Genomic DNA, 144,179 nt, shown 5'->3' on the forward strand with positions numbered 1-144,179 from the left:
CAGCAGTGCATTAGGTATGGTTCAGTTATGTATAGGTGTTGAAAAACAGTTCACTGTTAAGTACTTTACTGCTCGAGTGAATGCAAGTGCTGCTCAAAGCTTGCCCTGGCAGAGAGCCTCGTCTGTGAGGCAAGAGTAACAAAAGGAAGAGGGATTTCCAAGAAGCCGGGTACAGAAATCTGCTTGCCACACTGGAATGAGCTTAGTGCTTCATCTTGCAGCTCATCGCTTGACCAACACGGCCAGAAAGCAGTCAGTGAACAACCGGCCAGTGAGGTACCAAGGGGCCGAGCTAGTGCACCTAGAAACCCAAGGACACTGTGGGCATTAACTTTAGGAGCTTTACTAAGAGAAAAATGACAGATGAAGCAGTCCCAAAATCTCCACCCCCTGCAAATCAGAGAGGAACTGTGACAGTTTTTTAGATCTTCCTAGATGATTCATCAAGTACATCCCAGGTCTGAGCTTTTGAGTGCTTTCTATTGCCTTTAATTAGATGCTCAGTTCTTTACTTGAAATGAATTTCAAACAAGCTGATACCACACATCCACCAGTTTGTCTCTTTTTTTTCTTTTTTTTTTTTTTTTCCATAAGGAGTTAATGGAATGATTGACTCTCCATGTATTTTCTTCCTCACCCTCAGAGTTAGTTCTCAGGAATAACAGCCCATTTCTTGCTAAAGTCCACACGAACGTGAAATCTGGAGGTGGTTATGAGGACAGTTATTCAAAGCAAGGGTGAACTCCATCCTACAGCTGGTGGGAACCCATTGGCAGACATTCATCGCCCTCCAGGGAAAGGGTTCCTTATCTACTTAAAGATAATTTGTTCAGTTCTGAACAGCACAGTACTTTAGTGAAGATGACCGATCTTTCTGAAATAAAAGGAAAAAATATGTAAAAATAATTTGCATGAACAGAAGTCCGCACTTCTATTATTATTGGTATAATAAGTACTTAAACATCTGATCCTGTCATAAAACTAATCTTCTCTTGTACTTTGCAGACCAAGTTATTTAAAGGCAAAACATAGCAACCCCGGCAGGTAAATTGCCCAGTGCTATGTGTCATCGAGTATCACCTCCCATTTAGTTTTCTATAAAAGCCATTAGCTAGCAATGATCACAGTGATAAGCCAGCTTACTGTATCCTTTCTTTCCTTACTGAAATAAGCAGAGCCTCATGGACCAACTGGGGAGATTCACTCAATTGGATGCTAAAGGTATGTAACTTAGACATTAGAGTGCCTTACCAAAACTGTTACATTTCGGTAGCTTTTTTCAGGATTGACAAACAGAATGAGAAAAGTTGTCTCTCTTCTGTTGTAACCTTGTCCAAAAATAGCAGTAATGTACATTTTTCAAGATATAAAGAAGAAGGGAGAGATGAAAAAGAGCTTGCAGAGATAATGTTACACTTAGGACACGAGGGAAATTCTCTAGTTATTGGTCCTGCATTTAGAATAAAACTAACAGAGCTTTAACTAGGCAATGACTTTTCTGAGTGATGCCATACTTTAATGATTTTTAGATTAAGGCAAAAAGGAAATCCTGAAACTATCTGGACTAACTAACCTTTGCATAGGCAGAAGTCACATGTAACCTCCCTGAAATCACTCCTTCCAGGTAAGAGTTCTGGCTGAAGTTGAGCTATCTTTCACAAAGCTGTTCCTTTTTGACAAGTTCATTAATGAAAATCCAATCACAATTTACCACTGGGAATGCAGAAATAAATATGTTGTACTTAATTTCTGTTGTGCAAGAGCTTAGCTTCCAGTTCTTTCCAATGGGACCTCTTATATCTTTTTCCCCCACTGGGTCAAAAGAGATTATTATTACCTATCAGTTTCCTATACAAGTAGTGATCAATTACCTACTTACTGAAGTTAAAAAAACCTTCTTTATGTTAACACTAAGTTGGATGTAAAGATACTGTGAATTTCTGAAGTCTTTAGGCAAACTTAAAATAGCATGCCCCTGGACATGTATCCCTGGGTTATATATACAGGGAACTCATTTCTCCTTTAAAAACATTGGACTGGGAAATCAGGTTCATCTGACTAACCATCGTGGTTCTTGGGGCTTCTTCAGTAATCAGAATTTTCTGAGGCAAAGCACCTACAGCCCATCCTGAACGTATAGTCTACCCTGCTTGTTCTTAGATACATGTTCCATACTTGCCTACCCTGAAATGTGGTTTGCTCCTGAACCTGGATTCCTCTCTTACTTATTTCCTTTCTTATTTCCTTTCTTTCTTTCCTTTCCCTTTAAACCTTGGATCCTTTATTAAAATTTCTTTTTATCCACATTTGACTCTTTTTTTTTTATCATAGTAGCTGCATTAAATGTACTTTGTATTGCTACCAAAAGAATGATATGTCTGAGGTCTAATGTATGCCTAAGGTCTTACTGTCTATCTAGCACCAGCTTGGATACTCTAACTCACTTAGTCACAGCTAGTTCAACTGTGTTGGATACACAGCCTTAGCCCAGATACACACAACCTAATTTTATAGAGCATAAGATGAAGGGCTAATCATTTATAATATTGCACTCATTGACATTATATTGGTGTATTACTTTACCATTCATTAATTGAAACCTGGAATAACCATTCTATTATAACAATAAGAAAAGATGTCAGAAAGAAATATCTAGCTTGCAACAGAAAGAATCTGAGAAGCCATGGCTGAAGTCAAAGTTTAGTGACATTATGAAATCATTTAAAGTCAATGAAGTCATAGCTCGTTTTACAAGAACCAGACTGAGACCAAAGATAAATGATTAAAGAAAAATTGCATCTTCAGATCCTGAAAACAGTTGCCAGCATCTATATCTGGCAATGGCGGAATATAAAATTTATGTTCTACCTGTACTTCTTGGACCAACATTATAGTCTGCACAGAAGACATAGTTCCTAATCATTTCCCCTTTATTACAATGTGAAGTGCAAAAGCACCCACGGCTGAACAGCTTTGCAAAGGGATCTAATAGTCATTAGAGCTAGAAGAAAAACTTCTGAGCAGTTTTCCAGCAGAAGTAGCTGTTTGATGATTAAAAGGAGTTAGAGTAAATCATATTAGTATTGATCAAAGTTCTCATATGAAGCATTAAATATATATATATATATATATTCTTTTGGAAACATTTTGAAATCCAAAACCGCCTGGGATTTAATTATCACAGTCTTCACATAAGACAAAAAAAAAAATCCCAGAGTGTTGATGTGGTCATGATTGCAATAGCAGATGAATCTCACATCCCTTCGTTCCTCTGCCCAACTGTAACAGCCTCTAGTAAATCAGTCTGATAAAGTGTATATGTTCATCCTACAAAACATGCCATACCCTAAAATTTACTCATATAAACCCAAGGAAGAGAGTAGATTTCCCTTTGAATCTGTAACCTTTCAAATTTTACCCAGAGTTTCAATAATGAAATAGTAAAAGCCTGAAAAATATGTAATTCCCTTTTTACCTTATTCCTTAGAGCAAGCAGAAGGGACCAGGACTTCAATAGGATGTTACTGTAATAATCAGATGCTTAGCTTTTTACAGTAGTTTCACAGCATCCTGTGGTTTTAGATTACTGAGGTATGTCAAAAACACATTCTTTTCCACAGAGGTGGAGCTCCTCATTTATATTAATATGTTTAAGAATATGTATACATAAAATATTGCAAGGTATAATCTGTTCTCAGGCAGAGAAGAGAGAACTGGGCTAATCTAGCACACAAGACTTCCAGGGCTCTAGACCATCCTTGGAAGGAAGCTCGCTAATCAAAAAGAGAATTTACAACTCTTACAAGATGCGTTTGAGTACCAGAGTTACAGTTTCCTTTCCAAAGTGCCATTTAAATGCTAATTTTAAAAAACGTGTTTTCATTTTGTTCAATATTAAGGAAAATTGGAAAAGATACGATTGTACTTAATAAAGAAACTGCAGCCGTGTTTGGAAGACAGGAGGAGGTATCACCAGGAGTTCGCCTCATCCACTTCATTTCATGGAGTGCAAAACATTGTCCGAAGGCGGAGCAGGACACACAGAGGGCTGTGGCTCTTAGTGGTCACAGGCTGTCTTGGCATTGTCATTTGGCAAATCTGCAGTCGCTTTATATATTACTTCAGCTGGCCAACCACAACCACGGTGGTAGTTCAGTATGTGGAAAACGTCAAATTCCCTGCTGTGACTTTTTGCAACTTGAACAGGTAAGAGTTGGGTGTGTTGTTCACTCTTGAGAGGCAACACCTCTTTTTCTGGCTAACATAAAGCAGCTGGGACCCACAGCTTGATTGAACAAATCACATAAAACAAAGCCAAAAAAACATGTCTACAAGTAGTCTGTCTTCCACACCACCACGTGAGATTCAACTGAGGAGGAAAACACGAGAATCAGGGTAGGTTGTCTTTAATCTTTCCCCTTCTTCAAATGAGGAACGGCACCACAGATTTTTAAGATTCAAAAAGTAAGGGGGGGTATAAAATCCTCTCTGGCATTATTCTTCTATGTATTATCATAAACCTCGAGTGTTCCTTCTATAGTGTAACTAAGGCACAGTCAGTCATACCCAAGCTAAAAATAAAACAACATTTGCAAATAGAGAGGTTCAAATAAAACCTCATGCAAATGTAGAAACCTTAGTCAAAGCAGTTATTTTTCCTCAGAGGTGCTCAGTGCCTTTATGGTTCGAGCTGATGTCAGTGGGAGTTGTAGGAGGAAAGCATTTGGCATGTTTGAAAGTCATATCTAAGCAGAAACTTCACTACAGGTTTCTACAGTTGAAGATATTGGCCAGGATTCAGATGCAACCACTTTAAAAATAATGCAGTAAAACTACTACCTGATTTTTAGAGCAAATATGTAATTTAACAACTGTTTTAGTAATGGAGAAATCTTAGCATTCTTGGGAAAACAATGTAAGTTTTGAGAACTTCTACCTCTTGTTGGCAGAATCAACCAGAAGTCCAAGTCTCAGATATCTGAAGCCTTTCCACCTCACTATTTTCCCTTCCCACTGCCCTTTGTAAAGCCATTTTGGGTTATTCTGTAGAACATACACTGCGAGTAGAGTACAGTGTGTATTATAAAAACCTCTCGCTTCTTGCATCTATAGCAGCAACACATTGTGAGCAAACAGCTCCTGAGCACAGCAGTTATCTGCCTAAGAGGCAGTTTGCTGCCATATCCATCTGTTGTTCATGTCATGCTTATTCTTTCCTCCATTTTTAGTGACAGTTTTCTTTGCTGGTAGAACGAAGAGGTATAACTCTACCTCTGCCTTTATTTTTTGACTCAAATTCAGTTGAAGAGCTGTTCCTACTGATCTTTCTTAAGCTTGTGCATTAAGATCTATTATACAAATACATTGATATGTTTTGTAAAATAGGATTATGTAAGATAGAGATTCTGAAGAACATGGTATTGGTGTTTTCTTAGGTCTTATTCTCATTTCAGTATTTTGAGATTAAACGTACCATAACAGTTCTCTGAACCCTTAATTTGCTTCAGCAAAGGTCTTCAATGCTGTACATCAGGAAAGCACCTCCAAAACCTTACCATATTTTTACAGTTTTCAAGTGGATTCTAGGAGTGAGGGTCACCCTTGGTTCATGCCACTGTCACCAACTACAGGCTTCATGAGAAGGTAGTGACTTAGCAACACAGGTACATGAGATGTACTTAGTAATCAATTTTCTAAAGGATGGAACACAGCTTTCTTTTTTTCTTGCCCCTTTTTTTTTTTAAAGGAACAGCTCCTTCCAGCTATTTTTCTCATGTAAATGCAATTGTCCAGCTTTTCTTCAGCTCTAGAAATCTGGCGGTTGTCTTATGCAGATGACCATTTTTATTTATTAAATAACCACACACAACAGAAATGTTTCTAGAATAACCCTAGAAAGGGGTCCCTTTCCTGTTTTCTTGTTTGGAAAATAACCTTTTCCTAGAAATGGAGACTATATTGTTATAGAAATCAAAGTGCAAGTGCAGGCATAGTGGGCAAGAATCAGATACAGTTAACAAGAAGGCAACAAACCATGTCATGGGTTTGGTGAGAGCACTGAGATCAGTCCTGTAACTCTACAGAACTCCAAGCCATTCTTTTTCCTTCCCACTGACAGGTTTCAAGCTCATGCAGTGAGCAACCTCCAAGTCATTTTTCTCCTTTGGAACATCGTTTCTGGAGTTGTCCAGAAATTTGCTATGGAAGACAAATATTCTCAAGAGATAAATGATTTTCTTCTTGGAAACCAGAACTTCAGCATTAAAGAGTTTACAAGGAAAAATGGGTTTTATTTAAACCACAGCACATTGCTAGAATGTGAATTCTTTGGAAAGACATGTCACCCAGAGGTAAATATTTTTCCTTTTATTACATCAGAAGCACGGAGGGGAAGGGGATGTATTCTTACCACTCAACTTCAGACACCTGGTTTTGCCAGCTACTCCCCCTGCCTTCCCTTCACAGTTGGTCAATTGAGAGAAAACATCCTGCTCTAAACCACCCTGAGGAGCACCCCAGCTCTGCCAGTGACCACAGAGGCAGCCCGCGGGCCTACCTGAGCTGTAATATGGAATTTCAGTTTAATTTGCTCTCCGCCTAGTCCCACGTCTGCATAGATAGCAGCCTTTGAAAACTGTCATGCCTCCAGGCTTCATGCAGCAACCTTTCCCGTCAATGGCCTATAACCAACATCAGTGTGAATGGAGTTTTTTTGCACGACATGGTTGCGTTGTTGCACTCAACTGATGTAATTAGTTCTGCAACAGCAACAAAAGAATATGATCCTCTTATTTGTGTCTCAGTTCTGCCATACAACAACTCCCAACTCCAATAGAATATATGAACAGAAAAATCAGTCCCATATTCTTGCAGGTTAGCCTTATTCTTAGCACTGCCTTGGGCGGGGGTGGGGGGGGTGGGGGGGTGGAGACTAAACCAAAAAAAACACTAGTAAATCACTATGTAAGAGATGGACTAATGAAATTTTAAGTGATTTTTTCTTTTATTTTACACTTCCCTATTTTTCTTTATTGAAGGATTTTGAACATATTTTCACTGAATATGGAAACTGCTTTACTTTTAATTACAATGGTCTTCCAGCAAGAAGTGTGAGTTTGTCTGGAAGAGGCTTACGTTTACTTTTTGATGTCCAACAGGTACAGATATACCAATGATTATATACAAAATCATGTAATAATTCACAGATCAGTAGATTTTTTGTTTTACACAGACCTTTAGAATTCCATGCACAAAATTATTTTTCAAGACTATTCCTGTGTAAAAGCATATTTTAAAGGAAAGATCCAAAACTAGTTTAAAAATTCTGAATAACTATTGACTGTGTCCCCAAACCAAATGGTGTAGAAAGTTGCAAGTGAGCATATATACATATATATACACGATTCACCTACAGCTGAAAAATATCAGACAAATAATATAATTTTATACAAGCAACTCAGGATAGCATCTCTATCTCAGTAAAAGACCCACTAGGGGAGGTCACATGGTGCCAATTTCTAAGGAGTACTGAATTTTTATTTCAGCAGCATCTTAAGTGTCTCTTGTCAGCTAAGATCTGGTCTTTGCATTGTAAAGACCTTATTAGGATTGTCTTTGGTCACAAAATACAGAAAGCTCAGGGAATATCACCTTATGAGATCAGGGAAGAAAACTAAAACTTAGAATGATAAGAGTTAGACATTCACTTTTGTTCTCTAGCAGCTATAGGGGAGAGGAGTGACAGGTTCTCAAGAGAGTAACGGAAAGCTTGCTGAAACATGGAGTAGTTGCAAGTAGAAGTAGTGAATTTCCAACTTATGAAAAAGGTTCATCTATGCCTTCTTGCTTTTGAAAGTGGGAGAGGACAGAAGGAAGAAAAAAACACTAAAATTTAGAGTAACTGGAAGGAAACCTACAAAGTTAATAAAGAAAATTCGAGTCAGCTTACTTCTACATTTTCCTGTGAATTGCTAAAGATGTAACAAGAGAAATAAGACCAAATAATAATAATAATATAAGCAGCACCATTTTAAATATAGCTTAAACTTCAGAGCATAAGCAAAGCCAAAACTATTTAAAATACTTCTTTTTGTATCAGGAGCAATTCACTGATGATCCCGCCCTTGGTTATACTGATGCTGGCATCACTTTTGTTATCCATTCACCCAAAGAGGTTCCACGCTTTGATGGTTTAGGTTTATTAACACCAGTCGGCATGCATGCACAGGTCGCAATCCGCCAGCTGAAGGTAAGCACCTTGTCCATCAGGTGGAAATATTAGTCTGTACCATTGCTAATCTTTTCCAAGGCATGGCAATAAATTACAAACTTTTGCAGTTATTTAATATTTATCATGCCACAGCGAGTCCTAAGAATAACATTTCAACCAGCTATATAAAAAACCCACCAACAAACCTGTTATTTTTTTCCAAGATATTAATGGCCTGCCTAATCTGTTTTTACTCAAGTTAACCTCTCACAGTCTCACTGACACAACAATACAAAGATAGTGCTGTAGCATCAATATGTTCCATCACAGCTAATTTTGTATCAGATTCCTGATAGTCCTTTCCTGATACAATCAGAGAAGACTACCCCGCTGCACTGGGCTGTCCGATCAGGTCCTGGTTTTGCTGTGTGAGAGTGACGATGATTTTATAATCCTAAAAGCATAAACTGTAATCCCCTCCAATTAAATCACGATATTACTGCTTATGTCTTAAACAGGCTTCTTTTAGCACTGTAAAATGTGATAAAGCAATATCTAAATTAAAAGAGAAATTTATATATTCTGTTATTATTACTTTACAGTCAATTATCCAAGAATACCCATGGGGAGAGTGCAAGCCTGATATAAAGCTTCAGTACCAGAATATTTATAGTACTAATGGCTGTTTGCAGGAATGCAAGGCCCGGTACATACAGGACTGGTGTGGCTTTTTGCCTTTCATTCTCCCAGGTATTTTTTTAGGACTACCATATGCTCTAATTAATGACTATCTTGCTAGGAGAACTAACTCAATATTGAATGGTAAAGGAGACAGGGTACATCTTTGTGGGATATTTACAACTTGGATTATTTAATTTACTTAAATCTTTTTTTTTTTTTAAATTCAGAGAAAAACAGCAAGATATTTGGTCAACTCTAGACTTAGCATCTGTCCATTAACTATTTTTAGGATACACACCAAAAATCTTGAAAAAGATAAGTTGGTGTCTGAGTAATCTTCCATGAAGTTTGAAACCTTTGCTGAAACATGTGGGATGTAATCATAAATTACATCTACCCATTTTGTTTTGTATTTTCACCACTAAGACAGAAATTCCTTAGCAAGCTAATACAAAGAGTGAGCCACAGCCTTAAAGGCAGTTCTAGCTGGCAAACCTAACAATAATGTTCAGTCCTCCAGTGAGCCTCTTGGCTTGGTCTATTGTCCTCTATTGCTATGTACCCCTTGTGGTGTAAATGCACTGTGCCCTACTGAATTGTTTTCTCAGTTGTACAAAGAGAAGCACAAAGTGGTGTCTAGGCTTTGATGACATTATTTTTCAGTTTAGCACAAATAGAGCTAATGGCTAGATTGTTGATTTAAGTTCCTAAAGTTACTTGTTTATTTTTAAGGCAATGGAACCGAATGTGATTTGCTGAAGTTTTACAATTGCGTTTACCCTGCAGTCTGTAAGTATTAATTTCATATTCATATTTTCTAAGCCAATTCCAAACAGTAGAAAATATCTATCAGTTAAAATACTCAAAGTAGTACTGAAATGGAGTACATCCTAGTTCATTTAAGATTCTGAAAACGAAGATCAGAGACAGTAATGAAAAGTTTGGTAACTGTTAAAAAAAAATACTAAATCACTGGACTTTAAGATTCTATAGTTAAAAAAATAAAAATGAAATGAATCATATATTTTCAAAATGCTTCAAATATAATTCTTTTTCATGAGCAAATAATCCACACACAGTAGATATGAAATTCTTAAGTCACTACAGCAGACTTCCTGGAAAATACTGTGAGCGATAATCTGAGAAGTAACTTCTCATGAGTTTTGGAAATACTCCTTTTTAATTCTTATGGATTCAGCTATGTGATGTGACTCTCTCTTCCCAGAAGAATGAACGATTAGGAAACCACGTAGATTAACAAGTTTATTCCTGGAGGAAGAGAGTGCTTCAAATTGTCACCTAACAGGCTGAGATACTTCCTTTTCCCCAGCATGCTAACATGAGAAGCCCACATACAGAGGGAAGGCGCAGCAGCTGCCACTACACCAGGGCAAACAGAGCACCACAGGCAGGAGGTTACAGTACTCACCTCAGAGTGGAGGCCTTTAGGTTACAGTTTATGCTTCAGGAAGTATTTATGCCTTACCATTTTTTTCTCCATTGATTTTCTGCAGCTTTTCCAGATTTACTCAGTGATTTCTTTCTGTTAAAGCCTTGTCAGAGGAATGGCCTCCCAGAGCAGTCACAGCTGCAGAATTTTGTCACATCTGTTTGGTATTTGAGGAAACAGAAGGATCCCCCTCAGCTGACTTAAGCCCAAAAGTAAAAGGACAGGGGTGTTAAGTGAGCTCAGTTTAGCAAAACTTTTATGAAGTTATCAGATGACAGTAAATTACCACTGACACTGCTCTAGAACCTACTCCTGTGCGTTGAAAAGAGCTAGGCAAACATCAAAACCAAGGATTATAAGCCTAAGTATGTAACCAGAAGGCTAGCACAGAACACGGGCACCCTTCTGTTGTTCTACTGATAAATCATGGATGAGAAAGAGTAAGTGCATAAAGTCTTAATGAAGGTGAAAAGACTTGTGAGTGCTGAATTTCTGTAGGGGGGCATAGAAAGGGGGAATAAATCAAAACCAAAAATTTCAACCCTTAATACTGTGCTCCAGCTACCTAAGTGCCTTTTACAAATACGTGTTTCTTCCTTCAAACTTGTAGGTACCAACCTTTCTAGGGATAATTAACCAAAGTCTTTATTAAAGGCATTTTGTAAGGTTAAGAAAAGTCCTAACACTGTGTGTTGCTTTAGAAACATGCAAGTTCTTTCTCCTGAAATTTCAGATGATATAGAGATAAAAGGATTGTGCACAGTAGGAACTCACAATTCCACTTGTCCTGCCCCTTGTGAAGAAATGGAATATCCTACCACTGTCACCTATTCAAGTTTTGGAGGAGAAAAAGCCATAAAATACATTTCTGCAAAGCTGAAGAAAAGCCCAGAATACATCAGGTAATCTTGCTTAACACTTTGTCTAATAAGGAAATAATCCATTACATCCAAGTGTGTGAACAGAGTGTATGATGCAAATGTGACCTTTTAAAAATATACTCTGAAGTGTGTGCGATTTAACATGTTGTCTGCAATGTAACCAGTCTTGTCTAAGAGATTAGTTTAAGATTTAGGCATGTTCATGTAGGTCTAAACTCTACTTAGATACATCTAAGACCTGTGGATAACATAAAATAGATACCTCAGTTGGAAAGTAATGTTCTATGCTACCTTTTGCGTTATTTTTAATCATTCTTTGCAATTAGGTATAAAGAAATAGCAGGGTTATCAAACCTATTCACAACCCACATGAGCAATCCACCCAACAAAGACGACAGATTTTTCACACCTGAAGTCAGTGAACAATCTAAATCGATGCTAGATAAAGTCCTTCTTTCTCTCAGTGCATTACCAAAAAAAGCTTCAAATGCTCTGAAGAGCTAGGTTTTATTGTGATAAAAATGTCACAAGTTTAAAATTCTTTTCTATTGTTAGTAAAATCTGTTGATACTGTTTACATTATAAAATATATATATAAAATATATTTAGAAAATATTTGATGAAATATTCTCATAAGGTAGCAAAATAAGATGGTTCTATCCGTGTGATTGAAAATGCTACCTACCCAACAACAACGACAAAGTAGGACTATACCCAAAGAAGAGACCTTCTAGTGTAAAAATATGTCTCTATGGTACTGACTACACATTTTATCTGGTAAATTATGTTAGAAATTAAGTTATGCACAGAGCTGTGTTGTTCAGTAGTAGCACTGAGCTAACACGATCTGAATACCTTTAAGTTCGTGGAAGAAATATCATATATACTTATGATTTAATAAAACATACATACCTTACACTTACAATATAATAAATTGATGCTGAATTTCCTTGAAAATGCATGCATTATATACCCAATAGAATGATTTCCATAATTTTCTGCTAGAAAGATACTTCTCAAAGAGCATTCAATACAGTTTTGTAGTCCAAATTACCTCTTACTCACGGAGGTAGATGTTACTTGTACACATAAGTATTAACACAAATGCTACATGAACCAATAATATTCACGGATTCAAACATATTTATAAAGAACCGTAGAAAATCTGGCTAATGAAATATCTCTGAGTATTTCATTGTTTCAGTGACTTCAGTTTTCTCACTCTTGAAACCATCAGTCTGCAAATGCTTCCATATATTTATACGTGAACAGGAACTATATGAGTATTATGAAAATTAAACCTATTATTATATACAAAAGATAATAATCCTTTGAGAACATTTTATCTTTATTGATTATTTTATTGTATGTAAACATCATGCACAGCCCAGCAATTATTTAATTAGGCAAGCGAAAATACAGAACATTCTCCTGTTACCAAGCCTTAACCAATAGGAATCCTTCCCACGTATTAAAAAGTACATATTCTGAATGGTAAAACATAGACACTGATTAATTTCTGAAAATTTAGGAAGGGAAAAGTTAACTATTTACTACCTTATTGGATAGAACCACTAGGAACAATTGTAGGAGGTCTTATAGCAAAAGCCATGAAAGTAGGATTATTTTTATTACCCAATGTTACCTACATTTTAGAATTATCACCTAAAGAAATGGAAGTCATTTTATATAACCAATACTGTATTTTCAGTGAATATCAAATTAATAAGCTCATTATCATTTTCAACCTCAAAAACTGTAGCTGTTTACACTTCTGAATAATAAACACTACTTTTATTCTTAAAGGATATGACATTATTCATGCAATCAGTTTTGTGTCTGTTTTATTCCTCTACTGTTATGTTTATCTTCTATTTAGCAGCTACGCTGACTCTTTCAGTAGTCACGATATCACAAAGATGAGCTCTTTATTCTCGCTGAATCATTCCACAGATCCTGCTCCACCAAAGATTTGCCTGCTCTTCCACTTTTGCAGCAGGCAAGTAAGAGAAGCTATTAGCAGAGGGTAGAACTAAGCATCTGAGTATAGGACAAGGGCTTTTCTGCACAAATACTGTCACTAAGATCATCAGGATTAAATATGCATTTGCACATAAATGACAGGCTGTATTAGACTACATTTCCAAGCAGTGTATCTGCTGTAGTTCAGGATGCTTGACACTTCCACTTAAGCTTATCTCTGCGACCCTTTAGGATTTTATCTCAATAGTGCTGAGTTCTTTTAACATAGCCTGGAGATCAACTCCTCTAATGAGATCCTTTTATAACTATTGCTATTAGAAAACATTGTTTTTCAGTCATCTAATTATTTTTTATACCTCTTAGTGGATTGCTCTTTTAAAGATACATCACTCTCCACGAAGGCAGTTCATGCTGATGGATGTTGGTAAAAATGAACAGCACTCCTGGCTGTGTCATGTAATACTGTATGTGCTTGTCATTAGGCAGAACCTTGTGCTTATTGACATTAAGTACCATGATCTGAGCTACAAAATAACTCAGCAGCAGAAGGCCTTGTCTGTATCTGAGTTGCTTGGTAAGTGAATGCTTGACGTTTATTTATTGCTCATCAATATTTAATCTAAAATGATAATAATAAATATATATAAATAGATATTATTTTCTCCTCTCCAAAGTCATAGGCTATCTGGGTTTATAAACAAAAAGCAATGCCTTTTATATTATAATGGTAATGATCATGTTTGCTTCATGCTCATTTTTGATATGGTCTCCTGCCATACCATTGAATGACCTGCAGTAGAGACAACAACGGAGAGTAATAATTAAATTCTGCACTAATTTATAGCTACACTACATGCTGAACTGTAAGCATAGGGAAGCTTCTGGGATTTAAAGGGGAGAGGGAGAACATAGGGAGGAGAGGCAAGAAAATGGATTAACAGGAACAGCAGCAGGAGATATTTTAAACACGTGTTCCACCATAGGATGTGTTGTGCTGTACTTGCTTTATTTAAAATTTTAAGAAACACATTCATCTTTTTCCCACAAACATTCTTAAGAATATTAATTCTGTTTTCTTAAAGTGATGGATTATGTATTTTGAATTTATTTAGTGCTTGAGTACTAGCAGAGTTTTGTTTGCTTGCTAGACTAAACCAAATACTTAGGATGACGTATGTTTATTTCTTTCTATTACAGCTGATGTAGGTGGCCAGCTTGGATTGTTTTGTGGTGCCAGTATGATTACACTCATAGAACTGCTTGAGTATATTTTTACTAATTTCTGTTGGGTGTGCATCTTTCTTCTACTGAAAGCTCCTGAAATGCCTCAATGGAATAATCCATCCCAGAACCAACCAACACACAAGGAGAAAAATACAGGAATACAAGAATGTTAGTGGCTTGTAGACTCACAAAACTAATTGTTTCTGCTACTTTCCTGCCTTTTTAAGATGCAGAGGAGACAGTAATATCTTCCAAGGCTCCCTTCCTTTATTCTTCCTGCTTTGTTTAGCACCTAAAGCCATTTCACTGTGATAGAAAATTTTTTAAAGAATGAACTTTGGAAAGACTTACTTCTTTGTCATGTAATGAAAAATGTAATTTTTACCTAAAATTTTATTTTAAATTACCAATTTTTATTAATAGCACAGCAAGTGTTACTGACATTCCATGCAATTTTGCATTTCTGACCCAGTTTATCTTCTGTATTCTGAGTGAGGAGAAATAATACACATGCCAAATTAACACACAAGAAGTTTCTTAACCACCATAAAGGTGTAGCACTGCTAAGCTGAAAAAGCAGATTCTGTATTAACGAGAGTCTTTGCTCCAAGGTTTACATGTTCCAGAGAAGGATATTGTAGATCTACCTATCAAAATTAAGAGGACATCTAATAACAATAACTGCTACAGTACTTTGTCTGTCAGAAATGCATCAAAAATATTTTTAAAAATCTCATGAATCCGTCAACTACTATAAATACAAAACTGAGAAACCTAGAGCATCTGGGTAGATGGCAAGAGGGCAAACATAGGCCAAGTTCATGTTGTTGGACTCTAGAGACTGCAAACAGACCTGTTTTCCTTCTATTATTTTTAATAGACATAAAATTGTATGATATATGGCAGAGTTCTAATTTAATTGCCAAAAAGATTGCTTCGTTATGTCAATGAAACTACTGACCCCACATTTTATAGACTCTATTGACTGAGTTTATCATTGCTGGAAGCAATAAAACTTCAGGAAGGCTCAGTAGGACTGAAAAACAAAATTTCAATGTTTAATGTCATAAAAGAGGATAATTAAGACTAAAGGCTTAATCTATGTCTTACTAAAATCAGTGACAGTAAGAATTCAGTGGCTTTAGTGCTGAGTCAGGCTTCCTGAAAGTTTATTTCTTTAAAAGTGCCCAGAAAAGCTGCTGTACTTTCCTACATCTGTGTGGGCCCTTGGAGCAGTGCTTTAGAGTCTCACGTTTTTAAAGAAGACTTTGGTGAGTAAATAAACTTCCAAAGATGTACAATAACGTAGAGTAAATAGATACCATTCCCACACAAACACACTAAAGATCATAGAACAGGAAGTGTGCACTGGGTTGGTGGTGGTTATTGGGGGGGGGGGGGGGAAGGGGGAGAGCATTTTTTTTTTCATTTAAAGTACATTTTAGTAAACTTCAGAGTCATTAAAAACTGTGAAAGTTAATAGGATAAAGAAATGTATTGAAGATATTGCATAAAGTGAATTTATCTAGATGGTGTCTCTGGACACAGCTCTGAACAAATCCACACTTGCGTAAGTGTCTTGCCAGACACTCAGAGCTTTTGGAGGTGCCAGAGCCTGGGTGGAGACCCTTTAGGAGAGGTAGACACAGAACTGTCTTATATAAAATGCACCCAGGATTGAATTTAAGAATATGTGATAAAGGTTTATCCTGATTTAAAGCACTGACTTCTGTTCAATTAGCTATATGTAAGAGCAATAGGTAACTTTATTTAAAAGCCTACTGATAGTTGCCTATACTTCAGAGTACCACCGTACAGACTTAATTAACTTTACTGATCAAAGCATTTGAAGTCCAATTAGAAAGCTCACACTGACTACAACACCATATCTTCTGAACCACCACTCCCCAGGCTCTTAGGTAACACCAACACAGTGCCTGAAAAGCCAGGTACAGTCAGCCACAGCCATGCTCTATAAACTGTGCTATTCTTCCATACCATCCACCCAACTTCAGCAACTAACAATAGATTGTTTTCTGTAAAGAAAGTAGTAAATGGATGTGCTCAGCATCTAAGTTCTTACAGTTAATTATAAGGTAATGAAAATGCTACCATTTGGCCATCAACAGCTTCCCTTGAACGTAAGCTCTGGAAAAGCAATTCAGGAAACAAATTAAATGTTTCTGCTTTCCTAGAAAGAGATGCCTTGATTTTACTCCTCAGTAACCACAGGTTTGAGACACCTTACTGTTAACATACAGATTGTTGCTCAGTTATTTTTTATTTGTCATTTCTGCTGGGACTTCCCTGCTCCCTGTTATCCAGTGCACGCACACTTGTAGCAGCAGCCATAAGGGCAGGTCTATCTAACCCCACTGTCCGAGGTGTATATTGGTCAATGTGGAAGGAACAGAGTGAACGTACCGTGATAGTTCTCTAAAGACTTCTCCCAGCCTTAAACAGTTTGTAGCTGTGGAACTCCTGAGCCAGAATAAATTCTCTTTTTAGGAGTAAGAATCAGATATTATCTGGCATCTGGATAAAAAGAAAAGCAAGGGACAGATTAAACAGTGATCTAACATACTTTGTGTAGAGACCAAAGTGTTTTGCAGCTTTCAATCACAATGCTTTTTCTTGCTTGCTTCTGCAAATAAGGGCTAAATAAAAGAAAATTGGTATTGTAAACAGTAAACAAAAGAAAACTGGAATTGTTTCTGCTGTGCCAAATTTCAAATTAAATGAACCACAGAACATGCTACAGAATCAGAGAAAAAAAAAAAAAAGGCCAGTTCTCAGAAAGGGAAGGTTTAACTGTTTAACTAAGCAAAGATCTAAGTACCGGAGTAAGATGACTTTTGCTTACTCCACTGACTTTTGTGACTTTTGGACAAGAATGGCTGAAAGCACTTCTTGGTTACAGATTCTTCTAACATACATGGCAGAAGAAGCCCTGAAGAAAGCACAAAGACCAGTGTTTTTCCCAAGATCAAGTGACAGACTTGGATGCTTTTTCAACAATGGCTTGTGATGAGATTATATAAAGCAATTGATTCCTCGGCACAGCTAAATATAGCAAATGTGTGCTGTGCAGCAGAGCAGAAGTAAGGGTGCTTTTGTATTTCAGCTCGTGACTGTGGGTCTAGAAAGACAAAACAATTTATAGTTGGCTTAGGAAAAGATGTGACTTTACTGGATAAGTAAAGGTGGTATCTCTACAAAGGCAACATAAGCAAGGTAATTTAACAGCATGATCAAATTCTCTCTTAACTTAGCATTACTTTGCTGCTTATTTGTTCATGTTTCCTTTTTGCAAATGCAGCTCCATGCTCTCAGTGCAGAGAAGCAAGCTTTTCACATGCTGACTGTTTGAATCTAAAATGTTAAATCCTAACAATGAAATTAATGACATGACTGGGCAAGCCCACTTGAGTTCCCTCCAAATCAATGTCTCATGTGCACAATGGGATGCAACATAGAATTTTATAGCTGTAAACATGTCAGCCTGAAGATGACACCCTCCACGTGGCCCAAAATTTTGCATGTTAAATACAAATGGAACATTTTTAAATGACTTCTGCAGAAGTCATTAAGGGGTATTTAACACTGTAGAGAATATCATGCTGTTGCATATAACATTTTCTGAACAACGGAGGAAGGAAAATTGGGTGGTGTGGATAACAACCTGTGTTTGGTTGATCTGGATTTTATCTCCCTAGAGTATTGTTGTGTTTTCTTACGCTCCACACGGGTTTTCACACCCTTGGGCAGCAGACCAGGGTATCAAAGTATCTCCTGGTACAAGGAAGAAAGCTTTATAATCTAACAGACAGAGACTCTGCAGTGACAGATTGGGATGGGGGATGGTTGGAGATGCTTAGAGACTTGCATTACATCTCCTGAAGTTTCATCTGAAGTTTCATTATCTCACTTCTTTTCTTCTTCTAACTGTATTCACAACTACTCTTGCAATGTATGTGGCAGACATCTCTAAAGGAGTGCCAGTAAAGTAAGGATTTATGGAAGGAGAAGCTGCATGATTTTGGCAAAAGAGCTCAGCAGGCAGGCCTGGCACTTGCTTATCTGGCAAAGCAAAATGAGCACAGAACGACCTGTACAGGTTTTGGATCAGACATTCACACAATAGGTTAGTTCATTGCAGTGTCTCACCAGTAGATGCCCCACTTACCTTAGGCGTCTCCTGTTCAGCAGGCTTCTTGTGCATGGAGTCATTATCAGCATCCATTACGGAATTACTCAGTATAACTTGAGTCAGTTTATTTCCCTCTCCTTAATGGTGTATGAGCTTGAGAAGTATTTCAACGGATTTGCTGACAAACTTGATGTTACTCAACCTGAACTGAGTGATAGTGTATTTACAGCCCAATGTTTAAGTTAATTTCTGATGTAAACAAAACAAAAATATAACCAACTCCCCTCTGCATCAGAGTAAACTGATTATTGGATCTCTTAATGAGCTTATACAAGCCAGCTGATCTACTGTTGGTTAAGTGCAAAGAAGAATCTCCTCAATCCTCACTGATTCTGAGCTGAATTTCCCTATAAAATCACTCAAGTTTGAAGCTGTGTCTACCCACTAGCCCTAACACAACTTTTTGCACTGTGTGTGGATTGGGTGCTTGTAGAACTCCAGGAGGGCAGCCCTCCCCACCTAAGTAATGCACCGTGGCAGCATAATACAGCCTCTTGGTTTCTTATGGATCCTTTCCAGTTTAGAAATGCTCTGGGGTTACTCTGTATTTAAGAAATCCAAGGATCATCATGCAATTTTAAAAAGCCCAGGCCAAGATAAACCACAATGGTTCACTCATACTGCCTGCCAAATTACACAGTATTTTAGAAGAATATCCCTTATTATACTATAAACTTTAGTACATTGAGTTGCTGTAATTCTATCCTGAGTTAAACGTGTTCTCAGGCTAACAGCTGCTGTGTTTATTAAACCTCAGGATACTGGAAGCATCTTCAAGCTTGTATTGCAGCAATTACTTATTGCGATGTTGAAACATGAATAGGTTATAAACAATAAACTCTACATGAACAGGATACTGCTGTGGATCTAGGACTAGCATCACATCTTGTTGATGCTGCTTATGATCATCCTGTTCCTGTTACTCTCTTGCTCTGTAAGTGCCTTCATCCACCTGGAGAAGCTCACCTTTGCTGAGTCCTCACTGGCAGTAAAGTCCTCACACAACAAAGGGCAGCTTCTTCTGAGGAGAAAAAACTCCTGCATGGCCCTTCCCACCGCACACACAACCAACATAGTAGTAGGAGCTCCATACCCATCCCCTGTCCCAGTACAGGAACAGTCATGGCGATTTTTAAAACCTCTTTTTGGCTAAGTGCTTTGAAGAAGTGCTTTTATAAGCCGTAGAGGGTAAAGAGATTCACATGTGGATCTTTCCAGTCTCATATACTGAAGCCCTTCTACCTCTAGAAAAATGTGTCATTTTGCTTCATTAAGCCTGATCAAATTTGTATATTTTTGCCTTGTTAATTGTGGGGTTTCCCTTCAAAGAAATGCCCCTGGGCCTTGGAAGATTCAGTATACTTCCAGTACACTTCAGGGTCCTTGACGAAAAAGGTTTGTAGCCCACACTGTCAAAGTAAGCAAAAACAGTAACAAACCATTACACTTTCAAAACCACTTTCAACCTGGCCAGTTGTTTGAAGTCATGGACACCTAGATTAACATATGGTGGACATGTCCCCTGTAGGTCTCAATGTAAGTACAGCAACAGGTTCCCTTACCGAGGGCTTAGAAAATAGGCATTCAAGAAGGGATTGTTGATTATATTTGTTGATTACCTATTTGACCATTACTGATGTATCCACCACATCCTTAAAGGCTTCGTTTTAAATGGTGAATCAATTAGAGATAAAAAGTAGGAACAGTTACATGAAGAAAGATTTTGTAAACAAGTTGTGAAATACGTGGTCTTCTTGGGGTTACACATGTGCCATAAAGTGTAAACAAGCATTCATAAAAAAAAAAAAAAAAAAAAAAAAAGAAATCCTTCTGGTTTTGTTCAACCCAACCCATATGCCTCCCACAACAATGACTCAATTCTTAGTGCAATTTCTATAACTGACACTCCCAATATCTTCAGTTAAGAATTTTAATGTAACCTCTTTTCTGGGTGTAACCAACAGGTCTTTGTGTGCAGAGGCTGCCAAAGAAAACACACTTAGAAAGCCTACTACTACTCCAGGCTAAAAGAACGTGCCCTGGAAGATTTGCCTATTGGTCAACTTGTCTGCTGTGCTTGCAACCTTTTATGGACCCTTAACTTTTCTAGCCATAGAAATTGTTATAGACTTGATCTGGTTAGCTCAGTGGAAATTTTCCACCCTAAAAACACCAAACAACTTCAGGTCATGCCCATGTGAACTACAGTTCACTTATAGATTGTGCATGCTTTAGTCTGGAAGGGCTGCATTGCATCTTGATCCTTTCCTGCAGTCTGAAAGCTTCCATTTGAAACTTTTTAGGTTATTTTAGTTCAAACTTCTCAGAAAAGTATGAAGAAAATAGCAAACAGTGCCTCACCTGAAACAAACCAGATATGAGAAAACAAAAATATTCAACTAAAGAAACATCACAAAATGTCTGCTTTAAGACTAATTGTAAGAAGCTGTTCACTGTTGAAACAAGAAAATCTAGCAAACAGTAAAGAGGCCTCCATAATTCAAAAAAAAGGGGGAAAGAAATAAAAAAAAAATCAGAAGGAAACAAAGCAACATCATGAAGCACAGCACCATATTTATAGTAAATGGGGTTACATCTGGCTGGTGGCCAGTCACTAGTTGCGCTCCCCAGGGCTCCATTTGGGAGCCAGTTCTTTTTTAGTGTTTTTATAAATTATCCAGATGCAGGACAAAAATACATAAGTTTGCAGATGACACTAAACTGGAAGGAGCTGTTGACTCTGACGAGGAGTGAGGCCTTGCAGAGAGATCTTGACAAATCAGAGGGCTGGGCAGTCATCAACTACATGAAATTTAACAAGAGCAAGTGCCGGGTTCTGCACCTGGGACAGGGCAACCGTGGCTGTATGTATAGACGGTGGCAAGAGAGGCTGCAGAGCAGCCCTGTGGAAAGGGATCTGGGAGTTCTGGTTGATGGCAAGTTGAGTAGGAGTCAGCAGCGGCCCAGGAGGGCCAACCGTACCACGGGGTGCATCAGGCACGACATGGCTAGCTGGTTGAGGGAAGGGGCTGTCCTGCTCTGCTCTGTGCTGGTGCAGCTTCACTTCCAGCACTGTGTGCAGTTTTGGATACCACCGTACAAGAAGGGTGTAAAACTATCAGACAGTTTCCAAAGGAGGGCTACAAAGATGGCAAAGGGTCTAGAAGACAAGACGTATGAGGAGCAGCTGAGGTCCCTTGGTTTGCTCAGACCAGAGCAGAGCAGGCTGAGGGGAGGCCTCATGGCGGCCTGCAGCTCCCTCACGAGGGGAGTGGAGGGCCAGGCACTGAGCTCTGCTCTCTGGGGACAGCGACAGGACCCGAGGGAACAGCACGGAGCTGGGACGGGAGGGTCAGGCTGGGTGCTAGGGAAAGGTTCTGCACCCAGACTGTGGTTGGGTGTTCAAGAAGCATTTGGACAACGCTCTCAGACATATGGTCTGATTTTTGGCTGGTCCTGTGAGGAGCCAGGAGCTGGACTCAGTGATTCTTGTGGGTCCCTTCCAAGTCAGGATGTACTATGATTCTATGATTCATTTTCTAAAGTACTTCAAAAGATGCGGACCCTGCTCGAAAGGTCCTGCACTCTTAGAAAAAGATAAAATATCTGCTTTGTCTCTCAACTCAAAGCACTGAATTCAAAGTGTCAAAATATTTTGCGATATCACCTTAGATGGTCAGACAGCCCTTCCCTATGTAGCCCCACTTTCATATTACCTATTCCCGCCTGCGTGCAAAGAAAGCTCAGGTGTTTTAATACAAAATAAATGGCCCAAGCAATGAGCAGACCAGGCTATGCAAATACCAGGCTATGAGATTTATACCTAAATCCAGAGACGATCTATTCATTCTTTACTGCTGATACATAACCAAATTCTCTCTAGGTGTCATTGCCAGTTTGTGCACATCCCATAAAAGCTTTTCAGTACAATAAGCGTATAAGAAAATTACAGCAAAAAGTTCTATCTAGAAGTCACGAATACTGTAAGCAAATTAATCACTTCTTTCAATACCAAAGATATGATAAATATGGGAAACGATCTCTTTGGGGAAAAGGGTAGCTTTCAACAGAGGGATAGAGTACTTATTGTGATATTTCCAATGAGAGGGCTAAGGATCCAAGCAGATCCTTGGTACAGACTTCCCTAAACATCTGGCTTCTTTCTTAACTTCTGTGTCTTTCACAACACCAACTTGGAAAGACGCCTTCTAAACCCAGAACCTGCTAGTGTGTGTGCACTCAGCACTGGAGCTAGGCTCAGTAAATCTACCCATATGGGAGTTTTCATCACACTCTCACAGCTTCAAGTTGACAAATATGTCAGCATTTGACTGCGTAATTCTGACATTGGCCCCTCGCTAGAACAAAGCACATAGAATCCTCCACAAATTGATCAGTCATTTACATTAATTCAATGCCAGCTCTAAGGTGCCCTATAAAGAAAATATGTAGAAGTCATCTATCAACATAGATTTCATTAACAAAAAAATAGTGGCTAAAGCTGGCCGAATTCTACACATTACATCAAGGATAAAATCTGACTACTTTTTCAGTTTTCCTGGCTGGATTTATAAACATTAGCTTATGCGAAGGGTCTTGTCCTTCAAATAATCAGCTGAAAAAGGGCAAGGGTAGTTTTCAAGATTCTGCAGCAGCCAGCCAGCAGGACAGAACTGTTGTCCTGCTGAGAAAGCTTCAAGAGGAAGGGATTTACAGCACATATTCTAACTGTAAGTATTACTAACAGCAGATTAATGAAATAAAGCACATTCAGCACCTGCTAATTAAAATGAAAACCTATAAACAGAAAAATTTTTGGCCTAAGGAACATGAAGGACAGCAGAACAGACAACAGATGCAAGGTGTCTTGCAGACACAACACAAAATGGCCACACTTACAGAATCAGCTAGTGCCTGATTTCTGTCCCTCCTTTTCTTACTGAAATGAAAATTCAGCGATGTTGTTTTGTGCTGTTTCTCTGGGTGCCAAAGGGGAGAAAGTTCTCAGCAAGGACCAGACCCTCCACCATGCCCCCTTACACCTCCCTCGCCCAGGTCCTCTGCGTACAAAAAGCCACACTCACTCTGTTGCAGGGCAAGGCAGATGCATCCCACAAGCTGCCGTTCACGGAAGTGCCCAGACAATAAAAAGGATGTGAAAGAGACCTAACGGTCAGAAACCATCACGTCTCTTCCTCCTCTCTGAGCAATTTCCAGCTTAGGTCCTTATTTCCTGATTGCTTCTACATTTTGTTGCACCAATTTCTGTGGCAATAGAATTAACTGTTTGCATGGCAGCCAGAAGAAAGCTGCTTTTTGGTATCTTTTCACAGGCAAGGAGTTTTCCAGCATGTGTTCGTTCTTTAGGAGCAGGAGATGTTCCAAGCTGACCCTGCTACTGATGACTTATGGATGTTTTCAAGTACAGGGAGCAAGTAAAACAATTTTGATAAAAGTGACCAAAAGTTCAAATCTGTGTTGTTGAGATGAATGGAAGGGAAAGGGAATTTTTACAGAAACAGTAAAAAAAAGGGGGAAAGAAGTTAAGACTCCATAGCATCAGTCCAGCCAGTTTATGCAAATCCTCATCGTTAAAGATTATGAAGTATTTTTAAGATGTAAGAACTGTAGAATACAACAGAAACAATAGACTTAGGGGCTTTTAGCACATTCCAAGTAAAAGAAACAGCCTGGATACAAAGAATATTAGTTTTTCCTTCTTTTTTTTTTTTTTTTTAAAGTATTTTCAATCCTGTCTCCAATTCAGAGACAACTTCAGTACCAATTGTCTTACTAGAACTTTTTCTGTACTTTCACTAGAGGTCAAAGCTTCACTTTGACTACAGTGTTCAAAATGAAAATGAGGCACAGAACTGTAAAATGGACTACTCTGCACTGGGAGTGATGCTGTGGATGAATATTTTCAGCAGAAGCTGGAAAGTCCTACCAGAAAAGTGAGCACTTCACGAAAGAAGACATTCTTGAAGTGCTAATGAGCTATTTCAGTCAACTAATTGCATTAACAGAACAGATAAAACTCATCATGGTAATGCCTTAATATCACATTGTCTTGCAGCAATGTGGTTGCTACAAGAATTCTCCAGGTTCATAAGGGCAATAAGCTGGCCTTTTTTTTTATTTTCTGGCAAGAAAATATATATATATTTTTTTAATTTCTGGCAAGCAGAAATGACACAAAAAATCTGTAAAAAATTATACATGAAATGAAATGTTTAGAAACTTGTGCTACCATATTAACTTTGGCTTACAAGTCTTCTCTTTAAGCAATTGCTTTGTAACATGTTTTCGTTGCATCTATGGCATTTTATTTTATTTTATTTTATTGAGCTGGAAGCTAAGCTTCCTGTAAAGGTAGTTAAAGGAATAATTTATGCTGCTGCTCAGGAAAAGTTTAACTCATTTACCTGGAATTGACATTACTAAATAACAGTACTATTACAGAATCCTTACCAATAAAAAAAAAAGTTAAAGCTCAATGACCTTTTACTCATTTCATATTTAGATACTGGAATATGTTATGCTCATTTAAAATGCTAGGTTATGTCACATCCTTTCACACGAGACAGCTGCTACAATGCAAAGTATCAGCACATCCATCAGAGATAAAACATCTGTTTTGTGTTTTCCTAAACTAAAATGTAATGAACTACAAGATGTATGGTTTTCAAATAACATGAATACTGCCAGTATTCAATGACCTGAACACCAACCACAAACATTTAACTGACACCCAAAGTCCAAAGGAAGGTTAGAAGTCAGGAATGGAAATGTTTGTGATTTTCTTGGGGGTTGCAGGGGCAGGCAGGGGGTAAGAAGGGAATTCACAACTTAGTAAAAGTAAAGCAAGAAAAAGAAGCAATTCAACTGACCCCAAGGTGTTTGTTGATTTCAGCTGAAAAGCACATTTAAGGCCTGGATTCAGAGAGTGGTTGCTGGGAGATACTCTCTTGGGCACAGGAGTTGGACAAGAGGCCCAGGAGTGAACGATCATGGGAATCAAGCCGCCTCTGAGGTGGCTAGTGTCCAAAACAGGGGTCTAGCCAGCCAGTCTAATCTTCTGTCTTCTGTTTCAATCAGTACCTCAGAGGAAGTAGAACAGCTTTTAACTAAAAGGATGGAGAGGGTTCTTCAACAGGTATGCAGCACAGCTTAGGGACCATTTCCCTAGGAAATATGGTTCAGGTGAAAGTTGAAGTAAAACCTCTTACAGAGGTAGAGATCTGATGCTTAAACCAGCACTTTTGTCCAGATAGCCTCTCTTTTCAGCCTTGTAAATTGAGAAATGGAAATTAATGTATGTAATTCTGTACCGTGACAGATTATTACACATTGAAGGAAGAAAATGTTTTTGAATATAAATATTTTCCTGTTTAACAAAAATAGTCTTTCTCTTCCTCCATTGAACAAACAAAGAGGCAATTATTTTCATGATCTTGCTTAGAAGGAGAGTTCAGTATCTCAGGAATGCAAGTTTTTCCAACAGCTGCTGACTTTAGATTTTACAGTCTGTATGCCATAGGACAATCATTTTGTAACTGTTCAGTATTGTCATGAACGTAATTAATTCTGACTGTTAGCTTTTGAGTAGCTTTCTCCTCATCGTAACTCCCAATGCAATAGATTTTATCTTTCTGTCAGGAAGAACATCTCAGAAGCGTTTCTGGAAAATGCCCTATCAGTAAGTTCATTTTGTACTACAAATCCCCATGTTCCCTGCCCCAGGTTTTTAAGGAGAAGGGAACACTAAAAGGGAGTGAGGGCATTATGGTATCTTCTGATTGTGAAAAGGTGAATAAACGAAAAGGATCAAGCAGCAGGCATGAAAGGTGTTTAGCCAAGCTGTTGGCAGTAGACAGAGCAGCTCCCTGAGCAATGTAGGGAGCAGAATGAAGCAGAGCCAACAGCACCCTGACCACGGCACAGCTAAAGAAATCAAACTATTCCATACTACCTCTTCTGTTTGCAAGTCTCACCTCAATCAACCAGACAGAAATCCTAAATTGTGAGAAAAGATTACCAGAAAATAAGGAAAAAGATGGACTCGCTGTTACTCCTCTGGAGGGTAAGATGAAACAGCATTTTCATTGTAGGTTAGGAGTTATTTGTGTTATCCTATTTATTTACCCTGTTGGAGTTCTCTTTTCTTCTAATAATAAAGATAATACTAGCCATTTGATTCACATTTGCATTTGAGGAAAAACAGGCCTTTAAACACCAGCGCATTTCTAGGCAAGATCCCAAGGCAACGTCTACAGTGATCTCCTTAAATCAGAAATCAGCTCTTACTGCTGATAATCACAGCCTTGGTTACATCAAGCCCAGAGGAGCCTTACAGATTCTGTTTTAAGAACATACCACAGGGAGAAGCTATCCTTCTTGAGAAGGAACACAACAATGTTCTGGAGTGCGTTACATTCTTCTTTTTTAAACATCTCTGAGGCTTTCTTTTTTTAATGTGCTCTACTGCCAAAAATAGCACTACAGCTCACCCTTATACATTGGCATATCATAACCATTGTACCACAAGCTATTGAAAAACAATTGGGAGTTCACTTCTAACCGTCGCTTTTACCACCTCTGATATTTGGAGCACTTCCATGTTTGTCATGTCAGATGCTTAGACCACACGCAAAATTGTACAGTACACAAACGGGTGCAGAAAGGTGCCTGTTTAGTCAGTGATTAATTCCTCACCTTTTAGGCAGGAGTGCTGCCTGCCTGCTAGTTATGCCTCTAGATTTACTGACTTTTGCCAGTATTAAATCAGGCCCCAGTACATAGCATTTTCTTAGTCTTCACAAAGGGCTTCGCTATCCCTTAGGCAATAATGCACAACCTATTTTCAGAGGAAAATTTCCTTTTGAGAAGAGTTATTTGACTAAGAGTCTTATCTGGGCCTTCTCCTGAGCCCTCCTAGGAAGGGACACCCCTCTGCAATTGTGGGGAAGGGTAAAGCTGACCAAACACCTAACGCCCCTCTTTCTCCCTCTGTACGCTCATGGTGATGGAGAACCTCCATCCAGCTCAGATTTGCTTTCCTCAGTATTTTCCCCAGTCAAGCATAAAAAGCAATAAGAACTGGCAAGGTGACCAGGTCCTTGGTCTTCTTCCCTAACAAGTATCTGCAAAATCCTGCTGCCTCCAACCAAAAGCAAGGCTACTACAAAAGCAAGCCTCCACTACAGCAGTACCCACTGTAAGCCCCTTGGCCCCCTAGGGGCTTCTCTACACCCTTTTGCCAGCATGGTGACAACATGGGAGTTTGACTAAAGCCTGGAGCTGCACAGTCCTGCTGCCAGAGAGATCTTTGCCCTTCCCCGTCTGGCAGCAGAGTTTCTGCTCCATGATTGCAAATCAGGCATCTGGGTGTCTACACAGGGATGGGATGGAAATGCCCGCCAGCATCAGGCCACCTCCCAAGGGCCTCACTCACCACCTGCTCACCAAGCCTCCAGGGTCCTCGTCCTCCTTCAAAAAGGGAAGTGACACGGTGTGGCATCTGTGCACGTCATCGACTCCCACGGAGGTCAACAGCTCGAAGATAAGCACTTGGTAGGTTGGCATGATCCAGCACCTCCTTTCTCCTTTTCCAAGAGAGGCTTTATGGAGGAAAGCTAAATGGGACTGCAGGCCCTGCTCTCGGCAGAGGTGACGGCCTCAGACCATGGCCACCAGCCAAGAAGGACGCAGAAAGAAACCCCCTCGCAGTGTGAAATGTTTGTGTGTTCACAACACGACCTAGTGAGCACAGTGACTCAGGGCCTAACACACAGCCCCACTCAGTGAGCTCCTCGTTTCCAGGGAAAGCTTTATCTCCCAATCACATATAAGCAGATGATAAACATTAAAACACAATAGCATCAAACTATCCAGTTCACAGCATCTTCTCTTACAGGCTTCAATTTAAAAAAACACCAGACAAACACATTTCTTCTTCAGACAGCTCCCTTTCCACCCTGGGCCTGCTGCTGTTCCAGGACCACTTGTTTGAGGCTGTTAACTCCTCTTGTGCTGGGCAGAGCGAGGCCTACTGTTACTTTTTCCCAATGTTTACAGCCTGTTATACTTTAATCAGTTTTGAGCTGCTGCCCAACAAAAATGACACTTCTAGATAAATGTTAGGGAACAAAAAAGGAGCAGCTGGTTCACAGATCTGTGAACAGAGGCCTATACACGGCTGTTATCCTTGTTGGAGTCACAGGCCAGGTGTGGGATCCTAAGGTCAGCTATGCCTACATATTTTTGTAGACTGAGATAAATGTAGTTAGAATTTTGTTAGTCTTAATTGTGGTGCCATACCTGATGAATGGGATCTTGCAACTCACCCACTTTTTTTTTTTCCTTCAGTGAGCTCTTCAACACTGACATGTCAGCGCTACTGCTACAGTCCATGGTAAAAACTGGAGAACTGCACATCATTCCTTCCACTCTTGTCAAGTCACTAAAGCCATTATACATGCAGTGATACCAGGTGAGTTGAGCAAATGTCTTACCAAAATGTCCCTGACAGCGCTAGTGAGACAAGCATGAATTCCTGTTCAGCAGCCCATCTCATTGCCCACCATTTAAGTTTCTATTTAGAAAAAGTACAATTTCCTTTTGTAAAGTGTGTTCCTCCAACTTCTTGTCACCATCTTACAAAGTGAATTGAGGTTTTCAGATGGAGAGTACTTTACTCGGGTGGTACTACAGTGGGACATACAGGTGCACTTCTTCCGTTGCTGTTTTTTTCCAGGGCACCATCTTGTTATGTCTAAAAATACATTAGGGAAGGAGGAGAAGTAAGTCCTTGTTCTCACACCGGAGGACACAAATGCCCCTACAGTGTGTCTCTGCCACTGTCTCTGGGGGTCTGGACCTGAGGGCTACGAGCAGCATCACGTGCGGAGTGGCAGCTGTGGCTTTGTCCTCTCGGCTACATAGAGCCCTTAAAACTGGACAGTGCAGTCTAGCGCGGCATGCTTTTTGTTTCCTTCGAGAGGGTCACAGTGTTCTGTATAGATTGCCTAGTATTATTGTAGCAACAGGGGGAGAAAATATTAGTGCTCTGCAGCATTTAATTAACCATGCTGTCACCTGACAGAGAACAGGCTGTGCCATTAGGCAGGAAGGAACAAAAACCTGGGGACCGGCAGCCGTGCCAGTGAGGAGCTACCAGTCAGGCTGACTGGCTGACTGCGGCCTGGTCTCCCGATGGGGCAGCAGCTCGTCATTTTGCAGCTTCTTTCTGAACAATTTGTTAAAGAGTTTTTAGCCTGGTGAGGCCAGAAAGGAAGAAAGTGCAGTGAGAAAAGGAATCAGTGGCTTTTTAAAGTGTTGGGTTCAATCTGGATATTTTTCACAGGCTACAGTACTCTGTGAGAGAGCAATGTTTCGCAGTGCTGGTAGTGCCAGCAAAAATGTCATCCAAAGATAAGGAAGTGTCATAGTTAAAATGGGACATAGCTGGGAATGCAAGAGACGGAGGAGACTGCCTCCAGCTGTAGTGCTGTGTTTTCCAACTGAAAATACAAGTCAACATTTACCCACAGATACCACACTGGGAAAATGACTCATGCCCAGTAATTCGAGTAAGCAAGAAACTTGTCCTTGGACAAGTTTTACATAAATAAATGCTGCCTTTTTCTTGGCATTTCCATGATAAAACATCAATTAATTAAAGCTTAAGAAAATACTATGATCTCCAGATTCACAATGTATGTACACTGAACCTTAAATTTGGTTGAGATATCTGTGGTATGAGCCATAGGTGACAAAAAAAATGTTTCTTTGTAATCCAAGAGCCTTCTTTTGGAATTCTAGTTGGAGTTCAGTTGTTCCCCTCCTGTCCGTAGTGGTATCCTTTCCTGTCAATAATTGTGCTCCCAAGATTACTCATACGTTTTACATTAACCAGAAAAGAGGGCCTGCAGGGGCAGTCCCAGACTCCACTTAAATGCCTTCGTTGGGTTACTGTAGTACTGCAGTACTTGTTTTACAGGCCTCATGAGTATTGTCTTTCTCCCTGACACAGGCCAAGCAGCAAGGAAAGATGCAAGGTAGCCTCTGCAGAAGTTAAAGCTATATCTACCTATCTATCTATCTATCTATCTGTCTGTCTATCTATCTGTTGATATATAACCTGAGGGATAGGATGATACGGGAAAGGAAGGCTCTGTGAAATGGCACGTATCCTCCCTTTTGGGGCAAGTCTTTTACCTTATCTTTACACAAATGCCCACAATTTCTGCTATATGTGACAGAAGGCAAGGCTTTGGTTTCTTGTACAGGCTGTTAAATCTCTGAATGATTCACTATACCCTCTGAAGAAAAAAGAGTACTTACCCTTCAACCTTTTTATACAAGCTTTTTGTTGAGAATGAGATTGATTCTGAACTCTTTCCCTATGAAAATTGCCATTCATTAAGTTGATTTGCACAAAATATCTGAAAATAATAATACATAACCTTTCGTTTCTTTCTAGGAAGCTTACACCCAGTGTTCAGGACTTGTTAGAAATGTGCGTTTCTTCACATTTAGTACATCACATATCAGTGAGATTTATGAAGCTAGTTTCACAGTTCATTTTTCATTATGCATGTTTTGACATAAGGGCTGAAGCCCGTAATGCTGAACTCAGTTTTATTTTTCATCTGGAAACTATGGCTGTGTAGTTTGTGTGGTTTTTGTTGTTGTTGTTTGTTTGTTTATTTTTAAACAAAGCCTTGAGGACTATTAATTGTTTTCCAGTCTGGGATTACAATTAACAGCTGTGAGGAACTATGTATATTTTCAGTCTTTTGTCTGCACTCAGCTAAATTCTCTCATTTCAATCACAAGTCCCTTGCTTGAGCTCCAGACAGAATACCATATTTATCAAAGTGTAAAATCAGTTTTGGAAGGCTAGAATGATCCTGAGAATCTGCAATATAAAAAATGTACAGGTTTCATGCCAGTGGTGTCCTGCACGTAAACAGATAAAAATAAATGTGTGCTAACATTGGCTAACTGCTGTGAATTCATATACACTCATGACACAAAATCGCTTCCCCAAAGAATGTAACTGTACTGTAGCCTAAAACTCACACTAGGTTCTTATCTAGATTGAAATCTCCCTGATAATTTCTGGGGAAAAAAAATAACAAAGGTGATGTCAATCTGACTGGTATCTGGTAACCACTGCAGAGTTTACATCCGGAACAAACCTCTGTAACAGAGAGCTTGTTCTCTTTTTATCCCAGAATAATAATCAAAAAATTGTTCTTATATTCCTAGTCATCTTTATCTCCAAACCAGTCACATTGGCAGAAGGACCCATTGACCATTATGACGATAATGAACATTACCCTTTTCCTGCTAATAATAAACAATGAGTGATTTGGTGGAGACAGCATGTATTGTTGCTGTTTTTCCACAATTGTCACCCAAAGCTGGCCAGAGCTCTGAAGAACAATAGAGAAAAAAATAGTGCCTTGTATGTGTGGTTATAGATTGGGGAATGGAACGACTTTTGCTCGTTTGTTTGTTCATTTGTTTTTACAGTTAGATTAGCACTGCTCTGTTTACTAGCTTATTCCTTGTCCACCTCTCATCGTCAGGTAGGTGCACGAAATGACAACAGTTTCAGCCTCTCCCACAGAAAAGAGAGGATCATGTCAGCAAGCAATGAAGAGGAACATTTATTGAAAAATAGTAACACGGTTCCTCTGTGTGACCATGGCACTCAGGACTGAATAAGGACTCATAAGGACTGAAAGTCTAGGAACATCCCTTTGCTTGGAGCCAACACAGTGGCAAAATTATCTTACTATAGTCTATAAGCCTTTTCCCTTTCCCTTTCCTATTCCTTTCCTTTTTTTCATGATGGCTCTGGAAATGCCCTGAATAACCATTTTACAGTTTGTGACAATGTATGTCTACTGTTGACCTGTCACCATGGTGAATTAAAAACACATCAGGATACGGATGCCTCAGACCATGCTCTGGCTCCACGGAGATGGGTGTTATTGATAAGGCTATCAAGGTTTCAGAGTACAAAAGTGTCTAATGCAGCGTACAGCTTGGCTGCAGCACACTCAAATGTTTACTAGCTTTAGATTTTACAGGAGTTTTGTTAATAGAAAATGCTCCGGGGTCTTCAGCTCCAGCCAGCCCCTATTCATATCAAATGCTACCTTATTGTTTCCTATTTCCTTCTTATGTAGATGATTGTCTTTTAAACATGAGCTTGTCAGATGTACTCCAACCTACATTAAACACTGTAAACAAGTCATGAAAAAAAACTCACATAACCTAATTGTTTTTTTGTACTTTTGTCTTCAGGTCTCCTTCCTGAGGGATTGTATGTGTGTGTGTGTGTGCGCGTGTGTACACATATATAAAAAAGAGCTAAATGAACATCTTGGGTGCTAGTAAACCATTGTTGCCAATGATGCCTTTGTGAGGTAATAAAAATGTGAGGTTCCTCTAAAAATAAACCCACAAAAAATAGCAGCCCAATAGCAGCAGATAGGGAAGGGTGAATTAAAACTCCTTTGGGCAATAGTTTTTATTACTGTACCCAACTCTAAGACATATTGCTGTCTAGTGACTTAGTGAACAAAAACTCCCTAGATCCTGCAAAATTTAAGTGTGCACTCAGCTGAAGGTAGCGAATGGTCCCAACAGAAATCACAGCAATAATGAAAAGGCCACCACTTTCATGAATAATGCATCCTTTTTTATATCATTTAATTCTGGTGCAAGGCAGAGACTTTGTATCTCTGGCATCATTATAGCGAAGCTGCTGTTGCATATGCGAAGGAAAAGAACCATGTATGAGCTGCGTAATAGCTTTTGATACCAATCAGTCAGAAAAATGAGAGCTGCCATCCTAATGTTGTCTTCTGCTCTATCTGCTGACTTGTTCACTCTTGCCATCAATAGCCTAATTATGGCATCTGTAGATGTGTTTGCCAAGAAGGCAGAATTTGAAAGACCCACACTCAAGAAGCTGGAGTTCTGCTTATGTAGCTTATTATTACTTGGTCTGTCTAACTTTTCAGAAACATACCTAAGAGTTAAAAACAGCAGTATGCCACCCCTCCTGTCAATTAAAGGTTCAAGCTAATTTTCAAACTATGCTTATTTATAAAGTCTTTTTAGTTCCTTATACACAGTGGTATGATTTATTTTTGTAAGTAAAAAATACAAGAATAAATGTTGTGATAATACTATGAACATATATTCAAACGAGTATCTTAATCATTGCTTATTATTCTGTTTTCTCCCCAAGTTACCAAACACAAAGTTATGTTTCCAGAATTTGTTCCCACTGAAAATTCACTTTACAGATTCTATTTTATGGCATGTAAATATAAATAAAAATCAACTGCATGAGGCTCACGAGGTGCAACATCTCAATCCAAACACAGCCTGAGAGAAGTTTAATGGTGATTAAAAAGTAATATATGATAATAATACATTCCTCTTAATATGCTAGAATTGTTAATATTTTTGCTAAAAAGTACAGAGATGTATTTGCCTAGCCCTGTAAATAATAATAATAAAAATTTAGTTTTGATGGAACTCTGCATGGGGAAGGTCAATGAAAAGATCAACAAATATAGGCCATGTTATCAAATGGCTTCTTTCATTGTGAGCCTTTATAATATAGCTTCTAAGGATTGAGAGTATGTGCTTAATAAGCTTGCTTCAAAATTTACTAAAGCCAGTGAGAGTCCTTTTGCTGTTTTCAAGCCCCATAATAGATAGAAGTGCATACATTATCCAAGAAACACTAGCAACAGTCAGACTTCTCAAGTCAACTGCAGCACCAACTTTAAGACATATTAGCAGAGTCCTCTGCACAGCCAGCCTTAGTTAGTAAAACCATAGAAAACCAAATTCTTTTGCATGTATGAATTCAAAGAAAAGCATTTGATCCAGAAGATTAGAAACAGCTAAGCATTCTGTAATTTGTAGTTTCATTGCTGCTTTCACTTTTCTTCTGCTTGTTTCAACTTTTTTTTTTAACAAAACAATACTAAGATAAAGTAGATGTATTTGTAAATGAAACAGACTTTGAAACAGACTTTTTAAATTATTTTACCTCACGTTTCAGTTAGAGAGCCTCTATTGAAAAAGCAAATCACTATATTTAAATTGAAGAGGCAAGAGAGCACACACTAAGGAACTAAATACCCAAAGTTATCTGAGAGAAATGTTTAAGCAATTTTATTTTTAGCTGTTGAGTGCAGCATTTACCTGAAGACTTTACAAAGGAAATACCACGTAGGTATTTCTGTGATCTCTTCTACTATTTTTGGAGCACTAATCTACACATTTTTAACACCACTTTAACCTGAGGATGTTATCCACAAACCTGAACGTGGGAGACTCTTAAATATATGTACACATTGGAACAATGACTTGAGAAATTACTTAAACGTGAACTTGGAATTACAAAATGGAGAACACGCTTGCTTTGTATCAACTGCAACACTAATATGCAACTTTCATTAAAAAGAAAACCCCAAGATTTCTAAAATCAGTGGAAAAAATAATTTATTGCAATTTATTTTGCACATTAACATGAAACATTTATACGTATATATTCTGTGCTCATAAAGTATAGTAGATAGACAATTTTTATACACAAAGTAATTGCACTATCCTATTTTATAATGCAAATATTCAGAAATGTCAAACAGATAAGAATGGATATTATTCACGCAAAAATGCACCATACACTGAAGTTATGGAAGGTCTAACACATCTGAAACCTTGTCCAATTTTACCAAATGTATCAGCCATTGCCATGATGCCAAGAATACCATCAGGTTCTCCCAAGGAATAATATAAAATTATTTCTAAAAATTAGAGACCAAAACAAAAGGCAACCATGACAATCGTGTCCTAGCAGTATGCCTGTCAATTCTGGGAGCTCTATCAGAAAAGAATTAGAGCACTATCAGTGGCCTAAAATTGTCCAGCAAACTATTATTAACATGACAACTTAATTTAGTTAATATAAAACAATGCAAAATACATTGCAAGAGAACAGTGTTTCAGTAAAAGTACATCAGCACATGCTTCAAATGGCAGTGTCAGACAAACAACTGCCTCCTTTCAACATAGACAATGTTTACTTAGTGTCTACAAAGCCAAAATGCAGGATGACATCAAAAGAGGTACCTTTTTCTAACCAAGTTTTAACAGTGTATCAAGTATTATTCACAAAATGAACAGGAAGCATGGTAATAGCAGAAGTAAATCTGATAAACAAGTTTTATAGAATAGTTTTCATAATGGTGCTTTATGTATTATTTTTACAAATAGTTCTTTAGGTTCTTCGTTCTGCCAAACAATTGAAATGCTTCCCATCTTTCCAGAAATGTCACTGATTTTTGCAACCACTGTACTGCAAAGATGGAGATGAAGATGGTGTGAAGCATCAGACTGAAGTGGTTATTTGTGGCGTGCATATTATGAAATTTTTATTCGGTTTTATTTGGTGATAGGAAGGGCCACATAACTGACATGCAAAAACGCATATCAAAAAGAAAAAAGAAAGCTTGAAATACATGCCCATAGCAGAGATATAACAATACCAAACACTAAGGAAAAAGTAGCAAGCAAGCCTGGAGGAAAATGATGAGTATGATTTCAGGACTAGGGCAAAAGACAATGTTACTGCACATAGCAATGGGAGATACAAAGTGAAGTAACATCCATAAACTCATCCTTACTGCCTGGCCCTCTATTTGGAGACAGTATTGCACCCTGTTCAGCGTCCTTTTCCTCTTCCCTCAGCTCAGAAAGCATCTTGCTTTGTTTCCTTGAGTGCATGCAAGTAGAATTTGAAAAGTAAGGGATTTTCTTTGAAGCAACAACATAGTGGATCAATGCAGTGACAAAATATGTTTGACAACTTGCAACCAGTATTAGTAAATAATAAGAATAATAGAACAGAGCATAGTTAACAAAAGCATTTCTTTTGCATGTGTTTGTGGTATGTAAGAACGTAGCAGTTCCTACATTCCCTGATGAACTACTAGCTCTGAGATACTTTAACTTGTTCCAATTAGTAATGTGGGGACGTGGGAGAAAAACATATTTGGAAGAAGGGAATGATGGAAATTGCAGTCAGACATCTGAGGTTCTCCGCAAGCTTTATGTTTTATAAGTCAGTTTCTCATGAGAGAAGCTGCAGTTGAATCTCTGTTCATGCAAGCAAGCAGACAAGTAAGTCAGAGTTGCTTTGGTTCTATGTACATTTCTGATACAATTCTAAATTTTGCTGGAATGGTATTATGGAAGAGATACCTTAACTGGGAATAATGTAAAGGAGCAGCATTCCAAACAGACAGTGATTCTTGTAAAACAGATCTTTCCCATAAATAAATGCTGCTCATTCACAATAGAGATGCCAACTTGGTAATCAAGTCTGAAGTATGATGAGTTGCTCCAACCCTATCATGTTCTACAGGCTCAGTGAAGATATGGCATATTTTAGACCTTGGTTTCATACCTCTATGCCAGCTGTAACCATTTTGTCCTCTTCCCCCACCATATATCAATTACTGGGCTTCAGGGTAAAATATGCTAACAGATTTGTGAATGCTGAGCTAATCAGTCCCTTAGGTATAATATAATGAAGAGGGGAACACATCACTAATATGATTCAAACCTAGATTTAAAGATATTGGAGGTAGAAAACTTCACAGTAAAAGACTTATCAGCAGAAATATCTTCAGGATGACTTAAAAATATTTTCAGGTTTACTTCTTTAAATCAGTTCCTGCAATATTCTGGAGTGACCATTCAAGAAATATATATAACATGTAGATTCCGAATATATGTTAACATGCAGTATTAATCATTATGAATGGCCCCCACTGAAATTAATTACACTACACATGATAATAAACATAAGCATGTGTATATGTTTGAAACGTCAGATGGAGTATCAGAAAAGAAAACCAAAACTGTACCTTTGCAAAGCAATTACTCTAAGGTAATACCAGATAACCAACTTTTTATGTGATTTCTGCTTTTGGATTACAACTATTATATACAGACTATAAAGTGCCAGAAATAACAACAGTTTGGAAATCTTAAAGTAGGAAATCTTAGAGCATCTTTTTGTGTGTGGACAGATGAAATGGTGCAGGGAGTGAAAAAGAATGAAAAGACCATTAGAGAATGATCTTCTTTCAAAGTCACCTCTAACAAAATGATTATCAGTTTCATTCACCACATGATTTATCTTTCTACTTTCCTATTCTCTGAAACTTACTACAACATAAAAGAGAAACCTGTGATGGGGGAAGTCCTTCTGTGTATGATAATTATATGTGTAACTGAAACTAACAAAAATCAAGAGAGACTTTTCAAGTGTGCTTAAGCTGTGACTCTTAAGTGCTCCTGACAGCAGTTTTCTGTCAGGTTTATTTCTGCTCCTATGTCCTCCTCTACAAAGCTGAATTATTAGATAATGGTAACAGCAGGTACCTCTCAGGGCTGCTGTCAGATATTATACAAGATCTCTAAAAGGAAATGGCAATATTTAAAATTATAAACTTCCTGAACCTAAACTTAAAGTCATGTGAGATTGAAACATAGAGAACACAACCTTGACTCAGTACTCATCTGAAGTTTTACATTTCAAATTACAGTATTCCCTGACACAAATGATAGGACATATTTTTTTAATGCAGAAAAAAGTCTAAGGTGTTTAATTAAAATATATTGCATATACAAGTATGGATTTGAAAAATGGTAACCATGTGAAATTACAGTTAACCTTGATATAGAACAAAATCATAAAAGTACTATCAAAAGTGGTGCCCAGAATATTATTACAAGTAATATTTACTAAAATACAGAATTCAGTGGAGTTAAAGTACAGGCTCTCCCCCGAATTTTAATACTGAGGGGTTAATATTAGGAGTTATCATTAAAAAGTCAATATTCATATACTTGGGTACCAGTGGTATTAAAGCTAGAGCCGATTTCCTAAAGATCCCAAATGGTTTAGCAGCCTAAATTTCATTTTCAGAAGCACATGAGAATTCAAAAGTACAATTAATTCTCTGTGACTTTTCAGTTCAGTAAAGGTAACTGACGACTTGCATTATTTTAGTCTGGTATTTTTAAGATTAAATACATTAGCTTAGAACCTTTTCTTTTTGTATTACTTCAGGACAAATTTCAAGCTATGTGTATTACTTTTACCCACTTTTCCCCCTGTTTGCAATGGGTGGAATGTATGCACCTGCTCAGCTATGGCAAATCAACTGGCCCACAGTAACCTGACTAAGTGTTTAAGTTTGTAACCCACTTATGAGTCTAAATCTCATTGTCCTTCAATAAGATTTTGGCTACTATGTGCCCAAACTTCTGAAATTGACATATAAGCTCAAAGACCACTTAGTGCTTGAAGAGCTTTACACTATGTCATTTTGACAGCAGGATTTAGTTTCATATGTCATTCAGAAGACATATTTTTCACCCTGTATATTTATAAAGTAAGACCTCTATTATACAACAGTCTCTGTCCAAGCAAGCAGATCCATCTGAGATTAACAGAACACCACACACATCAGGTGCAAATTTGCCTACAAGTAGTTGCTGTACTGTTGCCTAAATATTTGAAGGCACATTTATTCACTCACTGTAAGAAATCAAATGGTAAATTTTGAAGTGCTGATAACCAGACATGTCAGCTAAACAGAAACGGACGTTATATTGCAAAATCTAGTACAGTGGAGAAATCCGTAAGAGAGAGAGAGATAAATATTTAAACGCTTGGCATTCCCTCAAGGACTTTTTAAAATATGAAAGTATTCTTTCAGGGATTGCACAAACTCCAAAGGCAAATAATCATGGCCTTTAATCTGCTGTCAAGATAATAAATGCATTAATGAAAGTGTGTACAAAACTGTTCATTTCTTCCAGGGAACATTTATTTTGCAAATGCAAATGGATCTCAGTGGTTTAGATTAAATTTGTCATATTTATACCTTGTTTAAAAAAATACACTTTGGTTAGTCATACCTCTGTCTCTGTACTCTTTCTGGACAAAAACCAAACCTGCATTGGTTCTTTTTTACCCTTCATAGAAACTGGACCCCTATATTCCAGGTGGAACTGAGGATCTGAATTTTCTGGTGACATAAGACACCTGAAATTGAAAGAGAAAACATGTAAATCTATGTACTATGCACACATGCCATGCACTATATAAAATATTACACATACAGATACGTGAGCAACTTAACAAAACAGTTGAGTCTATCTTCAGATCATTATTATATTTGCACACAAATAATGTTGTATCATAATACACTCTGCAGTAGTTTCATATGAACTCATGTACTTAAATAATGCAAGATGATAAGGAGGAATAATTTTAAACTAAGAAAGGATGGATTTAGATTAGATATTAGGAAGAAGTCCTTTACTATGAGGGTGGTGAAGCACTAGAACAGGTTGCCCAGAGAAGCTGTGGATTCCCCATCCCTGGAGGAGTTTAAGGACAGATTGGATGGGGGCTCTAAGCAACTTGGCCTGGTGGGACATGTCCCTGCCCATGGCAGGGGGTTGGAATTAGGTAGGTGATCTTTAAGATCCCTTCTAACCCAACCCATTCTATGATTCTGTGATTCTAATGTTTTGATAGGTTCCCATCACTATCAATTCTGAAGACACTTTGATGTTACATGGAAAAAGTGCTTTAAAATGTCAACAACAGTAAAAATGGTTGCTCTCTTACCTGTATGTATACTCAGAGACATTGATCTTTCCTTTTTCTCCAGTAGTTTCTGTTCTGCTTGTTAGATTGACTGTATTTCCAAAGAGACAGTAACGTGGCATCCTTTGGCCTATGACACCTGTGACTACCTCACCAGTATGGATTCCTATTGTTATCTTTAGAGAGAAAAAATAATGCTTGAATATTTAAAATCAGTGTGGCTAATCTGCTGCTTCCAACTAAATACAGATATTATGCCATTTCTATTTACTAGCTTTTTTTTTTTTCCCCCCAGTGGACAATTCCAGCTTCTTCAAAGTTTTGTATTTTGTGTCATTTTGTCTCTTATTTATTATTTTATTATTGTATTGTTATGTCTCTGCCTTCCATAAGAAAGAACAAACATATTTTTCCAACATGCACCATGCCATATTGCTATTACATACTGTGAAATAAAAATAAGTGGAGAGAGTGGCATATTCTGCAGATCTGTGTTTAATGAGCTCTCAAAGATGCAGAAATGGATGGTTTAGGCCAAGAAAAAGACTGTTTCTCAAAAGAAATATCATGGTATTTTGCACTTAAAAGCTCAAGGACAGGGGTTTGAAGAAACTCATTCTTATATCACATTATGGTTACTGTAAAGCCCCCAAATCAAACCTTCTCACTTCCTTGCCCACTGAAAAAGTGAAAAACGCAAACCTAAACTAAGTGTTAGAGCAACAGGCTTCATATAAATAGAAATATGTATCAAACTCATTATTTATTTTGCCCTCAGAGCTTTTTGATGAGGACAGGTAATTAACTGGTCAATGCAGCCTCATCAATCCTATATTAATGCACCAACACCTTTAAAAGGCCCATAATGACTGAACTTCCACTAATATACATTATTGTTAGAATCATAGCTGTAACTGCCTACGTAACCATACTTTTCTATTTATAATGCAATTATTTTCCCATGCTGACAAGAGGATCTCAAGCACAATTGAAAATGTCAACAAGGGATACTATTGTTCTGTTCATTGAGATGAAGAAGGCTCAACTAATTGTATTTGATGCACAATGCAAATTTGTTGATTAGATTAAAAAGATCAGAAAACAAACACACATGACGTGGACCTAATTTAGTTCTTTAAATGGCTAAGCATAATTTTAAGGTCTGAGGAACTATACATACTACATCTACATGTGACTCTTCATATTATTTGTAGAGATCTGTCTCAGAATAAAGTTTACACAGACTGGGACTTTAGCATTATGATATTTCAAAGCATTATCATCGTATCAAAGAACAGGCTCTTCATTCAAGCCCACACATTTACTAACCTGTACAGGCTCACCATCTACTTGAACTTGGCCTGCTATTTCCATCATATCCAATGCCAGGTGACAGATAGATCGTGCATGATGAATGCAAGGCTCTGGTAGACCACTCACTGTCATATACTTGTCCCCAACTGTTTCCACCTATTGTGCAATAGGGAAGACATGCATTGTTCAATTACTTGAGTTCAAAACACTTACTGTGGACTTCAGAGTACTAGGATGGATGTAGTGCTTCCTTCAAGGCGGCTTGTCCTTTCAAATATTTTCCCTTCGCTTTCACTCAAATCATCCTAATTCTAATGACCTCTTCTTGTTATTGATAAGCATTTATTGTATTGATAAACATTTAGTGTATTAACAAATTAAAATAACACTGATCATGTGAACTTCAGCCTCTCTTTTCGGGTCTTCTAGAATTTGTGTAGAATCTGAGTGCCATGTTTATTTTGACTCACACACTTGATTTACTTGGTATAGAACATAAAACTGATTTCTAGAAAAAACTAGCAACAGATTTTATACATATAACACACGAGCACACACATGCACATATATATATGAGACGTACATAACTACTTTTCTATCTCGTAACAGCCATATCTGCAACTATACCTCATTGCTACCGAAGGAATGAAATTCACATTGAATAACCAAGTAATAGGTTATAATTTACAACCAGGAGACCCAGGTATATGACTTAAAGCACGGGGTCAGCAGAACAACCAACTGCTTACTTAAGGGTTTGCATTTGCTAAATGTGGAAGGAAAATTATATATCCACCCAATGGGTGACTGTGCAGAAACACTGCTGGAAACTATGCCCTTTATGTTCCTTCACACAATTAGAGATAAACAACATACTCTTCTTTAGCTATGTAGTATCAGGCAACACCGTTCAAATAAAACTACTTTTTTCAAAAGCCTAAAGTCCAAAGGATGGAAAAGAGAGACATTACAGTAAATTATTGAAAAGTCGCAGTTTAAATTACTTGAAAATTTTCTGCTTACCTTGTAAACGAATGGATTCCTTCGTGAATCAGTTAGAATATCAAATCTTGTGTAAAGATCATTTAAAAGATTAACAATCTTCATGGCTCCCTCTCCAGAGGCATGTTTACTACAGAAAGCATTGAATCCAACAATGCCACTAAAGAGAATGGTGACATTGTCATACCGCTTAGCTGGAACAGGACGTTTGTGTCTCAGCTCATTTGCCACTGATGGTGGTAGAACAGAGTACAGTAACCTAAATGAGTAAGGAAAGAAAGGCAAAAGCAAAAAAGAAATTTAAGAAAGGACTTTACATATTGCAGACATTATTAATTCTTCTGACATGATCCATTAGTAGTGTCTTGGATCATTTCTATTTACTGCTTAAGCATTTCTGCTATGTCTACTAACCCGTCAGCGTGGTGGTACAGAAAGATAAAGTAAGTGGTCTACAGAACTCTGTCAAATAGTAACATTTTGGGCATTCATCAGATTTGCCTCGCTACAGCAATGGCAGGTAAGAAAGCTTGCAAAACTGCTATTTTAGGTTAACTAGTAAAGCGAAAAGGATTGCCAGTTCACTTCTCATAACTGTCCATTTAAAGGAAGGAGCCATCAAAAAACCTGTGTGAGCCACAGCCTACGTTGCAGAAGACATTTGACAATCTGAATTAAGGAAAACCCTATCAGGAATTAAAATGAAATGCTCTTTCTTGACTCCAAAATTACTGGCACTGCGTATCTTTTACATTCCTTCCCAGATTCTTTTATTTTGTGAAGAAGGTACCTATAAATAATACATTGCTGTGACTGTTTCAGATCAAAATCAGGATTTTGTTCTTACGTGTCTGTCTTTTTCTTTTCATCTTCTAGTGCACGTAGTGTGTGCTGCAGTCTGTCAGTGAGGATCTCAAGCTCTTGAGTCAGCTTATATTCCTCTCTGAACTGCTCTCCCAAAAGAACCAGATCACGGGTAGCATCATGCAATGGAATATCACTCAGATATAACCCTCTTCTGGTTAAATCATCCAAGTTCATCACACTGCAATGTGGAAAAACAGATAATAATATGGGTACAATTAAGTTTGCCGAAGGAGCATTTAAACCTCAGATGAACAGCAGAGATTGTGGAATAACAGAAAAAAGATTATGTTTCTAAAATTCTGATGAGATGTATAAAATATCCCATCTACAAATTACCTTGTGTTCACTTGTGTTAAAACATGTCTCTTGATTTTTGAATTTAAATACAGAATTCTTACTGAGGAGTTCCATGAACATATGAAATGCACAGTCTTCAGTGAACAAATAAAAGTGAGATTATGTTAAGGTAGCCTCTACTCTTCTTGTCTTCATCCACTCTCTGTTTCACTTTTACACATGAGATTAATGAGGTAATCTGGCATACTACGTCAATAAACTTTTAGCTAAAGCCCTCCATTCAATTCCCAATCCCAACCACTCTTTTTATAAACATCACTGCTCTTTTAAATTAAAGCTTCTGAAAAAAAAAAAAAAGAATCCTCATAGGAAACTAAATCATAGTGACATCTCAGCTTTCCCAGAATAAGAAATAAAGGGCAAGACTTGCCAAAAATCACTGAATCATGAGATATTCTCACTTGTCCAAACTAAGACAGAGCATCCCAATGTTTATATTGAATTATTTAATAATCAGCTAACTTCTGATGTTTAAATGCTCCCTCCTCTTTCAGGATAAACCAAATTCAATTAAATCAATACCTGAGCCAATTCATCTCTGTAGAACTACTCTCATAAGTGCTCATAAAATTAGTAATTGTAAAATGAAAATCAATATTACAGAACTCTTATGGTTTAAAGTACCTTGGTGAACAAAGAAAGAGAATGCTGTCTGCTTCGGGCAAGTAGATCATTTGCCCTTTCAGGCGTAAGCAACTGATTTCTGTGCCAGTCAACTCATCTTCACACTCCAGTTTCTCTACATCTAACAGCCCCTCCTGGTGATTAAAAAAAAATATCACAATTATTATATAACGGCATTGGCACGTGTGTTACTTATCACAACACATATGTAAGTGCTTTCACAATGAAGGCTGTAAGAATGTCTAAAAAAGTTACACCCAACGTTAAAACCCAGTTATCATTTGAGCACAACACACTATCCTTACTTTAATACTATGATTTTCTACTTCGAAGTTACAAAACATGGTATCTTTCTTTATCTTCATGTTTATAACTTCTTGTTTTCTTCTGTGTGATTTCTTCACAATGGTTTGAAACAAGAATTGCCTATTCTATGAAGTTCTAATTGTGCCTGGGAGAATCTCTAAGAAATCTTGTTGGTTTCTGTCAGGTACAGTTTTCTATAAATAAACAGGCTCTTTGGCATAGTAGGCTCTACTCTACATGCTGCATTTCTTCACATTTCTGCCTCCTCTCCTCCCCTCCCTAGAGAAAAGGGTACAGAAATGTATAGGAATGTATGGGCTCAAGCAATAACATATTTCATATTTGTCTCCCATATTGTTATGAAGCAAAAGTGCATGTAATTACCTTTCTACATTTACTTTGGTACAATGCCGTATGTGGGGTTGGCCCCTTGCAAAGAAAGCATCAGGCACGAAGTAAGTGTACTTCGCCATTCCTATAAAGCATTTAACCTAACTACTAAACATGAATTCAGACCTGACACTTTTTCTTGTCTCAAGACTCAAAAGGGATTGAGCTTACTACTGTTCAAAGAATATTTTCTGAACACTTCTGCTTTTTCAGCACTTCTTATCTCTCCAAAGCATACTTACTTATATAAAAGCCAGGTGAATATTCTCTAATTACCTTGGTCCTCAGTACAAAGACTGTATTGATATGTGAGAGAATCCCATGAAAACTAATATCAATATGAGGCCGGACCAAGGAGAAAACTGACAACAGACTGCAATTTCCTGGCTGCAGCTAAACGTAAAGGGGAAAAAAAAAGAAAAAAATGAAATGTTTTACAATAAAAGTATACATGGAGTAATTAATTCAATTAGCTTAGATGACAATACTGAACAGAAGAGAATATGTACTTTATACATTTCTCCATTAGAACACAAGGTTTTCAAATTAAGGATTTTACAACAAAAGTATGTTAGAATTCAAAGTACAACTCTAGCCTGCAAGATAACCTTGTAAATTTGTGTTAGGCTATTTCACATTAATTATCTGACAAACTGCCCCCATTCTACAGTAAAGTATAAAAAAACTCTTCAGTGTTTTCCTCTTAAGTATCCTCCCTGTAACTCCTTTTTCAATGATAATCCATATTCTCTAGAGTGTCATCTGGTAGCAAGGATTTCAATGGCCATCCTCAGCAGGCTAAATAGTTATAGCTGTTCCATGAACGACCTTTAGAAAAATTTTCAAAGCTCTTCTTTCAAATCATTCCACAAAATCCAGGAAGACATCACCACAAGCCAATAGCAGGAAAAAGTAAATAATGTAAAATTATATTTAAAAAATATGGCTATGATTCATATACAACATAGTATGTGCAATACTAGCCCACATAACTATAAAGGCCATTTGTTTTTTTCATTCTTTTCCTTTTGTTTCTTTCTATCATATCATTTTTTCCTATTGCTTATTTTGAGAAACTCTGTCCTTTCAGGCAAGAACTGAGTTATCCTATTCATATACAGAATACATAATATTAAATGGGCCTTTGAATGCTCCTCTACTTCAAATAACCAGAGGAAATCGCAGCAGCTACATTCAGTTCAGAACACAGATTTATATCACAATCATAGTTTGGCACACCTCAGCTAATATTGATGCTTACAATGCACAAGCTAAGAAAGTATATAACTTCTGTTATTAAGCTCTTCCATTTTTGTGCATCACACACCTCAAGTATGTATCAAGGCATTTTTGTGAAGTAATATATACAGACTATGTACCTGCTGCTACATTATAGAGAAGTATGTGCAAGACTATTTCCTAAACCACAGGCCAACAAGTCACGCTGTCTTAAGTCCACTCGTTAATCTAACACTTTTGTAACAAATATATCTTGGAGCAGGCTAGTGAAAAGTAAAAAAATAAAAATAAAATTAAAAAAAAGAATCAGGTATCAAGCTAACACCTGAGCTGCACGGGTGATCAGGTATTCTCTGTTTGAGCTTACTCTCTGGTCCGTTACTGCACATTATAGACATGATCTTTAAGGAACAGAATTGTTGCAGGTTAAGGGCTATTTTTCATATTCTTTTTTCAAACAACAGGAGCACAGTGCAGTAAGTGTTATACGCTTAAATGGAAATGCTGTTTAGACAGAGAATCCTAAACCTGTTTTATTCATCTTTTAAAATAAATAAATAAATAAACAACAGCTGTGTATCATCTATCATAAGGCATCTCTATGACTATGTAACAGAATCATCTAACCTGTGGAAGGACTCTGTATATAGCATTGCCACACTGTGTGACCACCAGATCTCTGTCAAATATTATGTGGAAAGGAAAGGCCTTGCAGAAAGTATAGGGACTGATGCGAGATTCTTGGGTACCATTTTCTTCAAATCTGTCAAGGTCTTCATAGTAGTCCTCTTCTTTAGACTCTTTCTCTTCAATTAAAAATTGAATGTGGTCACATTCCTCATTTCTCTGTTGAATAACCTAGAAAAAAAAAGTAATGAAGGAAAAGATGAAAGACTGAAAACCCTTCTATTCATTATTAACTGGAATGCTACTATGAAGACAGGGATACGTTTAGACCAGAAAGACAAATTCAAGAATGATAACTGTATCTTTAAAAATTCTGTGTTCTAGTAAGTATTTCTGATTTTAAAAAGTATTTATAATTCCAGGGGAGGAATTGTGTCTTTGCTTAGCAACAGTTGTTCTTCACATGAACAATATACTGACGATCCTTCAAATATAATATATATGTGATGAGTGAAATGTACATCTTGAAATCAGGGATTCAGGCTCAGGTTATGCTTGCTTTTATTGGTATGTGCCTCACAACAGGACTCTCCCCTCTCCTTGAGTGGATCTGTGTGAAGTCTTGAATTACACAAACCACTCGAATCCTTATTTTAATGAAAGCTGCTTGCCTGCTTGCAAGGCCTATAAAACAACAGCAAATAGTGCTTGATCAGAGGGTGAGCATGTCACAGTCAGCCAGAAGAGAGGTAAATGGAGCAAAGGTTTGAATGTGCAGTTCTTATCCAAGCAAACAGTGATGAGTTCAAGATCACACCCAACAGATAAAACGAAAAGCAATTACAATCTTCTCAGAGTCGTATTCCATATTAAATGAAATCATAGATGACTCTGGTTATTCTGCATCAGTGAAATCTCAAATAAATGTCTTGAATACAGCATTTCACTTTAGTAATTTTACTGAAAGTTAGTGAAAAATACAAAATTAATAGGGATTATTTTGTTTGCAGGGAGAGTCATATGTTATAGTATAATTAAAGCTAATAATTAATAGAATAACATAATTTACCCTGAGAGGCCAAATTCACCTCTTCTCAAGCCTAATTAGATTTAATGACTGGAACAGAACAACTCTATTTACACAGTATTGTTCAGCAGCAACGTTTTGGAACATGTTGCTCTTGGTTCTGTTTTCACAGAGCCTGATTCTAACAGCCACTGAAGCAAAAAAAAGCTTCTTAAAATCTCTAATGCATCCTGATTTTGCCCTTTACACATCTAGCCACAGAGACTAACAGTTAAAATATGAAAACAAAACATAGATTGTGCAAACAGTGATGTTTAGACTATTAAACATTTCCCCTCCACAACTGTTAGCTGTGTTAGTTGGTGGTTTGGGGTGTGATGATACTTTATTTGTTCCTATTTGCACGCAGCAGCATAAAACAACATAACAGTATTTTATTTCTAAATGATGCTTAATTTAAGAAGGTGGTGCTCCTAGATCTCCTATTTGACTATACATTTAAAGGAAAGAGAGGCCTTTCTTGAGGACAGTTTGGAGCAGGAGTCTGATGTAGGTGCTCTATATAATCTGGTGCATTAGTCTTCTCTTTCTATTGCGTATATAACTTAGAAAAGATCAGAATTTACTGGCGCAGGTAGGTACATAAAGCTGGATGTAAGAACAAGTTCAAATGCTAATGATGATAAAACCCAATTTCCTTTAAAAACTGTTGGTAATCCATGTGACAATGCATAGCAAAGAGAAGCAGGAAATTACTAGTTAATAAGAGGTAAACCACACAGGAAAAGTATGTGGTGGTCATTTGAGGAAAACAAATTATGTGGATTCATCTAGTAAAACGGAACACAGGAGATGGAAACCTAGTTTTCTTTTGAATTTATGGTTTAAAGGTCTTCCATGTCTTCCTCTTCATATAAATCCTTATTCAAACAATTGTGAGGGACTGTGGCCATACTGGGGATTGATAAAATGCAGTTAGTGTCTTAGTTCTTATCTTCCATGTTCACTCATGTACACTCCCACAGGTTTTGTTGTATTATTAACCTTTACTATTATTGTGGCCAAAGGATAGCTGAGATTATACACAGTAACCTTTTTCAAATTATGTAGAATTATCACTAGAATTCATCTATGCTTCCATATGATTTCTAGTCTTGGATCTTACTTCAAAGAGTTGCTCTTAACAGAGGTGAACAAAACAAAACAAAACAAAACAAAATAAAATGAAACAGTACTTTGGATGAAAAGCCTCTTCATTCACCAAAGCAGTCATAAAATTCATTTTTAAAGATTGAATATTTTTAAGGAAACGTTCACAACAACAGCAGATAATATTCAGAGATAATATTACCACCTAATGACCATCTTAGTCACTGCATACTCTGTTACCATGCTACACCTGTACTTACAGGTTTTTTCCTGCTACCATGCAGCACTGTAAGGGTTTTTCATAGCTTCCCATTTTTTATTAGAATGAACGATGCATCAATAAACAAAACTCAAGTGTTAGTTAAAAAAGAAACAGCATTAAACTAGACCTGCTACATGCTTCAAGACATGTCTAGGTATGTTTGAGCTATGATCCTCTGCGGTTACTACAGACTTTCACAGTGATGAAGTCAGTCATCATGCACATTGTGCTATTTTCCTTATCTTTATAGATAAGAACTGTGTCAGTAACAGTATAAGGCTGCAAATTTCCCCAGCATCTTCAACTTCATTTGCAACACTATTTTTGACTAGACTCCAGGTCATCTAGAAATGCTGGCTGTACTAGCGCATCATGATAGTGCAGCAGATGCACTACAGGCAAAACACATGGAAATGTGTCAGACCTACAAAACAGCCAGAGCACCAGCTGCACACTAGTGGTAAGCCTGATATGCTGTGGACATGGCAGATTTATTGAATTTGGTTCTGGTCCTCCATGCACAGATCCTTATTAACAGAAGCTACAATCATATTCCTCTACAGGCTAAGAAAGCTACTGAATCATCCTCAAATAACTCCCTACTGGGTATGTAATTTCATGATGTCTTTCCTGATCATTTAATTTATGCACTAGCTAATCTTCCTGTCTTGTGATCTCACCCACCTCAAACAACTTACAACTTCCCTTTTTCTGAGGCATTTCAGATACAGAAAAAAATCAATCTTCAAAATGATATATATTGATATATCATTATATATATACATATATATATATTTCCTGTCCTAGAAGATGAAATCCATCCTAAAGAAAGTAATGAAGATAACACAGAATAACATGGGCCGTCTGCTTAGAGAGACCACATTCTCCAAGTGCATTCTTGAATTACAGTGACATTCACAGTAACTAAGTTCTGCTCAATTTTCCTACAATGCCTTGAGCTTTTACTTGTCCGCAAATTTAAAATCAGCACTTCTGGCAATTAACATAATATGTTAAAGTCTGTCCTTTCACCCTTGTACACACGGGTCCAACCTAATTGGCCAGATACCTACTTGGCATAAAGACCTGCTCTAGCTACTCTGAAGTAAGCTTAACGAGGATAGAACTCTTCTATTGTCTCATTCTGCAAGCAAAGTTTGCAAGCCACAGAATTTCAACATCATTTTAATATTGTTGAGGAAGCCTCAATTAAATGCTTGACAAATGAAAGTTCAGTGACAGAAGTGACAAAGCCAGGAATTAAGTCTAATTCTTTTGCCTCCCTCTGTGGTCTTAGCTGAAGTGACATCAGCTCACCACGTCTAAGAGCTCAATCACCATAGTAACTGCAGATAAAAACTGAAGGGAAAATCACTCTCTTGGTTTCAAAGAGAACATATAACATCTAACTGGTTACCCACCTGTGCTTTTCAGAAAATGTATTTTCAACATTTGCTCTTACTTAGCCAAGTGAAAAGTCAGACCAATATTCAGGGAGGAACAATTTAGAGAACAATTATTTTAAACATGCCTCTATGGTTTAATATATTTGGTGAGCTTCACACAAGATATTAAATCAAACAGTATCACTGTGATACAGCATGTATAACAAACACATGCTGTCTGTTAAGCCTTCTCTAATGTACCTGCAAGACAAGACTCATTTCTATAAGTAAAAGCGGGTCCCCGAGATATACTCAGATCTCAGCATCAGTGACAAATAAGAATGTCCTTAGACAAGGATCTTTTTCCTTTGCATTGTGAAGACGAATATATAGTCTCTTTTTTTTTTTTTTTGCCATTTAAAACTGAATACAGGATGACATTCTTGATCTCTTTTGATCAAAACTGACCGTGCAATGCTACTTGACAAATTTCACTGCAGCTCTTCCAGGGTGGTTCAGTGTCCAAGTGGTACCATCGTTAGCTTTGCACACCCACGGCTAAAACTGAAGGGATGTCTGGCAGCCGGTTTCAAGGCGGAGACTGTCTCACTGCACTGAACCTCTGAGTATGGAGCTCTTGAAGTTTCCAACTGTCCTTGGGTCAGAGGCCAATTGTGCTCCATGATCGCCTTATCTTCATACACAGCTAACCTTTTAATGTACAAGCTCAGTACTGATTGTCCTCCGTGACAAGTTCCTAAGTAGTTTTTAGGCCACATCCCCAGCTGGTCACACTCTGGCTTTGTTTTTTGGATTGCCATTATATAAGACAGTCAGAAATTACCATCTTAGAATCATAGAATTTCCAGGTTGGAAAGAACCCACAAAGATCATCAAGTCCAACTCCTGGGTTCCCAAAGGACCACACAAAAAAATAAAATAAAAAATCAGACCCTGTGTCTGAGAGCATTGTGCAAATGCTTCCTGAACTCCATCAGGCTCAGTGCCGTGACCACAGCCCTGCAGAGCTTGTTCCAGTGCCCAACCACCCTCTTGGTGAAGAACCTTTTCCTAACCCCCAGCCTGACCCTCCCCTGTTGCAGCCCCATGCCATTCCCTCGGGTCCTGTCGCTGTCCCCAGAGAGCAGAGCTCAGCGCCTGCCCCTCCGCTCCCCTCGTGAGGGAGCTGCAGGCCACCACAAGGCCTCCCCTCAGTCTGCTCTGCTCTGGGCTGAACAAGCAGTGTCACCTCAGCTGCTCCTCATACATTTTGCTCTCTAGACACCTCACCATCTTCGTTGCCCTCCTTTGGATGCTCTGTAATAACTTTATGTCCTTTTTATACTGTGGTGCCCAAAACTGCACGCAGTGCTCGAGGTGAGGCTGCACTAGCGCAGAGCAGAGCAGGACAATCCCTTCCCTCAACCAGCTAGCCATGTCGTGCCTGATGCTCCCCAGGGTACAGTTGGCCCTCCTGGGATCTTGTCAAGGATCTCCTCCGGCAATTTTTCATTTGATACTGTAAACCATCTTCCCTGACAGTCCGAAAGACAGATTTTGATAATCCGCTCTCAGATAATAACAGAGCTGCAGCATGCTGTTTTCCCAACAGATTTTTTTGGCTTTGTAGGATTTTACAACACTTCATTGTCCGGTACCATTTGTAGCCCTGAGAGAATCTCTGTCCTGACTTCACCTTTATAGGTCACCCTCATTTATATACAAACAACCTCTGACAAGCAAAGCAAGAGAAGGCACAGCCAGAAGGCTGCTTACAGAGATCTTATGCCAAAGCTAGTAACCAGCAGCATGACGATTTTTAGTTCTCATACTAAGACTGGCAGAAGTTAAATATTTTTAGTGTGTTCTCAAAGTCAGGAACAATTCTTAGGACAGTATTTGCTGCAAAAAAAAAATCTTAATTCTATTTAGCTAAAATGGATTTCAATATCAGGGAAGATAAGGCAAATTGGATTTGAACTAATCAGTTGATTAATGTCAACCAAGGCTTTCCTGAACTATTCAGCTGGAATTGTGAATTCAAATTAAAAAAAAAATAAAAACCCTTTCAGTGCTAACAGAGTTTAACAGAGACAAACTCAGACCTTTCTTTTTTCCTTGCCTTCATCATACATGTCTCAGGCGTTAAAAGGCATTTTTCCTGAAGGACACTGTTCTCAAAAAAGAAAGCCTTACTGTATACCACAAGAACATACATATAAATGTGACTGAGCACTGGCACAGGCCGCCCAAAGAGGTGGTGGAGTCTCCTCCTTGGAGATCTTCAAAAACCACCTGGATGTGGTCCTGGGCACCCTGCTCTGGGTGGTCCTGCTTGAGCAGGGGTTGGACAAGATGAAATCCAGAGGTCTCTTCCAACCTCAGCCATTCTGTGATTCTGTGGAATGCATGAAACAAAATCTAAACACTTAATGAAATAATAAAAAAAAATTGTAAACAATTAAGATCTTCTGCCAACTTCACAGAAACTGTAACATGAAAGACAACTTCAAGCAAAATTTTATGTAAATGTAAACTTAGAAGCCTGCACTATCTCAAGAAGATTTATGTGAGCATTTGTTCTGAACAGTTGGAGAATAAAAGTGGATAACAAAGTATTAAACATCATGTCGCAGATATGGACTTTGTACTAATATAAAGAGAACTACAGATCTTACTAAAACAGTCCCATATTGGATTGTAATATAAATGTTTGAATAAAGAGATTTGGAAGGATAACTTGGGAATCTCAGCTCTGTTCTTGCAAGTAGGAAGGTAACTCCCATAACAAAATCAGAAACTTAGGGCTGAGTACTAAGGCTGAATCAGTTCAAAATAAATAAATAAATAGATGCCAAAATACATTCTTCTTCATGCAAAAATCTAGCTGAAGTCCAAACTGAAATAATTTACAGAAAAGGTGGCACTGGTTGGTCTATAAAAACTGAGGGAATAAAAAGCAACTGCATTGTTCCTCTGTGCTGTGTTATTTAAACAATGCGTTACTAACGGTCAGAAACACATAATTACTAAATTATGGAGCAAGGGATTGAGATGAAAGAAAATGGTTTATTTTTTTCTCCTGTTCCCATTTTTAGAATGGTGTAAAACTAGCCAGGTACCACAATGACAAACTTTAGTTTAAAATCCTCATTCTGTAACATTAATGATTAATAGTTGACCTGCGGTGTAATAGGGAGAGACTTTTATTGTCTGTGTGGATTAATTGCAAATTTTGGCACTGTCATCCTGCAGAAACATAGTACCTGTTTATTCTCTGCTTAGGTACCACTGAAGTTTGTGATTACCTGCGGAGTAAAGCACTATTTGGTGTCATTAAAGGTGTCAAAAGCTGGGCTTTATTAACTAGCAAAGATGAGAAGTTCAGGGCTGAGATAATATTCTAACAGGGACATAATTTTTTAACAGCAATGAGAAAAATCAGGGTAACTGACGTAACAAAATATGAGACAGTGTGCACTTTTTCAGTTAAGAGGTAATACCAATTTTTATGGGCCTATATGCCTTTGGCTCAGAGAGTCTGGAAGAACAGTTTGGATTTAAATGAAACTTTGTGTTCACTTACAATGGATTTGACCAACATTGTCACAATTCTATTTAATTACAGCACAACAATAAGATCTCCAGAAAAGCCTAACAAAAACAAATAAAAATGAAAAGTAAAATTTAGAAACAATATTTAAACTTCTTGGGGACATTTATTACCCGTGAGAAGTCCTATATGGATATTGGTATTGTGCAATACAATCTTCTCAATAAAGTAACATTCAGACTGAGGACACAATTTGTCAGACTTTTGTTCTGGTAGCTGCTTTGCACAACCTGGATTTCTCCTCTTTCCCAGTGATCACCTTTGTCTCTGCATAACCCTTTGATATGCTGGCAGAACTCTCTGTGATAGAACACCAAACAACATAAGTGAACAGATATGGGTAAAAATAACCCAGAAAAACAAATGTTATTTTGAATCTAGTTCACTTCCTCCATCTAGTTTATTTTATAGCTCCACAACAGCTGGAGAGACACACCAGAAAAAGCTGTCCTAGGACAAGCTCGAGCAGGAAGAAAAGGGGGGACTGTGTAAGTTGCCTGCGCCACCAAAAGAAATGTTTGTCAAGCAACAGCTTCAGCATTCTTGCAGCCAACTTTCCAACACGGTCCTCCTAGTCTGTCTTAATACTGAATAAACAGGGACCAAAGAAGAGGACTTTTTTGATCTGTTGCATCCTTACCTATCTGAGTAATAACACTTGCTGTAAAAGTTTTAAATATGGATTTCTACCAAGCAGAATTTAAACAAAGGACATCAAGTATATCACCACTGCAATATGGAAAAAGCCATTCATTATAAACCTGAGATAGCTTTTAACAGGAAACCTAAGAGGCAAATACTCCAATATAGGAGCAGTAATTACCTTTGCCACTGGGTCATCTTTAAATCTCTTATGAAAGCAAGCAAACAATCAATCATATTTTATAGCAATGACTGAATGAACGTTACACTGAAGTTTTTGTTTTTAGACTTTAGCCAAATTAATGCTAAAATAAAGTATTACTTCAGCTAGAGTAGTGAAACTGTGCTAGAAAGGTAGTATGGTTAGGGAATAGTTTAAAAAAAAAAAAAAGAAAAAAGCTTGCTGTACCTGCTTATATTCTTCTGTACTTGATGTAAAATATTTGGTATGAACTATAGTATTGTTAACATCAACAAGTTTTTATGTTGCCATTTTCCCCCTGATGTATCTGAGGCTAACTGCATGTTAGATCAAACCCTGATTTTACACTGTTAGACTGATCAGTTAAATTTTTCTGTTACTCTGTACGGACTCAAAGCAGAAGTTTCTTTTTCCATTTCACAAATAACTTAGCATGCATAATATTACGTAAACTGTATGACTAAGGAATATTTTTCCTCTTCTGGGGCTGTAGGTGTATATCCAGTCATATTCCCATTCAATGGAACCCACAAACCCAGACACACAAACATATCTTGGTTCTGCTAAGGACCTGGCATGAACGCCGAGAGGAAGACTCTGCTCTCCAGCCAGACATCACCAATGCACATCAGCCTCACAGTTTACATACAGATAAAGAATTAAGGAAAGTGGAAAGAGCAACCCTAATAAACCAGTACCAAGTTTCTGTACATCACCTTCTTCTTTGAACAATGGGAATTTGTTCTGAACTGTTCTTGAGTAGGTCTGCTTGCAAATTAAATGCTGGCCTTCTCAGCATGTGACTGACCCATCCTTAAAGCAATCCAAATGACAGTGGCTCTTCCTGAGTCAGTAGCAAAGCCACAGTCTAACAAAGGACAGCAACAACGATTGTTTGCCATCACTTCACTTGTCTTGATTGCGTCCTAATGACATAAACATTCAATGTGTACAACCCTTCAAACATTACCTTCATATCTATTTCTGTGCCATGGATCTGCTGAGCTACTGTTTTGATGATTCCAATGACAATATCCTGTAGACCTTCTCTTTCTGAATAGTAATGCAGAATGAGTCCTTTCCCCTTCTCCGCATCAGTGCATCTGAAGGAAGGGGCTCGCATACCTGGGTAAATAGTAGCAAGATGGTCATGCAGAGCATCCAGGTTCTAGAAGAAGAAATTAAAAACATAATTATAAGGCATATACTTCTTAGCTTTAAAGAAAATAAATACATATCTTGTCTAATCTATTCCATGATTCCCTTTCTCCTACTGGTCACACTCCCTGTGCATTTGCCTTACTATTTCTAAAACAGCCCTCAGCAAGCTTTTCAGGTAGCTTGCAAAGTTCTTTCCATCTACTGTGGAAATGTTTGGACATGAATGACATCAAAACTAGCGCTATAAAAATTACTCTAGGTAGTAAGAATTTATGCTCATTTATGCTGTATTTCAAAACATTTGGTGATTAAAGACCTTGTATGTGTTTCTGAAACCTGCAGCTCATCCATTTGCATCCCTTCCAGATTCTTGTCCCTATAATCTCCCCTTCAGATCCAGACGTCAAATACAAATAAGTGTGTCTGAATAAGCATGAATCTTTCTCCATATTGTCAATGAAACAACATGCTAGCTCTATCATCATAACAGTCAACCCAAGCTTACAGGACCTGACAAAGTCTCAAACTTCAAAGTAAAGTTTTAAATGATTAAAAAGACTGATCTCAAATACAGACTTTGGGAATAAGGGGGGAAAAAAACAACAACACAGAACACATAGAACATATCATAGCTACTACAAAAATGTGTCAGAAAACGCTATTCAAGAAAGAGAAAAGGTCTTTTATATTTTTAGCTGATACCCTGGACATCTTACGTATTTAACTTTAAATTTTCACAAGACAAATTGCTATCTGGGCAGGAAAGTTAAAATGAGAAATTGACAGGCATATCTAATGAGATAATAAAAAAGAGAACAAGAAGATCAAAATCACACTAAGAATACAAGGCTAGCTCTGACTTTGATTAGGAAGCAATTATCAAGGCTCCAGCTTGCTGTTTACTGTATAATGTTTAATACAGAAAGAGCAATCTGGAGTGCTGATTAATGTTACTACCCACATAATTATTTACCTGTTGTAAAATGCATGCAATTCTTTTACATCCTAAGTCCAGAACATTACCATATATTTAAAATGTAGTTCCCCCACACCACAAGCAACTGCTATCATCAGGTTTTGCATGTTGTTTTGCACAAGGAGAAGTGAGGTGAAAATACTTTCAATGTGCTGGCTGGGCCATTCTCTACCTTTCACGACCATCTGTCGATCATTAGATTTGTGGAAGCATACTGAACTTGATTTCACGTGAGCTGTGAAGCGCTCAAGCATCTGCCTCTTCTCCTGGGAGGCCTCCAGAAGAAATGAGGCTCTTAGAAATGAATTCCATAACAGGCACTCAGCCTGGAACTTCCTCCTTCGGCTTTTTAATTTGTTTCAAAATCATGTTTTTGTTGCTCTATCAACACCTCCAAACTAAACCTTGAAGAGGCAACAGTCTGGGAGTCAATTCATTCCAGCTGTTAGTGGGCATTCAATTGCAAAAAGCTGCAAGGGGCTTGAAGGCAAATGCTGTTAAGATCTTCACAGAGTTCAAGACAATGAAATTGGAAGAGACTGCTTTGAAAGAGCGTGGATGAAAACTTGAGAGAGCTGACTTCAAGGAAGTGCTCCTGAATCTCCTTAATTGTGTGCAGAACTCTTCTTTCAGTATACATGCCTCAGAAACAGCTGGGATATACTGACCTTTTAGAAAAAAGATTCTTAAGGAGATATACGGAAACAGAGGGTGCACTATCCAGTTATACAGTCATCAACACCTGAAGAATCTCAAAAGGAGTAAAGCAGAGAATTTTTATAATATGGTTGTCTAATGATTAACATTTAAGTCTGGCACAAGTGTTGCTAACAAATGGCAGTGGCCTAATTGTGAAAGACCACTTTGCTTCCCTAATACCTCATTACTGACTTTGTCCAAGCAACATCAGAGGTGAATCCACATGATTTGCCCTTTAGTCTCGACTGTCAAGACAGCTGGAGTAGAGGACTTGCCCAGAATGCGCTGCAGCTGCTTTTGAGTCCCCAGTGTGTTTTCTCCCTGTGCATGCAGATTATGGGCTGAGCAAAGAGTTTATTGCATCCAGATCTTTGCTCCACCGGAGTCAAGAAGCAGCAGAGATGTGCATCAAGACCCAGGAGCTGAAATTGCTCCCAGATCCTGTCATTTAGACATCTTATCATTGTCACCTCTAACAACTACTCCTATTCTTTCTTCTGTTTGAGCAATTCTAAATTGACATTGCAGCTTCTAGAAGAACAAATGCGTCTTTTTTCTAGTTTGTTCACCTGCTGTGGGCCAGAGGAGTGGTCAGGTACACATAATAACAGGTTAAGTACTCTCCCTGAAATCTTGGCTCCCAGGTTACTCAGATTTATGCCAGAGCTTGTGCTGCGACCAGAGACACTAATTCTAGAGCTGTAGAGAGCAGTGATCATCTCCATGGTGAAACACAAAGTGATCTCCAAGCAGGAATGAACATGGACCAGCAACACTAAGGCAGGCACTAAGGCAGGTCCTGGCCTGTCTGAAAACAGCAAAGTTATGACTGGCACCTGAAATACAAAGATACGCTGTTCAGCTCTGTGCTGTACAGAGCATCTGGGAAGTGTTTTAAAAGAGCAATTAGTCCCGTTAAATTTATTGCACTGCAATTATGAACAATTAAATAGCCAAGTAAATGATCTCCTAAATGAGACAGAACTAACCACTACTCCAGTGTTCCATTTTCTTTCAGCAGAAAGCTACTGAACATAACAAAAGCACACTCTGGGTTTCTTAGGAGGTATCTCTTTTCACACTACTTCTCTTTGGCACAGTGTCTTCTTTCAATACGATTTGCAATTTTTCCAGCCCTGTGTTTTTCATAGGAAGTATAAATATTAGATTTGGTTGTGCTGTCTTCTTCCTCTTTCTTGAAGCCTGAAGTATCTGTGTTTCATCTATGAATAAACTAAATTCTCTCAGAGATATCGAGGGAAACAGAATATAAATATGAGATTTATTTTCACACGCTTAAAAAACCAGCAGCCCTCTATTATTTCACACATTCCTGGGCTCAGTACAGGTCTCAAGAAGCACCTTTTGGAACTGTATTATGTATTTTAAGAATCTGACAAAATCTCGGCACATCAAGTCCAATCAAACCTATTTTTGTAAGCATATAAATGAGCTTCCTGACCTAATCTGACTGCTGGAAGCTGCAAAAACAATAAATCACAGATAATGTTGATTTTCCATCATAATTAAAAGCTAAAAAGTACATTGCTGGCACAGCTATTAATATATTAGTCTTGATAGAATTTACAGAAGTACATAACAGCTAATGTCATCTTTTAGCACTGAAATGCAAACAGAAAAGCCTAAATTACAGTCATTAGAAGAATATAAATGTATGCTGTTCACACTTCTACAGAGGTTTGGTGTGTACTACAAACATGTCCACCATTATTCACAGTAAGGAATAGAAACAGAAGTATACTGGATGGAAAAGGGGATGAGAGGAAGATGAAAGGACTAGCCCACCAGTGTGTACCCAAAGTGATGGAGGAATAGACCAGCTACGTCTTTTTTTTTCATCCTCTCCTATTCTTTCTCAACCCTAATCACAGCTTCAGTACATCTTTAAAAATTACGTTGATCTGAATGCTTGCTTTGAGGGAAGCCTGTGAATGAGGTATAAAATATAAAGGATATCCTTTCCCACAGACACACAATGGTACACAGACCACACACTTGGTAGGCATCAGTGGGAGCATACATATAACCTGTCTGTCCGCCCAGCAATTACAGTCCATAGGATTTGCAACAGAATTCTGGGTTGAATAAATTTAGGATGCTCTGCAATAATCCAGATTGTAGGGCAGGTACTGAGGTATACAAGTAAATATTCCAGTAATTCAGCAAAACGTGCTTTCTGCTCTTTTCACTTGTTATTACTGGAGAGATTTTTAAGGACAAAGATGACAAGAAGCTGCTAAATTTCTAGTGAAAATTGATAAAGGTTTGACACAACAATTGGACAATCTCCTGTGAAACATTAATCAGTTCAGTGTTTTTAAACTCAATACAGCATGCACGTCTCCGCAAGAGTGACATATATCACAAACCATAAATTCAAACTGTTTTTGAAATGAACAATGTTGAGGTGACAAGAAAGGGAAGCCCCTTTTTTCTACGCTTGGAAACCACATTTTAGAGAAGTTATTACACTTCTTCCATGCTATTGAAAAATTACATTCAGTTTGTTTTATTTTATAGCACACTATCAAACTGTTCTTAAGTTAGGAAAGCACAAAAATGGGCTTAAACACTGTTACTCTATCCCACCCTCAGTTCATGGAGAAAATAAAATCTTCTGTCTTAAGAGATAAGCTGTGTATGATCTTCACTCTGTACATAGTGTACAATTAGAAATAACACGTATCTGTAATTAGTCAAAGAGCACTTGGGACAAGAAATATCCTGCAAATCTGAAGACCGCATTTTCTGATAATATAAACAACGTAAAGCCTTTTTAATTAACATACACAGACAATTTGGTGCGGGGTTTTCATGTCTCTTGTACTCTATACTTCTGTTACCTAGAAAACTCCTGTTCAAAACTTTTATTTGCAGTTTCAAATTAATTTTCAGATTTATGAATGCCTCTGCAAATCCAGCTTACGTGCCTTCTCATTCCCTTTTCACGTAACTAAACAGTTAAAGATGATTGTTTAAAGAGAAAAATAGTACTCTGAAATCAGGTACTGAAATAGGACTGAAATATCAGGTAACCGAAGAATATATTAACCGAGAGGGAAACAGAACAGCAATGCCAGAACTTCTGAGTAGTGAAAAGATCTATAGAACACAAATACCAACATTTTTCATACACCTCTCCACAAGTAACTGGAAGATAATACCAGATTATGGCATTTTATCTCCAAATCCTATTCTAACCTGTTGGCTAGACCATACTTCTGTCTGGTCCAACGTATTTGAAATAATTAGGTGTAAAAATCTTACCTGCAAAAATTCTCTGACATTTGAGCCCAGGACACGTAGAATTGTATCATAACCAGATTCTTGACAAAACACAAAAAACATCTTCCCAAACATTTGAAGAATTTCCCCAGCGTTTAGATCTAGTTAAAACAAGAAAATGTGACAGTTCAAATATTGCATTTCATGCACTTTGCTTACTACTTTAGTCTCATATTCATAAATAAGAAAGACAGTACCTAAACTCTACCCAGATGCAGCAGGCCAAGAATATGGGGACAACAAGATTCAGGGTCCACATACCCAGTAATGTGTATTCAATACGGGAATTTCAGTACAATGTACTGATTACCTTTATGGTTTTGGGGCATTGTGCATTCCGTGTATCTGTAGTGTTTTAGATTTTGATACAGATAAGGAAACACTGTTTGCAAATAATCATCAATGTTCGCCTCAGGGGAGTTACTTCTGGGTTACAATAGTGTGAAACCACATCAGCTGCTCCAATTCAACATGACTACTAGTCATCGTCGTCTTTTGAGTTCTTGGCTAATTACTCTTTCAGAACAAATTCATACTGCATTTGGGTCTGCAGATAAAATAAAGATGATGGGCATACTTCTGCCTTTTAAACTACAGACCATTGTGGGAATGACTGAAAACAAATGCTACCCCAGTTAATGGTAGATATGAAATATGACATGCCATAAACACTTCTGTCACTGGGCATGCTAGTTCAGCAGAGAAATCAAAGATGCAAAGATCAAATCCTTTCTTCTGAGATTTTGTAGTTTTCTTTCTGACCATTACCATGTTTCCATTTCTTCTTTGTTAAATCCTGTGTCTCTCTGCTACATGGATTTTTTTTTTTTTAATCATACATGTGATAAGTGGGCAAAGAAGATTTCCATATTACTTACTAAGGACCTTGCTTGCAGCTGCAACCAGGTCATAGGTTTTGGAATCGTCATATATTATTCTGACAAGAAACTGTCCTTCCTCATCCAGCTGTGCCTCCTTCCTAAAAAGAAAATATAACAAAATATTTTTGGTTGAGGGAGAAGCACCAAATCTATAAATCAATTACATATTGTTTGGTATTAGTCTTTAAATAAGGTAAGTCCATAGGTTATACCTTTAAGAAATTACTTGTAGAAAATTAGAAATACATCTGATCCATACCTCAGGATAAATAAAGTACAACACCATTCTCTTACGATCATTTGTGCTCTGAAAACAATAATTAGCTGGGAGAAAATAAATATGATTTTTCAGCACAGAGCCTCACAAAGAAGCTGCTGAACTAATTAAAGATAGAATTTGTAATTTAAAAAGGGAAATATCTAATAAACCAGAATTAGAAAAATTTTCAAAAAGACAGATGATTAAGTTTTTTTTTTTTAAATAAAAATTAGGTATATGTCATATGAATTAAGACAATCATCAGCTCACCACTGTACCCTAATTATTTCTCTAATAGAAAAATGAAAGACAACCATGGGGAAAAATTACTTACTAGTACTGTGGTAATGAAGGGCTCCTACCAGAGAAGGACAGAAACTTGTCTTGAGATAAGGTTGAAACATACTGCATAAGAGCAAATATTCTAATGGCTCAAAACTTCTAACAATCATCAGGATTATAAACCTTTAAAAACTAGATTCTAAACCCACTATCTAAAATTCTGCATCCCCTTTTACAACAAAATCTTCCATCTCTACCACCATATTTCATGCATCATTAGAACAAAACTCTTTGACATTTAGCTTCTGATTTTCTACAGCTAGCATATTTTCTTTTTAAAATAAAATAATACAAACTAATAATGCCTATACAACAATTCAAGTATTTACAGTTGTACTGGAAATATCCATCCATACAAACACAGAAACATTTTCTGTGTTACTCATGCAAAGAGAGGCCCCAGGTTTAAGTATTCTGTTTCATGTTAAAACTGCTAGATGACAAATGGTACTGTTGATAAGGCCTGATTCCAATCTCATGTGATATTATTCTATTGACCTAAATGAAATTACTTGTCATTTAACCCTCCAGTTAGTAATCATCAGTCTTTGACCATCTGCCCACTTATCAATGGAAGTCTGGAATCCTTTATTTTCTTCTTCCTCTTCCACTTCCTTTAACCACGCTCATCATATTCTTACCACTGACCAAAAATTATACTACACTGGTATTATATTTAAAATATGTTGACATTTGTTATTAATTAATGAGCTCTCATACCATCTACATGACTTACGCCTTTTTACACCCATTCTATGAATAGGTATAATGAGCCAAAAACAAGCTAAGCAACTTTCCCAAGTTCTCATGTTTCACAAGTTTTACAAGTTTCACAAGGCTATATAGCCTTTAGATGAAAGTAAACATCCTATGGAATAAATATAAAAGGAACATCACTTGTTATAAAATGACATGGAAAACATTAATAAACTTAACGTGTTTTTTTTTTTAATTTATTTATTTATTTTATTACACTCTCTGGGAGCTTCCCAAATGGAATGAAAGAATAGACAGCATTAAGCAGAGCAAAATTGGCTGCAAGAGTTTTGTCAAATATGTAAAAATAAAAAGCACAGTATTATTTTTTATGACTAATCAATTGCAATAATTTATTCGTTAAGAATTAGTGTTTTTATAAAAAATCAAGCAGAAATCATTTGTGTACACACAGTCCCCTGCAACTCTTTTTTTCATACTCCAAAAAAGTACTTCTGGTCCTCCTCCCCAGTCATTCTCTGAAAACTTCAGATCAGCCTGCAGGATATCAAGTCTCACTGATTCCTGAAAACAGCTCCCATGCCATATATTCTATCTTTTCCTAAGCAGCAGAATAACTAGTTTTTTTAATGGTAAACATCCTGAAGCATATGAGGTCCGTCAGTGACAAGAAGGTGTTTACACTTCCTAAGAACTGAACTGAAATCGCATGAGAAAAGAAAACCATCTTGATTCTTTGATTCTCATAAAATGGTATGTAACTGGAAGTCAAATATGGTTTAGAGGGAAGTTTGCAAAGGGTGCACAAACTTTCCCACATCCCTGATACACGCTGTGCTTTCTCTTAGTCTCTCAGTTCTCAGCCAAACCACAAAGGATTACACACACATCTGGAAAAGCAATGAACATCCTCAGAAATACTGCATACTTGCACAAGCCACTAGACACAGCTTTTGTGTGTGAGAATTTTCTGTATTAAAAAAAATTGAACGAGTTTGATCACTCTGGTATCTCTTTCAAAATGGTTAGTTCCTTCCAGTTACATTGACTGGAACTTTTCCTGCTTCTTTCTCAGTGCCAAGCCATGCTTACTTTTTTAATTAGCTTCACTGTATTTCATCAAAGTTTGTCTTCAATGCCTACAGCTTCTCTGAGCCATCTCTTTTTAAAATTAGCACTGGTTATTTCAATGCCTACCCCATTTATATTATTCAGCTACTTTCGGTTTTCTCCACTTTTCTCTAGATGCTTTGCATCACTCAGCAGCCATCCTCTTTGTAGCCTTAGTATGTATTTCCGATTAAAATAACTTTATTAGTAAAGTTAAACAAACAAAAAACGTTCATTAGCAATTATGTCTGCATTGGACATAATTTTCTGGGAAGAAACTGCAAGCTCCAAGGCTTCACTCTCCCTCAGTATCAGCAGTCTTGATGGGCATTCCAGCAGTACAGGCAAAGAACCTGCTGTTTGTACTGCAGCCTGATCATCCAAGAGAAAAAATAATGCCCTGCTTTTTAGTAATTTTTATTTTAAAAAGACACAGAAAGATATTAAAAAATTGTGACCCAACAAAAGCCAACCTCCTTTTTGGGAAATTTTTTCTTTCTAGAGAATTTGCTGAAGTAAATATTTGCTCTAGCAGGGGACTACATTCCTCACTCAAAACTGTGTGGACAAAAAATCTTTGTTTGTCCTACAGTTATGGTAAATCCCCTGACAATGTCTGATGTAAACCTCTGTCAAAAGACAAACAGCTTTTTTCTAAAACCAGTGCTTGAAAAATACTAGAAGCAAGATTTTTTTTTTCCTGGGATGATTCCTTCTCCATACCTCTCGGCCCTGCTGTGCTGGTACATCCCAATCATTTAGCTCAATGCAGAACTGACTTGTAATTCAGCTAAGTATTTGTTTTACTGGGTTATTTTTCTGCTGGATGGATTTCCCAGTCTCTTCCTCCCCTGGTCACAGAAGCTGCTGTGCATACAGAACAACATGTAGGTAGACAGAGCTGCTGAGGACACGACAGGCAGTTCAGTGAAGTTGGCTGAAGCCTTTTCCCCTGCCTCCAGTGAAACAAACTGCGTTTCTGAAGCCTTTCTGTTTCTCTTGGTAATCTGACATCAATGAGAACTTTGGGAAACCCTTCTCTCTGAAACGCATGATTATCCTTAAGGCTACAGGTGATGAGGAAATTCTGCTGTAAGTTTATCCGAAATGACCAATGCAATGTGAAAACACTTTTATTTTCAGAGGCATTTGTCCCTCAGCAAATGTATCGAATTGCAGGTCCTCTAGTAAACTTCTTTGAGAGCAGAGCGTCAGAGCTATGAGCACCAGAGGCTGACCACAATGTTAACACCGGCAGTCCAGGAAACAGGACCAAGCTATTAAAATGTTCATTTAGGTGAATGGGCAATGCCCAAGTTATTTCCTCACGGCTGCAGTTTTCTCACTTAATTGCCTGACCCCTACCTGCTCTATCAAACCTGTCTGCATTTACAGTAAGGAGCTGCTTCTACAACAAGAGTGATATGAAGAAACGAGCAATTCTTCCAGTTCTAGCTGTTTTTACTCCACGACCTATGAGTATCATGTATGAAAACAAACCTGCCTGTGTGGAACAAGATGTGACTATAAGCCTGGGTGTCTGAACCGTAAAATACCAGAAGGCTGCAACTGCTCTCATCCGAACAGCTTCTCTCTCCTGGCTGACAGATGGTTCCTGAGCTGGGATTAGAACTGGAATATAGCATGGCCTCCTTCAATGCACAGAATTTACATTTGGCTGACAATATTTCATAAAAAACATCATCATTCACAGCTTTATGAAAAACTGTGGCACTTCTCTTGAAATGTTTTGCTGCAATCATTATTCTCATTTTTTTAACAGATGTTTTCTGCAGACCCTGGTGTTTGATCACAAAGGTATTAACAGCAATAACATGTGGTGACTTTCTTAAGGGCTTGACTGGAAAGGAACCAAATGCAACAAGTTCTGGCAAATTCCCAGTTCCAGCTCTGGTTAATTCTTTAGTGAAGCAGCAGCACTACAGTAGCAAACTTTTAACTTTCATATGCCCTTGCTTTCAAAACAACTTCTAAGACAAATAGAACATGATTTACAATTAATTTCTCATTTACATTTCTAGAAACAAAAGAAGGGTGTGTTTTGCTCCCCAGTAAGTTTATGTTTAAAAATTTTAAAAATCCCAGGAGACTGATGCTCTTGCCTGAACAGACTCCTGCTGTCAGCACACAGGATGTGCTATTTCATGGTTCAAAACTTGCATCCTTTGTTATGCCTGTCCTGACTGCTGCGGTCTGGCAGTCCTTTTTATTCACTCTAGGATAATTTTGAATGATTACACAGAGCTATCCCAACTGTGGCAAACAAAGATTCCAGCCAGGACTTTTTCTAAAATGTTTTCCTCCTGAATGTTTAAATTATCCAGGTTAATCTGTGGAAGTTTACTTGGGAAAAAATAACCTTAACCATTGCACCATGGAAAATAACAGTAACACAGAGGACATTTCTCACGTACGGGTTTGACCTTGACATCATCCAAATCAATGGAAAAATTCCTACCAAGATGATCAAAGCAGGATCAAGTCCTAAAAGCAGCCCTTCTGCTATTGGTCATGCTAACACCCCCAAATTGCCGTTGGTCTAGAAGCACAAAATAGTGTTACAGGTGTACAATGGGCCCTTTGAAAATCTTTTCCATTGTGAAGCTAGTTTAGTATTTGAAAACACACTACTCACGTTCAAAGGTAGCGTTAATAATTCACAAAGATGAATGAAATCTTAAGTGCTAACAAACATTCAGACAAAAACCACTCTTAAAATGATAACAGACCTTGTACTATGGATTTTTAGACCACAGGTTGCACACATTTTTATTTCACCCTCAGACTTCACACTGTAAACCTCAAAGAAGTGTGGTCTGGAAAAGACCCATTCTTTCTTAGCACAGAGATTCCTAACTTGTATGCATGGGAAAAGGCTTGCTATGAATGTTGATCTTTAAAGTCCTGGAAACATATGGGAAATACTTTCTCTCTTTTGATGTTTCAAGGATTTCCTTTTGCCATCTTAAGAGATTTTACAGGCAACACAGTTGGACAAGATGCCATGACAGGTTGGTCCTGTATACATGTTTTTCTTACTTATGTAGTACATCCTCCACAAAGTGGATTTTAATGTAGTTTTGCGGTCAGATTGTAGCATTTAAAAGCAATTGTAATAAATCATAATCAAGTAGAAGGTTGCAGCTTTTAGAACTTTATTATTTTTGCTTATGTAGCACTTGGTTATTTTATCTCTGTAGTCAGTCATAAGGCTGGAATTAAAAAAAAACAACCAACAGCAACAACAAAAAATGCAACAATGAAAAAAAGCATTTTTTTCTACAGAAGAACCCTTCTCGTCATAGAACTTTGCATGCAGTAAATGTTGAGAAAATGTAATGGATACAAACAGGAAAATTAGATGATTGGAGACTAGGTGGAACAATTCTTTGTATCCTCAAGATACACAAGCTTATCCGTGACAGCTATACTACTATTTAGAAGCTGTTGGTATCACTTTAACAGATTATCTAGTGTACCAAAAGTACAACTGGACCTCTTCCTATCAAAACTATGGTCCTAAGTGCATGCCATGGGTGTGTCACCTTGAACACGCCACAACAGCGACTTCCAAGACCACCTCTATGACTCCTTCCATGATAGGCATTGTTTCTGTTGGGACTTTTGCCACCATTGTGCTTAACTATTCTTGGTGTACCAAGGATGGAAAAAGTGCTTGTTAAATTGAAGAAACCAGTCAAAACAATCTTCTTGACAAAATAACACTACTGCACTTAGAAACCCAGCATGATTCTGATCTCACTGATAGGAGCATGTCAAGCTTAATTCAGTTCCAACAGCAACATTATTACGCAGAATTACATGTGTCAGAACTAAAGATGATATCAGTGAAATCCAAATCATCATCCTTGCATCCCTCTTACATTAAGATGGCAAAATCACTGCTTATTGTATTACTTCACACATGGTTTGTGTTTTCAAAACACTATTAATCCTTTTTCATGTATTTCACAAAGATGCTTTAACTAAAAGTATTTAAAATATTGATCCAAGCTTCCCACTCCTCCCAGAAAAAAAAAAAAATAGACTTGTACGTGCTATGGATGGTCTAGAGATATTTTAAACACCCATCTGGGAAAAACATAAATTATATTAAGTTACAAGATTAGAAAAAAATGGGAATCTGTCCAGGAAAATGACATTCTGGGTAAAGTAAATAGGTGTATTTATAGACTTAGCGCTCTGAGCTATTTCCCAGTTTTACAAGCTGGAGATGAGAGTGTTTAATGTAGGTTTTCAAAACAAGATTATCCTAGAAGATACAGTTAACAAATGAGCAAGTTCTTTGTTACTAATCCAAATACTAAAAATATTATTAAAAACACAAAGCTAGTATTATTTTGCTTCCTTTTACATAAGTGGACTAAAACGAATGGTATTTACCATACCAAGGAATGGTATTTCTTTTAATCATTTCGTTTATAAGAGTGACTGATATGTTTATAACACCTGGTATCCTGACAGATCTAGAAGTACTTCCCAGTTCTGGGAAATCTAAAAAGTACCTGAGAGATACTGAAAACACACTCACACCATGCTCCAAACCTATTTCTTTTTAGCCAGGTCTTTCTCAAATGAATTAAAGAATTTGGCATCCACACAGTTTAAAATCCTGACCTCCAAACAGGTCCTTCTGCTGTGAGGAACTGAAGGAGCAGCCACTTTCTGGATAAACACTAACATTAAGAGGTGTAATGGATTAAAATAATCAATCTATTGCCCTTTCACCACTAATGGCTTTCCAAATTGTCTTTCTGATCTCTATTTATACTTAACCTGTATTTTTTTTTAATTATTATGAGATTGATCAAAGGGAACACTCCATCTTCAGTACTGGGTAGACACAATGCTAATGGAGGCAGGAAAAAATCAATTTTCCTGGCTTTTCACAGACCACTGTAATTAATTGTAACTCGGTTCTACACAACCCAGAAGAAGTATGGACTCCCATATATAAAGCTGTAGTGAAGAGTCTATTTTTTCATCAGTGTTCATGGTGAAAAGGCACTTAAGATAATTAACACAGTATGCCTGTAATGTCTTTGAGCATGAAGGAATCAGTAACTTTGGGTAAACTGTAAAGCAAACATTCCTTGTAATAAATTAGTTGTGGGCTGGGAAGGGCAAATACTGAGCAAGGTCCTGCAGCTCAACAAAGCAAGAGAGTTGATTCACATAGGACTGATTATCAGCACTGCAATATAGTTCTACATGTCTGTGTGGTAAAATCCAAAACCAGCTTGATAGGCACCTGGACTTCTTCTACAGTTCCTGCCAAGAGAAGTACATAGGAAAGGAACAGAAAAGCCAGCAACTTGGGAGTAATCCCAAAGGCATTAAGATTAAAATAAAATAAAATGAAATAAAATAAAATGAAATAAAATAAATAAAATAAAATAAAATAAAATTAAATTAAATTAAATTAAAATAAAATAAAATAAAATAACTGAAGTCCTAGGCACATCCAAATGTACACTCAGATGTCTAAAAGGAGTTTGGCACTAAGCTTCTTATGCAAATCAGCTCTTGTTGAGAAATATCACAAAAAAAATAATAAAAAAATGGAACGACTATCCCATGCTTCAACAACATGATACCTAATTGAAATACCATACCTCATACTTTGTACAGGTCTTTGATTTTGCCTATTTAATCTGCATTTTTATTGCCCAGGCCACATTGTGGTTATGTAGATTTGATATGCACACACGCACGCACGTATATACCTGTACACATAAGTATTTCTATGCCTATGTATCTATAAAGGGAAGTATAGTTTCTCCAGAAACTTTACATTCTAAGCTGATGATTAACCTACCTTCTCCCCTAGCAGAAGTGATGCTGTTAACACAGTACAGATTGATACAGACTATGGTACAGTTTTACATTATTTCTAGTACATTTACATGCCTTTTTTTTTTCTATTTATATTGCCCTATATATGGAAATTAGCTGAAATCTTAGAGAACACTACATTTTCTGAAATTATTATATACATTATATAAATATATTATATAATAATAATAATTATATAATAATATAATGTATATACATATTATATACATTATAAAATTATTATTATTATAAAACAAATGTCTCATAAAGAGCCAGAAGCATTTGATGAGCTTCTTTTTGTTACTTTGCGCAAGCTGGAAAGATGAGCTCAAGTACTGCTTATAGCAACCTTGGTGAAGTTCGCTCCTTACTACATTTCCCTGCCTCTCCCCGAGCCTACATGATTGCACGATGCAACCTACCCATCACACCTAAAATCTTCTTTTCCCCAAGGCTACTGAATCTTTCAGTATTGAGGACAGGCTCTACACAGACAGTACACAACTATTCAATATTTTATCCCATTGGTCAATATATAACGTCAGGCTTGATATACAGCATAGTTTTATAATCCAGCTCTGAAGACAGAATTGTGCCTTCCCAAGAAGCCTGTCTGTCTATATATCCCTATACTTGCATGGAGAAGTATTAATTAACAGGTTAGTGAGACCAATTATATAATTTCTGTTTTAAATGGATGACAAAACCACAGATCAAAAAATACATGTAATGGTAACAATAAATGAACAAAAGGTTTCATTAATCTTGAATGCCCAGTTTGAGACAGGTGAACCTGTTTTTTCACGATACTCTGTACTTTTTATGGTCAAAGCACAGCTTTCATGGACTTCACACGTCACCAGCATCAGATCCACAATTCATCTCAATTCCAGCACCTCTTAAGAGCTTAGTGTTGTAACTTGTAACAAGTCTTTCATTGTAGCTTTTGTCAATAATATCTGAAAAGGCAAACTGGTACACTATAAACTATTATTACATCTAAACATTTTGCTAAGCAACAGTAATAGGCAAAAACTTCGATTTTTTACAGGATTTGCCACAAACAAAAATTGTATTTTGCCATAGACGTAAGCAGAGAAAATTATCTTTGGCAAGGTAACATTCTAAATTCAGTATAAAGTCTATATACTGAAGTATAGTCCCTTTATTTTCCAGCTGCAAAAGAAGTTCTTTTTGTTTGTTTGTTTGTATAGGAAACATAAAAATCTAGTTTTTGTTATACTAGAAATTCCCAGGGAACAATGTGAGTTTAAACCAAATCCAATTCTTTCCCCTGTTTAAAAAAAAAAAAAAAAAAAAGTAATACAAATTCTTAAAGGCACAGTTGAGTAGATTTTCTCTTTTTATATTATTTGACTTTATATTATTTACTATACTGGAATATAACTGCACATAAAATTAATGAGAATATCACATTCTATCAATGAGTTCATAAGTTCGTAAGTACCCAAACTCTAATGAAAGTTACTGGAGGGCAATTTTACATGTATAAATAAACAAAATCATCTACCTCTCTTGACTTAATTAGCCAACTTGTAACAACACCATTATGCCTGCTATGAATGCCACTGAAAATTTATCCAATAAACATGTATTCTTAAATCATCTACTTTTTACTGCAAAGCCTACAGTAACTAGTCTGATCTATGCTACCCCTTACTGACATCAAGCTGTGTCCATACCATTTCCTAAAGGAAAATGCCAGCCTGCATTATATCATAGCATGATAATTATCCAGCCCCCTGTGTTTCACTGTTTTAACCATAACAGGATAGTTACGGAAAACAAATTCTGATGAGTGGACTAGCCTAGATGCTTGGTAGCTGATAATGGATAAAGTCTGGGGGAGGACAACAAAGCTTTCCTTCCTCAAAGGAAAAGTGATTGCCTTTAGATCTTCCTTGGTGCACACTTCCAGTCCCTGAATCCATGGGAAGTCAGCGTTACCCAGCAGGCTACTCAGACCTTGAGCATTGGCATTTAAGAGCAGGTGTGGACAGCGCATGCCAGACTGATCCACAAAAGGGCAAAGGCAGGATGATGCTTTGGTTCCACACTAAGCACTGAGCACCAGGAAAATAATACTACTTCTTGCTTTCTACATCCCGTACTAAGGTTCATCTGGCAAAGAATACGTGGCTCCCGGGGCACAACATGAGTATTTTGCTACTGTGAAAGTTTCAACACAGATATTCTTTTCTAGAACCATTAAAAAAATGGTTTTACCTCTAGATGTTTAGTTTTTGCAACAGAGTTTTTAACTTCTGCTCTAGTTATTCCATGCTCGCAGGCTACACATGTTTTGCGGGGACTTCTAACAGAGAAACAGAAGGAAGATGGAGACTACAGTTGAGTGACTGTACCATTTCATTTCTCAAAAACTATCTTTTAGATCTTTCATGTACCTCTATGGGAAAAACACTGATTTATTTTACACTGTTGCGATGAAACGTTTGAATGTGTTTCTTAATATGGCATTCAAGTTCTCATTCCTATTCTTGACAATACATCTGAAATTGTCACAGTTTGAGTATCTAACCTGGCCTAAATTTAGATTTAGGAGCCTGTGGGAAAATCCTGTATTCATTTAATCAAACACAGAGTGAAGTGATACACAGGGAAACACAGGAAAAGCTACTATGTACATATTCCCAGCAGACAGCAGTGCCCTAGCTCCCACATACCACCCTGGAGCTGTTTCAAGAAGACATCACTGTTAATACTTCAGTTTTTTACACACTTAAGCCTTTAGAGCTGCTGAACAGAGTGCTCAGATTTTCACATGTACTGGCTGTGCAGCTCAGCTACATGTGGCATCTGTTGCAAAGGAGCTCACATTTTATCATAGCATAAGTCCCTTTTAAAAATATGTTACCACACAGTTGTTTAAATATATCCACCAAAAACAAAACAAAACAAACAAAAAAGCCTTTTTGTGTGTTTCTGTTTGGTTGGTTTGCTTTGCTTTCCTTTGTGTTTTTTGTTGTTGTTGTAGTTATTGCTGTTTTGTTTTTGATGTGGTAATCTATTTTGTTTTGGACAGGTATATAGACAGTAATTCCATGCCCACTACTTACCATCACATTCACACACTGCAGGATTACCCAGCAGCACAAATTTGGCCTTGATCAAACATGAGCACAAAACTGCATGTATGTGAGAGCGGTCAGGCCTGACAATTTTACGTTAGCTAGCCTTTGTGTTGGCTGCAGGAGAAATAAAGACATCTAATGCCAAAGGAATCTTGAAAACTATCTTTTAGGGACACTGCAATTGCCAAACAATCTGAAATAGCTCTCTAGATGTGACAATGACAAAATAAGGAATTTGAGAGAGGTTCTCGAGCAGGGAAGGGACAAATCAGAAGTGTCTTCTCAGCAAAAATGTGGTTAATCATTCTAAGTAACAGTTTATTTGCTAAGAAAATGACTGCAGGACTGGTGGAGTGCTGATCAGAGCATTTCTACATGTATTCCAGGTCTCTCCTTCCAAGGACTGAAGTACAATGAAATCATCATTCTGATTGAATTAACAACAAATGATGGCAACGAAAACACCACTTTCACAAGAGCATCAAACGTCTAACCTAACAACATCTCTGTCAGTGTAACAGAGGAACTGAAAGGACCTAAAATAGCAGATCCTTTCAGTGGACCTTTCAATGGCTAGCAGAGGACCCTGTACCATCCCCTAAAGCAGCGCAACCACTATAACTTGTTCCAGGAGATTTATAGGGGTTTCTTCGCTGGTTTATAAACTCTAGAATATACAAACTCTTAAGACAAATCCTGATGAATAAAAATCGAGTTGCAAACTCCTTTTGCATAAGGAGCTACAGCAGCTGTTGCATATAAAAATATATTGGCTCTTTCTTGCAGATCATGTTCCTCTCTTCTGTTTGGGTGGTGTTATGGTATTGTTTCCTTCCAGAAAGCCATCTTCTCTGGGAGTTAATAGCAGAGCCTAGCTGTTGGGCTGCAACAGTACAGAAATGTTTCCCAGCTGAAAGACAGAAACAGGATGTAGCAGCTTCCTGAATTTTCACAGCTGACCTTTAGCCAAACATTTCATATCTTTTTATTAAATTTTTCCAAAACGTTAAATGAGTATTACTGATCATAGGCCTCAGTTGATCTCTGGTACTCTAGTAGGTATGTGCAAAAATCTTATAGGTAGGCTGCATCAGGAATTATGGCTGGGGGTCCTGACAGTCTGCAGCACGATCCTTACTAGAGGAGACTTTTTATCTTCTATGATGGATTCCTCTCCTGTACAAGTTCTGCTGAGCTGGTGATCTGGACAAAAGGGGACTCAAAGGCATGTTGCTAAAGATGATATGCCAGGAAAAAGTGAACATTCTTTAGTACATTTTATACTTATTTTATTATAATTTTCATGGAAAACGATTGATGTACCACTAACGTTTTTTTTTCTTACTAAGTCTCTTAACTTGCATGTGTCATATAAACTCCGTACCAAGGCGTAAGAATTCAAAATAGATCGTTGTGTTTAGTTAAGGTGTGCAAGAAAAATAAACTTACACAGCTTACTTAACTTGCAGTCCAAAACGGTATGGTATTCACTGAAGACTCATCTATGCAATCCATAAAACTGTATTTGCAACGTGTAATTTAGAGATTAACTGTCTTGGATCAGCGGAACAGTGATTGCTGAACTGGAACTGTGGACTATCCATCTCTGGTGATGTTAAAGACTCAGCTAGATGAAGTCACAGCCGAGCCCTGATACAGTGCTGGTAACAGTCCTGGCTGGAACACAGGCTGGACTAGATGACCTCCAGAGGTCCCTTCAAGCCAACAATTCTGTGATTCTCTGGTAAGATTACCCCATTTTTAATGAATGAATTCAAGAAAAAAAGCATCATGGTCACAAAAATTTCGCATTCAAGGGCAGCCCTTTAACTCAAAAAATTGTATTAGAGCAAGGGCAAGACAACTACGCTGATGTATTATTAAAACTGACCCAAAATAAATGGGATAGGGTAGCATACAAGCTAGCCTGTTGAAAGAAGACTGCTTTCTCTAAGTTGGATAATCTCCTTCTCCCTTAAAACATACAATATCAAGAGACTATATTAAACCATCTCTTCTAACTACAGAGCAGCCTGAAGCCTTACAAAGCTTACAACTCTGTAAGCATTTATGTCTTTTTAATACATTTCTTATACTTGTGGCTATGTATCAGAACTACCATATTTATGGCAAACAGAATGTTGTTGGCACTACACATTTCACATATTTCTTGCAATCCGACAATTCATCAGAAGTTTTAAATGGAGACAGTCCTTGCCAGACATGCAAGGGTTGGATACAAGAAAGCAGGTTCAAGAGAAGAAACACAAAAATCACTCTTATGTGTACATGAAGTTACAGTTCTTGTATGCAGTGACATTTCTAATTCAAGTGTAGTATATTATCAAAATCTCACAGTAGTTGTGGATAGAGTTTATTAGCAAAAAAATGTATTTCAATCCCTCCACGAACGCAAAGAAAAATAAGTGTTAAATGATTCAGCTGACTCAAGGAGGAGTTTCCGTGGTTTCTGGGATGTTTCGCCTGCTCTTTACTTCTATCCCAGACTTTACACATTCGAGAGAAGCGCAGGGATCAGTTTCATCTCCGCTGCGGCTCCTGGAGAGTAGTAAAGGTGCAACGAGGCGGGTCTGTGCGGCGCTGGGAAAGGCCCCGAGCGGGACGAGAGGCGGCGAGATGCAGACTGCTCTCGGCGCTGCGGGCAGCCGCCCCCCGGCAGCAGGAGGCTAACGCTCACCTGCCGCTACCGGAGCGCCGCACCGGGCGGCACAGCGGGCGCTGCCGGGCCCAGGCCCCCGGGACGGAGGGCCCAGAGCCGGACACACGCCCACACCCCCATCCACACCCCATGTACACACCCCACGCCCCCCATCCACACACTTACTTGATGTCCTCCCAGACGGCGGGGCCGTAGTTGCGGATGACCAGCAGCTCCAGGGCGTGATTGACGAAGCCGTACTGCGCGGCAGGGCGAGGCGGCGGCACGGTCAGGAAGCGGCCTGGGGAGCCCCCGGGAGCCCCCGGGAGCCCCCCACCGTCCCCCGCCCCGCCGCCCCTCCATCCTCACCGCCCCCCTCCCCTCACCGCCCCCACCCCAAAACCCCCCCCCAAAATATAAAAGGCGGAGGCCTGACTCCCCTGCCAAGTTGCTCCAGCCTCTCCCCTCCCCACCGCCGGCCCGGCCCCGTCAGCGCCGGGCAGGGAGCGCGGCCGCCGGAGCTCACCATGGTGCCGCCGCTGCCGCTGCCGAAGAGCGGCCCCGCTGCCCTCACCGCCTCCCCCGGCCGCCGCCGCCTCGAGTGGCAGCCTCCACAGCCAATGGAGAGCGCGACTGGCGCGCTTTCCGCCAATCGGAGGCGGAGGCGGGACTACGGGCCGTGGAGGGGAGGGGGGGATGCGGCGCGCAGGAGGGGGCTGGGCGCGAGGGCCTCGGCTAACGGTCGCCTCGCGCCTAACGGCCGCCCGGTACAAATGGTCGCCTCACGGCTAACGGCCGCCGCGAGGGGGTTGGAGGCGCGGCCGTCTTCTCCAGCGGGGAGCTGCGGGGTTCGCGGCGTGAGGCGGCCCGCTGCCCGACAGCTCGGCGGCTCCTCCTCCTCTTCCTCCGCTCCCGGCCGGCCTCTGTGGGACGGGGATGGAGGGACGGGCCCCGAAAAGCCTCGGCCACGGGAGGCAGAACGGCCAGAGTACCCCTGCAGAGGGCAGGGGAGTTTTTGTGCCATGTCCCCCTTCTGTTCGGGGTGCGTTGTGAGAGGAAAACCGCGTTGTTGCTGACCTGATGCCTGTGAAATACGTGCATCCCTTTGATTTTTTTTCCATTGCTCTTCCCAGCAGAGAAGCATCCAAACAACTGCCGTAGAGTTTCCTGCACATCAAAAGGGATTTTCCAAATGCTTTTCTCCAACTGGAGTTGTTAGGACTCACCTGACAGTCTGAAGATTGTCAAAGTGCCTGGCAAAATCACAGTGATTAGGTAGGTACATGGAGGGCAGTGTATGCTCTGGTGTCAATGCCCTTTGCAGTGGTTGCTTTTGCAGGAACAGAAATGGTTCCTCAATTGTTTCATATCCACATGCAATCACTTAGCTTTTGGCCAGATAAATGCCCCCTGAAGAGTGGAAAACCAGAGGAGCAAAATAATTGCAGATAGTTCTGTTTCTGTGTGTTAATTTTCAAAGGTTAATGAAATTAAAAACACAATAATAAGTGCTTTCAATACATTTTTGTTTGTGTTGACAAGTCCTTGTCAGTAGCTAATGTGAAAGAGACATTACTGTACAGTGTTGTTACAATGTTATAACCTACTAAACAGATTTTCAAAGGGATCTCCAAGTAAGTTATGACCCTTACAACTGGAATTTGAACAGAGGATTGCTGACAACATGCCAAGGAGACTTCAGAAATAACACAACCATCACGTGATAATCTATGTGGAACAAAAGAGGTAGTGCAGCACTTGTAAAAAACATTTAGTTTAAAGCCATTTATACCATCTAAAGACTTGGTGTATGGAATAAAAATCCTAAGGAGACATAATTCTTTTTGCTTATTTAAAAAGAATTGAAGAATATTCAGGAGATAATAAGATTATCTGGGAGGACTATAGGACGAATACTTGATGGGCTACTGCTGTAGTAACTCTTGGGCAGAGACCTTGCTACATGAAGCCAGAAGTGCCACAGATGCTCGTAGATCCAGCTGTAAGGATCTGTATGGATTCTAGATGTAAGTAAAATTGTAAAACTTTAGACCTTAGTAAGATAAAGCAAAGTAACTTTAAAAATTGATTAAGCTCTTGACATACATTATGAAAAAATGAAGACGGAATATGTGTTTGAATTGCCACGTAAGTAAATAAATTATAAAATTGAAAATCTTCTGAAATCTCATGTAGTGCTTGGTGAACTTTGAATCTGTGTTAAGATCTGTTAAAATTCTTAGTGAGGAGAGAAATTATGGGTGGATGGACATCAGAAAGTTGGCAAACCTTTTTTCAGTTTGCATTCCAAGAACAGTAGAGGGACACCCTGCATTTGCGTCAAGCAGGCATAATCAATTCTACTTAGTTTAACACAGTCCAAATCTACTGCGAAAGCCACTTCTAGTTGCTTTTTTTTGAAGGATGACCAAGAATGAATGTTTCAATATAACCAGTTAAAACCATGCACATAATATGCTAATTTTGAAAGGAGGAAAGAAAATTGTTGGAAAAAAACAAGCAAACTATTGGTTGAAGATATCTTTGTAGAAAACAAGCAAAATCTGAAGGCATGTAAATCTCTTTTTGCATTAGACATCATGTGATAAATCATGCTGCTGTAATTGGGTAAAAGGCTTAGGAGGGGTCAGCTTCTTACCAGTTAACTAGGATTTGGGTACTTCTGATTGCCATCTACTTTTCCTGTTTGGTAGGAACTAAGTTTGGGGAAAACAGGAAAACACATCCTGCTCTATCTTTATAAGCTTTGCTTTTCTGAAGTCCTGGGCAGGGGATGGATGTGTACTGGAATAGGATAAGGTAGGGACAAGAGTGGATTGAGAATCAGTAATAACAACATCCTAATTCTTTTAAACTTTCAAGGAAATTCACTTGTTTATTCTGTATATGGGGTAAGCTCCTATGCTTATAAAAAGGTACTAGAGAAATTACATCAAATTCTTTTTGAATATGGTTTTCAGAATGTAGATTGTCCTGGCAATTTTGCGTACAAGCGTGACACTTTTTAAAAAGTGCTGATATCAGCAAAATTCAAAATTGCTGTATACGATTCTTTTGGTTTGGTTCAGGCTTGTAGGTTGCATTGCAGGCTGTTCTTGGGATTAAGCTTTACATGCAAGTGTTCTGGCATCAGAGGTGATGTAGATTTGTTAAATGTAAACTGAAAAGTGGTAGACTCAACAGCATAGGCAGTGTTGAAGTGATTAATTTTCTTTTCTAAAACAGGGTTCCCATTTTAAAGGTTTGGACAATGCTGAATTAAAGAATTCAACCACGTGATTTGCTGAGAGGGGCCAACCTTCCTTTGAGGTGTTAGCTGAATCAAGATTATCTGGTAGGTCTTAGACAACATTTGGTTTCGGCTGAAGGACAGACAACAAGACACAGTACATACATGTCAGACTCTAAGCTGTTAACCCCAGGCTGTGTTTGAAAGCCCAGCCCCGTCAGTCACTAGGCATTTGGTCACCGGAGTTAGGCATTTCACACAACCATTTAGGCTGTATCAACTGCACTTCCATGAAGCCTGCAGCTCATTCTCTACAGCATGCAGTCTCACTCTCATTTGGGTACCATCATGCACTGGGTTCATGACTTGCTGCCCAGCTGCTTTTTAGTGTTCAAGAGCAGAAGAGTAGCTGTGGAACTAGCCACAGCGGGGATGTGTGTGGGGTGGAATGATGGTGTGAAAAGCTTTCTAGAAAGTTTTCTATAACTGAAATCCCACAAGGCAACTTCTCCCCTTTGTGTCCCCCTGAACCCTTGCATACTTCTCAGGAGTTTCCTGCATTGGCCATCAGAAAGCCAAAAGAGTTGCAGTCTTGGATTACAGGAGAAAAACAATTGCTGTACTTTTTAAGTGTTGATACGCGTGGTTTTTCCTGATGTGAGATACTAACTTCATCTGGGAATTGCTGAGGTCTGTGAAAGCAAAAAGTAACATAAGATCCTTTTATGCTGTATGAGAGGACAATTGCTGAGACAATAATTTTGGGATAGCTACTTAGGATAAAAAGCCAAGAACTTTTACACTCAGTTCAATGTGGTTTATGTTAATACACAACCACTATAAAACAAAGCATTTTAATAAGTTACATTTTTTAATTTTGGACTTTGCTCTTAAAGTTTATATTGTTACTATAAACCCTAATAAAAATGGTGCTTTATATGGTATTGTTGGATTTCATTTAGCGAAGCTATTTTACTAACATCAAACTGAATTATGGGTATTTTTTATTTTTCTATTTCAAATCATAATGGTCTGAGACTTGAAATTTGGGATTGTCATAATATGCTTTTAAGGTGCAGAAGCAGGCATGCGTTTTTTTAAGATCCCTTCAGCAAGACTAGTTATTTTTAATGTAGCAATACACCATTTTGTTTGTTTTCTAATTCTGGTATTTACAAGCTATAACTGAAACAACCCTCCATACGTCAATACAATAATCTGTGTAGATTTGAGAAACTTTGCAGGCTCTGTTCCATCCTCCTGTAAGAGGAATATCATGTTAGCAATGCAGAGCAAAGTAATCATATTTAACCGATTCTTTCCTAACACCTCCTACAATCAGTGGAAAGACTCCTGCTGATTTTCATAGACTTGTAGTCCGAAGTTCCTGGGAAGTTACGGTCCTTGATATTTCTTTGCAGGTTTTGTTTGGGGTAAAAAATATGGAAGAGTGGAACTATCTATTACTTGATCTGCCCCTTTGCGCATACTTGGGACATTACTAAATGTATGTCCTCATTTCCATTTAGGTTAGGAAACAGCTGGCTCAACTTGACTTTACTGTCAGCATCAAAAATCCACTGAAGCTCAAGACATGCAACTTTATAAGGTTGTTTACTTGGTTTTAGATTCTTCCAGTTTATTATTTTTTTGAGTGGCTCTCCAGGTTCATATTCCAGCCTAGCTGCATATTTAACATTCAGATCCTACTGTTTGTGCTCAGGAGAAAACATATCTTTGCATCTGGATGAAGCAGAGGTTTCAGAACCACTGAATTTCTCCTGCCTTTTATTGGTGCTTCAGTATCAGAGTGCTGCTGAGTAATGTAGGACTCTGGGTTTTACTCTCTCCCTTTACAGAAAAGGACTGCCAGTGAACTCATGCAAATTGGACTGGGAAAATAATTTAAGGAAAAAAAAAAATAAAAGGTTTATATCTGATTGATTTCCTTCCTATGCAGTTGTGAGCAGCCATACCACCAGACATGATTTAAGAGGCCTCTAAAGTCTGTTGTAGCACATATCTTGCAGACTTCAGAAGTAGAAAAGAAAGTCCTAGCTTTCATTTCAGAGAAGTTCATTTTGGTTCATGCTGAACTGAATTCGGATGAACTGAAGCATGCCTTTGAAAGCAACATAGTCCCTTGTATGCTGTATGGCAAATAGCCACAAAAATTATTGCTATTCCAGGAAACAAAAACTGCCCTTCCACTGGTTTTTCAGAACAATGACCAGACACACAAAAAAATGGTAGCAGTTAGAGTAGCTACTGGGTTATAGGATGGGTGGGGTTTGAAAGAAGGTCCCTTTGCCAAGATTCAAGAGAAATTTCCCTTAATTCTGATGGCTTTCAGCTTACAGCTGGAAATACTCTGTTTCTGCAGAGAATGCAAAAGAAAGTGATGGAAGAAGTAAACTGGGTTTGAGGAGGTCTGAATTTTTCCTTTGTATGAGTTCACAGGAAGAAGTAGATCTGGCCTGGGGCTCAGTTATCTGTGCACTGCAATGTTTTGTCAGTTTCTGTGAATTCATTTGGTTTGTTTTTGTACAGTAGTTCACAGAGAAAGAAAACACCACTCTACACTAATTGCACTTCCTCTGACACCAGCAATTAGAAAAAAATTTCCAACGTTTCCCTGAAATCAGATCAGGTCTTGCCTGAATGAAATAAAAGTAGTGGATTTTTATATATATATATCTTTTTGTTCTATCTTTTACTTTAGCTATATCACTGTTAGATTCAGAGGAACTATTTCTTATTTATTCCAAGGACTATTTACAACTTTTTGCCTAAGGAATTACAGTGTGACAAAGCCGTATCTTCCATCACACAGCGTAAATGTGAACAGGAATCAGTCCCACAGCTGATGTACTAGCAAAATAAAAAATCACATCAGAATCAGAATCACATCACATCAGTTTCTGTACATAATACTAAAATGTGCATTTTATATCAAAAGCATTGTATAGTCTCTGAAGACTTCACAGTTTCAGACAACATAATAGTATACAAGACATCAGCTTAAAAACAATTGTTTGATTTCCTTGCAAAATCTCCCAGTATTGTATCAATTAAATTGCCTTCCTTTTAATTATCTCAACAATTTGCTTATCGATTTTCTGATTCTTTTATTTCCATTGGCTTTAATTTAAGTGAAAAGATTAGCTGAAAATATTTGTCCCTTATTAAAAATATATTCATTCAACAAAAATACTTAAACAGAAGAACAGCTTCAGTGAGACCTAAATTCTTAACAGTTACACTTAAAAATAAACGTAGACTTGTGTTGTTTTTTTTTGTTGTTGTTGTTGTTTTCAGAGCAGGTATGGACACAAGTACATATTAAAGTACCTTCCCAGATCATTTTCTTAAATATGTGCATAAATCCTGTTTATCTCACTGACATGAAAGCATATAGCTTTATGTGTATGCTTAAGCAACGTATCAGGATACTTCTCTGAATTAGGGCTGAAGTAGACAAAAGAATGTTTTGACTTCATCAGCAAAAAAAAGTCAGTGAAATAAAAAGGAGTTCCACAGCAGTTTTATCTTAGCTGATAATGTAGCCTACTGTGTGTTAAAAAAGAGAGAGTTATAAAAAGTAACACTGGAGGGTGAATATCTTTAGTAAAAACTTAGGCCTAGGGCACATTTTATTTTACAGAGAGACGCATAGGAGGGGGTCAGGAACTGCCAGGATGAACATCCTATATAACTACATCCCCCTCCCATTCTGTAGATACAGAGAAAGAAATCCTTTTTGTTTAAAAGTCTATGTGTTTTTTAATCTTCAATAAATGACATAGAGGTGGATAGATTCTTACTGACTTCGGTTATTACTGGGTCAATATCATGAGTCAGTAGTATAATTCTCATCATTTTTATATCTAGGAGTATCCTTATGGAACTGCTACTAGTCTTGGGGTATTTATGTCAACAGAATAGAATTTTCCTAAGGAAATAATATTGCAAAGATCAGTCACCAAGATTTGCAGAGTTCTTGTTTTCTTGAAACACTGCTGTTAAAAATATTACAAATGTGCATATATGTGTGTGTGTATGTGTGTATCATGTACATATAGCCTTTCAGGTTCCTTTTTTGAGTCAGAGTTTCTAAACATCTTGGATGGATATAGGACACCTCAAGGAATAGCAGGATTCCGTGTTTCAAGTTTTGTTCAAATGATGCTCACAGGAAACATGAATTAAAATACACTTCTTAAATGTTCATAAACCTAGTCTCTTATAATGACTTTTCTCAAAGTTCTGATGATACCTGTTCTGTACAAGTTTCTACTGCAAAGGAGTAGGATAAGAACAATAGCTTCAGAATGAAACAGTCACATTCAGAAAAATAACAGAATGGCACCTTTGTCTAATAAAATTGTGCCCTGAAAATATTCAGAGAGCAAAATCTTGATTCAGCAGAACGTATCTTGGAGAAAAACTTTTATGGTTTGATATGCCAAAACCCAAGAGTTTAAGAGGTTAGAGTAATAACAAATAGTATTTGGTACTACTGGGAATACTTTTATGTGTGTAAACAATGCAGTTCTCCAGCCTGCAGTTGGGACCAATCTGTACAACACAGAGAAATTTCTGCGTAGATGAATCTGATAGTTACAAAGGCAGAATCCCAAACTCAGGACTCAGTAACTAACTCTATTCTGCCAGTTCCAGAGGTAGACCCTTGTGAGTTTTCCACTCATGTTCCACCATCCACTACAGAAAACCTTGTACCGTAGAAATACTAATATATGTGTTGATATGTTTTAAAGCACTTCTGTTCATCTGTAGATCCCCCTGACAACTATAAAGTGAGTGTAGCATAGGCGTTCCAGGTAACATGTCATATCCATACTGCTCTCCTTGAACAAGGATCATGGCTTTAAAACGGTGTGTTTCTGTTCCATGTTATACAGTCTGACTGGAAATTTCCTTTCTAAGTAAACACTCCAGAGCACATTTTATTACACTCCTTTTAAAACTTTTCAAATTTAAATGACAACAAAAAGAAAACATTTATTGCTCTAATACATAATAGCAAGTTAATATTTTTTATAAAGTATTTTAAAAACCCCAACAACTAAAATACTGTTTGATGATTACAGAGACTTAGTATGTGATTATACAGTGTTTTAATCTATGTTCATTGTATACACAAAATAAAGTTCAGGAAACAGTAAGCAGCAAACTCTGCTATTTATATGTGTATTAGCTACAATTAACAGCCTGATCCAGAAGATGCTGAGCACACTCAACACATTGACTCCAGCAAGTGTTAGAAGATTGTCAGCAGCTACAAGGATGGGGCCCAAAGGATGCACTGGAAGGAGTATGTGATAGCAGTGACAGCATTTTTATGGATAATTTTCTTATGGAATCACTAAGAAAATATATTTTTAATAGTCGTTGGTAAGCACCAGCTCACAACACGGCATGTGGCTGCATCACTTGCACAATATGTTTCCTGGCACACTGCATATACAATACGTCTAGAATTCTCAGCACAGATAGAACTGAGAGGGTTGTTACGTAGCACTTACAAATCACCACAAGGAAAATGTATTTTAGTAGCATTTTAAACAGTAAAGTTGCAATATTATTTTAGTGACTATGTTCCCTATCCAAAGGAAAAGTAAAAAGTACTCAGTGACATACTTCCTGAAATTTTAATACTGGCTTTCAGGTGTTAACAATCTAAAGTGCTTTCATGTTTCATACATTTTTTTAAAATCTTCAATTTATACAAAAAAAAAAGAATATTTATAAATTTATTCTATACACTTGTGAATGTCGTAGACAATTTAGTCTATTCCTGTTTCCTCACCCAAAAAATTGGCATTGCCATCTCCCAAATCTCTCTTTTGAAACCAAGTCAGTGAGCTTGTTCCTTGAATATAAGCATCCAGAAAATAGCAAATTCCAGGGATATCACTGGGAAAATTTGGAGGAAGTTCTTCTCTTGAGCGAGGTGTGAACACAAAACCTGGATATTCCTTTAACAACCTATAACAAAAATGAATCATCTTGGTTAAAAATGAATTAGCCACTAATTGTTACTACATGCATAGACATTCAATAATTCTTTGTGTATTCTTTATAAAGCAGGGCAGAATTTAATTTTATATTTAAATGTTATTTACTGAAAATATTAAAAAAACTGTTTGGTAATGTTGATAATCCGTTAATTCATGCACCAGTGCAAACAGGAACATTGCCTCTCTTTCTTTTTTTTTTTTTTTTTTTTTTTTGTCCTGTCAGTGCTTTGAATGTAGGTGATATATTTGTTGTATTTGCAAAAATGGTCTGGTACTGAGAGCTAGGTCAGCTTAGCATGAGACTGGTAGCATAATTAGTGTTACAGCTAATGAAATACTGAAAAGCTTATTAACTAAACTATTCAGATCCTCTTACTATTTCTAAGAATTTTGCTTTTTCACACATAGGTCCACTAAACCTAGTGGTCTTTTATATCTGAAATACAGATCACTACTCTTTAGAGATAAATATTGTAAACTGGTTCCTAATGTTCCAGACAAATATTTTTACATATAGGAGCTGTGCAAGGTGCCATAATGTTATCAATATGTGTTTATAATTCATGTACAAATCAGAAAGTAAAAACACTGAACACAAAGTATGTTAACACATCATTCATGCAGGGGAAAAAAAACATACCATGAGAATAATAACAATAGTTTATCCTTTAACTAAATTGCCTGTTTTCTAGGCATCCAAACAAGTAATTATTTTTTTCAACAGTGTACTCATTTCAGATATTCTCTTGAAATGAATACACCGCCATGCAGAGTACGCCTCAGAATATAAACAAATCTTGTGTGGAAAAACTGTCTAATGATTTAAGAGAAGGCTATAGCCAGCATGATTCAAAATGTTACGCCATATGCACATGGAAGAAATCACTGTTGGCCACCACTGTTCTTCTAACATACGCTATAGCTCTTTAGGGTACGTGATCCAAAAGCAGGTTACATGCTGTGTACTCTGATACCTCTAACACATGTATCAAAATCACCTATACAAGATAATCTATAGTTTGGCACCCTGTAAGTCACATAGCATGTGCTGCAGGGGATGTCAGAGGATCACATGCCAAATTCTCTAACACTGGCCGCAGGACCTTGCCACAAGATCAGATGTGCAGCAGTGGGTACAAGCTGAGTAGGAATAGCTGACTGTCCAGGCTGCAGTGAAGGCAGTAGTGCTTCCTTAAAAGGAAAAAAAGATTTTATATCCATATTTCTGGTTATTTTACCCATCCAGCAATATTACTTCCTATTACTGAATTCACTCTGTGTAGTTCACTTTTTAAAATTTTTGGCCACTCTGGAAGAAACAACAATGTGTATCAGTTTAAGTGGCATAACATTCAGACCTGGACCTGGAGTGAGTAACAGTCTGAACTGTTACTACCACCAAATTCAAACTTATAAAACACTACTACTTGGCCACAAACATATTTGCAAGGTAATTTTAAAATACAATTAAACAGATAATACAAAGAGTATTACAAACAGTAATACAAAGAGAGGTTGGGAATATGAAGGGTACAAAGGAAAGATGCTGTATTTTCCATGGGAGAGCTTGCTAACTGCATGACAACAAATACCCTAAAAATGTCTGATTTGAATGGATAATAAATAGTACAGACTAGATTACATACTAAGGTTCAAACTTAGCTGGGATCAAGACAGGTATAAACTAAACACTGGCTTGGTTGATTCATTGCAATCTATTCATTCAACTACCTTAATCAAAAGAGAATGGAGATGCATAAGGTGATGCTTAACAATTGTTCAGTTAAGTGATTATTTTCAAGGGCACCTGCATAAACTTGGCATCCAGTTTACACTGAAAGATACATAGCTCAAAGAGGAGACAACTGTTTGAGAGAAGTAAAAATTCAAGAGATTTTTCTTTAGCTTCAGGGCAAGAAGCAAAATTGGCCCTGATCCTCCATTTATTTTAAACACAACATCTGAAAAATAAATATCAGCTGTTCTGTTTCACCCTTTTTCTTGCTGCTGGTTGCATTCTGAATAAAAATAACCATGGTGCGATCATGAGCAGTCAGATAAAAAGAAAAAAAAAAAAAGAAAATACACAGCAGCACTTCAGAGGGAAAAAAAAAGATCAGCAAGATAATGAATAAATTTCACATTAACTACTTCAGGTGGACATTTTACAGATGTACATTGTAAGGCACTGTACCTGTAAGTTGTTGGGCTGACATTTATTTTTCTAGGTACACTGCAAGATTCAAACTTGTTGGCAAGAGTTACATTATTTCCAAAGAGACAATAACGAGGCATTTTAACCCCCACAACTCCAGCAAAGACAGATCCAGAATGAAGGCCAATACGCATCTTCAAATAAAAAGATAGAAAACAGCATTAAATAAAATTAATGAAATGGTTTAAGTCAGTTTTATACATTTTTCCTTTAAAATAAATAAATAAATAAATAGGTTATGAGCTGGTAATACAAATTCAGTTGGTAAAGCCTCCTTAAGATGTCTGTATTCTGTTCATTACTGCCTGTGCTAGCCCAAGTTTACCTCGATGTATAAACATCATCAGGAGACGCTAAGACACTTGAATATTTTCCTGGGAGGAACTGCATGGCACAGTGTTAGACTGGTGACAGTTACTGAATCACAGTTACTTTTCTGTTATGGTCGGAAGATAAGACTTAGGGAACAGTGAAGAAAATATGTATATGTTGTAGTTTCAGTTGAATTGTATTTACAATGTACCACTTAGAGTAAATCCCAATCTCAGAGTACATAATTTGGCTAATTAATGAAATTATACAGCAGTTGAAACATTTTGATACCTCTTCTTTACAACTCGTACTCAGATTTTTGAGTTTTGCTTAGCTGGTACTGATTTCTAAGTTCCTTTTTTTTTTTTTTTAAGTGTATTTTATGCTCATTATACATATGTAGACATGTTTTCTTCAGCATAGCACTCTAATACAACAATGGCTGATGTTGGGAAACTTGCATATCTACTATGTGTGCTATTCTTTATATACCCACCGAATACCATATCATTTATGAAGAAGTTACAATTTCTAGTTTTGAGTGAGAAAGCAAAAAAGCCGGCAACAAAAGCAAAATCCACCCACACAGCAAAGATGGCTCATATACGTACATTGACACAGAAGTCTGATTTAAAATAAGCAGTTTGCAGTCACGCCTTTTCTTTGACAATTCATATAGAAAATGACAGTATACCATGACATACTTGTTACTTTGCAAAACAGTCATGACGCATTTCATTGAAATAGATGCATGCTTTCATTAGAAATAGAAAGATTCTGTTTTCTTCTAAGAAGCTTCTCGAAGTTGTTTATACATTTTTTTCTCTCTATTTTAAAATTACTTTTTGAATGTAACAACATTGCTCATTCAAAACTATAGAAGTAGCAATTGTGTGGAAATTATAAACATGTTATAATATTGACAAGATGTTTCTATATTTTTAACCCTAGTTTAATTTGATATTGTGAAATACAAAAAGAATGGTATTTATAACACTGCTGTTGTATAAATGTATGATAAATGTGGAACATGTTATCCTCTTAATAATCACTTTCTTGCTTTTGGAATACAAACATTCCCTAATCTATAATCAAAGAAGTTTGAAGTTTTCTAAAGGAATAAATGAACAGACAAATGTTAAAAATGAGCAAATGAAAGACATAATGAATTGAGACACCAGTATTAAAAATAATAGACCACATTCCAGAACATTTGAACTTAATGGAAGGCCCACATCATTTGTCATGCGCACTGATCTTTCTCTTTTTTTTTTTTTTTTCTCCCAGTGAGAGGTGAACCTATGTGGAAAGTTCAGTACATGCTTATGTCCTCATTGAAAGGAGGCCATAAATGTAACTACCACTGAATCAGGCAGTTGTCTTGCCATTCTTATGGTATTGGTTCAGTATCTGACTGTAAAACACAAACAGCAACAGAATCCATTAAAGATATGTGGATTGCTGCATTTAGAACATGTATTTGATTATTCATGTTTATACCTGTTGCCTCAAAAGACTTTGATGTTCTCATTGGTTCTAATTCTGAGGGATTAGTCTCCTAATTAGAAAATGATAACAGAATATTTCACACCACTTACAAATCTATTGCTACTGAGACAAAACCAGCAGCTTATCAGTGTGCACCTATTGATTTCACTGCATTTAAGCTTTTGGGGTTAATTTTCAGATTTCCGTTTCATCTTTAACTCTCCACAAAACTCTCATTCATAGAACTAAAACGATCAGTTTCTCCAGCCATACACCCTTGATCCCACACCTTGTTTGAGTTAATGTGAAATTGCCTTGACACAAAAACCCTGAAAACAACTAGACAACCAAAAATTTCCATTTTTACCATATAAAATACAATAAAATATATGACCTTGATAGGCTCTCCATGGGGAGACACCACCTCATCTGACAGCTCCATCATCTTCAGGGCCATCAATGCTATTTGAACAGCATGGGTTTCACTTTCTTTGTGTAAACCTCCAGCAACACAGTAGGCATCTCCAATAGTCTCAACCTGAAACAGGTATATTTGTTCCTTAGTGTTATACCGCTTGACATATAAAAGAATAGCCTGTGGTTTCAGCAGGAATTTTACCTAACAGTTTGACTGAGATTTATTTGTCCTGCTAAATGGTCCTGGGCAAATCCTGCAGTGTCATTCAAAAGGAAAAAAATATACAACTTGTATTTATTGCTAGGCACAATGCTAGAATATCTTTCCTTACTCACCTGTTGTCAGGCACTTGTAGCTACATTAAACACCTATTTACCCCAGATTCACAGCACTGTAGCTGAAATTAATTTTTAAAATGACCTCTTAGGTTTTGATGGGTTTCTCACTTGGCTGCATGCATGGCTGATGCTGTTGATATACTTTTCATTGTTTTGTGATTGATTTTAAATCTTTCATAAAATGAAGGTGTAGGACAAAATATTTTTTGGACTTCTATTATCCTCCGTCCCATTTACTCATAATTTCCTTTCCTGCCACAGAACCCCACAGAAGAACAATAAATTGTGTACCTTATAGACATCTAGCTCTCCACATTGGTAATCAAAGCGAGTATAAAGCTCATTAAGCATGGTGATAACCTGCATAGGTGAGCACTGAGAACAGATGGCAGTGAATCCAACAATGTCAGAGAAAAGCATTGTGACATTATTAAATTTCTTGGCTTGCACAACTTGTCCCTGCCACAGCTGCTGAGCAACCTCTCCAGGAAAAATAGAAAACAGAAGATCTACGGTCTTCTTCTTTTCCTCTTCAAGTGCTTGATGGGCCTGCTCAAGGGTTGCTTTTAGCTTTCCTAACCTCTTTTTCAGTCCATCCTGAGCTCTGGCTTGTTCTCCAATCAAAACAACATCTCTCAGTGCATTGTGAATAGGAATATCTGAGAGGTATAATCCACGTCCTGTAAAATCTTCTAGCCTATCCACACATGGGGATCCCAAGAATAGGATGGCACTGGATTCAAGAATATAGATCATTTGGCCTTTAAGATCCATTACCTGAAACAGTTAAAGAAACAAGGATTCATGCACAACTTGCATGGCAAGTGCTTAGAAACAAGACATACATTTTGCTGAACTGCAGGCGAATCAGAGTGGCCCATAGTCCTCACGTTTTCATTCAGTTGCTAAAGAGAAAACATGGAATAAAAAATCATAGAGCTAAATCATAAGTTCAGCTTATTTTACTTGAGCCTTCTAGTGCAAAAGTTAAACCACAGCTTAAGGCCAAACCCCTAATTATGTTTGGGTATTAGTAAGTATCAATTTTATCTTAGGGAGAAAAGAAAATCAAAAGAAGAACTTTGTGCATTTTTATCTACTGGTTAAGATGTTATTGATTACAGTGGTCAATTAATTTCTGCTAACAACTGGTTAGCAAAACCATGTTTGGCTCATGCACTTCTTTCTCTGTAAGATATAGTGAAAACAACTGTTTCAGTTTTATTAGAGGATGTTCAGCACTCACTGCAGTTTAAATGCAAAAATGCCAGAAATATCCCACTTTAATGACCTGAAAAAGCACAGTATTTTGTGTGAAGTGCTGTTTTTATGTCTCTTCCATATTCAGTTGTGTAATGTGCAAGGTGCTGCAGAGCTCTCCCTAACATTGCTTTGAATCACCATTTTTTTGGAAAAAAATAAAAGGATATTTCATGGTAGTGATTGCATCAGTTCAGATATCTGAATATCAAAGATACAAAATCCTGAAGAAATCAAAGGCTCAATGAGCACAGGAAATGTCTATTCCTTTTCCCAAATCCTAGAATTGTTGTTTCTAGGTGACTCAATTGCACTTAGGTTAAGCTTCCCCTGCCACTGTCTCTGTATTGGTGATGCTCTTATTCTCAGGAGCATGACATGCCGCTGACTTTATCTCAATTCACCGAGTTTATCTCCATATTTCAAATTACTCCTTTTTTAATAAAATCATGTCAACAGTCAGATTTTACTCTTGTAAAAAAAGTTCTAATGGAGAATTTTGACTGAATATTGGTTTCAGAATCTGAATTACATTACAGTGCCCTCACCATAGATCATTATTATTTATTTGTATTAGATGTTGAAAGGTAGACAATAAAATATACAACATAATTTTGTTTGGTGGCTATTTTAACTGTCTTGCATCTCCCAAAAGAAGAAAACAAATTCCTCACTGAAGCCATAGTTTTAAAAAGTCTCTTACCATGGATGATTTCATATCAGTATTATCCCATCTTCTCACTCGTACAGTAAACTGCATATTTAGCATCGTCATTATTCCACTAAAAGTGCAGCTTATTTTAGGGGTAAGAATTTCAAAATACTCTTCAAAATTAGGCTTAGCTTGAAATTCTCTCCTGGTCAAAAGTCTTCTTATCCCATTTCCAACTTGTAGAACAGACATGTCCTTGTCAAACATAAAATGAAACGGAAAAATCTTACAGAACACAGAGGCAGGAATCACAAGTGAAGACTGTGGTTTACATGGAGATAAAGAAGGTTTTGCACTTTTGACTTGTATAGAGTAAAGCAAATAAGGCTGATTAACAAACTCAGTGCAGTCATTATGGAAACAAGGAGGCATGAGCATGACTTCCACCTCAGTTTCATACAAAATATGAGCTGCTGCTTTAATAATGCCAGATAAAATAAGACTTGTGACTTTCTTGGGAAAGAAGTAATACACATTTAAGAAGTCCTGATCTTTCTCCAGGCATAATATGGAGGCTTCTTCAAGTCTGTCCTTTTTTCCTGCTTCTTGGTTGTGGCCACTTTGCTTCAGCAGAGTAGTGAAACTGTTCAAGAAGTCCTTAAGGGTTCCTCCAATAACTCCTAGTATGTGTTCATCCTCTTCATAGCATATTTTGAATAGCTCTTCACCAAGAGATTCCCGTAGAGACTCCACAGGCACACCTGCATGGAATCACATTTTAGTCAGAACTGCACTCATCATGCTGAATCTCAGGCTAATCTCCACTTTTTTCATCCTAGATCAAATCAAATTAGCAATTTCCTTCCTTGACCCATCACAGACAACTGAGGACTTTCTCTCTTAGGTCCTGTTGTGACCAATTAAAGTTGTCTTGCCTGGTGCCTGGAAAACATGGAGACAATAGGCTGTAGTTTGGAATGATCCAAGACTCAGTGCTGTGCGGTAGGGGGTGTAGACAGAATGAATGCACATTTTGGCACAGGACTTAACCCAGTTCCCTTAGCTTGATATAAAGAACTAAAATAATTTTATAAAACAAAATAAGAGTCAAAATAAAATCGTCTCTGTGCACGCATGCAGATATAAGTACTATGCTTGATCCAATAAATTAAATGACCTTAGGAATATTCCAGGGCACTGAGACCAACTGGCACAGAACAGCTCACATCTTTGTAGCAAATTCATTTTAATGGGATAGCTGCACGCAAACTGATTGTTGAGTATGTCCCAACTCCCCAACTGTTACTGGGAATCATTTGGAAAACTGTTATCTGTCACAGGCCAACCGTGTGCCAGGACCAGCTTAACAGCTTAAGTGTACAGAAGACCAAGTTTCAGTTTTTGGAAATGTTAATTTACTACTATAGATGTGGCCAGAGAGTTCTCCTATTGCAAATTAAAGCAGTTCTCTTCCCACAGACTAGAATCCTCCAGAAGATGTAAAGGATCAAACATTTTTTCAGTATAACACTGTCATGTATTACTGAACATATCTTACAACTCCCTATATGTTGTTATCTTAGCAGTGTATGAATCTATGACATCTCAGACTTGAGAAACTCTTTAACTCAAATCTTGACTCTTTGAGCTGTTAGTTGCACAGATGCAGTTTAGTATCTGTAATGTCAGCATCACTCAAGCCGTGATGACGAGGAAATTATTTCTTAGTAACAAGACTATTTTATATATTCATGCATTACTTTATAGTTACATCAGCTTTATGTAATCTATGTATGTGCAATATAGATGTGTTATTAAACAAGCTTACATTACCTGCTGCATCAGCATGATCACTGATTATTTTTTCAAAATCTTCTCTATCCCCAGTTTTTCTGTAAAGATCATAAAAATATAAATAAAACCCCTGAAAAATCAAGATAAACATGGTAAAAATAACAGGCAACAGAAGTTATATCTAGCCTGTCTTTACTCGGTAAAGACCAAGTTTTGCTGATCAAATAGGCAGTTTTTCTTTCATTCAAAATAGGGTTTTGGTGGGATCTTAGATTATCCTGTGCATTTGAGATAAATTAAAGTTTTAGTGGTCTGAGCTCAGATAATGGATTGAGGCCAAATGCTGTAGGCTGTCATTGATTAAAATCGCTTACGTTGCAACAATCCTATTTTTAGTTTGGTTTATATTTTGTTACTTGAAGTTGTAACTATATTTCATATTCATGTATAATATAACTGGAATATACATTCAAGCATTTTACATTCCATTAAATAAAAAAGATGTGAGAAGGTATTTCTGTTTTTATAGAATAATTCATTACTTTAAAATTACTTATTCATAGGTAGTGATCCAGATTTCTGTGATACAGAATGGCAGCTCTCTGAGTTCTGTGAGGTCAAAAAATATCACCCTGAATGTCAGATGCAAAATGATGAGATGTAGCTTAGATGAACTTCTATATAAACAGTTAGCCATTGATAGAAATTTTCTGAATTTCCTTAATTGAAATATTTTAAATAAATATAAATGCAAAAGCAGCAATACAGATGTTTAGATTTGCTTTAGATTTGCCTTAGTACACCATTCAGAATAGAAAACTATTTTTTTGTTTCAAACTAATACTGCATGAAACAATACGTAATTAAAGTATTCATTTCAGTCCGCATTTGCAATACAAATCTGTTCAGCTATCTAGACTATGATCATTCACAGTATCAAAAGCCAACTTTTTTTTGTGTAATACTAATCACTTGCATTTAAAATTCTTTCCCCAGCGTCATAGAAATATCAGTGTTTTATTTACTATTAGAAGGCCATACGATTGTTGTGAAATAAGGCAACCATATTCACCTGTCCATCTATGTCTGAGTAGTCTCCAAGTTCCTCCAAAACACCTGCTTATTTTAAGCAATATTTCCCCGCACAAATGGCTTATTTTGCCCATCAAGCCAACTTACATTGCATGAAATGTCACACACCAATTTAACAAGGTAACAGAACACAGATTCCAGAATTCCTGACTCCCAGTCACCACCCTAGTTGTTAAGAACTCTCAGCAAAACATTGCTGGTGCACAATGCAGTTGCAAACCCATTACACATACATACCTGGTTTCTTTTATTCTGTGTTTTGCTAGTGTTCTTTGAAGTGCAAGATTTAGCCTTTCAAACTGGGGAAGAAAAAAATCTACATTGATTAAAATATCAGTGCTGAAAATTTAATCAGAAGAATAACATTTTTATAAGGAGAATTACTTTGCTGTCCTTGGGACTAATGTCTTTTTTCAAGGTAGTATCATTAGAAAGAACATGCTATTTCTGTGTTTGGGGTTTAGTTTATGTTGATGTCTTCACCTCAGTACCACTGTAATTAAGCCCCCTTAGCTGATGTGTACCTGTAGTTAGGCATTTAAAATAGTGATGTACTTTACCTCCAAGTTGTCAGAGGATAATAAAGACAGTGCTACTGAGAAATAACTAACCCAACTTTCTATCATAACCCACCATCCCCAAAAGAGAATTACCCCTCAATTCAGAACTACTTTGGTAAATATAAAATTTATTCTCCTGACAAAAGAAAAACAAAAACAAAACAAAACACTACCACATTCTGCATTATATCCCCAGCAAAAGATATTAAAAAGTGGTTCTTCTAAATATTAACTTTTCTTGGACTAGTAGATTTTTTTTCAGGGCGATTTTCAAAAGTGTCAACATTGAAATTGCTAAAGGTAACAGTTTCAAAAGCAGACATTAAAGATCAATATAACATTCTGTGTTTCAGATCACCTCCTTTTCTGTTTTCAAGACTATAACATTTCAAGATGATGTTATATGATATATATTTGTAGAAAAAGAAGGATTTCTGCTAGGTATTCTGCAAGCCCAAGTATCCTCCAGATGAAAATCTATTCACTGTAGATAACCTTTGTAAAATTTTTTCATAATAAAGAACCTTTAGAGTACCATGAAGATTTACCTCATTTTCCATCAATCCTCTCCTTCCATATCCTTTCTGTAGTTTCTAATTGGAGCAGATACAATACTTCCCAAATGTGTATTACAACTGCTTTGTGACCTGAAGAGCTGTCTTCTATATGTAGTCTCCAATCATTTGAAACCCAAACTTCAACAGAGACAGGGTCATAGAATAGTACTGCACTGCCATGTTAGAATTTTTATGTTATGCTTGATTTGGTCTGGCTTTTCTTTGGTTTTCATTCCCTGGGGAAATTAGTTTTTCCACTGTATCTTTTACGTTGTTTGTTTGTTTGTTTTTTAAAAGGAAAGTTTTCACTCCAGAATAAAATATCCCATGAAAGAGTGGCAGTATCTTCTGGAGACTGTTTCCAAGCAAAAATCTAAATTGAACTTTGCCAGCCTTTTGTCATAGCTGAGGAACTAGCCTATCATATTTATGTAATAGGCAGGTGCATACACATATACCACTCTTTAAAGAAAAAAAAAATATTTCATTAAAAATCCCATCAACAACTATATACTAAAAATAAAATTAGATGAAATAGAAGACTACAGCCAATCTGACTTAAAACAGCAATCATGACACTATATGAAGGGTACTTTGTCAGTTCATTTTTGCCTTGGAAGTCCTTTCCTCTACACATTTAAAGTAAAGATCAGTTTAAAGGGATGAATTTCTTCTATGTAACTGCAGCAGAAGTAAAAAGTCATCTATAAAAAATGGATAATGCAGAGTTTTAGCAAAAGAATAAGAGATGGATAAGTTGCAAAAATAGATGTGCAAATAGATTCAAAAAACTCCAGCACATTTATTAAGGTACACTGATTGTCCCTAACTGGATTGTAATTAATGAGCATCCAGAGAAGGCCATTCACTGTATAGTCCCAATATATATCAGTCAGCTCATTCACGCCTTCCTCCGAATTTGAGGCAAGCCCAAGTACGGAATTTACGCAGCTGCACTTTAAAGTTGTGATTCTTCATACAGAAAAAAGCCCTAGTATTCATCTTCACTCAAGCAAACTGCTGTGAATGTATTGTGCCTGTTTTCAGTAGAGTTGAGAAGAGATGTAAGAATCCCTCTGTGGAACTGCTGCAGGATTTTCTTCATTTTAACTAATAGATATTAATTAGTTCAGTGTTTCAACATGATTATTGCATTTCCCAGTTGCACAACTATTCTGTTCAGTCTCTCCAGGGCAGGGAGTAAGACATGGTTTCTGCTGTGGGGACACTGGAACTAGGTGTCAAGTTCTGTAGTCTTCACACATTTAAATCAGTCAGCTCTGGTACAGCTCACTTAAGACGAGTTCTGTTTGCTTTGTTTGAATTATTTGCTTGAATACATGCTTTAGGATTTTCCTTTGCATGAAACACAGACAGTAGTATTTTTAAAAATAATATAGCAGAGGTCAGTATCATAGCAGATGAAAACAGTGATTTTTTTTTTTTGTGATAATGAATAATGTACTTAGTATGGATTCAATTAGGTGAATTGACAAGGTAACCACGTAATTCCTATAATTCATATAATTCATGTAATTAGGTGACATGGCAGAGTTTCTCCAACTGTATCGCTAAGTAAAATAAAATGCTATGGAAATGCATGTATTTAAGAAGAAACGATCAGTGGAAGGTTGCAAATGCAAGGCTAAAAATACAGGGAAATACAATGGAAGAGATGTTGTAAGAGTGGACAAAACTCATTGTGGCAAAATTGTATACAAAAGGAGTGGAAAAGGATGAAACGAGGGTTTAAGCTATGCTGAGCTAAATAAGAATACAAACTCTGAAGTCAAAACAGCTTTCAAAAGGCTTACATCAAATGCATTTTTAATATGTATAATGAAATGCTAGTATTAATACACATTATATGTTTACCTCAGGAAAGATTAGTTTGCAGATGCTTTCAGTTAATGTGTGCAGGTACACTCTACTTCTGCTCGTTTTCCTCTGTGGAAGGTCTCCTTGAGCATCTTTTTCATGGACTTCTTTGCAGATGGGCAGAGCTGCTCTAGAGCTATTTTCTGTGCAGTCCTTCTCACGTTCATCAGTAATGTGAGTTTGAGTCAGTAAGGAGAAAGGACATTCCCCTGTGATCTTCAAGTCTTTCAGTTTTGTACAGAACATACTGTACAAAGTCTCTCTCTGGAGATTAAGAGTACTTGGCTTTGTGTTTAATAGTTCTCTTTTGTTTACTAACAAGAGAAGAAGATGCCAGAATATTAGATGAGGCAACCACTGTGGAAGATTATTGGTAGTTAAAAATCATCACGGGAACAAATACGCACCCCTACAAAACAAGAAAAATAAAAGCACATAACAAAACGTTATTTCATTTTCTCCTTTAAATTCCCATGATGTTCCATTTTTACGATTTGAAATAATGGCTTTTCTAGGGCCTTGCTCAGGAGAACACTTAAGCTTTGCTCACGTGACATTTTAAGCATGTAATCCCTACTGATTTGAATGCTTCAGGTAATGCTTCAAGTGGTGTGCATGGTTAAGTGCTTGGCTGAACTGAGGCTCTGGTGATTAAGGCAGAGGAAATGTTTTGTCTGATACATCTTTGGTCGTAGTGATGGATGAGGCTCCTGAAAGAGTAAAGAGCTGAATTTTAATGAGAAAACCCTCTTAGTTCTTCACAAGCAGCTATTAAAACTACCTGATGTGGCACAATGAAACTGATTTGTAATGGACACTTAAATCTCAATTTAATTGATGCTCAAGGTATCCTTTTTGTAACAGAGAACTGCATGAATAAAGTTGACACTTTCACTGCTGGAAGTGAAGACCATCCAAGACCACGGATTAATGCCTCTTGTAAAAGCCACTGACTGGTGACAGCTGACATCATGGGAACTTGACCACATAACTGATGTAGTTGCTTAGAAAACACCAAGGGATTTTATGCTTTTACAGGTGATGTCTTTCAAACAACACATTAAGAACAGAATTGAACATTTCATTTTAGTAATTGTTGCCTTTTTGTTACATATATTTCAGTAAGACTTAATCTGAAAAGGCTCTTCCCTTAAGGGCTACATTTTCTATTGACTGTATCTCATTGAATCAGATCCCCTCATCTTCATGTAATACTCTAACAAGGTAATCCTTGAGACCTTCCGGCAACTCTTGAAGCAGCTGAAGTGTTACATTTCTCTCTTTAGAGATGTAGTACAATAACACTTTCTTTCAGAGGCACTATGGCTTTAATCAGCCTGTGCACCACACTGCTTTTTCCTCCCTCTGAGACACCCAAAGGGCTTTTAGGGTCACATAGCAATTGCACCAGGGTTTAAAAATAACTGATTCTCTGATACAGGTTATCAACTGCTTCTTTTGAAACAGCTGTATGAATGGCACAGCAGGGGTATGCTGCAGAACCAGCACAAGTGGCACGGATAAGAGGAGAAACAGACAGAAGCCACTTTGGCTGGACCTCCTGCTGGAAAGAAAAAAAAAAAAAAAAAAAAGCACTGGCAGAAAAGGCCTTTTAAAGTATGCTTTAATACTGATGGTGTCAGGTCAGCTTCTAGGGGACATCTATCAAAATTATTAAACTATTAGTTTAAGAATCGGTAAACGCAATGCTAAGAACAAGAGGCTAAAGAATGTTTAAGTAAGATTCTGTATTTCTGATTTCAGTTTTTATACAGAAAATTATTTGTTTCTACTGCATGGGTATCAGTAATGCTTTATTTTTTATTGCTGCATACTCTTGTGTAGCAGATGAGACACTGAAAAATTCTAAGCAAGAATCACACTGTCTGTATGCATGTTTATGTATTAGTTTTCTTTATAAGTATTTACATATATATGTAAATATTTTTCTTCAGGAGCCATTATATAACCTCATTGCTTAAGTAAAAAAGGAAAGCAGAAAAAATGCATCTTTTTTTTGTACTTAATTGGACTGTGTACTGAATCCGTGTACTAAAACTGTTAAGAAAAATAGTAATGTAAGTATATATGTGAAGCATTGTCAAAGATAGATTTATGGCTGTGATGGATCTTACATACATACATACATGCTTTACTGAATTTGGGCCTTAAATGTCAAGATAAATCTTGAATTTACAAAATAACACTACTAAAACTTTTCTTAAATCAAGTGTAGTAAAATTTTGGAAGAAAACAATTTCTGAAATATATTTTTTTGTTGAAATATGTTTAAGTATAATGAAACACTAAAGCATCTCCCAGTTAATGTCATACTTCATTTATGTGTTGCTATTAAAAAAAAAAAGTTCTCTGTCTGTGAAGAATGTAAGACTGAGTTAATTGTTAAATTAGATACCAACAAATCTTTAGCACATTTGCACTAAACTAAGAACAAAGGTAGCGACTGACCTTCAGCAATGATCAGTAGTTTTTAGTTGTGTCCAACCCTTCCCCTCCCCCAGATGACAGAATTATTTCTTTGTTTCTAGAAGACAGTAATCTGGAATCACATGGGGGTTCACTTCCATTGTAGGATATTGTATTTTAATTAAGTTACATTCAATGCAGTACAAAAAATATCCGGGCAGGTAGAATCAGCTCAGTGAAGGAACTTATTGCCATTATTTTACACCTGGAAAACCTGGAGCGGCCAGAAGCTGCACGGTGGGAATCAGGTCCCACCCTGTCAGGTCAGAAGATGATCACAGGCCGGGACTTACTCAGGGGGCAAAGTGAGCACTGGCACGAAAATCCCTGAGTTGGCAGAGCTGCTGGGCATGCGTCTGCTGTATCCACAGCTTCTTTCTGGGATGCAGTCTACCGTCCTTGGTGCTGCAGGACACCCACACTCTTAGCCTCCTCTTCCCTGGTGGGCACTAGAATCTGTGCCCTTCCTCTGAACGTGAAGTTGTGCTCCTGCCAACTGCTGTTTATATCAAAACTGTCATGCATTTGCAAGAATGTAAAATGAGATCTGTGACGTTTCTAGTAATAACACTGTTGTACAAAAATAACATTTTTCATGTGCAGATCTTTAAATTCCAAATAATTATGACACAGTTCCTAAAGAATGCTTCTGCAGAAATACTTTGTAACTATCCTTATTTTCCTAGGAACAAAGGGGATGAACCTTTGATAGCATGTACCCCAGTTCAAACCAATATCAGCTTATTAGGCATAGCAAGTTTAAAGCAGTGATCATGTTAAGATTCTGTACCTGCAATGACAAGACCCCCTAAATCACATCTTTAAAGAAAGAGAGTGGAAACCTAATTACATCACAACTTCAGAGGATTCAAATACTGAAAATAAAAACCATACATATACTAAGTCTTTCTTAATTGAAACATCGAGTTTCCATTTGGTATCTTAAGTGTATCATGCACTTAATATAACTAAAATTCAGAAAAGGAGTCTGTTAAGTTCTAGGAAAACCTGCCTCACTCAAACAGTAATTGGACAGGGGGTTTAAGTGTCTGAAAGTAGAAGGGCAGTGAATCACCACTGTATAGTTTACAGAAGGAATTCCAGCAGTATAATGGACTTTAAAAAGGTATGAGAAAGATGAGACGTGGCACTTATCACAGGTTAAATCAAACATTTGCAGATTTGTTTCAAGAATAATGAACTCCAGCCTTTCCATTGTTGATAATATTTAAGGACACTTTCTGACCATAACAAAAAAAAAAAAAAAAAAAGAAAAAGGAAAAAAGAAGGTTGAGGAAACATGGAAAAAGTTTCTGGTTTTGATTTCTCTCCAAACATGCTTTGCGAGAGCTTATCCCAGGGGAGCTGCAGTGTTTAATGTGAATTCTCCATCTCTGCTGTATTAATTGCTGTCTTATTTACCTTTGGAAACAAACTGAAAATTAAAATTAAATAATCTGTGGTGAGATTAAACTACAAGCAATGAATTTATTTGATGTCTGACTGAATAGAAGATGGCATTGTGCCACTCAGAAAAACTAAGATGACTTTACATAGTATAGTCATAGCAGTAGAATAATTTAAGTGCTCAAAATGCTCTGTGCAAACATTTCATTGTATATTTACATCTGTACTTGTCTTACAGCCAAAATGCCTTCCTGTATGCTTGTTTGTACTAGCTGCTTCTGAATATTTTCCTCTGCTAAAACATTTCCTTGACAATAGCATGAAATAAAGTGCAATGAATCAATCATACAGTAAAACTCCCTAATATTAACATAGCCATTTATCAGAATTAAGCAATGCCACTTGCTAACAGTAGCTAAAGTTGTTTTATAATCTTGACTTGCAGACTTGGGTGAAAAATTAGAAGTAACATTACATACCTTTTTCTTCATGTAAACTGAGTCCTTTGCTTAGAGTAGGGCGGAATCTGTTATGTGCTATTGTGTTACTTTTTTTTAAATCAGATATACTTTAGGTGAACTGTTACATGTTAAGCAACAATTAAAAAAAACTTCTAGTTTGCTTTGCATCAGTCAAAATATATTACTAACTGGATCTAACTTTCTGCAGCACAAGAGTGATTGCAGCGCTTGAAGGAGCTTAGTGTGGTCTGGAAGTTATTGCCTCAACAGAAGTAGTTGTTAACTTCTATCTTGCCTTTATGTAAAATCTAGACTTGCAATTCCTACTGAGCTCTAATTCCTGCGGGATTCAGAAATCACTGCCTTTTACACCTTGCCAGTAGGACTCTGCACAAAGCAAGGCAAGATCTGTTACTTTATGTACAGGCAAAACACAGTCAGCTCCTAGCAAGACAGGTTAGTAGTACCCATTACCCTATCAGAAATACCTCATTGTGGATTCAGCTCTTGTCGGCAAACAAACTCAGGGGAAAAAAACTAAATGCTGTCATTTAGTCTTACAAATCTGAAGCGCAATATCTGCACTTTACTTTTTCTATCTAAAGTGGTGTGTAGCAGCGGAATCAAAGCCTTGGTGAATTGTCCATTTCCAGAGATTTCAAGGAGGCTTCTAAAATCCTCAGAGAAAATTGATCAAGTCTGCATCAAAATATAAGTTAATATTTTAAGAAGTCAAAGTAAGTATTTATTAATCTTGTTAAATCCTGTGCAAGTAAATAAGCTAACTTACTCTGGCTGCTTCACTAAACTTGAACACATTCAGAGAGCACACCTTCAAATCATTAATTTGTTTCGATATTGCTGCTTTAGGGAGCATAATATGTAAGTAACCAGAGGAGACAGGCAAATCTGTTTTCGAATTTCTGAGCAGTAGTAAGTCATACCAAACAGAAAACTGCCAGTTGATGACTTAGGTAGAGGACATCTTGGAAGAGGTTTGTCCTCATAAAGAGGAGTGAGATGTTTTCCTGTATCTCCCCAGTAAGAGACTAACCCTTCCACTGAAATTTGAGGATGCCTCATTTACTCCTTTCCAGTAACTTGGTCCTTTAACAGGGTTTTGCTAACATTTGCTAACCTACCTGAGAACAACTGTGACATTACGCAAGAATAAATAAAAAAAGTATCATGCGTGCATATTAGGTGAAGTGCATAGCAGGGATAGGATTTCTAAATTTGCAGTAACAACACGAATTTAATTAAAATATCAGTAAGAACAGGTTACATAAAGAATGTAACTGTAAAAAGAAAACTGCAAAACCAAGGACTTGAGCTCTAGGAAACTCCAAATGTAGGTGATTATTCAGTCCTAAATCATTAACACCCTTGTTTAGATATTATTGCCCAGGCTTCACTTGGACTACAAAGTAGTACCTTTTTATTCAGCAAAATTCTAGGCTTGTTCTAGGCACAGTTTGGCTACTTGAACAAAGGCAATAACTGATGACAAGATTGTTTTCCTCTGAGTAGATCAGGTGAGATGAGACATGGTATTTGAAACTGGACTTCACAATACTTTGCCGAATCCAGTAATTTCTTGGATACCAGTGATCTCAAATTCTGCTCTATCTGTAGCAAGAAAGATGCTTTGTTAGTCATTAACTTTTCTGCTTCTTCCCCTAAACATTCACCCTTCTTTCTGACAAGTCATCCCACTTCTGATCTATCTGTTCCACAGACCTCTTTAGAGAAGTGTCATTTTTCACTCCAAAGCACTGATTGCCTTTGTGTGTGATGCAAGCCTAGTTCCAGTAGCCTGACTGCCAGATTTAGCTCTTTGAGGCTATTTCTAAGAGACGTATACTCACAACTCTTCTACAAATCATAGCATGCTTGATTTTGATAAGAAGGAGATACCACTGCACATACCAAACTATCTAGTGGAATTCCAGTGATTACTAAGCTATGCACAAAGTAGTAATGCAGTTATGATAAGATTAGACAAGTTATAGCGATCAACTTTTGGTTTAACAACCCACACATTTTGCTAAATCCAAATTCAGTGTGGTAACTTATCACAGTCTGTCCTGTATAACTGCTTAGGACAAACTAAAAAAATCTATACCTTGTTTACAAGGAAGACTTTCTCCCGATATCATGTGGAATTTATTCACCTTTCTACCTTTTTTCTTCATGGAATGGTTTAAGAAACAGAAAAATGCAATCAAGTGTTTTCTCTGTGCTACGTGTCTTGCAGAGCGTGATCTGCTGCAAAACTAGACAGGTACCAAGCTAGGAGATGAATGAAGTAAGAATGTTGAATCATCCCTTTGTCCCCATTTTAATAAGCAGAAAATAACTTTCAGGAAATACAAAAGTAAACCTCAAAACCCTTAATGCATCTCACGTTAAGGTCATCATGAGACATACATTTATTCTAGTTTAAAATATTAACATTTGTAGAAGGACATCAAGCTCGGTACCTTGGCATAGAAACCAGTATTCCTGGAGACAGGCAAAACCCCTAGTTTTAAAGTATCACTGGATTTCTGATACTGATTTTGAGACTGACTCATTTCCCTCCAGTGGTTTGCAGCAAATCCCTGGATCCAAATATAGTCCTGGGAGAGGCCCAGACTCCAGATGTGAAAGTTATGTTGCAGCTACATCTCTGGTTTCATTTAAAAGCACAGGGGGAACCCTAATTACTGCCCCCATGTTTTGGCATGTAATTAAAGGAAGGACCGATTCCCAAATGTTGCTTATAAAATGTATATTTGTCATTTTAAGTATCACATGCACATTCATTCATAAATATTTTTCCTATGCTAGGACCAAATAACAGGGAGGCATGCTGAGAAGATAGCGTGGGAAAAATATTCTCTTCCTGTTAGTCAAAGCCTATCTGTGAAAACACTCCACAGCAAGCCCAGCAGGCAGTCTCTGTGCACCTGATTCTCAGCTCCCTCATCACGCTCTCAGGCGGAAACAGCAGTTCCTGGTTGTGGCATGTCCTCTCAACCTCACTGCTGGTCTGAGGCATGGCTAGTGCCACCAGCTAAGTGGCTTGGAGTGGAGATACTATACTACCCATGGAAACCACCACCGCCTTACTCTGCGGGAACTCCTAACTTTGCTCATGTTAGTCACACCTTAGTTCTGAGGCAGAGCTAGAGATAATTCACAAACAGTACAACCTGTTATGTGTATCCACAACATATTATTTAATTTTTTTGAGTACTCCCAATATTGGACTGACATAATTGATGACACCAGAAGTATGCAAAGAGGGAAGCAAATGAAACAGAAGTGCTGCAGTGAGGACAAGCAATACGAAAAATTATCTGAATTTCCAAAAATTGTTCTCACACTTCTAAAGGAGTATATTTTAAATATGGCATTTCCCTTTAATCTTCACTTGCAGTCCATGAAAGTACAAAATTTTAATGGGTGTCATAAGAAAGCAAATAAATAAATTTGTGTCTTCAGAACTCTGTCACTTCAAGAATTAAAGCTTGTCCTGCAGACATACAGTGTTCATGGCAATTAGGAGGAGTTAAATTAAATGCAAAGATCAAAGTCTTGCCCATAGTCAGTGGAACATAAATTAGAATTTACAAAAGGTGAAGCACTGTGGCTCTAGAACATGAAGTAGTTGGCAATTGTTGTGGCTACAAATTCTTTTGAAACACATACTTAGAGATGAATCTCTCAAACTTCCCAATACATATAGATTTACTCATTTTAGTAGACCTGTAACTTTGAGTGTCTCCAAACTCTGTTTTTTGTTTAGCTCATAGATTGGAAAGACTTTTTAGGAGCAAAGAAAATAAATAAAAAGAAACAATTGTAATCTTCTGCAATAAAAATGAAATCTAATAAGTTTGAGTGTTTTTCACTGAAATCTTTAGCTAGTATTCATGATTTATCCAGGACTGCTACATCTTCCATAATAAATGAAACAAACTTATTAGAAGTGCCAAATTTCTAATGCATGAAGTTACTTCTCCTTTGAGAACCATGGTCTGTATTAACTATAAAGCATCTCCAGAGATGACAAAATAATTCTACTGCTTCTTCAGAGACACTTATCTTGCCAAGACTTTACATGATTGTATTCATCCAATTGAAGTTGAAGATGCATAACTGTTTACACAACTGGCACATATAACACCATTATTGTTACTCTTTTCCCAAAGATACTGGAATTTTCATAGAGGAATATAAAACACTGACTATTGTGTCTTATGACAGTGCAAACATTCCCTATGTGTTCATGGTTTTAAATTAAATTTTAGAGATTTTGGAGTATGTAAAATTTCTCTGTACTCTACAAATCTTGGAGAATTGTTTGAAAATTAGATCTGTGGAAAGCAAAGTGCTTCATCAGTAGATTTCAAGCACAGAGCTTTTAAACTTAATATTTGCCACCTGCAACTTGTGCTTACAACATCTACAAGATCATTTTCACACTGAAAATGACTGACAAATGCCTTTCATACTTATTCATAGTTAAGCACTCATGCCAACTCGCACTCAAGTCAATAACAACTTCTGTATATAGTAGGAATAGGATTAGACCCTACCAGTTCTGCCACTATTGTCACAGAAATACTGATTTGCATGTAGATGTGTGGATGTGATAGTAAACGCAGAACTGATCTCATTTAAGATTCTGGAAAAGTTAAATACTATGCCTGGGAAGCTAACAGTGGAAACTTCTAATTAGTGAAGATGGTTTGTTCTGCAGCAGCAAAGTCATGGCCTTGTAATTTTTCAGATAGGAAACCAAAAAAATAAAATAATAAAATAAAAAATAAAAAAAATCTTCAACTGAAGAACTGTATTCAACCAGAATAGATAGCTGAAGACGTTTTTTCCACAGCCATCATGCAACTACTGACACTGCTTTAGCTAGAGCCCGAGGCAAAGAAAGCAGCTCTGAAGAAGAGGAAAAATCATCCACTTCCCTAATTGTTCTCTTTCATGGTATCTGCAGGGCTGGACTAGAAGGCACCTTCCTTTTCAATTAAATGGTTACAGATGTTTTCTGCTACAAAATGCGATTAAAATATTTTAAATAGCTGATTTGGCCATGCACACTGCAGATGAGTACCTTCATTTTTTATTTCACTGATTGGTCTGTCACTTTTCAGACAATGTGCTATTTTTAGAAAAGATTTGAGTGCACAAAGGCAGTGAATCTTACCTTTGTAAAGCACAGTTCCAAAGGATATCAGCACATCTTGTGAGACTGAATCCTCTAGGAATACATTACAATACCAATTTCACTGTTGAGTTGCTTTCTTATTTGCTTAGTTGGTTTCTAATACTCCTTTGGAAAATGCAGCAGATACACATTTAAAGCAGTGAAAGATAGATATGTGAATATATAAATATGTGATAAATGTGAATTTATATTTTGTATAAAATGGCTTCTTTTTTTCATTAAAATAATAAAACAAAGTAAAAGTGAGATGTTTTGTGAAATATTGGGCTTCCAAACATGGTACGTTAATTTCCAAATGTTCAGTAGCCCTAAAGAACAGAGAAGAGATCTGTCCTTATATCCAAAGTGCTGTCAAATGGGAGAAACCTCAGTCAGTGTTGCTCTCCCAGTTATAACAGATGCATTTAGAAACATTTAGCATGTCCCAAACCATGCAATATACCAATTCAAGCACATTAGCCATTGAAATTCAGCTTCTTGTAGCAATATCAAATTTGAGTATTTAATCCCACAAAAATACAGATAGTATCTATCTTCCAGCATTTCTGAAATAGCACAGAAAAATATGCTTGGTTTAAAATGTTTTTAAATTCCACTGAAATTGACTGATTTCTGTGGCAAGAATCATATGAAAAACTCTTACCAAACAATATGTTTGTTATCCAAACAAAACAGCTTCTATGATGCATAACCTGAGCATTGTGCACAGTATGAACCATAGCATAAGTTTCCTAGAGTTATTCTATGAAGAGCACCTACAACAGACCATGGTTCCTGATCTCACAACCTGTTTAACTGCATTATCTGCAATATTAACTTCACTGTATACTTACTGAAGTCTGAAAGATCAAAGCTCTGCTCCATTTCTCAGATAGCATAGTCTTTTTCATTTATCATAACATTATTTTACAATATCTGCCGTTCTTTATCATGTGAAGGAGAAAAAGGAGAGAAGGGAGATAAAAACAGGAAAAGGAACAAGGAGGAAAAAAACCGCAAGAAAGTAGAGAAGGGAAACTATAGAAGGACATGAGGATTAAAAATCTGTAAGAAAGAAAGAAAATATAGGCAACAGAACAGAACAATTTGCAAAGGCATAGATGGTTCTCTTACTGATATATTGCTTTTTCTGCACTACAAATTCACTGAAGTACACTGGGTACTTATGCAAATCATTTGTCTGTAGTCTTCAGTAAAGCCATTAGAAAATGTTGAAATGATAATATCAATGAACTTTTCAGCAATATTTTAGATTTTAGGGGATGTTGTTGTTGTTACAGTTTGTGTTTCAACCAACTTTGTTGGTTGTATACTATTCTCAGATGCAGAATCATATACAGAAGGATACAAGTTTATCACCCTGATTTGGCTCCAAAGATTGAAGTTCTACTTTCAGTGTTTTGTCTCACTATCATCTAATGGGAGGCAGGGAGTGACATACCTTGTTTTCCTGCACTGCTTAATGTGGTAACCTGGTGTTAAAAAGAAGGAAGAATTTTCTAGACTTGACATTTCATATGTTATTTTCTTTTATTTTGTTTTAAATGGCATTGATTTGTGAGTTAAAGGCAAGATACACATTTTAGCTGATTTAAGATTTCATAGTTTTACATTTTATTTTGTAAAGGTATTTAATTCACTTTTCTTTTGTATGTCTATAAGGAATCTTTCTTTTCTCCATCAGGCCCTTCTGAAACACCATTTAGTGCTGCACACACATCTGAGATACCAAGACAGAAATACTACTTACCTGGCTTCCTTAAAGGCTGAGACCTCCAACCTAGTGAGGCAGCATAAGACTGCACTACTGTTAGCAATTACCAATAATTGCAAGCCACACCTTCCTCCCACTGTGGCACCACAGAAGGTAGGAAACTGTAACATTGCCCAGTTGGCAGTTCAAAGTATGGTAATTTATGCTTTGGTGCTGGGAGTCTTTGGGTTTCAGTCCTCAGGCAAAATGAACAAGGAACAGAGTCTTGCTTTAGAGGCTAATGTTCCAAATGAGAGCATCAGGTAAAGAGAAGTAGTACCACATAGGAATTTGGAAATGACAACTGACCAACAGATACAACGTGCCAGTCATTCTTGAAGGCCTTAATCTGAAGCCTGAAGTAGCAGGCAAGGACTATAGAGGATCTGGGCTGCATTGCCTTTACTGAGGTAACAGGGTCATCTCAGATTTATTTAATTATGAACCAATACTAATATCAAATGTAATTGTTAAACACCTTTGTCTCAGCACTTCAGCTTCTGCAATGATAGATAAACTACATAGATATTGTAAGAAATACTTGAAGTCCCACATCAAAAGTCTTTCGAGTACTATTTCTCACTAAAATGTTAAAGAACACCCACTCAGTATTTACTATTTTCTAAACCTTTAAAATAGGCATGCCACCCCCAAACACCTGTTTTTTCATTATATTAAGGAACCACATTAATTTCAAAAATCTTACCACAGGGGAGATTGGAATAATAAGCACATCTCTATTTAAAGATCTGCTTAAGTGGTTCAGCAAACTGTCACAGACTCTCCTACGTTTTTATACAAGGTCAGGTGTGAGCTGAAGTTCGAGGCAAAAACAATTTTAAAATAAACTTTTATGAGGGTTATGCAGGGGCCAGATAATAGGATGTCTCCAACTTGCAATGTTGCATACTGGTACTCTGAATAGTAGCTCTAAGACAGCAGAGAAAACAATTCAGTTGTTTCAGATGTGTAAGGACAGGAAGAGGGGACAGTGAACTGTGGGATAAAAACGTAAAAGTAAACCAAAAATCAAATTCTAGCCCTAGCAAGTCCATATGTACTCAGATTAGTACTTCAAATAGATTTTGAATTATTATTATATTGAAAATAAATGCTCCTGTGACTGGAAGGTTAAATTTATTGTTAACTGAGTTCTTGATAACCGAAATCCCATAACAAGTAATAATTTCCACCTAGGTGTTTGTGTATATGTACAGAAAGATGATGCTACACAGGAAGTTCCCTATTTTTCTAGGGATATGACATTTCACAATGAAAAGAGAGACCATGTGTATAGTTGGGGCAAAGGGAGGGAATGATAGGCATGAGTTTCTAGAGGACATAACCAGAGACCTAAGGTTAAGGATGAAGAGAGGTAATACACCTTTTGTGAGGAATTCATGAAGAATTTCCTGCCAAGATTAACTATCTTGGTATTTTGGAGCACCTGGAAATACCATGAATCTTGCAGAGTTTGTGCTCTCATCAGGTAAAAAATGGGCAGGAAAGAAAGTTTTCTCCACTGTATATATATAGTCTTCCTTTCCATGAAGTCAGAAACTTTTGATATTTCTCTTTACAACTTAAGTGATGCTGAAAATTCAAAATATATGTTTTAAATATTTGTGCCAGGTAGTTTCCAATGAGACAAAAGCACTAACCTTCCAAGTATCCAGTAGCAATAAACGAATGAAGTTCTTGCAACATATTTATGTTGTAAACCTTTGCTCTGAGCTTTCAACTCTGTTTATAACTAGCATCTAAATACTGTACTGCCCATTGTATTTCAAACTGACAAAAGAAGCACATTGCTAAGTAATGTAGCTTCTTTGCTAAAAGCTAGATTACCAAATCTAAGTTAGAAATAAATATCTGAATTAATTTATTAATATTTGACTAAAGATTATGAGTGTTTTCCATGGTTGTAGAGTGACAGTAGGGAGACAAATCAGCGACCATAGAAGTTCCTGTATATTTATTCCATTGTTAGATAGACCGGCCATTTACAATACAGTACATTGCAGCAACTGCAATAAAATCTAACTGTATTTTTTTTAAATATATCAAGTCCTTTTGGTGCTTTTCTGGCACTACTGTTCTCATTTCAGTTTCTCATTTTTTCCCTATTCCAATTTTTGCTAATGAAAATGTTCCCACAGCATGGGCAAAGATGGATGTTCTTTTCTAGCTTTTGCTACATGTAGATCGTAATCCTGTATTCCTTCAGTACTCCTCCCTTTTCACCCATTCAAATCCTACTTGAAAAGATATTTCTACCTTTTAATTCCTCTTTATCGTTTAAATATATTTTTGCTTAAAACTTATTATCGTGTAGAACTGGAAATTATTTTCTAAGAGAAACTGGAAGATATTATTAAATCATATTTCATATACTATATTAATCAACAGATAAAACAGTTTTTACTCTTGCTTCCTAGTGCCAGACTCCACTCTTCTATGAGAATAATATTTTTTCTGTCATGATGCCCACCATTATCTCAAGCGTGGTATACTTGCACATTTTAAACTCTAAGCTGTGACTCCATTGGTTCTAGAATTTACCACTGATACGGCCAACGACTTTTTCCACATATACTTGACTACCATGCTGCATCTCTCGCAGATCTGGAGCACATGACATGCAGAGTAAGTGCAGAGCTGATCTAAGCTGATCCTAATTTTCAGATCAACTGTAGATTTTCAGTGTCAAACTACATACATAGTCTCTGCCTCATGAGCCTATTAAAACGTTTTGAAAGCCATGCCTAACCCATGACTGAAAGATGCATCTACTCTATAGTATTTCATTTCCACCACACAACCAAACATTGTGTTGTCTGGGAAAGGAACTACTGAATTACATTTTAGCAATCAAGTAGAATACCATTCAGTTAGTGAGACTGATGCTTTGTCAACATATGAAAATTCTTATGGAGCCTTTGCTTACACTGAATTACTGTTATTTAACCTTCCGTCTGATGAGTTTATCTTTGGACAGGTTTCTCAACTGAGAAATTATGCCAATGTCATCTTGCATCCTGCTGGAGTTGCTGTTTTTTCTCTATCACTGTTGCTAGGTGTATTATTTGTTTATTTTAACTTCCCAGAAGGCCCAAATTAAGATCAGGACCATATACAGATATATAGTAAAAGACGGTATTTGACCTGAAGGGCTTGCCCTCTGAATAGCTAAGACAGAAAAATGGGATGTGAAAGGAAGTGTTACTATACCTCTTTTAGGAGTGGGGAAATGAGGCATGCTGCAGATCACAAAAGAAAGACTGCAGCTGAACTAAGAAGTAAATCCAGATCTCTTGAACAGAGTTGCACAAGTTTTTTGGGATAGAAGATCATTAGATCTGAATGATTTGCAAAAATCATTGGTAAGATTTGACCTTCTATTTGCATACAGATTTTAGAATAAATATGGGAAAGAAACACTTGCACATTCCTACGAGTGAAATTCAAATAGTTATTGCAGATAGATTCATAAAAGTATGCAGGTGCTATATATAAAAGCAGAACAAGGAACATATCCTCATCGTATAACTTTGTGCCTAACACACACCAGGGTTAACTTCATTTTCTCATTTCGGAAGGCCTTGCAATTGCTTATAAGAAAGGCATTTCCTCTTGGCTGGTTTTATTAATATCATGCAACACATTTGGGAAGCTTTAACTTCAACTGCATCAAAATAAGCTTTTAATTCAATCTACAATTAATTGTAATTATTCCTGTCTTGATTTCCTGGACATTTTGAGGAGAAAAATTGGTACCATATTCACCAAAAGCCTTGTTAAGTTTCTTAAGCCCCAAGACTATCCTTCCCTTCATACCATTCTTCCCATGTGAATGTCTAAAATCCTACCTTTAAACATGCTTTGTGGATTAATGGTTATTTGCACCACAATCTGAACAGGTTTTCAGTTCCCTGAATATTTTTTCCTCAACAAGAGGCCAATGGTTTCATACTCTCAGCTTACTAGTGCAAATGGGTAACTATGAAGACAATTTAGGCAAAAATAAAAAAGGGGGGGGAATTAAAAGTTAGATTGATGCATGCTTTCTCCAAAGACATGGAAATTTTGCCATTTTTAGCAGTGCTATTTAAAACAGCAACTGTAATAAGTATTTTAGGCTCCAGAGTGCCTGCAGTCAAGACTACGGAGCCACACAGTCATTAGTATAAGCAGACAACCCTCCCTATCAACAAGAAAGCAACTGGGTGTATTGTCTTCTGTCTTCAAATCATACAAATAATTACAAGGAAATGCAAAAACCCAATTTTTCCAAGCAACAAACTGGAAATCTTGCTGAGGTGTTCTGCAATTGCCTTTTACTAATGCTCTTTCGTGTGTGAAGGGTTTCTGCATTTGCCGAAGAGGGAAATCAGCTCTCCCTGAACAGCTTTTGTCAGTTTCCATCTGTATCAAGCACCAAGTAAAATGCAAGGTTAAAATGAAATTAAACGTGTTTACTTTGGTGAGCATTAGAAAGGCAGTTGCCACTGTACAACATATTCCCATTTAATATACCATAGAAAAAAACGTTCTTGGGATCTCAAAAACTACCATGCTGTTGTTGATTAAAAGTGGAAAGTTTAGCAGCAACCCCTGTATGTGTCACTGCAGAAACCATGTTTTATCGCATCCTCTGGAATCTGTGACATTCTAGAATTATGCTGCACTAAGACTACCAGGAGGATTCCCACAAAATACAGTTTCTGAAAAGAATGTTTTATTTTCACTCCGAATACCTTAGAATGGGGCTAAGGAAGAGATTTACTTCATTAATGTACGTTTGTTTCAATTTCCATTTGTGGAAAAAATTAAATGATTTGAGCACATTGCCTTATAGCAAGAAAATTTTACTCACACTGAAACAGTTGGATGACTTGCATGGGATATTCCCTGTAACTGTAATACAAATAGCTGTCTAAGGGCTAGATTCCACAATGCTTGATAAAATCTTTGGAACTATCTCCAGCCTCTTCCATGATGATGCACACACCCTGCTTTCTAGATTACAACCCACACAATTAAAGCTCTCTTCCTGAGCCACTGCATGGCTGACCTATTTTCTATATGGACTTAGCTGAAACAATCAATGGGCATAGCCATGCGTAAAGTGCAAGTCATAGGCAAACAGTCCCTAAAGAGAGTTTCAGAGAGCTCTGTGCACCATAGGCCCATGCTGGGGTGCAATTCTTCAGGCATTTTTCGCCTTGTCTTATGGCAGAGGAAGAAGTCTCTTTGGCACTCAAGCAGGGACAGTATTTGTAGCATTTGCTGCATGTTCAGGCAGAAACACACAAGCGCAAGATACAGTCATAGGGGGTCTCATGAAAGAAGTGCCCTCTCAGAAATAATAGATAAGGTCACTACTTGCTTATTATCTAGGCTCAGTGTGTTGCCTGTGGGAAATTACCCTACTGGTGCTGGCTTGCATCAGGCGCTGGCTTGTTTGAATACTACTAGCAGGGCACCATTCTCTTGAAAGAGCTACTTCTAGAATGAATATGCAAGAAGAAAAATCAATTCACAGCTTAGCTGTAAGTAACACAACTGAACTAATTTAGTTAGAGCAGTGAAATTAAGAATCATGAAATCAAAAATAATGGTAATACTGCCAGGTTCAAGAAGCAGGGAAGGTGCCTAACAGACTCTGAACTATGGAAGGGGACATTTCAATAAAATAAGAATGTTAGTTAGACTACTCTGCAGTTAGATGTGAAAGCTGAAATCTTAGCAGAGGCATTAATTTCACCTAACAAAACTATCATATCATAAGAAATATGAATGAAAAATAAATGCAAGTGAATGTCACAAAACACTGTTCTCTGGTAGGGTGAGATTATTCTAAAGGTCAAAGGTCTGTCTGTAGAAGCCCTAAACCTCAAATTTACTTGGGGTCTGCCGCAATGAACAGGACTTGATGAAATCTCTCTGTAGTGAAGTAAAATTAATCCCTACAGAATATCTGTGCTCTGATTTAACGTCATGAAGCAGCATAACAACTGACAGCAGTGGAACTTGCCCTCCTCAACAAACTAAACTAAACTAAAATAGTAGACATCAGATTGATCTAAACTCCACATCTACAAAAATAAAGGATACAGTATGAGACATAGGGCATAAATGAGGAGTTAAAATAACTAGGAAACACTAGCACTGATCTAAGAGTGGCATCACCTGAGTAAGACAACCTAAAAACTGGAAGAACATGTTACCAAATGAGTAGCAATCTATACTTGTGGTACAAGTAAAAGGCTTCATCATTAGGGATATTAACATGGTCTTTTCATTTTGTTTATAGTAATCAATAAGCAAAACCCTAATAATAATAAAAAACCCTGTTGTCCTTAGCAAATTTTCCTGTCCTTATTACAAAAAAAATCAGTGGTTTAACCCCTAACTGGAAGCCCTAGCGTTAGCTCATTGATGCATGCACGTAAGTACTATCGGAATTTTAAATTCGAATATATATTAGTATCCTGTCCTGAACAGTGTTGCTTTCTTGAACAAAGGCTTATACTTGAATACTGATTTTAAAATATCGTCCCTATCCAATGATAGACTTGATTCTCTACCACTGGTACCACTGGTCATGGAAGACCATGACCTCTAAATAAATGCAATGAATTGCAATAAGCACATAAACAATAAAGATCTTAAAAAATGAAATAGTACAGAATGCACAAGGAACTCCAGCAAAGAAACTCTAATGAAAGTTCTGAATAGCTTAATTTTCATTTGCTAATACAACAGGCAAGGTCAAATATAACAAACTCTAGCTATCATTAAATAAATAAATCCTTAAAACATATCCTGTCATTTCCAATAGCTATTTTAAAACACTCTTTAAAAACCTACATAGAAGTTTTCTTCAATAAATAAGCTTTTATAAAAAATGCAAACCTGATGCTTGTCTACAGAGTAGAAAGAAAATATGACTAAATACCTTCCAATACATATTTCTTTTCTGAAAACTTAGAATTTTGTATCTGTTTCTGTGGATTACAGAGGAGCTTGATACTGTTTTTTAAAAAAAGATATAATTTACAACATCTCTTGGTGTAACAACTCATTTCAGTTGAAAGGAAAATAGCTGTATTTGGTACAAAAATCTACCTTGAGTGCTTGGATTGCTTGCTTTGCTTCTCATCATTATTTTAAAATTTCAAACATAGCATTCATCTTCATAATGGCTGTGATATTTTACCTTTTATTACATGGCATAGCCAGGTTTTGACTGTTACTGATATTTTGAGTATTATATTTTATTATAAACTCTTATTTATGTTTTGATTTCACTATGGGATCTGTTTTGAAACAGACTGCCATATAATGGTTAAAGACATTTTTAAATAAACATCAATCAGAATAAGATAAATATACAACATTTTAGTACTTATTTCTATGGACACAATACAAATACTAACCTTGACTTCTCATTTTTAAAGTTTGTTTGCATCAAAACCTCAACTGAATAATCTATGTGAATAGTCAGACAGCAACTGAAACAGTGGGAGAAAGGATGGTGAGCCATTTTATTGATTACATCAAAAAAAAAAAAGATAAAAAAAACTGTAGAACTACAGTCCTTTGTTTCTCCTGCAATGTTTGCCTCATGATCTTGCACTGTCATGACTCACAGTAGCTGTAGGCTACATAATTCCACAAAACAAACAAAAACAAGAGATCTCAAGACATGATTTCCTTTCTCCTTCCTTACTTTTCCTGGATGCTTTGGGTCAGCATGATATCAGCAATTGCTTTTCTCTTCTGAGAATGTGGAGTGTAAAGTCACTGTTACAGTATTCCTCATGCTTCCTTAAAATCATCTAGTTCATTTAAGGATCTTGCTGTTGGCAAACTAAAGAGAAAAGTCATAAGAGCCATGAATGTACGGCCATACGTAGTGCTCCAGAGCAATGCAATCCAAGCAAGAAACTTCCCTACAATGAAGAGAACATCCCATGCATGCATTTCTAACACATTTGCACATATTCTCTGGTTGCTTCAATCACCTGTTCTCTGATTAATTACATAAAATAGTCTGTTACTGGAATCTCTTTCTAGCATGGACTGTCATCACCTTTTGTTCTTAACGCTAGAAAAGCAGTAGACCTACTTATGTGATTTAAAGTGCATGTTTCCTTGCTCCAACTTTCTGTAATTTGGAAACAAATCATCTTAGCATAACTACAAGAAAAGGGAGTGGCTTTACTGGGATTTTTGCTTTAAGAAAAGCTATACAATTAGGCCATTTCCAAACAAGTAAAACACTTTATTCTACTAACAAAGATAGTTGAACATTTGCACTTGTTTTGTTACAATTCACATTTATGAGAAACTGCTCCATTACATTTTTTCTGTTACTAGAGTCTGACTAGAGACTTCACCATTAAAAAATATAAGTGAATAAAAATTTATTTTCCCCTACTAGTATGTCAACTATCAAAAGTCTTACTGTTTCTTTTTAGACCATCTCATATGCAGCATATTGTAAACTGCAGCCCAGTGAAACTGGATGGACTCAATACAGCATTACAAACCACTTCATTGCGCTGCAGTACTCATTTTACCAATGCTACATCTTTGCTTAGGACTTTTTCCTTTTCCTCTTAATTCATCCTTCACGCATAAATAAGCCATCTCACTACATACACAGAGTAAGCGACCAGCTCTAAAAATACAGCCATTTTAGGAGTAGCATTGGATCAAGCTTGATAGAGTACATAAGATGTATAAAAGCGCTCCTTTACATTAGAAACAAAAACTTTTCAAGTGTCTCAAATGTTTATACACAGGGATGATTTTATAAAGGAACTCCACTAGGCCTAGGCTAATAACATTCCCTGGATTTGAGCCACAGAAACAGCTAGCTCTAGCCATGCAGACAAGGAATTACGAGCCTACAGTTTTGAGAAGGAAAGGAAAAAGAAAAAAAGAAAGAAAAAAATCTGAAAAAAAGAGTTAAGCTTTGAAAATCGACTGCAAAAATGAATTGCCAATCATAAGGAATGCAATGCCAGAAAATGAAATAAATGCAAAAGTGAAGTTATTGTTAGAGCATTAAGCATGCGATTAAGTATGAGGCTTGTGGCTAATTCATGAAGTGCAGTGACATGAATTACTCTGAGAACGAGATAAGAAACCTTGCCTAATTGTAAGGCAGCGAAAGTAGCCTGAATGGTTTCAATTAGCTCGACGGGCACTATCAGCTGGCAAATTCTTGGAGAGCCTCACCACGCACAAAGGCCGCCCGAGTGCCCCTGGCGGCTCCAGCCCTCGGCAAGCCCCCCGCCCCGCACCGCCACCCGAGCCGCCAGCACCGCACCGCCGCGGGGCCGGGGGTGCTGAGCGGGTGCTGAGCGGGGACACCCCGCGCCCCCTGGCTCCCGGCGCTCAGCCCCCGCTGCCCCAGCTCCCAGCTCCCCGCTGCTCGCCCCGTCCCAGCGCTGTCCAGGGTCCCCGCGGGCACTCACCGCTCCCTCACTCACCATGCCGCGGAGCCGCTGCCGCTCCCCGGCGCCGCCAAGGTGTATTTGGGGAGCGGGCGCGGCGCGGCGGCGGGGCCGCCCGGGCGGGCGGGCGGAGGCCGGGCGGGAGGGGCCTCCCCGCAGACCCAATCAGGGCCCGCACGGGCGGCCCCGAGCCCCGGGCCCCGAGCCGCGGCGGGGGACCGGGGAGGGGGTGCGCGGCCCCCGCCGCCCCGAGCCGCCCGGCTGCAGGAGCACGGCTTGCTCCGGGCAGCGGCTCCCGGCTGCCGGTCCCGCGTGGGCAGCGACCAGGCTGTTGGTGCCTTTCCCAGACCAGAATCTTTCTGAACGCTTCCCGGCGTGGCACTTGGGTGCTACCGTATTTGTTCCCTTTGCACTTTTGCCACCACAGCCTTTATTTACTTGGTGCTGGGGATACCCTACATCTTTATGCGTTCCATGATACGTTTTTACTGTAGCTATCTGACTACTGCAGCCAGTAGCTCAGCAATGACGGAAGGGAAACAATACCTTTCCAAACAAAAATAAGCACAGGAAAGAAGAAGAATTCAAACGATTTCACAACATTGGAGTGCCAAGTTAATCTCGAGATACACTTCAAATTCAGAAAATACTTTTTATAGAGCTACCGAAATCATTAAGACCATTTTTGAACAATCTTAACTCTTGAATATCACCAACGAAACAGAATGACATCTCTACAATTTTTAAATCTTCATAAATGGAGTATTTTCTCTGTGAAAACACCGGATTGCTTTTGGAAGCCCTAGGTCAGAAATAGTTATTTTGCTGGACTTGGGCAATTAACACTGACAGACCTCACAGTAGGATTAGTTGCCCTACGAAGTCACATGGAAGCAAACAGAAGATTTCACCAAGAAATACAGCTGTTGTGTGCTCAAGGATGAGTTTGTGGGAGCACCGTACACCGTATAGTGTTTGCATACATGATATGAAAAGAAAGGGTATAATGTCTTGTAACTTAACAAGCTAGTACTGAAGACAGAGTTGAAACCAACCAAAAGAAAACCAGCATATCTCTGAGTGGTTTTGAACAGATCAATTTTACACGAGAGAGATATCAAATCTCAGAGTGTGAGTGATTTGTGATTTGTTGCCTTCTTGACTATCAGAACTGAAAAATGGTTTCCTAAATGTCTGCTTCACACCATTCCTCCCTCCCTGCTGTGTTGACAGAAGACAAACCTGACAGCTAGAGTAAAGCAACTGATGAATTCCTCCAACCACCAGTCACTCAGCTGAAAATAATCTGCCAAAGCCCATTTTGTTGCCATTTCTGCAGTTATTGATGGGCAATGTGAAGCTTAATTGAGTGCTAAATAGACTGGGACATACTGTACCTGATAAAATTACTGAATTAATAAATAGTGCATTGATAGAGTCTCTTGCCTCCAGAAACAAAGACTAGTCTCACGGCAAGGTGTGGTCTTGCCAATGTTTGCCCTCATCTACAAACTACCCTCACTCTTCCTGTTCAGTCTCATTTTTCTGACCTCGGGGAACCAGCTTTTTCTGTAAGCACCTGATATGATTGATTCTGTTGTCAGGATTCTCTACCAAAAAAGAGCAAGAGCTTCTGTTGCACAGAGAATGCATATTCCAGCATGTGCAACACAAATTTAGAGCTGATGATCACTACAGTGTGAACCTGTTGTGCCCAGAGTAACAGACTAATGCTAGGGGACAAGGGTGGATTTGGACATTGGTTCCAAATAACTGGATCATCAGCACTCAGAGGTCTCCCAGAGCTCTCGAAATGACGCTGCTCATCCCTGTCACATCATTCGCTATATGTGCACTAGTAATGATTTGCAAACTTGCACTAAAAGACAAAGAGAAGGCTTATGAGTAAGACCTTTGCAGTGAGGATTTGGAAGAAGAAAATGATATTTCAAATTACATTGATTGAAATATTCATATACGGCAATATTCTTTTTTCTTTAACCATTGAAATGTTAGTTCTTCAAGCAAAATTAGATTAAATAAATTTATTTCATAAGATCAAATAAAAAAAAGTTTCCATCAAAAAACGTTTGTTATACTTTAAAATGGCTGCATTTTCTTCAGTTTCTTTAAATTAAAGGTCTGTTTTCAACCAATAAAATGTCAAGATTTGCTGTAATGATGCTAAGACGTATGTAAAATCAAATATAAGGGAATCATAATTCAGAGCATAATTAGCACTCCTAAACTGCCATTTACTGGCATCTGCTGTATTTAAATCAATTTCTCAAAATCATATGTCTTCGAAGAAGTGCCTCTCAAATTTATCATCTCCCCCATGGCAACTGCAATTTCTGACACTGATTGAGTGAAAATACAGAAAGCTGCAGCCCAGAGCTGGGTGCTGAGCAACTGATGGCTCAGCCTTGATGGCTTCAGGCAGCAGCCCTGTGGGACTGGAGATACTGGCAGATCACAGAACTGCAGAAAGACTCGGGTCGGAAGGCACCTCTGGAGTGGATCCAGTGCTCCAGATGTGTTTCACCAGTGCTGAGTAGAGAGGAAGCATCACCTCCCCCCAGCTGATGGCAGTGCTCTTCCTAATGCAGCCCATACAAAGTTTATTGCAGCCCAAATTATATTTCAGATGTCCATTTCGGTCAGTGGTCCATTATTTATCCAAAAGTTCTATTAATGTGCATACACTACTAAGAACACTTTGGTTTTCAGCTTTTGAATCCAAATTGGTTGATCAGGTTCTTCATGGGCTCCCTGGCTCAGTTCACCTCTACTTTCTAAATTACTGAACTCGAGAGTGATATGGCTATACTCTGTGTCTTTTTTCAAGGCATGGGCAAACTTAATTGTTCCTAAACTATAGCGTTTACCTTTGTAACTTTTTTTTTTTCCCCCCAAAGTGTTTCTAGTTTGCAACTGCAATTTATGCTCCACCCCCCACATTTCCAGCATTGCCATTCAGTGACAAATATTGGAGACTCACACAAGGAACACAATAGCTTTTCATTCTAGTGCAGAGGAGGTGCACATGACACAGAAAGGTGACAGTCACTTGATCCATGGCACTTGTAATCACATTAAGTTTTACAGATCAAGAAATGACAATTATTCCTCAAGGCAGATGAGAGTACAAAAATCTTAAAAAAAAAAAAAATTAAAAAATGTCATACGCTGTATCTTTTTAAGACCCTTCTAAAATCAATCCAAGTGCCAAAAGGTGTGCTGTAAATTGGAGACTTATAGTTTTGCACTACCTAAAATACATCCAAACTCAGATTAACTATGGCTGTTGGACACCTCTGCCACCTGGTTAGGATTCTTTTATTCCTTTCTAGTTCTTGCTATAGTGGGTTGAAAACACTGTGGGAAACATACTACCTGTGATGGGCCTGAAGGGGTCTACCAGACCTCTTACTGAAATTATATCAAATTCAGAGGAGATTCCAGCGATTTATACACATGTAGTTCAATTTATCCCTTTTTGGACAATGTTAATTCATCTCAGTTAGAAATTACTTATCCTTAAGGCTCATAAATACCTTTATCAGGAACATGTGTCTTGCTGTCTGGATGTACACTGCATTTCAAAAGGGCACCAATGTTAAAATGTCTTTTCCTTCACCCTTTTCCCCTGAAAGACTCCCACTTATTTTTGTTCTTTTCAAAGACTACATGTCATATTCTTACTGTTACACAGCTTTGGTCAGTCAGATCTGAGTATTTATTAGGAGTAATGTCTACTTTTTCACCAAAGGAAGTTTGTTGCAAAGAGAGCTTCAAGTCTTTCATGAAGAAAGATTTTGTGTCAATGAACACATAAAAGCATAGGTTCCACATTCTTTCATAGACTTTGTACACATGCAAGCAAGCTGTCCTGGAACATATGATTTCCAGGATAGAAAGGATTTTTTGTTACTGTTGCAAGTTTTCTTGGTAAATGTTTCCTGAAGGACTGGCTAGACTTACTGTGTGTCCTCTGACAATATGCCTGTATACTGTGTAGAAATACAATTTTGTGATGTTCTTAAGATGACTTACCACAAAGAGTCACAGAAATACTACAATGGCTCTAACAGTAGCAACAGAGAAATAGGATTCCCAGCCTTCTTCATTGGAAGTTACCCTACCAGACAGATTTGCTTTCTTGCCCGATATTCTTATTTTAATTCATAAGATGAATGTAATGCTTTGTACTGATCAATTATTAATATCTCCTTTTAGGCAGGGAAGCTGTGACACTTGGCCAGAGGATAAGTTTCTTTCACTTCTGAAGTCATACTTAAGAAGATTTCAACTTAAAATACAAGTTCCAGCTTGGGTAGTTGCAAACTCTTTGCATCCTCCTCTAATTTAAATTGTCATTGAATCCTTCCTGTCCCAAGTGACTTGTTATGAAATCTTTGTCATGCATTGTACTAAACACTGGCTATGCCTGTTCTGTGTGATCCAAAATCATTCTTCAGCTCCCAGTTCCGGGTGCATGCCCCGATGACACCCCGACTTTATCTTGAAGGAGCTCTGCAGATGCATTTTTTTTCTGTTGTGCCTTGATTTACATGAAAAGAAAGCTTAGGCAGGCAGGCAGGAAAAGAGCTGCAGGGTGTTCCCATAGGGAGCACAGAGCTCTGGGAGTCAGGACTGCAGAGATCAAATGCCATAAAGTGCATTTATGCTGCAATAAGTTTTAGCATGTCTCACATTTTATCTTCAGGTTAGTGAATTGATTCTCATAGGTACAGGAATTCTGAATATCAATTTAATTCAGCTGTTGAACTGATGTAAGAAGAAAATCCTGTGCACAAGTTGGCAATCACATCTGAGGTGCTTGTTTTATCTGCTGTCTTAGCATTATTGAAAATCAGATCAAGTATTATTCTTGTGCACAACAGTAGTTCTCATTCAGTATTTCAATCTCTGATCTTCTAAATTAGATAAAGTTGCATAATTACATTGTTATAAAAATTACTCATTCGCTCTTTTTTAAGGAGAGTCTGTTTGCATTGTGCCAAGTACAATGGGTTCCAGTCATTTTTTATATGTTTGGCTGCTGTGAGATTACAAATATATGCTAAGATCCAACTTCCTATACACACAATATCTCATTTTTCTACAGCTAAAATCACTCATGAAAACATTCTCAAGCAGAGTCATGAAGCTTCTGTTCTGGATACTGTTTTGCAAACATCTGGATCCACTTTTGCTTTTGTAGCAAACTATCATGAGTAGTTACAGAGATTTCATTCCAGAGATCCTTTTGTGTCAAAAGAAAATGGAACACAGTACTGAATAATCTTCATCGAGAAAGGGATAAAATTTGGTTGATCTCAGTTTTGCAAACACTGGTTTGTATAGGTAAAGGTTTCTCTCTTATTCCAATTACGTATCATGGCAAAACTCCTACTGACCCACTGTAAAAAAGGCAGTGTTTCTGGTTTTCTGATTTTGCTCCTGAATTTCTTCATTTTAGTTTGAATCCTCTTAGCTTGGTTCACATGGAGTTAAAATGAATGGACTACTTATAGAACAAAGGTATTATCATCAACAGAATCCACCTCTCAGCACTTGATACTGAATGCTGGAAATGTTTGAATAGGCTTATCGTACTGCAAGGAACTGATTGCAGTTGTCTTTCAAATTCATCAAGAAAAGTTCCCACCTGCCCAGTTAAACAGAGTGGTTTAGTTTTAGAGTGGCTAAGAGAGCTGACAAAGAAACTGCCTCCTGCTAACGCAGCAGCAGAACACTTCCTATGAAATGACATCAGGAAAAAGGTATTCCAATATTCTTTCTGAAGCCCAATGCATTGTGCGGCTGAGCACTGAAAGTGTAAGAACGAGGCTGCTCTTCAGACAAGCACATACTAATTACTTCAAGACTGACTACAGATGAAAGTATATTATCACCTGAATTTGACACATTAAGTATGCTGAGCTTTGATTTTCTACAAAATAAAATGAACTTTTTTTTTCAAATGTGATTCTTTCCTTCATTCTAAAACTTCATAAAATCATTTTTAACATGTCCCACATCTCTGCAGAAACCTTCCTTTTTATGTTAGCCATGAAAATTTGTCATTTTCCCTTCACCTCACAGTTGTATTCATCAAAAGAATTAGTTCTTTGCAGTGCACATTGTCCTATAATGTGCCTGACACTCCTTTTGTTCTGCAGACCTTTCCATGGAATAAGTCTGTGAGTAGATTCTTTGTGTAAAATCAGTACAAAGTAACACTTATGCTCTCAGTTTTGAATAATTAAATATGATAATAAGACAACAAAAGAAGGAAATCTGAAATTGACTTAATATAATGACTAGAACCAGAACAAGGAAGAGAGAAAAAAACACATTCTGAAAAGCCAGAACTACCTGGTAACAGATAAAAGTATAGGTAAGAAGAATAAAATAATGTGAATAGCAACAAAAGAGCAGAATCACTTGGATGATTTCATACTTTTGCCTCTGAATTTCAAATTCAATACACATTAGCTGTTCCATAAAAATTTCCACTTCTACTTTACACCAGGTACCAGTGCACTTGCTATAAGATGGTCAGCAGCAAAAACATGTCCCTGCCCTGCCTAAGTGTGCACTCTCCAAAGTGCTGCTTACAAAGGCAGTGTAGAGAAATTCCAGTAAGAAGAAAATAAAAGACATGATCTGAAAGACCCACACATTTTAATTTATCCATTGATATTCAGCCTTAACGAGTGTTCTACTGACCCTCAGGTTTCATTGCCTTAACTATGCTGTCTGTAGACTTATGGAGGAGACTTATGACTGATCTAAGCTGCATCAGTATGCAGATAGCATATATCTCTCATACATCTCATTTTCATCAAGCTCAGATAATATTTCTAATTTCCTTGACTGATCTTGGATTTTGATGGCAGAATATTTCATCATTTTCAGAGGCTAAACAGTTCTGCAGTATGATTATCTCCAAAACATGCAGGGTGAAGATGAGATCTGCAGTATAGGCACTGCTCTAAGACAAGGCTTAAAGCACAGAGAAGGGTGCGTGCTAGTTTTTCAAAGATAGGATAGACTTTATAACCTATTTTCTTGTTCAGCTTTTTGTTATCTGAATAGGTTCAAGACTGAAATTTCTTCAGGTAAAAAGTCTTCAGAAGTTTCAACAGTTTCGAATAGAAATGATAAGAGTATGGAGAGTAGGACTAGCTGGTCAACTTTAAGAATTTTTGTGGGAGAAATATGGGCCATGGTGTATTGGTGAGTGCAGTGATGTGCTGGAGTGAGGAAACAAGTAAAGATCATGCTCTTCACACAGTAATAACATCTCTGTAATGCCCAGAAAGAGAAAATAGAGCAGTAAAGCAGTACTATATAAGCATAATTTAATTTGATATTAAAACTCAGGTAAATAAAGACGAAACAAATAGCTCAGTTTAAACTACAGTCTGTACATCTCAAGCAGTTTTGAAATCCTCATAGTGAAGGGTTGAGTGAACAAAGATGTTTGCTTCTAATCAAGTGAAGTAGATACATAGCTGAGCAAGGTAATTCCACATGATAAAGCTTCAAAAGTGCATTTTGATGTTGTCAGTTTTATGATAACTGGCTTGATATAGAAAAAGTCCTGAAAGTTAGAGCTGTATGTTAGAGCAATTTTGCACAACTGAATCATGCATCCTTAGAACTGAAGTAAAAGAAAAAAAAATAAACAGAAAACCTTCAGTCAGCAGACAGAAAGGTATTCTTCAAATAGTAAAGATCATATATGCCTGTGCTTAGCCTCATCACCTCCCTTGTACTGATTTGATATCATTAGGTTTAACTTGATTTTCTTGAAGTGGCTCTTTAGGTTAAAATATTTATGAAACAGGGTGAAAAGTACATTTTATTATATTTGCAGTATTTTCAAATTATATACTGCATGATAGGAAGCAGGAAAATCCAAAGCACATAAATAGTCTTACAAATGCACATGCACCAAAGTTCACTTTCCTCTTGTACACCCAAGTGTTGCCAACAGGATCACCTTGTGCCAGTTCTTGTACCAGAACTGCAGCTCTTTTACCTCAAAGCTGAATTTAAATTTTTTTTTTTTTGAAAAATTTTTTTAAATTAAAAATGTGGAGGATGAAAAGACTTTCTTTCAGGTCTTATGTAAGAGTTTGTTATGTTTACGGTGGGTTTAGAAGTCTGAATAGGCAGCCGAGGCTGGAAAGATTGTTGATCTTCCTACTAAGGAAATGAGCCCACCATATAGCTATCATACGCAGCACCACCATAGACTAAGTTGTTTACAAAGTTATGGATTTTTCATCTAGCAAGGCACTATCTAAATACCATTATAGTAACAGTACAAACTAAGCATAGACTATCTGATCTGGTATCTATTTGCTTGCATTTTTAAGTTCTTTGTAATTACTATCTGAGTTTTCCTACTTAATGTAAGATTGAACTTGGTAACTTTACAAACCAGCCTACTAGATGGTACTTACTTGTCTGTGGTGGAAACACATCTAGAATCAGATTATCGTTTAAATAATATATTTCCAATCCTTTCCTACTCTTAAGAAAAAGCCTGACAAAATCTGCTCTCCCTTTCATATTGTGTAAAATTCCAGTAGTCTGTTTGTTTTGTTCCTTTGCTCACCTGTACAGATAGTCAATCCAATTTTTGAGCAAGTCCACAGTGAATGGATTATATAACTACTTCGAAATGTTCATGGGTTAAAAATTATCTGCATGCTGCTTTCAGGAATGAGCTAAAACCCAGAAAATTTACTATAACCATTTTTTTTCTTAGTAGCCTCAATTTTATATTTATCAAAATTGAGATGTTATTGCATTTTTCCTTTCTTTAGCATCCTGGCTTGTATAAGAAGCAGTGTGGCCAGCAGGTCTAGGGAAGTGATTGTCCCCCTGTACTCAGCTCTGGTGTGGCCGCACCTCGAGTACTGTGTTCAGTTTTGGGCCTCTCGCTACAAGAAGGACATGGAGGTGCTCGAGAGAGTCCAGAGAAGGGCAACGAAGCTGGTGAGGGGTCTGGAGAACAAGTCTTACAAGGCTGAGGGAGCTGGGGTTGTTCAGCGTGGAGAAGAGGAGGCTCAGGGGCGACCTTATCGCTCTCTATAGGTACCTTAAAGGAGGCTGTAGAGAGGTGGGGGTTGGTCTATTCTCCCACGTGCCTGGTGACAGGACGAGGGGGAATGGGCTAAAGTTGCACCAGGGGAGGTTTAGGTTGGATATTAGGAAAAACTTCTTTACCGAAAGGGTTGTTAGGCATTGGAATGGGCTGCCCAGGGAAGTGGTTCAGGCACCATCCCTGGAGGTCTTTAAGAGATGTTTAGATGTTGAGCTTAGTGATATGGTTTAGTGGAGGACTTGTTAGTGTTAGGTCAGAGGTTGGACTAGGTGATGTTGGAGGTCTCTTCCAATCTAGACGATTCTGTGATTCTGTGATTCTGTAAATCAGATTGTTATCATGGAGCTCATAGTATTATAGAGATCTCAAGATAAGACAATTGATGTGCTTAAGACATTCTAAGCAGGGGTCAAGTTTCATCCATCTGCTTTAATTCTATTTCAGTTACATTTATCACCTCAGCATATAACCTGCTGCTGTCCCAGGTGGTTTTGACATTTACTATGCAAAACAGTCTCTTTTTAATATCTCTCTAACAGTTCTAGATAACAGCTGATTGTGTCCTGTTGCAGAAATCCTTATAAGGGAATCTTCTGAAATAGATGATTTGATGAGACTATGGTGTGCAGTTTTTTATCTACCTCTCTGTGAGGGCATGGGTCTGTAAAGCAGCAGCTGAAATGACTGATTGTCTAAGCAGGAATCTGAAAGCACACAAATGGACTTTCTGCCTTGGGTCCAGGCATGACACTGACTTATTCATGTACAGAATACCAGGTGGTAATCACGTAAGAGCATAGTTGAAAGAAAAAAATCACAGCTGAATGAATTTAAGGTAAAGGTGCAAAAGACTGTAGATGCCCAGAAAAAAAAAAAAAAAAGTGGAAGGAAATAAGAAACTAGCTATATTTTAAATTTAGATCTTAATGAATATGGGGAGAAAAATATATATATTCTGAATTATCCTATGACTTCTGGATTTTATTACTCCTGGATGGACTGAGCACTTGAGACATTGAAATGAAAAAGTCAATATCCATTGGTAATGAACTAAATTGGACGAAACAGTGTGCTGTGTTTGAGTCAAAATATAGAAGTTCTATTTTTATTTATTTACTTTTAAACAGCATCATTCTGGAAAAGGCTGATTGGGGGAAAATAATAATAATAATAATAAGATATCCAGTCTCCCATGTTTCTGTTAAACTGTCAGTTTGCATTAAACTGACAGTTGTATTATTAACATGTTGTTTTGTTTTGTTTTTGTTTTTGTTTTTTACCCGGGGAGTTTTGTCAACTTTAAGAGTGACTTAGTGTAGGATCCCATGTTCAGTAGGATACAATATAGTAGGAGCATACAAGAGGATCTTTGTCCATCACTATGAACTTTCTGTGTTTACAGAGTATGGAAAGATTCTTATCAATAATAGTTTCCTAAGTGATGTATAGGTATGCAGCAAGATACAACAGACTGTTGTCTTTTCTATTGTACTTCTTGCTATACCTGAGGAGTATCAGTCAGAGGACACCAAATAATCAAGGTTTATATTATGGAATTCCTTGCTACTTGCTTGCTTACTTGTTACTTTAAATTCAGAAAGAACTAAAAAAAAATGATTCTAAGGTACAATGGAAAAAAAAAAAAAGAAAAGAAAAGAAACCACTAAAAATCTTAGCTCACAGAAGACTTAAAAAATTTCCCTCATCTTCTTATTCCCAATTTTATAAAATATCAGGAGAGCCCCTGAACAAGGGGAAGGGAAAATGGGTAGCCCTGTGTATGAGAAATATTACAGGGCTTCCATTCCCCATATTACAGGGGAGACTTCACAAACAAATGGCAAATGAAGAAACCAACCAGTTCTCAAAAGTAAAAAGTGAAAACCTGTTCATCCCTGTCTGTGCAGACTTGCTTTGTAAGCACAGTTTTCTATGTTATCCTGTGCTGTTTTAGATACTAAACGAGACTGCCAACACTATTTTTGCAGTGATTACTACAGGATGTGTCAGAAACTGATATTCAGCATGAACACCATATTAGGATGTATGTGTTGTGTGGATTTTTTGATTGTTTGTAAAATGTTTTTTATGTTTTAAATCAAGCAGTCAGTTTTATCTATGCTCTGAATGAAACCCATCAGAAACTTAGAAGAATAGTATTTTGTTGTCTTTGATCTGATAAGATCAAAGTAGGGACAGAATTTGAAGCAGTTGACTGTAGCCAGTGGGAGAAGGACTAAAATAAATGCAAATAAATTTCTCAAAGTATTTAATTGAAACATATCAAATGTGACATATATACTTATACAAATAGTATGCTTTCAACAGGCTTTCAAGCAAAAAAGGGACAACATGAAATTAAATTCTCAAGGGCGTATAGCATATTTTAGTAGGAATATATCAATTTCTACAGATATCTTTGAAACTACACAAAAATGTATTTCAGGGCAAAAGGCAGATGAGGTCAGCAGCCACAAAGCTTGCAGGCTTACTCTGTTCACATGCAGCTTCCATGCCTCTTGTCTAAAAAATCTCTCACCTGAGTCTTGGAATGATGAATTAGTTTATTAACTTTGGCTGTGGTTCAGTGAATATATTTTTCCATGCTCTGTTGGCATAAATTGTACAGTTGGGATTGGATTATTTTTCCTACTTTAAAAAAATAAGTCCAGCAGAAAAGTACATTTTAAAAATGTAATTTTCCTCTTCTATGGGAAATATATGAATTTTTGAGATAGACAATTTAATATACTAATTGAATTGAAGAATTGATGGGGCCTATTCGAAAGCTTGTTATGCAATTTCAAAAAGACTATTGAAAGAGAGATAAAGGCTTTTAGTCATGAAAAAAAAAAATTTTTTTTCTTCAGCATCTAGGGTGGCAGTACTCTTTTGTGCCTCTCATATTCACATCTGTGTTTAGGAGAGCACTGCACAAAATATTCAGCTTAGCACAATGAAGAAGGATTTTTCATGAATATTAACAAAAGGCACATCAAGATGAACAGAACACACAACTGGGAGGAACCCTCTGGAACTTCTTTATGTGATACGTATTCGGTGTTGAACTGTTTTATGACTTGTGGCCCTGAATATTTAGCCACTGAATTACTAGGTCTATTCACAAATATGGAATTTAACGCGCTATTTAAAGAATGTGTTGGTAAAGGTATTCAACACAAGATTATCACCAATGAAGACTTCAGTAAATTCCAAATTTTGTGCTCTTCCTTGAAGCTTCTAAAGAATTAGAAGGGCTAATTCCTGTAACCATCATGTACATTATTGTCTTTCAGTATTTCTGACCCCATGCCTTAATACATGGGATTTAAATTTCAAATAATTATGTTAGCTTAGCGAGAAAAATATTTTAAATAGCATGTTAAATTTTCTTAAATTACTCATATTGCCTTTTGGTTTTCAAATAAAAAGTGAGAATCTAGATGTAACCTTTTGAATCCAGAACTGCAGGCTAAAAGAAAAACAATCATCAAAACACACTGAAAGTTTAACAAGTTATGGTTTAAAGGGCATGTGCCTGCCAACGTCTGAAATTTAAGATAATTTCTGTGTGTTGCTTACAACGAACATTAAGTTTTATTGAAATTACTGATCACCTAATGTCATGACTTATGCTTGTGCAAATAATAGATTTTTTTGACCTTTATAATCTTTATTATTAGTGGTATACCAGTAAAATACAGTGTCAGAGCCTTGACTGAAGTTAAAAGGACACAGACTTATTAAAAGCAGCAGAAGGAGAAATCAAACAGACAGAAAATGGAGAATGTGAAAGGGAGGGAAAATAAGAAATATTTATGAATATTTTTAGTTCTGCTCTTTGGTCTCCTCCAATGACCCTGTAAAATATTACTAGCAGAAAAGTCATGTACAAAATTTCACAGAAAGAGGAAAGCAAACATAGGTTAAAAATAAAAACAATGTGCAGAGGGAATTTTTCCTATTTGTACTTTCTGGTGTAGTTAAACACATAGGCAGACATCTCTTTTGAAATGGTTTTGAAAAATGGATTATCAATACAGTTTTATGACCACTGAACTTCTTGTTCATTCAAACAGCTCTAGCTGTAACCTCCTGAACAGAGAGAGCATGGTTGAGATACTTTTTAAACACAATTAGGGAAATACACTCAATGGTGTTATGAAAGTTTAGGAAATGCAGTTGTGAATCTGGGGCAAATCCTATCTTTGCAGCAGATCAGTTTGATCTTAACACCTTATTCATGACTAGTCTCTTCCTGTCCTGCCCTCCCATGCTTTAGACCTCTCAAGGCTTCCTCCTTCAGAGGAAGGCTTTCCACCAAGGCTTTCCACCAGAGGAAAAGTCACCAGATGTTCATTATCGGCCTTTTATGTGGATGAACCAGTCCTTACTTTATAAATTCCGCATGCTGCTCCTCCAACAGATATCTTTTTTTTCCCATTGCATCTGCTTTAGGATCATGTGGCAAAAACAGCAGTTGTCTCCATAGCAGATCAGCTTTAGGAAAACACTCTGTGCATTTCCAGATGTCCTGTAATGCAACTCAGCCATTAGAAAAAAAGGTGTAGGTAACATCATTAAGTCAGCTGAATTTCTGCAAACAACGGCAAGTACTCTGTGGAGCCACAGTGGTTCCTACGTTATAGTTTGTGATATTCTGATCCATGCAAAAACTTGTGGTCTGCACACAAGGGACAATTTGGGGAATATTCAATTACATTCAATGGGAAGTCTACCTTTGTTCTGGGAGAAGCTATTCCTTACTGTGATGATTAGAGGAATCCTTGCTGAAGATTGTGCCAAAAGTAAACTGTAAGTATAAGAAAGACACTGAAGAGTCCTGGCATTTCTTGCTATGATTACTTCATTGCTTCATTTGAGTGAAAGACTATTGCTCTTCTCTGTTGTTTCCCCTAAAGAAGTAAGATACAACATGATGGCATTATATGGTATTGCACCACAATACAGCATACTGTACCTCAGGTTTTGAATTAAACAATTGTTTCCATAGTATTTCTGTATTCTGAAAGGTGATTCATTGTGCCCTAATGAAGTGTGATATGCATAGAACTGGAGCAATGTTTGCATTTCTTTTATGGATGAAAATGAATATGCAAACTGTAATGATCATAATGAGTGAGCTGTTTTTTTATTATTATTTTATTTATTTATTTATTTATTTATTTATTTAAAGGAGTATTTCACAGGATTGAACATAACTTTCTTTACACAAGGGTTTAACAGGCACCGGCTAAAGCTATTTAGCTTTCCTTTCCCTCAATGATAATAGAACAATTAATTTATTTGTTTTCTTGAGGGAAATATTTTTACTTCTGCAGTCCCTAATGTTTATACGACAAACCACTGAGTTTATCATGTGTAGTGGTAATTATTTGAACTGTATTTTAAGCACTTGTGCTTGGATTGCTCAATATTTTGTTACGTGGATTGTATATGTGAAGTACTTTGATATTCCTGAGGTGCATTTGTGGGTATTTACAGCTATAGTACTTGCTGAGTCATAACATGTCATAACTAAATGCTAACCTTGGCTGGTTAGTTTTATGTCATAGAAGACAATAAAGCTCCAGTTCAGAAATGTTCAGGCCGCTTTCCTACCAGTTTGTTCTCATACTAGGGAGGACATCTGAGCACTATTCATCAGACTTTTGGAAAAAAGATAAATTTCTGGTAGATAGAAAGGGATAATGCTCATGGACTAGTTCCACAGCTCACCTAATGTTATCATTATGTCCAAAAGAGACTAGGCTAAGAAATTAAAGTAAAAATTTCTCTTTACGGTACTGAAATATTAGGTTAAAGAATGGTCATGACATGTACAGTTAAAGCAAAGCAAACCTGTAAATTCAACATCTGCTATTGTTGTTTTATCCCTAATGAATGCTATTCTTCACTGACTTCAGCAGCACTACTCCTGTGATAGATGGATGACATACATAAAAGATTCATTCACTGGTTTTATGTTTTTAAAATTTAACTACTGAAATGAGAAGCACAGACTGACAAAGGCCCATGATCTCTGTACCTGCTCTTGTAGACAAGACTAACTTTTAACATCCTGTTAGGCATGCATCCAGTTCTGCAGGGGTGGGGCTCATAAACTGTCTGCATTTTCCTGAAAGGGAAAGAAAGCCTCTGGATCTGCAATTTGGGAACCTCTGTACTTCAATATATCTCACCCTAATTAGAGAGCATCCAACCAAAAACACTGTATTGCATTTCTGCGTAGTTCTGTTGCTGGCAGGAATTAAAGTTGTAAGACAAATTAGAATTATTTTTTTTCTGTGTATCTATTAGCACCACAGCTCTTCTATCATATGCTTTCCTTAAAAAGACAACTTGTTAAAAAAAAAAAAAAGCGTGATACTTTATCTCCCTTTGATCCCGGTACCTTTCTTTAACAATTGCAGTTTTCAATTTTATTTCTAACTTCACTTCATCAAAGCAGTATTTTCACAGTTGTTACAGCAATTCTAATAAAACATCTAGACTGTGTGCTAACAGGAAGGAACTGCCAGTCTAACGTGGCAAGCCTTAGTACATGGCCTTTCTTTCTAAAACCCAGCTACTATCTAATTTCATAGCAAACCCTTGGCATTTTTCTTTTAAACAGTGCATACATGTTTATGCAATAGCTCTTTCTAGCCTTTTGCCTCAAATGTTGTTTAAGAAAAAAAAAAAAAAGGTCTGCAAATGATAGAGAAATTAGCTTTCTTACACAGAGCAATTGAAAATGAGTGATTTTGTCTGTTTGATATGTTCTGTTATGCTGACTTGTGCAATTAGTTATATTTGTGCAATCAAAACTTCATTATATTCATTTTCTCCTTTCTGATTTATTGTTAAAGTATTTAATTTGCATTTTGATGATTGTAGGAATGTTGAGGAGTATAGAAACATGAGCCTATAAATCCTGTAGATCTGATTAGATGTCAAAGACAGGGCTTTGTGAAATTTACCTTTCCTCTTTCTACTGGTCTTTGTTTGTTCTTCCCTCCCTGAATTCCCTCAGAATTCATAAAATCCCCCTTTCTTGTTGCTCCAACACAAAACGGGACATAACACATAGAGAATATCCTCATCACGTTGCTTGATGCAGAGCTGCAAGAGGCCTGTTTTTAACACACAGTGTGATTATGTTTGTATGCCTCTTCAAACAAAGAAGGGCACTTCTGTAAAGCATTCACAACTTACAGATACTAAATGATTCCACTGTAGCTAAAATACACAGTTCTAAATAAATATAAAATACATAGTTCTATTGTAGCTAAAATGTAGCTAGTTCATGTCTTCTTGATTATATTCAATTTAAGGATAAAATTGCTCACAGAAAATCTAAGGGGAAATACAGTCTTTATACCATCTCCTTAAATACAAGATGTGGCAATGTGTATTTTCTGAATCCAAAGTACCTTCATGAGGAATGGCTAATGTGCTAGTACTTTCTCCCTAAGTATGAGAAGACAACTTCGTATGCAGAACAATGACAAAGGAACAGTTTCACCATAAGGGTAATCACCAAGGTTGTCCAGGGAGTCTGTGTGGTTTCCGTCCTGTAGGTTTTTGAGATTTACCTGGATAATAAATTCACTAGTGATTTTCTGATACTGAATTTACATTCTGATACAGAGGGTTGAAACACTTGCACCAAAAACATCCTGGCATTAAACTGCACTACAATAATCAGCTCTCCTTTAAGCTGGTTGCAATTCTTGTTCTGGCTCTCTGCATGCCATAGGTTTCAATACCTTTATTGCTTTCCTTGCTTAGTGCATGAGCAAAGCTGTGTGTATGGTCAGAGTTCAAGAGGTGAACAATGCTTTGGTCAGGGCTACAAGGATGGCAGAGAGTCTAGAGGGGAAGGTGTATGAGGAGGGGCTGAGGTCACTTGGTTTGTTTAGCCCAAAGGCTGAACAAGAGCAGGCTGAGGGGAGGCCTCATGGCGGCCTGCAGCTTCCTCATGAGGGGAGCAGAGGGGCAGGCGCTGAGCTCTGCTCTCTGGGGACAGTGACAGGACCCGAGGGAACGGCATGGAGCTGGGACAGGAGAGGGTCAGGCTGGGTGCTAGGAAAAGGTTCTGCACTTTGGTTGCACTGAGGGTGATCAGTAACTGGAACGGGCTCCCAGGGTCACGGCATCAAGCCTGATGGAGTTCAAGAAGCATTTGGGCAAAGCTCTTAGAAGTATGCTTTGATTTTGGCGTGGTGTTGTGTGGAGCCAGAAGTTGGCTTTGATGATCCTTGTGGGTCCCTTCCAACTCAGGATATTCTATGATTCTGTGATGGTGAATGGTTTTAAACTAAAAGAGGGGAGATTTGGATTAGAGGTTAGGAGTAAATTCTTCACTCAGAGGGTGGTGAGGCAATGGAACAGGTTCCCCAGAGAGATTGTAGATACCTCATCCCTGGGGGTGTTCAAGACAGGTTAGATGAGGCCCTGAGCAACCTGGTCTGGTGGGTGGCGTCCCTGCCTGTGGCAGGGGGGTTGGAACTAGATCATCTTTGAGGTCCCTTCCAACCCGAGCCATTCTGTGATTCTATGATTCCATGTCAATGGACTCACCGTAGTGAGTAAGTAAAATATGGCTTGTCTGGCTAGTATTTATGTGACAGATGTTACACTGGTGGAAATCCACTTCATCAGTGAAGCTATCTGAACCTGGAGAAAACTTAGCAACTTAGCAACCCCGTTGTCAAAGAATGGAGACTTTTCTGCAGCCAAAATGCTGTCATCCATTTCTTTCATATATCATGATTATTATTTTCATTTGCATATTTGGTACATACATTCTCTGGTTATGCACTCTCTCCTGCAGATTAGGCTCATGTGTACTGCCAAACTTGCTCTCAGTCTGACAGGTGACAAATGGCACATCTGTGGACCCCCACATCAAAGAAGCATCCTTCTTATGTCATGAGAACACTCCAAGTGAGACTTAGGATTCACTGTTTCCTTCATCACCTGCTGCTTTCACTGCTGGCAAGGGAGGTTGTAGCATGCTCCAACACATCCCTGATCCACATGACGGGAAACAAGGCACACTTCAGGGTGATTCTACCCACATTTTAGATACAGTCACAGGGTCTCAGACAAATCAAAAAGATGCTTTCTCTGCCCATTTCTTTATGTGGCCACACCGGAGCAGGTATGACTTTTTCCCTCACAGAAGCTTGGTCTTTGTTTCAGTTTTCAAGAAGCTTCTACGTGTAACATCCCATACAAACAAGGACTAAGAAATTTTATTAGGGCTTTAAACAAGAAAAGTGAAAAAAAGACACAGAAGTATAGATTTAGAAAACTGCATTCATTGATGCAGCTGCTGAAGAAAAAACCCTCAGGATCTAATGCTTGACTTCTTGACCCGTTTTTTAAAAGGAAGGGACATCCTGCCACCACCAGATGCTAATATAGTGCCATCAGTGTGAATGACTGTTGGCCCCACTGGATGACACTGTCTGTTTGAGTTTGCTGGTTTCAGTTTGGTACAAATTTACATTCAACTGGAGCTTATTTATTTTCCACCTGTGTAATTCAAGGTTGTAACCCTAGCCTTGCTGGGGATCAGACCAGGATCAAACCTCTACATACTACCTAGACTTAGACAACACAGGTAAAAGATGGAGAAAAAGGAGACACAAGAAGCAGAGATAACTTTAGATTTTAGGGATTCAGGAACACTCACCATTTCTTTGATAGCTCAGTCAGATCTGATTAGTTTAATGTTTATTTAAGCATTATCCCACCAATTTTAATGAGCTGGTTTGGCATTTGTACAGGTGCCACATGTGTTTCCAAGATCTATCAATTCTAATTGTATATGCATAGTGGACCAGATGTAAATTATTCCCAGCATCAAATTGGGCTTGGTGGCTGTGACAGACATGCCGGATTTCTATCCCTTCAGGGGGGCCAGGGGAGCTATGAACTCCTAATCACTGCTCTGAGAGATATCCCAGCCTCACCAACTGGGAAAGCCAAAAGCCTGCTTCAGCCAAAATCTTGTCATTATCAGCTAGCTGTCTTCACATAGCTCATCTTCATATATCGTTGTGTTAGCTAAAATAAGTAATGATAAGTTACGTAAACTGACACTTTATTTAATCTGCGAAACCTGGAGATAAAGGATTTGATCATCAGTTTTCAAGATCCCTGTCTAGGTGGTGATAAACTCCCCTTGTTTCCAAAATACAGTGTACAGGAAACAGAGTTGGAGGTTGTCAGTCTGAACTATTGGATCCTGAGGAATGTGCTGGCTTGACAGACTTCATTACCCTCCAGTTCCTCTTTATAGTTGTGCTTCTTTCCCTTCACCCCAGCAGAAGAAAAAAATAGGGAGAAAATGATTTTTTTATGTGGGAACAAATTGTAAAATGAGAGAAGATTATCACATAAAAATCCCAAAGACTGACATGCCACCAGTGTAATATTGTCCTCCTCTTTTGAGCATTTGGAAAGCACTAGCTAGAAAACATTCATAAAAGGTACCACAATTATTTCTAAGAAAGCAGGAAGAGAAGGACAAATATATGAAATATTATGTTAGTGGCTGTGCCTGTGAAGGGGTTTTGTGGTTTTTGTTTGTTTGTTTGTTTTCCTTCGGAACAATGGAAACATTTGCCATTGTGGTAAATCTGGATGAGATGACAGCAGAAAATTAAGAAAATATTCCACACCTTTGAGTACTCCGGTCGATTTAGGGAGTCAGTCTCATTTTTATTATATAAGAAAATGATGATATATATTACACAATAGAAATATTCTAGCTCACACTGTTCCTTTCTTTCTTTTTTTTTTTTCTATAAATAATGTGTATGTATGAGGAAAAAAGAAAGACAATAGTTCAGATATCCTTATATGCTCCAGCAATATACTGAAATAAAGCTTACAGTTATTCTTCTTACATCCTCCTCAAACAAATCTTCATTAATTCTCTGTTTAAAATAGAACACATCGTGTGTCCTCATAATGGGCCATATCCTGCTATCAATATTTTAACAGATCCCCCATGGACTGTAATGTGGAGTCTGCTAAAAAATTGATGGCACCATTATGTTCAACTGCAAGTATATTTATAATTAAATTATTTTTCTTTGTATTCATTCAAATTTCTGTTCATGAGAAACAAAATTGCACTGGTTTAACTAATTAATTGTGAGCACATTGTGTTTTGTTTATTTTGGTAATATTTGCTTCAATCTGAAAACCTGTCATGAATGTTCATGCTTTCCTGCTATGGATTAACACGTGAATCTTCAGCAGCTTAGTACAGATTTGAAAGATGTTGCAAAAACCATTTGCCATAATTTAGGAATCAATCATTGTAACAAAATGTGATATATCTACAAACAGAGCCTTGTTGATTAAAGCTGGATAACAAAGAAAAACAGTAGTAGAAACTGCAGAACAGCAAACTTATGATAAAAACTGATATACAGGAATTTATGAAAAAATCTATATGTAAGCATCTGATTTTTATCAGGGTTCACAAAACTAGAGAGCACAGTCCATGGAATTTCAGAAAATTACTGAAGTGTGTTAAATCTCAGCTTAAGAGCTATCCGCCTTAGTAAAGATTCTCTATGCCATTTAGACCTAGTACCTAGATTTATTGTGAAAAATATACTGAACAATTTATTTAATGGGGTAGACTTCACTGTGTAAGGGAAAGATTAGGGTAAGTTTCTGGGTTGTAGCACATTGGAAGAAACCTTTTAGCTACTGTTCTCCTTCATTGACCTCCTCAGGTAAATTCTTATTTCTGATCATTTCCTACCATTGACAAGTGCAATTAATTTATTGCTAGCTGTATTTGATAATTTTATCTCTTTCTCTCTTTTTCTCTCTCTATTTCTCCTGGTACCCTTTTGTGCTTTTCTTTGTTTCCCTCCCTTTGGTTCTCTGCTGTTTCTTTTACCATGTTTGAGCACTTCAGAATTTTAATGTACTTACTTATTTTCGGAAAACAAGTGGGTGATAAGTAACCCATGATTAGGCTACTATCAGTGCATAGGATGATCAAAATCTCCATGAACATACTGTTTGTATTTATTTATTTATTTGTTTGTTTATTTATTTATTTTGCATGATAGCTGCTAAATATAATTAAGGTTTCTAGCCCTTCATGCTTCAGAAATACATACGTAAGTCTGTTTCCAAAAATTTTTTTAAGTGTTCAGCAAAAGTGTGTCATTATAGTAGGTATACTTACTATATATATATAGGGAGAGAGATATGTATGTGTAGGCTTTATATATGTTGTATTTTTAAAGCAACTAGTTTAGTATGTTTAGATTATTCTGTATCTCTCAGACAATAATAGAAAGCAAGATAAACCAGCAAATCTGGAGAACAGAAAGGATGTTGCTTCACTCTTCTTCAGCTTTTAGAGAATATGGGAAGCATTAGGCCAGGCTTTTTGAAGTGGTGAGTATTTTTCACACAAACAGAGGTTGGGGGTTTCTGGGCATCTTGTTTCTAAATGGAAATTGTCTTCTTTCAAGCAAAGTTTTTAACAGGATTGGAAAATGGCAGGTTATGAATGACAATCAGTGTAATATGAATGGAAAACTGCTTGATTGTAGCTTCCTGTCTTCACCATATTAAAGATGAGTTTTTGTATACCTTCATGGTTACAGCAGGAGGACACATATACTATTCTTTTTCATGCTACAGTGCATTCAAATCATTATTCACTAAACAGTACTGGAAAGATCTCTTGCAGTGACAACATGCAGTTTCAGTGTTGATCATTCATAGTGTGACTCACTATGTACATAGATCTATTTGGCACGTGATTTGCAGAGGTCCTTACTCCCAAAATTGAATCTTACCTTAGTATGGCAACCAGCTTATTCATTTATGAGAGAACTCATAAAGCAAAACTTTCTTGTCTTTACTTTCAAAAGTAAATTAAAACAACCATGCAAGTCTAGCAGCTGTTGTTCTTGCTTTGTACTGTACTACAGGATCAATACAGTCAGTCAGTTGATTCATAAAGTTTACCCATTTTTCTTATTTATTTATACCATAAGCAATTTATGAACATGTGCGAATATGCATTTGTGTGTGGAAAATCATCTAATCGATGTATTCCAGGTTATAAATAAACCCTGTATTACCAAATGAAAGAATCCAATATCCCATAGCAGGGTAAAGCTCCTGCTGTTTACAATTGCACAAACAAGATGTCAGTTACTCAAAATGGGCAGAATGAAGAAAGTTAATGCTTCTCTTTTCCACTCCCTGGCACATGAGAAGTGCTGCAGTGTGGGTGGTGCACTCTTGCCATGTATTTTTGGACCACCAGTATGAGACATGCATCTCAAAAAGTTACAAAAATATTTGCAGCAAGGTCTTTTTCTGGAGTCTCTATCCTTACATAGCTCTTTCAGTCTGCTAGTTGATATAGTGCTGCAATATAAGAAAATCTCTTGAAAATCTAAAAAAAAAAACTATATACAAAACTAAATTTATTCAACGCAGTGCAAATGGACATGTCCAATCTGTTTTGCTTACAGATACTTTCAGCAGATCTGCTTAATACTGCTGTACATTAATATGCCTTACTAATAAGTGACATGATAGCAATAATCAGAATATGCAGGACTCTTTATTCAACGGCTTGAAATTAAGATTGCCCCTTTACAACTTGATGATCCCACTTGCTATTTATGCTGTGACATAACATTAAATAAATAGATCAAAAAGCCTGATTATAGTTTTCAAGGCAGATACACTGGTGTCTGTTATTGCTGTGGTGCAGGTTTTGCATGTGCAAATTTTGCCCTAAAATGTAAAATATATGGAGCACGATCTTTAATATCATTTAGGAACATTTTGTGTTTCATATTAAGCTATTAGATTTCCTAGCTTTAAAAAAGGTACTGAGTTTCTGTAATTAAGCTGATCCTACAAGCTACACAATGTCTGCTGCAGTATCATTTAAATGAACCAAAAAATATAATTAAAGCTGAATTCCAAACACCTACTCTAGCTGATTACTGTACGACATCAACAAATAAGCATGGCTTCAAAGGAATAAAATTAAACCTCTATCATCTACCAAAACCCTTTGACTATTCCAGCAGAACTGTGGAAAAAGGATTATAAATTAATTTAGTTATCTGTGTTGTGGTACAGACAACGTAACTTTCATTTTGTATTATATGATAAAGCACAGAAACTTTAAAGCTTCAGGTCAGCTTGTGTTGAATTGCCCTTGGCTGGAGTAAAACCAAAGAACTGGTTCTGCATCTTACTCGGTCCTCTGTCCCAAACAAGTACAGGTAGCTATATCCTACACTCTTCTGATGCCCTCATGTAGAGGAAGCATGTAGAAGTAGAAGAGGGCACAAATAAAGCCTCTGATTTTCAGGTATTATTATATTTCAGGCAGTAGCCTCCCCTGTGGTAAAGGTTCTGAGATTGATTTTTGATAGTTTGAAGCAAAATAACATGCTCTGGATATGGGTAAAGTAGAAAAAATTCTATTTGTCTTGTACTGTTTATAAGAAAGCTAACACTGTTACCTAGAACAGAATGTTAGCTTACCAATGGCAGAGCATACTTACCTTTAAATGCATCTCTCGAAGAAATACTGCACATTTTAATGGGACAGGACTTTTTCAGTATGAATCTGATGCAAATATTATATATCAATCATGTCTTAAAAATGGATCCACCTAATCAAAGACACATTCACCTTGTCATCTCTTACTCAAAGCTTAGCATTCAAGCAACACAGCAGAACCACCTTTGTTCTGAACTCAGTGGGATGTGAAATGTCAGTATAGCAAGAAAACACCGTTTCCCCATGTAGAGACAGACCGTCAAAGATGTCAGGATTAATTATAAAATGGGCTGTCAGAAGTACTATCTGTGCTAAGAAAACAGACAGCAAACAGTTTTCAAAATGGAAGTAGCATGCTTTTTTCCTTAGCATTAAACACTGTAAGTTCACTTCTGTGTCATGAGACAGAAACTATGCCATCTGGTAACAGAAGGAAGCTCTTCAGGTTCTAGTCACAGGGAATACAGTTGGCTTAGCTGATGATTATGTCTATACTGCACATTGCAGTACAATGCAGAATTGCCAGAGTTATGAATAAATGGAGAAGATTGAATACTGGGAGTAATAAAACCACATTAGAGAAGAATTCTGCTGGGATTCATACATACTGCTTTTCATCATAGGATTTGTGCATTAAAAGCCAGCTGGATTAGCTTCAATGCAAATGCTGCTACTATTGCTGCTGATATCTAACCTAGTGCCAGTGTGACATTGTATAAAAGAGCTAGGATATCCTAAACCAGAATTTGTAGATAAAACTAGTATAGACCCTTATCTTGAATACATGCTGCTCATTTTATATGAGTCTATTTACCCCTATGCTAGTAATCTCAAGAAGTCTGTTGCTTGCCACAGGCCCAGAGTGAGGATGTTGCACAGAAATTGCCAAGGCCATCTCATGGGGACAATTACCTTTTGCTGCTCACCCATGTGATCACCAACAATCTGCTAAGGAAGATAACAGACATATTGGGAGTGACTGTGGGGCTTTGGAGTCCCACTGGTGTTTTTTGTCCTGCCACCAGAAAGGAAAAAGTTGAAAAAGATTGGATGTACTTTCATGGCGGGTGTCAAATGCAAGGCTTTGGATTTTATGACCATGGCGCATCTCAAGTGCCTATACACAGGCCCACACTTCATGGGAAGCAAACATGACAAGTTAGAGGTTCATGCATTTTTGCTGATGTGTGCTGTTGAGGTCACAGTGGTGGAATAGCTCACATCACAGCAGTACTGCAGGGAATGATACAGTGTCCTTAGGAAAGCCAAGCTGGGGGAGCAGGAAGAGGGCTCCTGCTGCACACAGGAGCAGT

General features: G+C 37.5%; 3 protein-coding genes across 4 annotated transcripts; 1 reads left to right on the forward strand and 2 right to left on the reverse strand.

Moving 5' to 3' along the window:
• Positions 1 to 1,181: 1,181 nt before the first annotated feature.
• On the forward strand, positions 1,182 to 14,601 carry ASIC5 (acid sensing ion channel subunit family member 5). The gene is made up of 10 exons (XM_035548637.1): positions 1,182 to 1,221; positions 3,900 to 4,206; positions 6,119 to 6,350; positions 7,038 to 7,157; positions 8,099 to 8,248; positions 8,812 to 8,959; positions 9,623 to 9,679; positions 11,074 to 11,242; positions 13,687 to 13,778; positions 14,402 to 14,601. Exons 1-10 carry the CDS (start codon positions 1,182 to 1,184, stop codon positions 14,599 to 14,601), a joined length of 1,515 nt encoding a protein of 504 aa, XP_035404530.1.
• Positions 14,602 to 35,160: 20,559 nt separating this feature from the next.
• GUCY1B1 (guanylate cyclase 1 soluble subunit beta 1) lies at positions 35,161 to 77,133 on the reverse strand. The gene is made up of 14 exons (XM_035548713.2): positions 77,007 to 77,133; positions 76,667 to 76,740; positions 62,401 to 62,501; positions 61,505 to 61,623; positions 56,351 to 56,548; positions 47,101 to 47,331; positions 45,511 to 45,627; positions 44,539 to 44,672; positions 43,538 to 43,735; positions 42,712 to 42,949; positions 41,704 to 41,844; positions 40,396 to 40,550; positions 39,678 to 39,804; positions 35,161 to 36,456 (listed from the first exon to the last, which is right to left on the reverse strand). Exons 1-14 carry the CDS (start codon positions 77,007 to 77,009, stop codon positions 36,433 to 36,435), a joined length of 1,860 nt encoding a protein of 619 aa, XP_035404606.1. The 5' UTR covers positions 77,010 to 77,133; the 3' UTR covers positions 35,161 to 36,432.
• An 8,404-nt stretch (positions 77,134 to 85,537) lies between these two features.
• Positions 85,538 to 98,647, reverse strand: GUCY1A1 (guanylate cyclase 1 soluble subunit alpha 1). Of its 2 annotated transcripts, none has more exons than XM_035548688.1 (8): positions 98,333 to 98,647; positions 95,578 to 95,639; positions 94,288 to 94,346; positions 92,506 to 93,215; positions 90,834 to 91,319; positions 90,181 to 90,324; positions 87,966 to 88,120; positions 85,538 to 85,739 (listed from the first exon to the last, which is right to left on the reverse strand). In XM_035548688.1, the coding sequence occupies exons 1-8, from the start codon at positions 98,579 to 98,581 to the stop codon at positions 85,538 to 85,540; spliced, it is 2,067 nt and encodes a 688-aa protein (XP_035404581.1). In that variant the 5' UTR covers positions 98,582 to 98,647. The 2 variants fall into 2 exon arrangements, with proteins under 2 accessions (XP_035404581.1, XP_035404590.1); XM_035548697.1 differs by having other exon boundaries at positions 92,506 to 92,709; positions 94,283 to 94,346.
• Between the last annotated feature and the right edge of the window lie 45,532 nt (positions 98,648 to 144,179).

Source organism: Cygnus atratus, chromosome 4, assembly GCF_013377495.2.
Source record: "Cygnus atratus isolate AKBS03 ecotype Queensland, Australia chromosome 4, CAtr_DNAZoo_HiC_assembly, whole genome shotgun sequence".
NCBI lineage: Eukaryota > Metazoa > Chordata > Aves > Anseriformes > Anatidae > Cygnus > Cygnus atratus.

Excerpts from the sequence above, each read along its gene's own strand:
- GUCY1B1 (XM_035548713.2), bottom strand. Across the intron at positions 62,502-76,666 it reads GCCGTCTGGGAGGACATCAA|GAAGGAGGCACAGCTGGATG; the intron begins GTAAGTGTGTGG and ends TTTTCTTTTTAG. Across the intron at positions 61,624-62,400 it reads AGCTGCAAGCAAGGTCCTTA|ATCTAAACGCTGGGGAAATT; the intron begins GTAAGTAATATG and ends TGTTTTAACTAG.
- GUCY1A1 (XM_035548688.1), bottom strand. The coding sequence starts at position 98,581 with ATGTTCTGTACAAAACTGAAAGACTTGAAGATCACAGGGGAATGTCCT. Across the intron at positions 94,347-95,577 it reads CACAGAATAAAAGAAACCAG|AAAAACTGGGGATAGAGAAG; the intron begins GTATGTATGTGT and ends TGATCTTTACAG. Across the intron at positions 85,740-87,965 it reads GTCAGCCCAACAACTTACAG|GTTGTTAAAGGAATATCCAG; the intron begins GTACAGTGCCTT and ends TTTTTGTTATAG.
- ASIC5 (XM_035548637.1), top strand. The coding sequence starts at position 1,182 with ATGGACCAACTGGGGAGATTCACTCAATTGGATGCTAAAG. Across the intron at positions 6,351-7,037 it reads GAAAGACATGTCACCCAGAG|GATTTTGAACATATTTTCAC; the intron begins GTAAATATTTTT and ends TCTTTATTGAAG. Across the intron at positions 9,680-11,073 it reads TTGCGTTTACCCTGCAGTCT|ATGATATAGAGATAAAAGGA; the intron begins GTAAGTATTAAT and ends CTGAAATTTCAG.